At 33.2% G+C, this 144179-nt stretch overlaps 10 protein-coding genes and 1 pseudogene across 15 annotated transcripts; 3 read left to right on the top strand and 8 right to left on the bottom strand.

The window, feature by feature from the left end:
- The first annotated feature begins 18412 nt into the window (after positions 1 to 18412).
- LOC134250476 (hexokinase-2-like) lies at positions 18413 to 29908 on the top strand. Its single transcript, XM_062732841.1, has 11 exons — positions 18413 to 18573; positions 23158 to 23320; positions 23777 to 23916; positions 25792 to 26007; positions 26874 to 26973; positions 27134 to 27213; positions 27355 to 27467; positions 27563 to 27721; positions 28552 to 28691; positions 28774 to 28910; positions 29109 to 29908. Exons 1-11 carry the CDS (start codon positions 18535 to 18537, stop codon positions 29205 to 29207), a joined length of 1386 nt encoding a protein of 461 aa, XP_062588825.1. The 5' UTR covers positions 18413 to 18534; the 3' UTR covers positions 29208 to 29908.
- Positions 29909 to 32240: 2332 nt separating this feature from the next.
- LOC134250502 (loricrin-like) lies at positions 32241 to 34311 on the bottom strand. Its single transcript, XM_062732867.1, has 2 exons — positions 34254 to 34311; positions 32241 to 33736 (listed from the first exon to the last, which is right to left on the bottom strand). Exons 1-2 carry the CDS (start codon positions 34309 to 34311, stop codon positions 32241 to 32243), a joined length of 1554 nt encoding a protein of 517 aa, XP_062588851.1.
- Positions 34312 to 43002: 8691 nt separating this feature from the next.
- On the bottom strand, positions 43003 to 52810 carry LOC134250501 (uncharacterized). Its single transcript, XM_062732866.1, has 10 exons — positions 52605 to 52810; positions 52243 to 52386; positions 51206 to 51994; positions 51027 to 51077; positions 50549 to 50880; positions 45535 to 45760; positions 44769 to 44912; positions 43734 to 44531; positions 43552 to 43602; positions 43003 to 43294 (listed from the first exon to the last, which is right to left on the bottom strand). Exons 1-10 carry the CDS (start codon positions 52801 to 52803, stop codon positions 43038 to 43040), a joined length of 2991 nt encoding a protein of 996 aa, XP_062588850.1. The 5' UTR covers positions 52804 to 52810; the 3' UTR covers positions 43003 to 43037.
- Positions 52811 to 60806: 7996 nt separating this feature from the next.
- LOC134250475 (monocarboxylate transporter 12-like) lies at positions 60807 to 72138 on the bottom strand. Of its 3 annotated transcripts, XM_062732839.1 has the most exons (7): positions 72003 to 72138; positions 65343 to 65946; positions 64928 to 65071; positions 62329 to 62913; positions 62119 to 62199; positions 61937 to 61987; positions 60807 to 61348 (listed from the first exon to the last, which is right to left on the bottom strand). In XM_062732839.1, the coding sequence occupies exons 2-7, from the start codon at positions 65545 to 65547 to the stop codon at positions 61038 to 61040; spliced, it is 1377 nt and encodes a 458-aa protein (XP_062588823.1). In that variant the 5' UTR covers positions 65548 to 65946; positions 72003 to 72138; the 3' UTR covers positions 60807 to 61037. The 3 variants fall into 3 exon arrangements, with proteins under 3 accessions (XP_062588823.1, XP_062588822.1, XP_062588824.1); XM_062732838.1 differs by having other exon boundaries at positions 62119 to 62913; XM_062732840.1 differs by having other exon boundaries at positions 62119 to 62913; positions 65343 to 65485.
- Positions 72139 to 73225: 1087 nt separating this feature from the next.
- On the bottom strand, positions 73226 to 77375 carry LOC134250513 (uncharacterized). The gene is made up of 5 exons (XM_062732876.1): positions 77298 to 77375; positions 75942 to 76033; positions 74516 to 74609; positions 73894 to 74331; positions 73226 to 73518 (listed from the first exon to the last, which is right to left on the bottom strand). Exons 1-5 carry the CDS (start codon positions 77365 to 77367, stop codon positions 73259 to 73261), a joined length of 954 nt encoding a protein of 317 aa, XP_062588860.1. The 5' UTR covers positions 77368 to 77375; the 3' UTR covers positions 73226 to 73258.
- Positions 77376 to 78565: 1190 nt separating this feature from the next.
- LOC134250474 (uncharacterized) lies at positions 78566 to 83161 on the bottom strand. The gene is made up of 5 exons (XM_062732837.1): positions 83048 to 83161; positions 82610 to 82692; positions 81888 to 81981; positions 79020 to 79463; positions 78566 to 78819 (listed from the first exon to the last, which is right to left on the bottom strand). The coding sequence occupies exons 1-5, from the start codon at positions 83118 to 83120 to the stop codon at positions 78578 to 78580; spliced, it is 936 nt and encodes a 311-aa protein (XP_062588821.1). The 5' UTR covers positions 83121 to 83161; the 3' UTR covers positions 78566 to 78577.
- Positions 83162 to 90718: 7557 nt separating this feature from the next.
- LOC134250472 (uncharacterized) lies at positions 90719 to 103775 on the top strand. 4 transcript variants are annotated; one of them, XM_062732834.1, is made up of 10 exons: positions 90719 to 90964; positions 91198 to 91403; positions 91786 to 91982; positions 93138 to 93211; positions 94147 to 94212; positions 95159 to 95198; positions 96904 to 96969; positions 98472 to 98611; positions 100313 to 100486; positions 102185 to 103775. In XM_062732834.1, the coding sequence occupies exons 1-10, from the start codon at positions 90841 to 90843 to the stop codon at positions 102898 to 102900; spliced, it is 1803 nt and encodes a 600-aa protein (XP_062588818.1). In that variant the 5' UTR covers positions 90719 to 90840; the 3' UTR covers positions 102901 to 103775. The 4 variants fall into 4 exon arrangements, with proteins under 4 accessions (XP_062588818.1, XP_062588817.1, XP_062588819.1 ...); XM_062732833.1 differs by having other exon boundaries at positions 100313 to 100510; XM_062732835.1 differs by lacking the exon at positions 94147 to 94212 and having other exon boundaries at positions 100313 to 100510.
- A 4995-nt stretch (positions 103776 to 108770) lies between these two features.
- Positions 108771 to 111181, bottom strand: LOC134250500 (uncharacterized). The gene has a single exon (XM_062732865.1). The coding sequence runs from the start codon at positions 111179 to 111181 to the stop codon at positions 109130 to 109132; it is 2052 nt and encodes a 683-aa protein (XP_062588849.1). The 3' UTR covers positions 108771 to 109129.
- Positions 111182 to 121811: 10630 nt separating this feature from the next.
- On the bottom strand, positions 121812 to 122882 carry LOC134250499 (uncharacterized). Its single transcript, XM_062732864.1, has one exon. The coding sequence runs from the start codon at positions 122880 to 122882 to the stop codon at positions 121812 to 121814; it is 1071 nt and encodes a 356-aa protein (XP_062588848.1).
- A 349-nt stretch (positions 122883 to 123231) lies between these two features.
- On the bottom strand, positions 123232 to 123874 carry LOC134250498 (uncharacterized). The gene has a single exon (XM_062732862.1). The coding sequence runs from the start codon at positions 123862 to 123864 to the stop codon at positions 123232 to 123234; it is 633 nt and encodes a 210-aa protein (XP_062588846.1). The 5' UTR covers positions 123865 to 123874.
- A 16264-nt stretch (positions 123875 to 140138) lies between these two features.
- The window catches only part of LOC134250497 (uncharacterized), a 7543-nt pseudogene continuing 3502 nt past the window's right edge, over positions 140139 to 144179 (top strand).

Genomic DNA, 144179 nt, shown 5'->3' with positions numbered 1-144179 from the left:
TTACATGTAATCCCAGATTCTAAACTTCGACACAAAAAGACTATATGTATTTAAAGCACCTTTCTCGGTTTGTTTGAAGTAAAACAGTTTTCAGGTTACAAAGGCAACAGTTTTAGCAAATCTTCTCGGCGATTGCATTAGTCTTGTACGTTGGAAGTGCAATTGAAATGTGTTGTTTACACATGCTATTGACACTCCTTTGTGCAGACTAAGATAAATTTTGAGTGTTTTTACCAGTACGCTGTACGTACACGTAACTCGAAGGGTTAAAAAACCGCACGTATTCACAGATAAGAAAATAAATATGAAATGATGTTTTTGTTTGATTTTGTTTTTGTTTATAATGAAAGTCCATATGAGAAATTTTCTTTCATATTGAGATACCACCACTTGCCGAAGCACGGCTGCAGTTATTTTTACATGTACCTTGCCTTTGAGCATGGAATGAACTTTTAAAATATGATTTAAATGGAAGGCATGTAAAAATAAATTTTCTAAGTACATTTGCGATTGAATCTTGAAATATTTGGCACACAAATGTAAGAATTAGAATACTCTTTTTGGCAAGTTACTGAACAGCTGCATGCTTACGCCTCCATGGCACCTGATCCCATCTCTGATCTTTGAAGAAGTCTTCGTTTGCTCAGCTCCAAAAGCTGTATTGTTTAATGGACTTCTGAGCTTTAATACTTTCGTTATCTCCATATTTTTTTTTCATTTTACAATATGGTTGCCACCTCTTCTGACCATAGTTATCAACAATAATATTTAACTAGGTGCTGTCATAAGACAGTAATGCCAACGAATCAAAATAAAACATAAACGAAAATTTTGATTTTGATTTTTATTGATAAATAATAAATAAAATTGAAATAGCACATCAAAATACTACTAGTATAAAAATGAAAGCATAACAATAACTCTTTCATTTTGCAATAAATAATAGAAAATATGTACATGTATAAAAAAAATATTTACCCCATTCAAAACAGTTAGTGCATGCATAACATGTTTCTATATGTAGGGGGTGTTGAAAAAAGTTCGTTCCGTACGTAATGGAATATTTTTGAAAATTTCAAAGAAGGTTTAACTGAAGAGATTTATTTTCACATTGACAAAATCACAAGAGCTATGTTTTCGATATATAGCAATTCATTTCTAGCAAGAAGTTTTTTTCATATGAAAATTTTGTATAGGCATCTTTATTATGCACAAATGAAAACCTGCTGGTGATTTTGTGTGAAAATGTAAGATTATTTACTTTTGTTTTTTACAGCTTAATCTTGCATCATGCAAAACTGAATTTAGGTTTTTAAAATGGCACTTTTCAAAATAATAATGTTATATCGAAATTCTATACTGACCTGGCAAATTTTGCAATGGCATTTGAAGGGACAGATCTAGATCTAGACTGATCTTAATCAGATTCAGATATGATTTTTATGAACAGTTATCATCTGTTTCAATGCCTGCTCTCCCCTCTTTTTCAAAGCAACACGCTTAAAACCCTATAAATTGCAAGTATGAACTCTGTCAACATGAAACAATTACAAAATTTAAAAAAAAATCTCATTTTATTTCTTTTCGAAAATCAAAGAAAGTTGTGGAATAAACATAACTCAACGCCCTTCAATTTTGGAAATTTGCAATTCTCGAATAATTTTCATAATACATAAAAGGAAAAAAACTTGCGCAGATTGCTCATAAGTAATTATGGTGTTATATTGTTTACATTAGCATTGACGTCCCTCGGTGCAGAGTATTATAGGATAGGAGTGGGTAAATATTGACTTTGCTTTATTTGTCGAAACACTCTGCATATACGTAACCGTATGGGTTAAAAGGTATACACAAGATATGCACATAATCACTGATAATTAAAGTGATAAAATGAATGTGGAAAGATAAGTTAACCTTTTTTCAATAACTCTATTTTTTTCTAATAACTTGGTTACAATGGTGTATTTTAAATGAAACATATGGAGATAACGAACAGTATTCCAGATCCATGAAACAGTCCATAAAACAATACAAAATAGGAGCAGAGCAAGCACGGACCTCCAAAACATCAGAGGTGGGATCAGGTGCCATGGAGGAGTGAGCATCCTCTGCCGACCGGTCACACCCGTCGTGTGCTCCTTGTCATGATAGGGAAATAACAGAAAAATCCGTCGTCAACTCAGTTTATAAATAATGGACTAACAAATAGTATGAAAAACGTCAGTCAGCATTTGACTCAGTGATGAATTGTATTTGCTGACAAGGTCATTGTAACGACCATAGAACTTTCGAAATGATGACTTTAAACGAGATTGCTGAAACTCTTGTTTCATCAACTTGTTTGTCAATAATTTACCTCGTTGTAGAAATTGTTCATACGTAGAGCATGCTCTTGCGTATCAAATCAACTGAGATATGTAAACTCCGTATGCAGGTGATGATTGTATATTGCTGCATAAGTAAGGGAAGTTGACGATAGAAAAGTTAAAGTCATCACGTTTATCAAAGAGCTTGGTTGTTAGATTACCATTAACGCGTCTTCTTCAAGTAAAATATCTAAATATGAAACAGATGTGTCAGACTCTGTGGTATATTTTATCTCAAGCTCACTAGGATATATAGTATCGACATAAGAATGGAAATTACCATTGTTAATTGACCGTACGTCGTCGATATATCTAAATGTCGAGTTGAAGGCTACAACAAGTGTTTTCTTCTTTTCACGCATAAGATTTTGCACAAATTCTGCTTTATATGAATACAAAAAAAATAGGTCTGCTAATAGCGGGGCGCAATTGGTACCCATGGGAATTCCAATAGATTGTTGGAAGACCTGGTCTCCCAAAACAACATAGATTTTGTCAATCAGAAACTCGAGCAACTTTTTGATGTCGACTTCAGAGTACTTGTGTGTACAATCAGAATGCTTTTTAGCAAAATAATTTTGCAAATGACAAATGACAAGGTAAGTGCGGTAAATTTACGAGTTCCATTTTCATTGAAAAAGCAGCTGTCAATGATATCGAAAAGCCTGGATTTTAATTTATCGAGGGGAACATTTGCATGACATTTTTTTATTGTTTCACCAACAAAGATACATGGCATTAGACACGTCTTTCTTCCAAGTGTTGAAGCTATTACTGCGTAGAAGAAAAGAGTGTTAAACAGACATGGAGAGTTGGTTTTTATATCATTAGTTGTTCATTACCTGCAATGAAGTCCTACTTTGAAATCAGTAAAGGTCTTGTTACAATTTATGCACTGTATGCATTTATTTGTAGTTGAATGGATCTTTATGCATTCCTAAATCAAAAGAAACTTTAGAACCCTCTCTACACTGCATACTAAAGAGTTCTGATTATATTGTTTTTTATGCAGCAAGTGTGCTTTTTGTGCAGCTAGTGTGATCTGCCCTTAATTCTTAATACCAATAAATGGAAATTTACAGTATATTATTCAATTTGCAATCAATTTCAGTATTCTTAGCATTTTAAAAGGCCAGGATGAATTAACAGAACATGCTTTTTTTTTTTACATGTATTTTCTCCATGGAGGTAAACAACAGTGATTTCTATTCTCTGATACGATGTTGTGTTTTACATGTAACATTTTTCCTGTGGTAAATGTTGAAAATTCAATATATAAGATCAAAATTTACACCTTAAGTAAATAAAATTTTCTCAATGTTCAAAAAACATTTTTCAATCGTCTAGAGAGTGTCCTTATTCCATTTTAATACTTACTAGTTTATCCGCCTCAATTTAGAATTAAGATACATGTATCAGGCACACAACTTAATGGAAAAATAAAATAAGAATTAGAATATATAGCTCTTGTGGCAGGTAGTTAAACTATCATTCAAAAATATAAAAGTTATGGCTTCTGGACAGTATACATTTATTTTGTATTTGCCACCCCATTTGTCCTATAGTTACCGATATAGAGGTACTAGTATTTGATACCAATGCATACATTCGATATTTCAAAGAATTTGGCATAATTTTTATCAAAAATTCTTCAAACATAGTTCGATTAACTTTATATTTTATCTTATGCCTCTTCAGAGATTAGTATTGTTTATAAATTTTAAATGAACGATTACTGTTCATTATTATCTTCATAATTTGCATTCTTCTGTATCGAGTATCACCAATAGGAAATGTTGTATGAAACATACGGAGATAACAAACAGTATTCAAGATAAAAAGTCCATAAAACAATACAAAACAGGAGCAGAGCAAACACTTTACTCCAAAACATCAGAGATGGGATCAAGTGCCATGCAGGAGTGACCATCCCCTGCCGACCGGTCACGCCCGCCGTGTGCTCCTTGTCATGATCGGAAAATAACGGAAAAATTCGTCGTCAATTCAGTGTATAAATAATGAACTAATAATTACTAGTGTTATGAAAAACGTCAGTCAGCATTTGACTACGTGATAAATTAAATTTTCTGACAAGGTCATTGTATTACGACGGCGTATTCGTGCCATTGGAAATATAGAGAAAAATTTCAAAAATCGTTTGTACGATTTTTAAAATCGTTTGAACGATTTAGAAAATCGTTTGTACGATTCTTTTAATCGTTTGTACGATTTAGAAAATCGTTTGAACGATTTTTTAAATTGTTAGTACGATTTAGAAAATCGTTAGTACGATTTAGAAAATAGTTAGTACGATTTAGAAAATCGTTTGTACGATTTGTTTTTCTTGTTATTACACGTAGAAGCCTAATAGAAAACATTGAACAAGTAGGACAACGAAGCCACGCATAGTACATTTGATAAATCACACGATGAATGACAGAGAAAAATTGATCAAGGGATATTTCAAGATGGATTTCACTTTTCGGAAATTGCACAGATCCTTTCGCAAAATCACCGAGTCTTTGTTAGTGAACGAACGTTGGAAAGGACAACAGCTAAGTTGGGACTGTTCAGACAAAAGAACAAATCCGACAAAGGGGATGTAGCTCTTTTCATTGAGGAAACACTTGAGTCATATTGTCAATTGCATGGATACAGGTGGTTGTATTGGAAAGCTATTATGGCAGGATTTACCGTTTCTTAAGAAGATATTCGATGTCTTCTATTTAGAAAATCCGGAGGGAGTGTGTTTAAGGAAAAGAAACAGATAAAGACGAAGATTGTATACTAACAAAGGTCCATAACAACAATATTCATACAGTTTTATTAACAAGATACAATTCATTATAAGTGTTTCTGTACCAGTTAAAGTCAGCAGCGAAAGGATTTCTCTATACAATAGCTTTACCAGGTTTCTTATTCAGTACGCTTCTGTTTCGCATCAGAAGAAAAAAAATCTTACAAACGATTTTTCTAAATCGTTCAAACGATTTTTTAAAATCGTTCAGACGATTTTCTAAATCGTACAAACGATTTTACAAATCGTACGAACGATTTAACAAACTGTACAAACGATTTTCTAAATTGTACAAACGATTTTCTAAATCGTTCAAACGATTTAAAAAATCGTACCAACGGTTTTTTAAATTTTTTTTTTACATTTTCAATATGGCACGTATACGCCGTCGTATTGTATCGACCATAGAACTTACGAAATAATGACTTTAAACGAGACTGCTGATATTCTTGTTTCATCAACTTGTTTGTCAATGATTTATCACGTTTCAGAAATTGTCATGAATACGTAAAGCATGCTCTTGCGTATAGAATCAGCTGAGATATATAAACTCCGAATGCAGGTGATGAAGGTATATTGCTGCACAAGTAAGGAAAGTTGACGATAGAAAACTGAAAGTCGTCAAGTTTATCATAGAGCTTGGTTGTTACATTACCATAAACGTCTGCACGATTCTTGCCTTTTTACCTGAAACACGTTTCTATTTTAAAATCATTAATTGCTTCAGCTTTTATACAATGCATTTACTTATAATGACATTGCAAATAAAGCCATGGGCAAATTTATTAAAGAGTAAAAGTGCTTTCTTTTTCTTGTTAGCAGTGCATTGTTTGTAGAAGTATTTATGTACGGAGTTTAAAAATGCTTCTACATAAACCGTAACAAAATTATTGTGTATTTCATACATGTATTAAAGAAGTTGAAACAGTATTTAAAGATGGGGTCAAAGTAATAAAATTCATGTTTTGCAATGAAATAAAGTTTTGAAACTTAAAAAAAACCCAAAATTTTTAAAAATCATAATAAACATTGTAACAGAAAAATAAGATTTTTTTTAATATCAGTATATGATATAATACCATATAATATATATGATGCTTGCATTTCTGAATGACAATTTCATTTTCCTTTTTAGAGATCAAGCTGAAACAATCTGTCAGATTCACAAAGGAACCATTTTCAGAGTGCATTAAAAAACGTCTACATGCCGGTAGCTTACTGCCATGGTCTTCAATTTTACATTTAGTTACATCGAATATGTTCAATCTACAATATATATTAGCAATACTAGTATAAAAGGAAAATGAACGCATAATAAACTTTTGAATTAAATTAAAACTATAATTTCAAATATGTTTTCCGGTATTGTTATCAAACATTTTAATTCATCTTTAATCAACAAGTCACCAAAATCGTGCGTGACTTTGACTGATAACTCATGAGTTATTGAAATTGATATGTCAATACCCCCCCCCCCCCCAAAAAAAAAAAAAATTAAATAAAAACTCTCATCATCTCCCTTGCGCATCAGTAACAGCCTTGATCTTCCTGTGCACTGAGTTCATCAGAGCATTTATCTTTTTTATAGGATTATTATTCAACCCTTCCGACGGTAGTTTTAATGGTTGAGAGTAGCTGTTACATTATAAAGCCAACAAATCCCCCCGCCCAATGAATCCCACAAATTTTCGATTGTCTATCTTTTTTTTATTTTCCCGATCATGACAAGGAGTACCAACTGCGTGAATTGTCGGAAGGGGATACTCACTCCTCCATGGCCCCTGACCCTACCTCCGATTTTTAAAGGTCTGTATTCGTGTTTGCTTTGCTCCAGATTCGTATTGTTTTAAGTGGACATTTGAGATTTGATACTGTTCATTATCTCAATCAAATTCATGATTGAAAAGAACTGTTGTTAATTTTTAAGTCTGATTATCGAATTGGGTCACAAGTGTTTTCTTCTTCTCAAGTAAAGGATTATAATATCATGTCAATTTCAGGCACGTATCATTGATTTTGAGAGTGGGGGGGGGGGGTAGGGCAGCTAAAATTTTTTTTTACTCACCTGAAAAAGTTGACAAGCAAGCCCAAAATCCTATTTCGTGGGGGGTGGGGGGGTAGAGGCAAACATTTTTTCACTACCAATTCCTTTCAATATCCATTTTTTAAGCTTACAATACTATATTTCCTTCATATTACTTTACTTTAGTATAAAGTGGGGGGCCAACCAGCCTTTCAATGAACATTTACAATAGTAAAAGTATCGTTGGCAAAAAAGGGGGGCAGCCCCCCCCCCTCCCCCGGTTGCTAAAAGGTGCAAAATTGTTGCCCATCGGCACGAGAGTTTAAGAAAGGTTCTCGGTAACTCTCTCACATAATATACATGCTGTATTCAGGACAATTTTGGACAGAAAAGGGGATTTCAGCTTTTTTCCCGTACATTTGTAAATCGATCGTTAGTTTATATCGCTGTACGTGTAAGTTATATTTTTATGTTCCCCAAACGAAGTTGGGGAACATATTGTTTTTACTCCGTTTCTTATTAAGGTCTTCCGTCTTCACGGAAGACCTTATAGTGATTCTATTGTTTCTTATTAAGGTCTTCCGTCTTCACGGAAGACCTTATAGTGATTCTATTGTTTCTTATTATTATTAAGGTCTTTCGTCTTCACGGAAGACCTTATAGTGATTCTACTGTTTCTTATTATTATTATTATTATTATTATTCTTATTTTTTAGACAAATTTTGTGCACGCGATATCTCGAGAACTATTCATCGGTTTTTCATCAAACTTTCAGGGATGATGCGCTCTTATATGCCATTGTTACATTTGGAAGAATTTTGGAACAAGTCGCTTCCGGTGCCAAGTTATGGCCATTTTTCTGATTTTAAAATGAAATTTTGTCAGTTCGAGATCTAAAGAACTACTGGAGATATGAGCTGGAGACTTGTTGGAGAGCATAGGGCATGACTTCTAGCTATGCGGAATGTCCTTTTCGTGTGTCGTCAGTACTTCCGGTCGCTACCGGAAGCGAATTAAAAAAAATCAAAATTTTCAACTTTTTTGATTTTCATAATTTTTCTGTGATTTTCATAGGATTAGTAGAGACTCCTTACTGAATTCGAAATATGTAATTTGTTTTAGAATTAAGAGAGCCACTCTCGAGATATTCGAATTTAAAAATTTGAAGCGGCGTTCCCGATGGCGTAATGGTTAGCGCGTTGGATTTTCACGCGGGCGACCCGGGTTCGATCCCCTGTGTGACCAATATTTTTTTATGACTTTTTGAGCTAGATTTTTCGTTTTTTATTTCAGAATCGGACGGAAGACCTCTCGTTGCTCGCAACGAGATCGTTTCTAGTTATTATTATTATTCTTTTTTTTTTAGACAAAATTTTGTGCAGGCGATTTCTCGTAAACTATTCGGTGGATTTCAATGAAAATTTCAGGAATTATAGGTCATTATATGAATTTTATATAAAATTCCGTTTGTTGGAAAATTCGCTACCAGTGACAAGTAATGGGCAATTTCCTGATTTTAAAATGCAAGTTTGTCTTCGAATGTTCTCGAAAACGGCTCAAGATATTAACTGGAGACTTGTTAGAGATGATAGACCATGACTTATAGATGTGCAATTTTGCCTTCGTTTGCGTCGTCAGTACTTCCGGTCGCTGCAGGAAGTGAATTTAAAATGTGCACTTTTTCAACTTTTTTGTTTTTCAATATTTTTCTATGATATAATTAATGGTAATTAAGATCCTACTGGAAAGGCCAAATATATAATTTATTTAAGAATTGATCAATCCACACACTAGATATTCGCATTTAAAAATCTGAAGCGTGTCCAAGATGGCGGCGGTCTCGGTAAACTCCGCCATTAAGCAAGTCGGGTTCTAGAAGGTCAGCTGAGCGTTTAGATGAACGAAACTTCTACCAAAAAGATTTATGAAATGTAAAGGATTCTTTAGATTGCTACATCGCAATTACGTTGCATTGAGTATAGTTTTAATATGAGGTTTCCTCAAACTTCTATTGAAATTGCTTTTGTCTGCATCTCATAGTAGAATACAACATGACTACAACTGGAAATACGATGACTACAGACTTTTGTTTTGCACCAGGGAAAACTTATCCTAAACCATGGGTATAAGTAATAGCTTTTCAAGAAACTTGCCTGACTTAATATTCACTATGTTTCTGAAGTATTACTTGACTTCTGTTTATTTTACCTCGCACGCTTATGACATATTAAATGAATAGAAAAGACAAAAATAAGAAAAACATTTTTTAAAAGATTGTTTATTTAAGGTTATATTAATATTCTTGCAATAAATGCAAGTTATTGAACATGAAGAGTATCAGATTCCTTGACCGTCGGAGGGCGAGTGATTTTTTTTTCAGTGAAACATTCCAGTCTTTTCATGAACGTGTAACTCATCTCCACTTTGGGGGTAAACAGGATACAAAATTCGTGGAAAATCTTACCGAATTCAGAGTTTTAGTGTTACTTGGCCTATACGATATAATATTTGTATAATGTGATAAATATACTTTCTTACGCTCGAAATTCCGGTTATAAGAGCATACGTTTCTAATTTTCATTGAAGCTATCAGATCCATTATATAGATCAAACATTTCAAAGGAATAGCGTGAAGAACTACTTGTGACGTTTGGCACGAAATAATGTATCATGGCCGACTCTAGTAGTAGACAAATGGCGACAATAGTGCAGAAATATATAACATTGACATGCCTGTATATGGTTTTGCATGGAATAAAAAGTTGAATACATATCGAATAAAGGAAAGAAAACAGTATCATCTGTTCATCACTAATAGATTATCTATCCTAAAAATTACTGTTAAAACTCAAGTAACAAATTCCGATGTGATCATCTTGAGCAAGTTTGGCGCGAAGATTTACTCGTGGGGTTTAACGCATTATTATGAATAGTGACCGCCTTTCATTATTCTAAGACAGATGAATTGCTTCAGAAGCAATATACAAGTAGATTTAGAGATGTGGTCCCAAGAGCGTAACAGTAAGCGCTTTGTATTTCCATGCTGGCGACCCGGGTTCAATCTCCTTTGTTTCCATAAAAAGTTTTATCACTTTTTCAGCTCGATTTTGCGGGTTTTTTTCAGAATCGGACGGAAGACCTCTCGTTGCTCGCAACGAGTTTCTTTTCTAGTTATTATTATTCTTTTTTTTTTTAGACAAAATTTTGTGCAGGCGATTTTTCGTAAACTATTCGGTGGAATTCAATGAAAATTTCAGGAATAATAGGTCACTATATGAATTTTATATAAAATTCCTTTTGTTGGAAAATTCGCTACCAGTGCCAAGTTATGGGCAATTTCCTGATTTTAAAATGCAATTTTGTCTTCGAATGTTCTCGAAAACGGCTCAAGATATTAACTGGAGACTTATTAGAGATGATAGACCATGACTTATAGATGTGCAATTTTGCCTTCGTTTGCGTCGTCAGTACTTCCGGTCGCTACAGGAAGTGAATTCAAAATGTGCACTTTTTCAACTTTTTTTGTTTTTCAATATTTTTCTTTGATATAATTAATGTTAATGGAGACCCTACTGGAAAGGCCTAATATATAATTTATTTTAGAATTGATCAATCCACACACTAGATATTCGCATTTAAAAATCTGAAGCGTGTCCAAGATGGCGGGGCGTCTCCGTGAACTCCGCCATTAAGCAAGTCGGGTTCTAAAGGTCAGCTGAGCGTTTAGATGAACGAAACTTCTACCAAAAAGATTTATGAAATGTAAAGGATTCTTTAGATTGCTACATCGCAATTACGTTGCATTGAGTATTGTTTTAATATGAGTTTTCCTCAAACGTCTATTGAAATTGCTTTTGTCTGCATGTCAAAGTAGAATACAACATGACTACAAGTGGAAATACGATGACAACAATCTTTTGTTTTGCACCAGGGAAAACCTATCCTAAACCATGGTTATAAGTAATAGCTTTTCAAGAAACTTGCCTGAATTAATATTCACTATGTTTCTGAAGTATTACTTGACTTCTGTTTATTTTTCCACGCAGGCTTGTGACATATTAAATGAATAGAAAAGACAAAAATAAGAAAAACATTTTTTTTAAAAGATTGTTTATTAAAGGTTATATAAATATTCTTGTAATAAATGCAAGTTATTGAACATAAATAGTATCACATTCCTTGACCGTCGTAGGGCGAGTGATTTTTTTTTCAGGGAAACATTCCAGTCTTTTCATGAGCGTGTAACTCATCTCCACTTTGGGGGAAAACAGGATACAGAATTCGTGAAAAACACTTTAGTGTTACTTGGCCGTATACACTATTATATTTGTATAATGTGATAAATATACTTTCTAACGCTCGAAATTCCGGTTATAAGAACATACATTTCTAATTTTCATTGAAGCTATCACATCCATTAAATAGATCAAACATTTCAAAGGAATAGCGTTAAGAACTACTTGTGACGTTTGGCACGAAATAATGTATCATGACCCGACTTAAGTAGCAGACAAATGACGACAATAGTGCAGAAATATATAACATTGGAATGCCTGTATATGGAGTTGCATGGAATAAAAAGTTGAATACATATCGAATAAAGGAAAGAAAACAGTATCATCTGTTCATCACTAATAGATTATCTATCCTAAAAATTACTGTTAAAACTCAAGTAACGAATTCCGATGTGATCATCTTGAGCAAAGTTTGGCAAGCTGGCTGTCATTTTACAATTCCAAACTGAATTTTAAAAAAATGTAATGTATGTTGGAATCAAAAAAAGCAATCTCGCGATATTCGAATGTTAAATTTGAAGCGGGTTCCCAAAGGTGTAATGGGTACCGCAATGGATTTTCACGTTGGCGACGCGGGTTCGATCCCCCGTGTGTCCGATTTTTAAAATCACTTTTTCAGTTTGATTTTACGTTGTTTTTTTCTGAATCGGACGGAAGACCTCTCGTTGCTCGCAACGAGTTTCTTTTCTAGTTATGTTCCCCAAACGAAGTTGGGGAACATATTGTTTTTACTCTGTTTCTTATTATTATTATTATTATTTTTCTTCCTGGGAAAATTTTGTACTTGAGTGATCTTGTAAACTACACATCTGACTAAGGTAAAATGTTTTTAGGGTTAGTAGACATGTTATGTAGATTTGCCGAACAAAGGTCATTTTGCGCGCACGTGCTTGCAAGAGCGCGCACGTGCAACACTTGAAATGACCGATTTAATTGATATAGGCATAACTTTCCACATTTTTGATGAAATGCTTTGAAACTCATAATATAAGGATATATTTGTGGCATAGACAATATGACATGGTCAAAATAGCAAGATCTCACGCGCATGCACGTGCGCTTCGCTCTGATTGGCTGAAACTAAAGTCTCTATATCTTTCTTGTTTTTTGACGAAATCCTTTGAAATTTTGAACATAGCCATGAATTAAGATTTCCTACAACAGGATATATAGCAATTATCATGAAAACACGTGCATGCACATGCGCTGCAATCTGATTGGCTGAAACTTTAAATAGCTATAACTCCCTTGGTTTTCAACCAAACAGGATGGGATTTGGAACATACGAGGGGTGTTAGAAAAGTTCGCGGACAAGTTCAATTGTGAGCGCGCTATTTCTACGAAACCGGTCAACCTTTCCAGATAAAATTTTTACCTTTTTTCCAATAAATATACAAGAATATGGTGCTCTCCGGTTATTATTGAAAAATATACAGCTTTTTTATTTTGATAAAACTTGCTTCACGGAGCATGCTACATTTTGGCACGTCTACATCACAAAGACTCTTTATCAAAATTAAAAATTGCACAATTCTAGCGCAAAGAGATTAATGATATTTTACCTGCCGCTAAAGTATTCATAAAACGTCACTGGGAGAAGTATTGAACTAAATTGGAGGGTAGATGACTGTCTTATGGTCGTTTATAAATGATCAACGCGTAAAAACACGGCCAAAAATCGGAACGTCATTGAGCGTCATGGAGCACGCACTACGTAAAAATTATGTATGCAGAATGGAAAATGTCTAAAAAGAGATAAAAATGTTCAAGACGCTGCCAGGAATTTCCTACACCTACAAAGGACAAGTTTTCAAATGGTTGAAGCTTCATAAGAACGGAAGGATTGACATTTTGAATGATTAACTCCATCGATACTTCAATACTTCCGCATCGCATTGACGTTGCGTTGCGCCTATATGGTTTTGCATAGTTTCCATACCTGATCGATTAACTGCATAGACTTTTTTAAGATCTCAATAATATCTGAATCAGTACAAAAGACATTATAGTATAGAAGTAACATGTCTTGATATACATTTTCAATTTTATAGTAGAAAAAAGATAAGAAAAATCTGAAGAAATGAAAGATTTATAGAACTGGGACAAAGCTTAACGGGTTGAAATCTTGTTGTCACGTCGCCTTACGTCATGTGATTGCTCCGTGAATCCCATGACCTCTTGGAAAAAATCGTTGTAAATTTTCAAGATTTTAGTAAATTGACCTGATTTTTTACATACTATTAAAAAAATGTAGGAATTTATTCAGACATAGGTCATACTTTACAGTACACAATAGATTTTTCCGTAAATCAATGTGTCCGCGAACTTTTCTAACGACCCTCGTAGATAGATATAATGAACTTCTACTAGAAGGTATGGTCACCATGCACATGCATACACGTGCGTGTACGTGCGCTACAATCTGATTGGCTGAAACTTTAAACAGCTATAACTCCATTGGTTTTCAACCAAACAGGATGGGATTTGGAACATAGATATATATAATGGACTTCTACAAGAAGGTATGGTCACTATGCACATGCGTACATATGCGTGTACGTGCGCTGCAATGTGATTGGCTGAAATTTTAAACAGGTATAACTCCCTTGGTTTTCAACCAAACGGGGTGGGATTTGGAACATAGACAGATGTAATGGACTTCTACAAAAAGGTATCGTCACCATGCTCATGTATGCACGTGCGTGCACGTGAAATGGGTAAAATCATAAATACACTTGAATGAGCTTTTTTTTAATACTTTTGGATTAAATATTTAAAATTTAGCATATTAAAATATATAGATTGTGTAGACAATATGATATGTCATTACGCACATGCATTCACATGCGCAATTGTGCAATGATAAAATTTGAATGAACATGGTACGCTTCTAAGTAAACGTTGTTAAAGTCTCAAATGCATAGAGTTTGTCTTATTTAATTACGCTTACAGGGAATATGACTATAAAAGGGAGTTGGGGAGCGTTTGGGGAACATCTGTAACGGTCCCCGTTACAATTAGCACTAGTTATGTTCCCCAAACGAAGTTGGGGAACATATTGTTTTTACTCTGTTTCTTATTATTATTATTATTATTATTCCTGGGAAAATTTTGTCCTTGAGTGATCTTGTAAACTACACATCCGACTAAGGTAAAATGTTTTTAGGGTCAGTAGACATGTTATGTAGATTTGCCGAACAAAGGTCATTTTGCGCGCACGTGCTTGCAAGAGCGCGCACGTGCAACACGTGAAATGACCGATTTAATTGATATAGGCGTAACTTTCTACATTTTTGTTGAAATGCTTTGAAACTCATAATGTAAGGATATATTAGTAATATAGACAAGATGACATGGTCAAAATAGCAAGATCTCACGCGCATGCACGTGCGCTTTGCTCTGATTGGCTGAAACTAAAGTCTCAATATCTTTCTTGTTTTTTGACGAAATCCTTTGAAATTTTGAACATAGCCATGCATTAGGATATCCTACATGATCTATAGAAATTATCATGAAAACACGTGCATGCACGTGCGCTGCAATCTGATTGGCTGAAACTTTAAATAGCTATAACTGCCTTGGTTTTCAACCAAATAGGATAGGATTCGGAACATACATATTTAAAATGGACTTCTACAAGAAGGTTTGGTCACCATGCACATGCATACATGTGCGTTAAGTGCGCTGCAATCTGATTGGCTGAAACTTTAAACAGTTTTAACTCCCTTGGTTTTCAGCCAAACAGGATGGGATTTGAAACATAGATATATATAATGGATTTCTACAAGAAGGTATGGTCACCATGCACATGCATACATGTGCGTTAAGTGCGCTGCAATCTGATTGGCTGAAACTTTAAACAGTTATAACTCCCTTGGTTTTCAACCAAACAGGATGGGATTTGGAACATAGATATATATAATGGACTTCTACAAAAAGGTATGGTCACCATGCACATGCATACATGTCCGTTTACGTGCGCTGCAATCTGATTGGTTGAAACTTTAAAAAGTTTTAACTCCCTTGATTTTCAACCAAACGGGATGGGATTTGGAACATAGATAGATTTAATGAACTTCTACAAGAAGGTATGGTCATCATGCTCATGTATGTACGTGAAATGGGTAAAATCAAAAATACACTTGAATGAGCGAATTTTTTAATACTTTTGGATTAAGGTATTCAATGTATAACGACCATATTTTGTACCTAATAAATGAATGGTCCGATATTTTTAATCATGGTAGCAATTTGAAGATGATATCAAATAAAAATGCACCACCAAAGAAATTTACAAAATTTTGATTATTGTCCAATTAATTTCACCTTGAATTTTACATTGAAGTCTATGGGCAGCGCATGTTTTTCTAAGATATTGTAAAAAGTAATTTGAATTTCAAACAAAACTCTTGGTGAAAATATACATAATCTCCTTCTTTATCAAACTATGAAATAAAATAGATTATTTACCACAGAAATTTTGAGAAATCAAAATTTTTCTTCTTTTCATCAAGGGCAGATAACTCTTCAAAAACTTTTTATGTGAAAAATGACCGTCTCCTTACATGTTATCAGTCTTGTGAATTTGGTTTATTTCACTTTTATCATTATCTAGCAATGTGATTTTCACTACTTTAAAATTATTTAAAATCGTTCAAAATCCCTTCGTTATACATTGAATACCTTAAATACTTTAATATTTAGTGTATTAAGATACATAGATTGTGTAGACAAGATGATATGGTCATTACGTACATGCATTCACATGCGCACACATGCAATGCTAAAATTTGAATGAGCATGGTACATTTCTGGGTAAACGTTGTTAAAGTCTCAAATGCATAGAGTGTTATTTAATGAAGCTTACAGGGAATATGGCACCAAAAGGGAGTTGGGGAGCGTTTGGGGAACACCTGTAACGGTCCCCGTTACAATTAGCACTAGTTATTATTATTATTATTATTTTTCTTCTTCCTGGGAAAATCTTTTCCGCGAATGATCTTGTAAACTATACGTCCGACTAAGGTGAAACCTTTTTAGGGTCAGTAGGCATGTTATGTAGATTTGCGGAACGAAGGTCATTTTGCGCGCACGTGCTTGCAAGACCGCGCACGTGCAACACTTAAAATGACCAAAATAATAGATGTAACCGTATCTTTTCTATTTTTTTATTATATATTTAGATACTCATAGTATAAGTTTATATAAGTATTTTAGACGTGATTACAAGATCAAACTAGCGAGATCTCACGCGCATGCACGTGCGCTTCGCTCTGATGGCTGAAACTAAAGTCCCAATATCTCTCTTGTTTAACGTCATAAACCTTTGAAATTTTGAGCTTTGTCACACATTATGAAAATCTACAGCATGATATATAATAAATTTTATGAAAGCACGTACATGCGTGTGTGCTGGCAAGAGCGCGCACGTGCAACATGTGAAATTACCAATATAATGGATGAAGCCGTAACTTTTCTATTTCTTGATGGAATTTTTTGGAACTCACAATGCATGAATATATTAGTAGAATAGACAAGATGACATGGTCAAAATTACAAGATCTAACGCGCATGCGCGGGCGCTTTGCTCTGATTGGCGGAAACTAAAGTCTCAATATCTTTCTTTTTTTACGTCATAATCCTTTCAAATTTTGAACATAGTCATACATTATGAAGATCTACAGCATGATATATAAGAATTTTCATGAAAGCAAGTACATGCACGTGTGCTGGCAAGAGCGTGCACGTGCAACATGTGAAATTACCAATATAATGGATGAAGTCGTAATTTTTCTATTTCTTGATGGAATTTTTTGAAACTCACAATGCATGAATATATAAACAAGATGACATGGTCAAAATAGCAAGATCTTACGCGCATGCACGTGCGCTTCGCTCTGATTGGCTGAAACTAAAGTCTCAATATCTTTCTTGTTTTACGTCATAATCCTTTGAAATTTTGAACATAGTCAAACATTATGAAGATCTACAGCATGATATATAAGAATTCTCATAAAAGCACGTAAATTTACGTGTGCTGCAATCTGATTGGCTGAAACTTTAAATGCCTATAACTTTCTTGTTTCTAAACAGAACAGATTGAAATTTAGAATATGAATAGTGATAATGAATTCCTACATGATACTACTATCAAAATTGAATGCAAGGACTTGCCTGCATGTATTTGCGCAAGCGCAATGCGAATAATCTACAATGTATTTGAAAAATGGTAACATTCATATTTTTATGACTTTTTAATTTATTTGGAATATAAAGATATGTTAATAGCTTAGATGTTAATAGCTTAGACAACATGCCATGGTCACCTTGCACGTGCATGCACGTGCGTTTGCGTGCAATGCGTTAAATAAAAAAAGATGATACCACTGTAGCTTTTAAAATTCTTTTATGAAATCCTGTGATAACTGAATATATTAAAAAAGTTTTAAAGGAAATTGTCACTAGAAGGGACTTTGGGAGCGTTTGGGGAACATCTGTAACGGTCCCCCGTTACAATTAGAACTAGTTTATTATGCTTTTAAATAACACCATTTCAAAAAGTGTAGAAGACATTTTTAAAAAAGTTTATGACGTACATGTAAATATCCTCATATAGAATCAGATGCAAGCATGGAAATATGTGTCATCTTCTTAATCAGTCTACTATAGATATTTAAATAATTATCATCATTAGGTTATTTCATTGAGACACTGTAAGTGTTTTCAACTATAAAACTTAGTAAAAGTACATAAGGTTATCTTGAGTTAACAAGCTATGTACATCGCCTGATCTTATTTAATCAACAAAAAAGTGTACAGTGATTAAATAGTACCTTGACCATGTTTACCGTGCCCCCGTTTTTATTTTTCGGTTCAGCATGTTATTTTCCCCTGTTCAGCAGTATATATTGAGTTAATCTAGGTCAAGCAAAGTTTCCCCTGCGAGGTCCTCATTATGTCGTTGTTTATATGCTAACGGAGCTGCTGGCGAATCGATCGGCCATAAAACGTGAAAATATCCCTCTTTTCAGCCACGACAACCCATTTCCAAGATGCCGAGCACCCCAGAGCAAATGACCAGATACGAAAAAGTAAGTAAATTTATTTAATTACTTTATTTTTTCGTTAAACATGAAGCGGTTCGCGTTGGGGAATCTCGATGACGTTTTTCTGATCATGAGTGTTTATCTAGGTCAGACTATGCAAAAGAATGAGTATTGAAAACTTGAGAGATTTTTCAGTTTATTAGAATATACTGTCTAACTTGAAAACGAAAATAGTTCACTTAAAAATGCGATGACATTCGAAAATTCTAAATGTGCGTTGTTTCCTTACGAAGAAATATTTGGATGTATTCCAGAAGCAGTCAACACACAGTGGCTTCTGTTTTGACTGGCGACATAATAGCGTCTAAAGTTTGTATATTTCGACAACACTGAACAAAGATATTCATTCGACACATGAGTGGTCAAGAAAGATTTTATTCGTACTATTTTCATGATTTTTTTTTCTAAAGAGTTGAATCGAAATGAATTGTTCTCGTATTCTGATTGGTGGATATGTGGGTGTGTTGCTTCAAGGTCATACCAATCAAATATGCAGAAAACAACATCGAGGGTCAAAATGGGATTTCTATATTTTGTGTAAACATTAGGCAAATTGAAAAAAGGAATATATTAAGGACAAAATTTCCTCAAAAAATTGAAAATAACAACTTGAATCTTGTTTAAATGAGTAAAATGAACAACATTTACCTCGTATTTTTTAATTTTTTATTCATATTTTCACAAAAAATGGGAATTGAAGTAAAAGGTTTAAGAAAGGCAGAGTTTTTTTTTCTAACATCATAGAAGGTTTACAATTTCTTTTCATTCTAGAAATTTATTTTTTGCATCATTTTCAATGAAATTAAGCCAAAAAATATATACCAATCCAGGCATCCGTTTTTTGGTTTGTATCATCTGTCCTTAAGATATATCTTGGAATCGTAATTTTAGAATTAATATATGATTCAATTTATTGAACGTATAAGAAATCAGAACGAGATGTCACAGTGGTTCTTATTCAGAACAAATAAATGATTTATATAATTAAAATCGCAAACTGTTTTATTATGGTATTATGAAATATAAATTCATTGGTTTATATTTAACTTAAAAAAAGAATAACTGGTTTGAAAGATTTCTTCAAATAACGAATATTTTCTCTATGGTTATCTTAAATTTACAATATTTTTGACTAAATGTAATGATGGTTAATGATTTTGATAAGACAGTAAATTAAATCATCTGAAATCAATGTTTAGTAACTTGATTATTGGAATTTTTTTTTGGAAAAAATTATATTTTTGTATTAATTCATGTTTAACAAAATAATGAAAATATATGTGATCATGATTAAGATTACGACCATATTAAATACAGACCCTCTTCCATAATACATGTATATTGTTATGGTATAGCTCAATCTGCAACATTTTTCAAATGATCAGTTTTTTTCGAATGTTATATCACATGATGTTATGTTACTTATAATGCATTTAATTTTATTTTATACGTGTACCCTGCTGTGGTACAGTAGGCCTGTTTGTCCAGAAATAATACATGGACATATCTATCCAATATCCATCCGATTTATTATGTAAATGACCAATAAATTTTATTATTATCCATAGTTCTAAAGCTCAACGCCTGAGTATATACCACCACCCCCCCACCCCCACCCCCCGCTTAATATGGCAGACGAATGACTGAATGACCACTGACCCAGACCAAGCTCACAAAAATCTACTTTCATAAGACTGTCCTAAATGTAGGTCAGTTCGCGTGTTGACCTCGACACTGCATAGCCACATGTATAAAAGCAAAGTACTTCTTAACTGCTTGCACGATACATGAAGAAAATCTGTAAGGCTGAAATTTTGTCCTCTCTGATATAAACTAGAGCTAAGCAGTTCTGTTTGAATGCGTATTTGACTGCGTATTAATTTTCTGCATAAATATTTATATACGATGCTTTTAATAGTGTGTCACGAAATATTTATAAAAATAACTTACATGTATAGCTTCTTTAAAAATTTAATCTTTCGTAACATAAAAATTACAAAAGCAGATATTCAAGCTGCGTCAAGGCGCGTCTGCAGAGATTGAATTAATTATTTTTTCTTAATTTAATGACAATTTTTAAAATATTTACATTTTGAACTATTTTTTCTCCCTAATTTTTATACGATCATCTGCGGGCGCATGGAGATTTTTTAATATACCTTTATTTTGATCGCCCTCTCAAAAAATTAGGGCGCATGAATATGCAGGATCTTTATTTATTAATAATTATTACCGTATTTTTTGTAGATACATTATATAGAAATGTTTCTCTGAGAATAAAAAAAATCGTTGGAATGAATATTCGGAAATAATTTTGAAAAAAAACATTTAAAAAAGCGTACATGAAGATGCGAATAGTTAGAATTATTTTTAAAAAGATGTATGGGCTGACGCTGCATTTGAATAATTAGTCCTGTTGTTTTTGGTGTATAATTTGTGAGCCGTCAACTGGCGTCTCAAGGACAATATAGGTCACCCACCACTGTATTTATATGTATGTCATTTTTTGACAACTTGCATTTCTGGCAGTTGTTTTAAATAGAGATAAAAAATGTTAACTTAGATTTATAACTTATCGCTTCATTTGTTAGATATACACTACACTAAATTTTGAGCAAGTATTCTTTGGCTTTGTTTTGGAAAGGGAGGGGGGGGGGGGGGGGGAAGGGGCAAGCTCTGCAAAAAGTACCGGTGGTCCTATTTTATTCTAAATAAAAATCATTCAGTTTTGATACCTCTTTTTAATTGTTTTCCTTCTTAGCGACTATTTTGCAGTTGCTGCATCTTTCTTCTGTATCTTTTACCAAAAAAAAAAAATAGATACATGCATAGCATTGTGAATAACATGTGCTTTATATGACACGTTCCTTTCGTGCGGTTTGCTGTATAATAAGATTAACAAGTCAAATCACGTTATTTAGATGTTACGTTTATTGGTCGGGAACATTCCTGAGAAAAGAAGAATATATCCTTGTCTTGGAAAATCTTCACAAGAGCAAGACATCTAAGAACGGCGAGAGAAAATTAAATGTTGCGAGTACAACACCTATAAACTTCTTTTTATATTGTTATGCAAGTCCTCTCCTCAAAACGTTTAATTATATCTGATCCTGGCCTCTAGTCCATTTTGTTCTGACCCTTGAAACTGGGGCTAATGCTTTTTTTTTTTTGAAAGGGGGTGTACCTTTGAAGTTCCCTGCTGCATTTTATTACTTTTAAGAGATTTTCTCTGAAGTTTTCACCAGCCATTCAATCCCCTAAATCCCAAAAACTCTCGCGCTACGGAATTGAAAAAAAAAAAACTTTTTCCCCGAAAATTTTTAAAAGATAATCTGTGCCTTTATAAAATCTAATTTACTCTGACTTTGTAACATTGAACACATTAAAATCCGTTCGTTTCTTCCGACTTCCTGAAAACAATCGTAACCTTCTTTGAACTTTCCTGGCGCAGTGAACAAGCTGTGATAAGCTCATTATGTTGTAAATTGTCCTCTAAAATTATTCATATCTTTAAAAGTTTTACAATGAAAAGGTTCATGGGGAGTTTATACAAACCTTTTATCAGGGGACTAGGCTAACCCAGCCAGTGTTTAGGGGAATATCTTTTGGATCTTTAAATACGTTAAACTAGAATTTTTATTACGCTTACTGTATTGCCTCGCACAGTTTTATGTTTTATTCAACCTTGTATATGTATACCTTATGAAGTATACATTTATATAAAACTCGTCATATCAGTTCAATTTACCCCCCCCCCCCACTTGTCTTTCATTTTAATTGGAAATATCGCCCAAGCTGTTAATGGTGTGAAGAAGCTAGGGATGGCTTTGCTATGGGGACTGTCAAAGATAGCTATTTTACCTTCTTAACTTTATATAGGGAACATTTTAACAGAAGTATAATAATAAAAATTACTCAAGGCGGGTGTGACCTGTCAGCAGGGATGCTTTTTCCTCTTCGGCTCCCGATCCCAACTCTAAAATTTCCAGGGGTTTTATGTCCTCTTCATGGATTTGCACTGTTTATAGATTTTTTTTAGAACGATAATTATAGGTTGTCAGTTTAAAATGAAAACGACGTCAAAAACAATAACAAATAATATCTGTTGCACTTGTACAGCTTGGTGTTTTTGAAAATGATTGTTTTTGCTGGTGTAAAATCTGGATGTTGACACCTTATAAGATTTCTTTCGGGATTCCATTTTCATTCATGATGCTTTTGTTGTTTAATATAAGATTCCACTGTTGCAAAATAATCAGGGCAAACATGTTTTTGCAACACGAAATGAATAATTATGTATATGCGTCTATCGAGATCACTTTGATAATAAGGCTGGAAAAATGATGCAATACTCCCAAGGATAAGAATTTTCTTCGAGATAAAAACAACGCTCTTGAGAGTTGTTGCTATGATAGTATACTGTACATAGAAGATTTCTGTTTGAAACAAAAACATGGACACTCATAGTAAAGTCAGTATTAAAACCTGTATTGTATTAAAGAAAAGAATAGTACTGTTATATACTTTAAATGAAATATTAATTTCTTTTTCATATTTTTTTATTTTCAGATCGAGGCGGTGATTAAGGGGTTTAAATTGTCGTCACTGACGTACAAGAGGGTCATGCATTTGCTCCATGAGGAGATGAAGAGGGGGCTGTGCCGGAAGTCCCACTCCCGGGCTGACATCAAGATGTTCCCCACCTTCGTCAGGGCCCTTCCTGATGGATCAGGTCAGTTAATTATAATACACTATACACTATATAAGCACACATTGGAATTTGTTCTTATCAAACAAAATTATATTTTTCGCTGGACATCAAAATTGCTTTCTTGGTCTTGCCCTTCAATTAAATGTTTACAATTACCCCCCCCCCCCCTTTTTCCGTTGCAAATAGATTTAAAAAAAAAAAAAAAAAAAAAGAAGAGCATATGTTGTTATAAACAAAGGAAAAATATTTTGCCTCGTTTTGTAAACATATAAGGGAACTTTCAGGTTGATATATTACATGATTACAGTTTATTGGTCATTGAAAACTCATTTAAAATTTTATAATAGAGCCTATTCGTTAGTAATTCTTTAACAGTACAAAGGTTTTTGGTTGATGATTGTTTTCTTTTTTCGTGTCTTTTTTATTATTACATGTATAAATATTATATGTAATTAATTTTGATGTTCTTTAAAACAGAAAAGGGCAGTTTTCTAGCCCTGGATCTTGGAGGAACAAACTTCCGGGTTTTGCTCGTCAAACTGAATGGATGTGATGTAGATATACAAAGTAAAACATACCTCATTCCACAAAGAGTCATGCTAGGCACCGGTACACAGGTAAATTACGTAGAGTTTGACATTTTGATACGTCTCTTCGTTTATTTGTACAAATAGTGTACAACATGAAAATACGCATCACGTGTAACAATTCATTTTAAACATAAAATCTTGCTATACAATTTTTATATTAAATGATAAACACGAATTTTTATCATTTGCTTTGAAGTGCATAAAATGCATTTCTCCAAACAGTTCTTTATTTCACATGAATTTTGAGACTATCCATTGCTTGCGCTCTAGGGTCTGGGGCGTTCGTCTTTTTTTTTTTTTTTTACTGGAATAGACGAGTACGAATTCATGGTAGGGCACGTCAGTCAGTTTCTTACTATGATTTAAATACACTTATGTAGGAAGTTTTGCATCTAATCTGTACAAAAATGTATACCGGTAACTTAGACCCTTTTTGCCAAGACCACCGAGATTCAGTTGTTTGTTTTAAAAAATCTAGTTTTTCTGTTATATCTTCTGGTTCTACAAGTTTGTAAGTGTAATGCAGGCATCCATGGCTACCACCTTTTCGCAAACATTGAAATGCAAGTAAATAACTGGACCTCTTCTCTAAAGTGTCTGTAACTTTAAACTTCATAGAATCAAGTATATGATTACGTAAAATAATCCGCAGAAAATCAGTTCTAGCTCTGTCTTGCGAATATTTTAAATGCTTAATATTTTCCGAGCTTGCCGGAGAGAAATAAGGGCAATACCAGTCTAAACTCTCTTCCTATTACATGTAATATTGTTTGATTCAGATAAATAAACCAATGCCTAAGTTTTTTTGTTGTTGATGTAGTTTTAAAAAAAAATCTAAGTCACTCTCTTTGGGCCGATAAAATTATCCCCTAGCCCCCCTTTTTTCTACTAAGTTCGTAAATTATTCTATGATAAAACCTTTATTTTATAATTGTATAATTACGAGTCAGCAAAATCCCTTGTCAGCAAAATCGTTCTATGGTGTTTTTTCGTATAGTTGTGTGACATATTTCCACTACCTTATGAAGGTCACAGTTCTTGTTTGACAGTTGAATGCCTGGATGTTTACAACAGATTTATCATTTTAAACGAGTACATTCATACACTCTGTAATTTGCAATACGATATAGCTCGCGATTAGCATTGAGTTGCATTGCCCGTCATAACAATTGTCAAGTGTTTTTTAAAGCTCTTGAAGTCAGGATGACTTAGAAACAATGTAAACCAGTTAAAGTTTTCAAATGCTTTAGTATCTCCTATATCCAGTTCTGCTTGCCTCGGGTTGTCGGGAGGTTTACCTCTGGTGAACTCGTTGGACGGCCTTGAAATCATGTGTTTGCTGACATTAGATTTATGATTTGTAAAATGAGAAAATAAAGGACAGTTGAAAAAGCTTAGCCTTATGGTTGAAAGTGGTGTGCGTTATATCTTTCATTTGTATCATGCTTTACATTTACATGTATATTACAATTAATTAAGTTAAAAAAAAAATTAAATACAAGCGGTACTGAAAATGCCACATAAGTATAAAAACGTATTTTACATCCCTTGATATACACTTCTGATTTTAACTCTTAAAATTACTGTTTTTAAAACAAATGTTTTATCTTCAAATGTGCTTGTTTATCAATTTTGAGTTAGAAAATGCAAAATTGATGCTTTTATACCTCCTTATATTTTATCTGATAATTTTTCCTATAAAAGATGGTAAATTTATAAACGACGAAATTTGTAAAAGTAATATGAATTAATACATAATTTTTGTGAATTCAGCATTTTTTATGAACATTTTTTACTTGCTGATTTCAAAACCTGAGTAATGGACTACCTGTTTGTACCTCAAAATCTCAGACACATTCATTCAAGAACCATAAAAAATTCAATAATGGTTTCTTTTTTCAGCTATTTGATCACATAGCTGATTGTATCAGAAAATTCATGGACGAACATGATTTACGGAACCACAAGCTGCCTTTGGGTTTTACGTTCTCTTTTCCCTGCAAACAAGAAGGTCTCGCCAAAGCTCGTTTATCACAATGGACGAAAGGTTTCCGGTGCGAGGGGGTTGTGGGAGAAGACATTTGTCGCTTATTGCATGAAGCACTGCACAGAATCAAGGTAAAAGGAAGAGCATCATTGCATTTATTTTAAAAATTCTTTTCCAAGTACTTCAAATGTAAATCAACTCATCTGACTTTTCGTAACTTCTTCGATACATATATGCCTGCAATCAAATTTACTATTACAATATATTGTGTGCAGACACTCAGGGACAAAAAATAAATATATTGCATATTGTTATGGCGTGATATGCACATGTATAACCTCATAGTCAAATTTAATAAGCAGACGACAGCCGTTGTCTGAATGCTGCACCTTGACCCAACGTTTTTCTGGATGTAAACACATTATCTTCCATTTGCTTAAGATTACGATTAAGCGACATTGAAGAGTACAATTTGCCTTGCAATTATTTTTATGATGTTTCTGGAAGGGTAAAATCAATTGATATTCGATTTTTACAAGGTTAAAAACAATGTAATAAATTCACTCCAAGACAGGAAACTTAGAAAATTCTGTCTGCATTAGAAAAAATGCATAGTGATGAGATACGTAAATAGATTAAAAAATGCACGAGAGACTTGAAAAATAATGATAAATCTTTAAAATTTGCCCCCGGTGTCCAGACCAATCCTTCGCCTCCTATTTGATCCGCCACATATTGTTGAATTCACAACATTGGTAAACAGGAGATGAGAATGTTAAAAACTACCTTAAATAGGCATATGGACAAAATTTTATTGGCCTCATAGACAGGCGGACCAAATAGCACAGAGTTCATATATTGACACAAGATTAAAATATTCCCAACTATGCATATTGCAAAATTTGAGAAGATATATGAATTCTTTTGAGCATGATTAAAAGACTAAGTATTATTATATACAGTTATGGAGATTTCAGTGGACTGTGTTCTGTTTCAGATAACTAGCGTTGAAGTTCTTGCTGTTGTCAATGACGCTGTCGGAACTCTTATGTCGGCCGCTCATAGTGACAGACAATGTGAAATTGGTCTTATACTAGGTAAGGACATTATAGCCTACACTAAATACAGTTCATTAAAAAAAATCAAAATAGACAAAAGATGAATGGCTTAGGCTCGCTTCATTCATCTTCATAAAATTTCAGTCTTGTTTATGTTAACAATATACGGTATTGTAATATTTGTTTCCCTATCTTGTAGGTACTGGCTGTAATGCTTGTTATATGGAATCTCTTGATAATGTCGGTCTGTGGGACGAAGAACGCGACCATCCGAACGAAGTACTTAATTTTTTGGTCCGATACATGTAAAAGCTGTGATATTTGATATACAGCTGTATTGTGATCATTTGTTTTTCTTCTTTTGTTTTATATTTTATCTAAAAGAATATATGAATTTAAGATGTATTTTTAATTCATTAGGTTATTATAAATACGGAATGGGGCGCGTTCGGAGATAATGGTTGTCTAGACTTCATAAGAACCGAGTATGATCGTGAACTGGATAATTTCTCAATAAATCCTGGTAAACAAATGTGAGTAGCTTTGCTTTTGCCTTTTCAAAACTTTTCCTTGAAAGCCTTAAAAAAAATTTTTAATGAACTTACGCTTTACTTCTGTGTTTTCCCAGAATGGAGAAGATGATTTCCGGTATGTATATGGGGGAGATAGTGAGATTGGTACTAGAGAGACTCGCCATGGACGAACTTCTTTTCTCCGGAGTCGATAGAGATGGCGAACTTTTCATCCGTGGTCGATTTTACACGAAATATGTTTCAGAAATTGAAAGGTATTAATAACAGTTGATTGAAAGTTAAAAGTGATTATTGCAAAATGCTTCAGATCTATATATATATATATATGTACATTTATGTGATATTGCTTCAAAGTAGTTTAAATTTTTTTTTTATTTGCAATCTTTTGTTTCCCTATTAAAAAAATCTTACCAACTGCTACAGGTAGTGCTTAAGTTATTTTTTTTTTTAAAAATGCGAGTGGCATGTTTTTAATGTTAATGGCTAATTAAACACATTCTTTGACTAAGTTTGACGATGAAGACTTGATACCGAAATAAATATGGAATTGCCTTATTATGCAAATGCTAGTTGTAGGATTTTAATTAAATATTCAACAAATTCAAATGCAAGACTATAGCATTCCCATTAGTATTGTAAATTTGCATGATTTTAAGAAAGGAAAACGGAAGGCTTTAAGGCCAAGAGGACAAATTTTCTTGGTTAAATAGACGTTATGTAACTGCTAAATACTTCAAAAATAATTATTTAAGACTTTAAAGAAGTATTTTTGATCATACTGAAGGTCTTTCGAGGAAAGAAAGGTTAAGAATCCTTTGGAGTTGTACATGTATTTTCTGTTTTGGAATTTTATTTCGGTTTTGGAAATAAATCAGCTGACTTAAGAAGGAAACTTATATGTAGATGTATTGTAAGTCTTAATTACGATATGTAACGTTTTTGATGTAAAACTAGAGATAAAAATTCCAGATGTGCATTTGCACACAGCTTCCCAATATCTTGACGAACAGTCTTGTTAAATGTGCATATTGACACTTTCGTAAATAAAGCAGTTAATTAAAACGTGATGTCTTTGTTGTTACAGTGATCATGACGAGTTCTTCAGAAATACAAAACAGGTCCTTGATGAACTAGGCATTGAAAACTACACCTCAGACGACTGCAAGATTGTCAAATATGTCTGTACTCTGATTTCTGCGCGCGCAGCATTCCTCTCATCTGCAGGTGAGTTCAATACTTTTGACCAGAATTTACTCGATTATGGCGCAACTTGAGGATTTTGTAAAACATGTTAACTTTCAAACAGGCATCGCTACTCTGATCAACCGTCTGAAAAAGAAGTCTATGACGATTGCCGTTGATGGCTCCCTCTACCGATTTCACCCACGATTCCACAACCTTATGGTTCTAAAAATACAAGAACTAGTCAACCCGGGACATAAGGTAGATAAGTTTTCATCAGTAATTATTGCAATGTTCATACATTTAAAAGTTATTATTGGTGTGAAAATCAGTTTGCTCTTATACGTTTTTACTTATATTAATTTCTATTTAAAGTCATACTTTGACCGTTATCGGTTATACCACTAACTTTATGCGTTGAAACGAATAAAATATTTATATTATTTGCTATATTTCCAGTTTAAATTGGTTTTATCTCATGATGGAAGTGGAAAAGGAGCAGCATTAGTAGCAGCTGTCGCTACAAGACTCAATGATTTAAAGAATACTGCGGAATGAACATAATACTGCTACGGCAGAGCTTTCAATAGTGGAGGAAGAATCTTGCATAAGATCACGTGACATTCAATTTCCGGTCATATGATCTCTTTCTTCATGTTTATCATTTAGCATTGGCTGCATTATGTAGGGAATCATATTTCTCTGTAAGCTAATGTATTGGTACATAAGTATTTTGCTTCGAGGTTTCAGCAAAGACATTGACGAAGGAGGGCATTAATGTTGCATTAAATGGTGCATCTAATATTCTAACAAGGACATTGTAGCAATTGAATTTGTTGCACTTTTGTCATTGAAAATGAGAGAATGTTTAAGAGAAGTTTTCTGAAAACATGTTAACTTTTGTTGAGGTTGTCTTCTTTTTAAAAGCAGTTTTTCCCTGTTCTGTGGTAAAAGAAACGATCGTGCATTGCATAGAAAATTAATATGAAAAAAATACCCAGTGATGCACTCGTACAACTTTCTTACTTGGCAAATGAAAGTAAATTATAAAGTGGCTAGTTTTGTACTGCTACATGTTTAAACATACTCATATTTGTATATACACATGAAAAATGCATGCATTATTATAGAAATGTATAATGATATATATCCATGTACAGTTCATGATCAGTTGTTTCCCTTGAGCTACTGTTGTACTCCTTGGCTTTTTGTTATGATATATGGACTTGTTATTATGAATAAAACCAATTTTTGAGAAATGTGTGCTTTTTTTATCAGCTTCACCAGAATTCTTGACCAAGGAAGTGACATCATTCATTGATATTTTTACTGTTTTTGGACAGCAAGCGAACATTATGGAATACAAGTAACAGCTTTTCAAAAAGCTTGCTTGACTAATACAATCAATATTTATAGAACCTATAAGCATGATAAGTTATAAATGTTTACATTGGGGGGAAGGGGGGGGATAAATTGTTTCACTATCTAGAGTAAATTATGAAGATGTTGCACAAAATGTCCCGCTGTATAGATTCGAACCCGCGACGTAAAGATGAACACCTCACTCCGAGAGTCTAAAAATGGTTTTAGAGGATGAAGTAAATAAGGGAAAAAACTAAATCAAATGTAATTGATTACTGATGGAAAGCATGGCTATACATGTATGTAAAGGTTACATAAATTAGATTCAACTACATACAGCATAGGCTTTGATAAGGATATGGAGATAACGAGCAGTATTCAATCTAAAAGTCCACTAAACAATACAAAATCGGAGCAGAGCAAACACGGACCTCCGAAACATCATAGGTGGGATCAGGTGCCATCAGGAAGACAGCTGAAAATATGATAACTACAAGAAACTGGGAATCGTAACGGTTATGACTGACATGCAGAATATGTTTAATAGTTTCTTGGGTATGCCAGAGCATCAAGATTGTTGGAAACGTGGGATAAATAAAGCCCTATATGCTTAAATGACCCAACAAACTTGACGACTATGAATGGCGACAGGCGTGGATTCAGGAGGTTTTTCCCAGGGATGAGGGGTTCAAATCAAAAATAATTGACTTGAGCAAAAAAATAATAAACTCTTAATCCTGAAATGTGAGAGGACACTTTCATAAGTCTACATACTCTGTTTTTGTACATGTGTAGGAGGAAACACCCTGGAGGGGGAGGGGGTTAAGTTCAGATGTATATTTGGCCAGTGCATCCTCTTGAGAAGTTTTTGTTCCTTTCTTTTCTATTACTTTAAATGTTGTGACTTCTAACTCACTTCACAATATCACCTTCTTGTTTTTTTTCCCAAAGCTCGACCATGATTCCGACAAAAAAGATCGTACTTTATATCATTCGTGCAGTTTCCTTTTTCCATTTAATAGAATAGTCCGGGAAAAGGGAGCAAAAACTTACACGTGACATTTTGGCGCGAAATGATTGTGTCACCCCTTAAATAGAAGACAAATGGACTAATCCAGTAGTATAGAAACGCAGGAAAAAGGTCAAACGGATATGTCCGTATAAAACCTCACATGAAATAAATAGCTGCTAGCAAAAAGCTAAAGGAAATAAATACATCAATGTATTGTATCAGCAATATGGTTATTTTTCTGCTAACTGTTATTGCTGAAACGCTTGTAACAAAATCCGATGATAATCAGCATGCTCAAATTTTGCTGGCTAACTGTGACCTCTTAGGAAATTGATCCTTAGTAGTGCCTGACGCTGTGACGTCAGGCAATAAATGAGGTTCCTGAACTGCGATTTTCGTTTCAGGTTAATCAATCTGCTCATTCATATAAAATAAGTCATTACCGCTAATAATAAATCAAAAGAAATCTAAATAAATCTAAGTAAAATATACGCAATTTAACCATTTCTTTCGGGGGCAAAATTTGACAGGAATGGTTGGTTTTCTGGACAATTTTAGAAAAGAAATATCGTTTATCTCAGTGAAACTTTTCAGATGGTCAAGAAACTACACAATTTTTCTTGTTGTCCTTTCTTGTTTCAAGTATATTAAATTTTCGGCTCCAAGTTATAAAAAAAATGTAGAAAGAGCTTGTGTATTTCTAATGATTGATATCTCTTGAGCGCCTGATTAAATTTTGCATATGTCTGTTTTTCAAATACAATTTATTATTCATCCGAATTGTTAAAGAGATTTAAAATGTAGATCTCTGCTTCTTCTACGTTAAGTTTTCAAAGACGATGAGACGACCCCTTTATCTTTCCCTTCCATCGATTATATCTACCAAATAATTGTTTTATAGTAGTAGGTAAATGGTGAGTATTTCATTATCTTTTTTTCCAAGCAAAACCACACGTCCTATTGGCGTATGTATTATAATTATGTCAAATCAAATGAAAAATCTATATACTGTAATATAAAGAAAGGTCGATCAACAGAATTCTGTTATGTAGCATAGTGGACAAACTGCAGAGGATTTTCTTTCATTTTTAAATATAAAAAGTAGTGTAAATATAACATCTTATTTGTAGTATACTGCACACACTGTGTGTCTACGCAGTTTGTTAAAAAGTCTAAATTGATAGAAAGTCATTAAACTTTTATAAAACAAATCGAGTTTATTTTCGACCACTTGATCCAAATCCACTAGAACCAAACCCTGCGTTAGCAGCATTTGGGTCAAAGCTGCCACCGAATCCCCCTGATGCAGCTCCCGAACTACTCCCTCCCATTGCTGCATTTGGGTCAAAACTACCTCCAAATCCTCCTGATGCAGCACCCCCTGAACTACTTCCCCCTCCCATTGCAGCATTTGGGTCGAAACTTCCACCAAATCCCCCGCTGGCTGCTCCTTCACTTGAACTCCCACCTGCTGAATTGCCTCCTGATGAACTTCCAAAACCACTTCCTCCAAAACCCCCACTTGATGAACTTCCACTTGCTGTATTGTCTCCTGATGAGCTTCCAAATCCGCTCCCTCCGAATCCTCCACTAGAACTTCCAAAACCACTTCCTCCAAATCCTCCAGTTGAACTTCCACCTGCTGAACTGCCACCTGACGAGCTTCCAAACCCGCTTCCTCCAAATCCTCCAGTTGAACCTCCTCCGGAAGAACTTCCAAAACCACTTCCTCCAAATCCTCCAGTTGAACTTCCGCCTCCAGAGGAGCTTCCGAAGCCACTTCCTCCAAATCCTCCAGTTGCGCTTCCACCTGTTGAACTTCCTCCAGAAGAGCTCCCAAAACCACTTCCTCCAAATCCTCCAGTTGAACTTCCGCCTCCAGAGGAGCTTCCAAACCCGCTTCCTCCAAATCCTCCAGTTGAACTTCCACCTGCTGAACTTCCTCCAGAAGAGCTTCCAAATCCGCTTCCTCCAAATCCTCCAGTTGAACTTCCGCCTCCAGAGGAGCTTCCAAACCCGCTTCCTCCAAATCCTCCAGTTGAACTTCCGCCTCCAGAGGAGCTTCCAAACCCGCTTCCTCCAAATCCTCCAGTTGAACTTCCACCTGCTGAACTGCCACCTGACGAGCTTCCAAATCCGCTTCCTCCGAATCCTCCAGTTAAGCTTCCGCCTCCAGAGGAGCTCCCAAAGCCACTTCCTCCAAATCCTCCAGTTGAACTTCCGCCTCCAGAGGAGCTTCCGAAGCCACTTCCTCCAAATCCTCCAGTTGCGCTTCCACCTGTTGAACTTCCTCCGGAAGAGCTACCAAATCCGCTTCCTCCAAATCCTCCAGTTGAACTTTCGCCTCCAGAGGAGCTTCCAAAGCCGCTTCCTCCAAATCCTCCAGTTGAACTTCCGCCTCCAGAGGAGCTTCCGAAGCCACTTCCTCCAAATCCTCCAGTTGCGCTTCCACCTGTTGAACTTCCTCCAGAAGAGCTACCAAATCCGCTTCCTCCAAATCCTCCAGTTGAGCTTCCGCCTCCAGAGGAGCTTCCAAACCCGCTTCCTCCAAATCCTCCAGTTGAACTTCCGCCTGCTGAACTACCAAATCCTCCAGAGGTATCAAATCCACTTCCTCCAAAGCCACCGGTCGCTGCAGCGCCAGATCCACTGGATGAAGAAGCAGATCCACTACCGCCACTCGAGCCGAATGCTAAGGCATTGGGATCAAAACCTAAATGAGCCAGAAGAAAAGGAATATGGTATTTTGTACTAGGATCTTTTTAAAACAGTATTCATTTATTTTTTGTCTGTTTTTAATTAATTACGGACAAAAATCAATTCACTACGAGAGGAATTGACTTTTAAATAATTTGTCGAGTAGCCCAGAAGAAAAGATTTGCATGAAAGAAGGAGAGATGCAAATATTTAAAAGAGAGTTGCTTGTACATGTACGTACTTGTGTTTTCTTTTGAAGGTAAGAAATGTTATATTCTAGCATATTCATATTACATTCAAAGACTACTTCTCTTATTTTGTTTATGATATATATTTGGAGATAATTATAGATATATTTCGTGTATACGAATGCTAAAATACAGCTGATTAATTGATGTACCAGACTTGTTAATCTAACTAGAAATAAATTTCTGCAAACTTTGGAGACATAGGAAATGTTAATGAGTATCGTTCGAAAAAAGACTTTTAAATTAATCTTTCTTAATGAAAACATCCGTGAGCCTAATACTCACTCTGGCTATAAATAAGCACAGGAAGACCCAAAAAGAGCAGGAAATATCCGACCGCCATCTTCTGTCTTTCTACTTATCACGGTTGGTCAGTGGGAAGGCGAGCTTGTCCTTTCTGTGTTCTATTTATAGATTACATTTCCGTGACTTATCTAACCTATCAATTACAAACTTATCTTTACCTAACATAATTATTTTCTTCAATGATTTGTGTATCATGATTTTTTTTTAAAGTTATAACGTGAGTTTTCAACATTAATTTGTATCTCAGAATGCTTCAAAGAACTGAGATTTGAAATCAAAGCTGACGAATGGAAGAAGCCCATATGTTAAAAGCAGAACAGATTTTACTAGAATAAAAAAAAATAAAGTTAAATTACAGAAAATATTCAAGCATAATCATTTAAAAGATCGAGGCATACAATATACATGTGCTTTAGGAATTTTTCAGATTTTTTTTAAGTCGTGAAGAAAATAGTAATAAATTTTGAATTTAGAGAAAAGCACAATATTTTACCCTGGCACAAAATGAATGGATTGTACAGCCTTGGTTGTCATAATACATGTAATTGACTGACCGCATGCTTTAAATAATTGCATCCCGCATTTAGAAATGAATGTCTTCATTATAAAAAAAAGAAACTGAGTAGTTTAAACTGATAAACTTTCTTAAGGAACAAGTTATAATTTATCTTTAAAACGATATATTGCATCAGATTTTGTATTCATTGCAATATAACGTGAATTAAGCAGGAAATCTCCCAGCATTCAGTGATGCCAACATTAATCAAATGAATGGAACAATAAAATATGCTATTTAGCATCCAGGTTCCTGGGATTAATTAAAACATTATGTCATAAAACGCTCTGCACTAATAAGAATATGACAGAGTCGCAGACTATGCAAATAGAGTTATCTTTCTTTTGACAGATTTCTTTTCCATTTTCTTAAGATACAAAGTGGCGTACACTATTGCAACGGTCTAAGAGAAGAGTTTGAATACAAATGACGATCTAAGTTGGATAAAAAGGATACAATATGTCACGTGCTTTACACAGTTGTTTGGTTTAGACCTTGACGTAATCGCTAAACCACAAAATACGAGTACGTCCTGAAATAACTTGTCATATCTCTTAAAATTGAGAAATGGTGTTGTGTTAAAGCTTCCTTTGGTTTCAAATGTACTGCTGAATAGTGCATTATCAGATGAAAACGTGCATTCAGTAATATATAAAGTCTTTACTCTATTTTGATACAAAAATTAAAATTAAAATGATTAATTTGAGATACATGTATATAAGGTTTATCAAACATATATAGAAGATCTCTTTATAATACAATATTGATGGAAACTGGATCACAATTGCAGCCCAACAGAGATTATAAATTCAATACACTTAGCAGTGGAATAATGTACATGTACATGTATTTCATAAATGACAAAAAAGGTTTGAAAAATAATAGAATTTCAATTGAAAGAAACAGAGTGTGAAAAATATTCAACATCATCATATAGCAATATACTGGTGCAGGACTTCAAATTACTTGGCATTCATCAAATGAATACCATTGAGCAGTGAGAGATCTTGTCCTCTTAAGTATCAAACATTAAGAATGCAAAAACAGCATATGCAGAGACTAGTGGAATTATGATTACAAAAAGTTGACGGTTTAGTTCTTAGATTGCCACATCGTCTATAGTCAGAAAAACACCAAAATATTCAATATTTGCGGCAGTTATGTCTTCTATTTCAAGTCCATAGGGATATATCGAGTCTTCATATGAATTGAAGTAACTTGTATATTTATAAAAAGTCGTTAAAGTATCTGAATGTCGCTTCAGAGCAGTGTTATTTAGACTTAAGGGTGTGTATTGAATTATTGAATACATGTGTTATTGTAGATTTATAAGACTAGTGTCCATGTTTTCACAACTTTTACAACATCAGCATTTGAATCAGCATCATCTATTTCTTATTGGTTCTCAGTGGTCCAGTTGAAATGTCTAACAATTTTTCTTCCATTTTCATGAAAACAGTTGTCCCTTCTGTGTCTTCAGGATGAGCTCTGTTTCACTCTCTTACTCCTGACCCCCAAGCAAAAATGGCACCGATCAGAAACAGTATGCCTGTAATGAAATATTTTTGCTAGATCGGTTTTTTTTAACGAGAAAATTATTTTGATGACTCTACATGTATATGCATCTTTTTTTAAAAAAAAAAGGACTAACGGTTAATGCGAATATATAATTATTATTTTTGAATCTTTGATCCCCCTGCCCTTGCCCCTCATCCCCATGCTCTTACCTGCTCCTTTTTAAGACTCGGCATATGTTCCTCCTGATTTCACAATGAAGCCCGGAGAAGGTTTAAATATAATTTTTACTACAAAATAATTTGAAAACAAAAAAATGTTAATTTTTTTCAATTTTACGTGAAGAGGACTTTATGCTTTGTGTATGATGATATACTATATACTTGCCTGCAAGAAAGTATCAAGACAAGTAAAAAAACAAAATAAGTCCATATATACACCGTAGCGTGATAATATATTAATACAAGGCTGAGCAAGCATTACACTCATCGAATTTAATAGGGCATAGCATATTCCGGAGTACTATTCCAATGTCACAATGTACATGTAAAACCCCTGACCACCATATGTTTGTCCGTACAGTGGAAATAGCACTGTCTTTATACCTGTTAAGCTGAAATAATCTGTATATTGAACAAACCCGTCGATATTGTTGGAATTGCTAACAAACCAGAATGCGAAATATACAGTTGCAGATACTACATACTGATAGAAGAAAAGCAGATTCCAATTTGCGATATTCTACGAAAGTTACGCAACTTGCAAAATGAAGGAACACAAGATAAACTCCGAAATCACATAGGAATGTAGTCAAGTCAATACACAAAAGTGCTTTTTTGAGAGAAAAATGTAGACTTTTTGTCTCTTTATTTCGACTGACTTCAAGAGTGGAAGGAAAACGTAATAAGACACCGAACACACAATATTGCAAAGTCAAGCCTAAACGCTGTTTTTATATACTCACCTTTACTATGATAATATCATTGTTTTGAACTTTCAAAACTTTAGAGGAATGACACAATGGAAAAATCTAACAATAAACACGCAACTGGATATATTCCTCCCCCCTTTTTACATTATCTACATGTATACATTTGTAAAATGTTTATAATCGGGGGTGTTAATTTATATGCATATTGCATGCCTGTCAGTTTTTACATGTATAAACCACGTTGTGCATATTCTTGAGAGTCTAGTGTAATTCTAAAAGACTGAATCTTTTTCAAAGGATGAATATTGTTAACAAATTTCTCATCCTCTTGTTTTTTAATGTTTCAAGCATCCAAGCCACACTGAGCTGTTCTCTAATGAATATTAATGAATTGTGCGCAATGAGGATGCGTCGTATATTATGTCGATGTTGTATTCTCACTCGTGCAGTTTTCGTTTTTACGTTTGTGTAATTTTCTCGCTATATCGTGTAAATATTTTGTTGATTGTGTAGTTTTTCTGTAGTTTGTGTAAGTTTCAATAACTTTGTGTATGTTTTCCTCACTTTGTGTAAGTTTTGACTTGCTCGTGTAATTTTTGTTTAAGGTCGTGCAGAAAATAGTTTTGAACCAATCGGCGTGCCATACTAAACGCATAAACATTGGACCACGATCTAAAATAGTCGCTTGCATTTTGAATCAAAGGCACTAGTTTGAAAGCCCCAATGCCAAATTTTAAAAAGCTACAGTAACTCCGCTCGCGAAATTCCTTCTTCTATCAAAGTTTTACCTAACAACAACAACGACAACAACAGACGATGTAAAAGCCACCCCTATTCTAATTTTTTGTTTCATGATGAATAAGTATATGATGCATTTTTAATTTTTTATTATTGTATAGTGTATTGTACCATCGACTATCTCCTGTGAAAAGAAAGCATATATTCGACATCAAGGCAGTCGCTAACAGACTTAAAGACACAATTATTCCACCAGTTACCAAGGATACTCGACAACTATACCTACTGGTTATCAAACTTGCAAGTGATCCTAAAAGAGATGAAAAGTGGTTTAATTAACAAGCAGTGTCAAATCTCAGAAGATCTGGAAAAACAATACGAATCGTTTGTAAAACAAATCAATAAATTACAAGATGGGCTTGTGAAACACCGATGCCCTCGTACGGCAGCATTGTAAAAGTAGGTCAACCCCAAAAAATAATTCATTCATGTTTATAATAACACGCATATCAACCATTAACCAAATTACAAAAAAAGTAAATGGGTTACGCATGATGTGGTTTTTAAAAAGTAATTGTTAAAATCTGCTCCAAAACACCGTAACAAAAAAAAAAAAAAACTCGGGAAATGCATGAGTAGCCAACTGTTCACTAATAATAAACCTCTGCAAAAAAGATTTCCATGTTCTTTGGAAACTGATTATTTCATGTAGATAACGGAAGGTAACAGACAATACATATCGATCGAAAAGTTATATGGAGATAACGAAAAGTATTCAAGCTCAAAAGTTTACTCAAGCAACATGACTCGGTAGCAGAATAAACACAGACTTCTTAACATCAGATGTGGGTCCGGTGACATGGGTGGTTGAGTATCCCTGCTGACCGATCACATCTGCAGTGTATAAAATGATGCCCAATCAATAAGTACATGTTTGAAAACCTCCATCAGCATTTCATTTTATGATTATGAATGATATTTAAAAATTTTCGGGACATCTTTTCCTTTTCCTCAGAAAATAGACAACATTAAAAAGTCACAAAACAAAGCTGTATTCATTTATCATTTTACGCTTTTAGTTTTATTATTAATAGTTTATTCATTTGACATTTATTCGAACAATGCGACACACGTCGGGCCAGTCTTGTCTTTGTGGACATGTGCGATTTCCTAAACGATCAAATTAATTATCGCGATTTTATCACTATTTCAACATAGTGCTACTAAATATTGAAGTCAATACTAAAATGCATTCAATAATAAATAAAGCATGAGAAAATTATATTATAAGGCATGATCAAGAACCCATTTAAAGTTTGAAATGTTAATTAAATTGACTTGTCCATTTGGGACTTTCGGGATAAAAATGTTGCACCACTGGTTCTCCTCAAGAATAATAATTTGATGCAAATACTGCGATTATAATTTCCTAACATTTTTGTTTGTGTCTAGTTATGTTCCCCAAACGAAGTTGGGGAACATATTGTTTTTACTCTGTTTCTTATTATTATTATTTTTCTTCTTCTTCTTCTTCCTGGGTACTTTTTTGTCCGGGAATGATCTCTTAAACTATACATCCGACTAAGGTGAAATGTTTTTAGGGTCAGTAGACATGTTATGTAGATTTGCGGAACGAAGGTCATTTTGCGCGCACGTGTTTGCAAGAGCGTGCACGTGCAACATGTGAAATGACCGATTTAATTGATATAGGCGTAACTTTTTAAATTTTTGATGAAATGCTTTGAAACCTATAATATAAGGATATATTAGAAGCATAGACAATATGACATGGTCAAAATAGCAAGATCTCACGCGCATGCACGTGCGCTTTGCTCTGATTGGCTGAAACTAAAGTCTCAATATCTTTCTTGTTTTTTGACGAAATCCTTTGAAATTTTGAAAATTGCCATGCATTAGGATATCCTACAACATGATATGTAGCAATTATCATGAAAACACGTGCATGCACGTGCGCTGCAATCTGATTGGCTTAAACTTTAAATAGCTATAACTCCCTTGATTTTCAACCAAACAGGATGGGATTTGGAACATAGATAGATATACTGGACTACTACAAGAAAATATGGTCACCATGCACATGCATACACGTGCATGCACGTGCGCTGCAATCTGATTGACTGAAACTTTAAACAGCTATAACTCCCTTGGTTTTCAACCAAACGGGGTGAGATTTAGAACATAGATAGATGTAACAGACATCTACAAGAAGATATGGTCACCATGCTCATGTACGCACGTGCGTGCATGTGAAATGAGCAAAAAAAAAAAAACACTTGAATGAGCGTATCTTTTTAATACTTTTGGATTAAATACTTTAATATTTAGTATATTAAAATATATAGATTGTGTAGGCAAGATGATATGGTCATTACGCACATGCATTCACAGGCGCACGCGTGCAATGCTAAAATTTGAATGAACTTGTACACTTCTGGGTAAATGTTGTTAAAGTTTCAAATGCATCGAGTTTATCTTATTTAATGAAGCTTACAGGGAATATGGCACCAAAAGGGAGTTGGGGAGCGTTTGGGGAACATCTGTAACGGTCCCCGTTACAATTAGCACTAGTTTTAAGAAACTGCGTTTATCTTCGTCACCTTTCATTTTCATAATTAAAAAATAACTATTTAGTAGCATGCAAATTAAACAAAAAATCAGGAAGACAATTCTAACATCCAGTTGCCCTTTAAAATATCATAATTATAGTGATGAATTATCTTAATTATCTTCAACTCAGAATTCAATACTCGTTGTTTTGTTTCAACATTCTACATGTACCAATAAATATATGCCTCCATCTACTCATTATCTAGACCATTCTTTGAGATCTCGAGAAAAAAATCACAGATTACTTATCTGTTCCCTAATTGATTGTTCGTATAGGAAAAAACCAAAAGACAATTCATCACTTTAATTATGATATTTTATAGGGCAACTGGATTTTAGAACTGTCTTTATGGTTTTTGTTTACTTTGCATGCTACTAAATAGTTATTTTTTTAATTTTGAAAATAAAAGGTGACGAAGATAAACGTAATATTTAAAACTAAACTAACAAAAATGTTAGTAAATTATAATCGCAGTATTTTTTTTTATCAAATTATTATTCTTGAGGAGAACCAGTGGTGGAACATTTTAATCCTGAAAGTCACAAATGAACAAGTCAATTTAATTAACATTTCAAACTCTAAATGGGTTCTTAATCATGCGTTATAATAAAAAATTTTCATACTTTATAGATTGTTGAATGAAGTCTTAGTATTTACTTTATTGTTTAGTAGTACATGTACTATGTTGAAGTAGTGATTAAATCGCGATAATTAATTTGATCGTTTAGGTAAATCACAAATGACCACAAAGACAAGACTGGCCGGACGTTTGTCGCATTGTTCGGATAAATGACGATTTAATTAACCAATAAGCATTAGTTCAAATATTCAAAACATAAAATTATAAATAAATAGATTTTTGTATTTATGACTCTTTTACCTCTTTAACCTCTTTTATGTCTTGATGAAAGGAAAGGGCGTCCGGAAAAAATTAATTGTTCTTGCTGTTGTTCTTTTTTTGAGTCATCTTAAAATAGAGGTCCATCCGTGACCTGTATCTATATTTAGTAAATAGCGAAACTATTTTCACATTGAATCTACATAAAATGGGACTCTTCTCTCCGTTCATGTTCATGTTCTATTCTGAAAGACTAGATCGTTGTTATATTGTTTTTACGAAGTAAATGTATATGTAATTTCTAATCTATTACTCCCACAAGCATCCACGGTGACCTATTTGCTTTGGTGTCCATCGTTTGACCCCCATTTCCCTTTTGCCCTTAAATAGATGGGACTGACTACATACACTGTAATCTACGTATTACACGCGTATTTGTAACATTTGTAAGTTTTGGAGCTGTAAAACATTACTACCTTGATATAAGAGAGAGAGAATCTTTCATTAATCATCGTTATTAAATAACTTCAAAAACAGTAATACGGCGATGAATTCCTCGTCAAATGTTATGGGAAATCTTTGAATTGTAATATGTTTTTTTTCTCTCTTTTTCTCAACATCTAGAGAGAAATATGCATCAATCAAACATCAGAATTAACAAAAAGCGGATTGACCTTGTTGATGCAGAAGCTATTTGATGCAGCGGCTATCTGAACTTTGTTTGACCGGTGTGTGAAGCCTTGTAAATAAGCACCAAACTGACATTCTTTTTCTTGTTTTCTCAGTCATGTTTTCATTTATTTAATGATATCAAGGTTTTCTAATCTTGATTTAGCTTACGCAGAATGAATTTTTTTATTTAATCTAATTGAAACACAGGAAAACGAATTTTCTGAACTGACTAACACAGACATTTTCAATTACTGCATTAATTTAACTTAAATAGATTTTTGCAGCCCTTTTCTTTTTTTTTACTAAATACATTTACTAATTTGTATTTGTTAGATTTAAATAATATTTAAACTGAAACATGATTTTTATCATATTGCCTAATCCTGAATATTTATTATTAATTATTCAGAGACGTATACTTGCTATAATGGATCTATAATTAATAACATTTACTGTATGCGTCGGAAAGACATAAACATTAAAAGTGATGAAACATATGGAGAAAACGAATAGTATTGAAGATCAAAAGTCTATTAAACAATACAAAATAGGAGCAGAGCAAATACGGACCTCCGAAACATCGGAGGTTGGATGAGGTGCCATGGAGGAGAAAGTATCCCCTGCCGACCTGTCAGCATTTGACAAAATGATAAATTGTATTTGCTGACAAGGTCATTGTATCGACCATAGAACTTGCGACATGATGATATCAAACAAGACTGCTGAAATTCTTGTTTCATCAAGTTGTTTGTCAATAATTTACCTCTTTTAGAAATAGTTCATAAGTAGAGCATGCTCTTGCGTATCGAATCAACTGAGATATATAAAATGATCGCTCAAACACAATGATTATTCGTATTCTCTATTTATAGATCGAGAATTTATTATATGCTGCCATTCTCAATATCATTTGTTAATAAGGAACTACTTTCTACATTGTTTTCTAGCTTTTCAATTTCTTTCAGAGAATCCTGTTTACTATCACAGTATTTGCTTCCATTGAGATCATCTTCATTCATGATATGGTCTTGTTCAGTTTCCTGAATTACAACCGTCTCTGTGTCTTTCTTTAGTTGATTTATATGTCGGTCACTGGCTCCTGAGCACCAAGCAAAGGTGGAGCCAATTAGAATCACTGCACCTGAAATGAGACACAATATGCAATATGTGCAATATATGTTTAACTCCTTTGAATTAGTCATGAACAGACTAAATATATTCTTAAGCTTGAACAAAATTCAGCATATTCAAAATTTAAATACTGCAGTATGAATACCAAATTAAGACTAACATGAATGATATTTTTAAAAAATCTTTTTATAGCATTAAGTTGTATAAAAAGGAACGAAATTTTAGCTCAGAAAATATGTAAAGTGATATGGATTTTCTATCCCTTACCTGCTACTGTTATTGACTGACTATATGTCCCACCATAGCTAACGATTAAACCTACAAGTTCATTTTCAAAACTTATAATTAAACAATTAAATTTTAGAAAAAATTTAATTGTCATAGTGATATAATTTAGATTCAAAATTATTGGCCGTATGCAATATAAGATAGATAAGAAAGATCAGTACCTCCAAGTAATGGTCCCAAAAAATAACCAACACCTGTAAAAAGCAAAATAAATCCAAAAACAGTGGCCAAGTTTTCAATGCCTCCTAGAATAACGCATATAGAGTTCAACAAGGGATAACACGATCCTGAGTACATCCCTAGTGTCACCACGTAAAACACCTGCCCACCGTAATTTGATCCATACAATGGAAACAATACTGTTGATAGCCCCATAAGACTGAAAGCCCCTGAAAATAAAACGAATTCATCCATGTTGCTAGCATTTGCGGCTGAACCGATTAAAATACGAGAAATGCAGTTGCAGATACCACATATCGAAAAAAGAAAAGCAGCATCCAACTTTCTGTATCCCACAGACGTCACATAGCTTCCAAAATGGACATAAATGAGAGAAATTCCTAAATTACAAAGAAACATGGAAAGATAAACGTTCAATAGAGCTCTTTGAAACAAAACGTTGCATCCAGTTTTCAACCTCTTGAACACTTGGGAAATTTTATTGTTTTCACATTTCGACAAGACTGCATTATCTAATTCCTTATTTTTCCGACTTATTTCTAGTTTGGACGGAAAAAGCATAGCACCAAACACGCAATATTGCAATGTCAACCCTGCACACATCAGCCATAATCCATGATAGCCATATTGGTCGCTAACAGCTTGCATTAGTGGTGCAAGAGCAAATGCCCCTATTCCGACGCCTGAAACTGCTACTCCACTCGCAAAGTTCCTTTTCTTCTCGAAGTTGTACCCAACGACAACTACTGATGATGCATAACATATTCCAATACCAGTACCTTTGAAAAAAAAATATTTCAATTAAATATCTGTGAGCGCTTTGCCCTTCCTATCAGCTACTAAATTTGGTTTGAAATATTAAAAACAATTTCATCAATTAACTTGTTAACAGCTTGAATCCAATCCTAGATATATTCGTTTAGCCAATTTGCAAGTTTATCAAATTAAAACTTTATATAGTTACTCCTTTGTTTGTTAACAAAACGTTGATTTAGAATATTATCAAAGTCTCTAACCTCCCAATATTCCTAGCGAGAACAGAACCATTATGATATTTGGCATGAAGGAAGTCATGACGTGACTTATAGACACGACAATTCCGCCAATTAAGAAAGACACTCGGCAACTCCATCTGTTGGCTATCAAACTCGCAAGTGGTCCTGAAAACCGAAGCAAATTTATACCATAATGATATCTGATTCTTGTACATTGAAAAAAAAATACACTTAATCTCTAATACGTTAGAAATTGATTGATTTATCCACTCAATTTGTTTATATCTGCATTAAATTTAAAGGTTTCATTTAGGGAAATGACTTAAGGATAAATAACACAAACAAACTTTTTTCAGAAATCAGCATTATTTCTCATAGATTTACATTTAAACTGACAACCTGAATAATGTTTACAAAGTAGAGTGGAAGAATTTTATTAGATTTTGTCATAAAGTTAAAAAATTGTGCAAAATTTTGTATGGAATTATATAGAAGGCAAAATAAAATCTCAAATCTAAGCACCAAGGAAAACCTACGATTTCTTTATATTTCAGGGATTTATTATTTATATAAATACAAATCAAAATCAGTCAAAAAATATATATCAACCCGCGCATCCATTTTCTGTTTGTGGTAAGTACCCTTAAAAACATTTGGTCACTTTCTTTCCCATAATTTTATATAACTCTTTTCATTTTTATTATTTTATGCAATAAAAATAATCTTAGTTTAAAGCTCAAAAGAGCAACTGAATGAGTTCTTCAAGAGTAAAAGGACAGCTGAATACCCGAAATCGAAAACAATCCGAGGAAAATCGAAAGCGCCCATGAAGTTTTTAATACGCCTTCTTTGTAGTGGTCCAGTAAAGAGAGCTGAAGCAATCCCACGGCCGTCAAAAAGAAACCATGGATACAATGGGATCCAAAAGAGGCTATAAGAACAGCCCACGACCACCCGTGGTCTGGTAATGTATAGTATCTGGCCATGGTTAAAACTGATTCAAATTGATGTTTTTGTTATCCATATAGCACATCTCTCGACAAACATGTGTATAAAAGAACTTGAAATGAAAAAAATAAGATTACTTCAGTGCATATTATGTTTCTTCTTAAACTTACAATACTAAAAGAAGTACGTCTAACACGTTATTCTACAGATTGCTAAAATTTTAAATTAGAAAAATGAAAAAGAAAACGAAAAAGAAAAATATCAAATTTATTACAGTCATTTTTCAAACTGTCACACTCCGATTTTTTAAAACTTTTCTTTTACTATTATCAATTTTTTTTTCATTTGTTCGATAAATTCTTTGATGAGAGCATATCATCTGTAATAGAAGCTAAGGCCAAATCCTTATTATCTCCTATATACTCCTATATAGGAGTAAAGGACTCGGCCGGAAAAAAAATAATTTGATAGAAAAAATAAACAAGATGGTGTCAGACTCATGAAACCTATATCAGGATTTTTTTCTCATTATGTCATTATCATTATGACGTTTACAGTCACCAGTATGGATTTCAAGCACCTTTAGATGAAACTCTTTGAATGGGCAAGATATCAAGGCTTTGATCACTGTACAGCCATCTCAATTCTATGTTTGTTTCTTAAACCAAAAAAGAAAATATCAACCATCAAAATTATTATTCTAAGCATTATCTGAAATACTAGGGTAAAATTCATATTTTTTTTTACATTTATTTTTGTTAGCATTAATTTTTAACTAAAAACAAAGATAAAACAATTTGGTGCATAAACATGTAAAGAGAAGGATACAAATATTTATTTATCATGCACTGTTCACAACTTGTATTGATCAAGAGTAACGCTCTGAGGTTAATGGCTCTGAAGAATTAATGGTTCACAAATAAATGCAGTGAAACATGACTGTTGATATATGAGTATTCTATTTAATATAATTACCAGATACACTGCTTCCTTGGGGCAAGTCTTAGCTTAATTCCATGAATTTACCACAACAACTGCTTCAACATGTTCAAATTCAATATTTCCACTGAATCTATAAGATACATACATGTATTGATTCTCTATAATTGTAGAATCGGTAATGGAGACCAGGGATAGAGACGAAAAGATTGATAAAATTAAGAAAATGAATTGTGGGAAAAATTCAATCGATACTTATTTACATATACTATTTACATCGATCCTGGCTTCTAAAAATGGAAGCTAAATTTATACAAGGGTTTAAGAGGGTAATAAAAAGTTAAATTGCGGAACATTTAAATTTAAATATTTTGTGGTGAATAATTCTGAATCATGTACTGATAAAGAAATTATTTTGAATTATTTTAAAAGTCAATAGAGCCAATGACTAATAAGTTAGAGGCATTTTTACACCAAAATAACACTTACAGTTTTTGCAGTTTAATATCTTTTCTCAAATGCATCCACACTCCAAAATGAGAGATTTTGCAACAAGTGTTGGAAATTGAATTCTTACATGTAATTTGCAATTCATTTGATGCTTAATGATTATATGCAGAATATTTCGTTATTCAATAAAATAGCAACAAATCTTGCATAAACGCGGACCATTTGAAACACTCCAGAAGCGTAAGGAGAAGGAAACAATCCTTGTCTGACGATTATTTCCGTCTTCAGTCCTCTCTACTGATATGGTGGAGTCCTATTTGTATCATTATTATGATCTAATAATAGTAGGAAACATGTCATAATATGCCACAATAAAGGATGTATTGGCATGTAAGGTGACATCGACTTATAATTTATAATTGAAATTATGTTTAATACATTAATTTTGTATAGATTTTCAATTAAATCTTTTAATATTAATTTGATAACTCTTTTTGTCAAGGAAAGAAGGCCTAAAAATAAGGCTTGAATATACTTTATTTATTCCAATGTTTACATTTTGACTGAAACATCCTTTATACAAACTCTTATGGGTATACCTGTTAACGAAAACCTCTTCCATGAATTTCTTTATTCTCGTATTTGTATACTCTGAACGGTTACGTTTTGATAAGTATTAATTTTACTAGCGTAAAACTAAATTTGTAGTTTTGAAAACTACTTTAGTATACATTAATATAATTATCATAATAGTTTCATTGAAGCAGAATCCTACCTTTATGAATAAAACGGTCCAACATAAATTCCTCCTGTATTGTAAATAGAATGTTTTAAGGTATTACTGATTCTTAAGTTTTCCATTTAAATACCATCATAACCCCAGCAATGTAGTCTCAATACCCCATACAATCACACATCCGGACATTTTTAATCCATGCTTTGGTAGAGACTGTTTCTTTAACTAGTATCGCAATACTATTTGTAATGAACAATATTTATAACGTTTATTCATTCATAGTGAACGCCCTAGTAAACGTAATAGGATGCCAAGGTCATTAATATTCATTCAAATGCTCACGGATACCCCTGGCTAGTCATTGGTTATGTTGCATTACGAGAGATATATTGTGTATATACAATTTATTATGGATGAATGACCTGTAAAAATAAGCCAAACAACAATTTTGATCGGGGAAACAAAATTAAAATGAAAAAAATCTTAAATCGAGCATTAAGGTACTCCTCAGGTCCTGAAAATCATGCATTGACTAATTGCAAATGATCGCAAAATGTCTTTGAATTATTTAACTTATGTGTTTTTACCCAAGATATTTCTTCAGTCTTCATCTTTTAAAGTTAATCATATTATACAGGGAAAATTAGAAAATCTCAAGTTGATTTTACTTGAATGCGAATGAAAACACCTACTATGCATTTACCAATTCAAATTAGATCAACAAACACATTTTAGAAATGAAACTCATAGGTATCCAGGCGTTTGAAGATTTTGCACATTTTATACATATAAGGTACTAAAGTTTCCTCTACTTACTTCGATCATTTTACAATGCATATAGTATAATGATTTTCCTATCACTGCAAAACACTGGTACATGTATCTATAGTTAGATTAAATAAACCTGAATGTCGTTGTGTATGTAATTTTATAATACGTTTATGGGTAAAAAAAATTCTACTTTTATAAGAACTTTCTGAGAACTTTAAAGAACCTTGACGCACATTGAGAGATATAAAAAATAAAAACTTCTTGCAAGAAAAAAATTAATTTTCAAGTCTTTTTATGAGTTTCTGTGAATTTAATTAAAAATTAAAGAGTTATCATTCCTGGCTGACGATCGGACAACCTTAATAGCATTAATGACAATATTATAAAAAAAAAATAATATCACATTGTTTAGTAACTGTGCTGTTGATCAATGACCATCAATAAAGTCGTATACTTGTGTTCTCTCCCTTCTGCTCTGAAAAACAATTAATTGTATACATAAAACTGTTTGGGCAAGGACATTTGGTCAGTTTCTACTGAGTAATTGAATTCTCCTCTGAGAACAAAAATTACTGAAAAAAATATATGTGCTCTGGAATTACGCATGCTTGTATTACGCATATCTTCACGACCAGTGATCAAAACCTCTAGACCATTCTCTGTCTGAAGTGAGTTTATTTTCAATGTTCATCAATGTAATCAAGCTAAGAAAAGTTGTACATTACGCCTCAAATATGCCTTTAATTTCAAAGCTACATATGTGCTAATAAGCACTTCAGCTTTCTGTTTGATGTAGTAGGGAGTCTGATAAAGCACACTTGAGTTCTAGGCACGAACATTCTTTTTTAAACCAAAACAATCTATTGACACATACGTTAGTTGAAAATATGATACGCATTGTCAAAACCAACCCATGCCATTACATGTATTACTACGATTTTACATGTACTTGAATGAATCCTGGCGTATGCACAAAACAATTAAATAACATCCTTCATCTTATATCAGCAGCGTCCAGGAAATATATATAGAATGTTATTTCTTATTTTTAAAAAATGCAAATTGAAAAGTATAGATTACTTACAGTGCTAATCTTGTTACTGCAAAACGTTCAGTGAAAAACAGCTGCATAAAAAGCATTAAAATTATCCTTACAAATAATATGCATCAAAAACATGAGTACGCATCTACATCACAAATATTTACCAAGGATACGTTGTCACGTGACATCAAAAAACAGGAAATATGTTTGGATCACAATAAAGGAAGTCAAGTGAATGTAGGGCGACTGAAAATGTACGTATAAAAAGAGACAATGCTTGTTTATTCCTGAAAAAAACAACAAAAATATATGTCTAAATATTCTATAAAATGTTCAATTACATGGTTTTTTTTTTGGTTTTTTTTTTTTGTTTTTTTTATACAGTTTAATGACATATGAGACAAACAAAAATGTGGATGCCAGGAATGTTACCTATATATTTTTGATCTACTTTAGTTAGTCACTTAAAATCTAATTATTGTGAATCTTTAAATAAAAAATTAAAAGCTGTGCATTTACTCATATATAAATATAACTTTGGTTGTTATTAACATAATTAATAATTAAAGTTTGTTTGTGTCATCTGCTTTACTGTTTATAGAAAAAAAAATACAATGCAAGAATTGTAGTGGGACAGTAAAAGCTTCCTAATGTTTTAAACCCTTTAAAATCAAATTTCCGTACATTATTTTTTTAATGTTTTGAAACCAGGTATGAATGTAAAATCAGAGATAAGATATAACCCCTGTTATACATTTTTTGGTATTAATTTTGTAGAAATTTCAGGAATTCATTCATAAAATTGATTTTCTACTTTTAAAAAAATGTATTATAAAACAAAGTTAATTTAATTATTAAATATGACCTTAGACACATTAAAAATTAGCAATAGCAAAATGTTTCACAAAGAGGTCATTTATTTACTTCTATACGATCACAATCATCAAGGTTTGATATGAAAGGAGTTTCTTCAAGGTATGCACTGTCCTTGACCTTTTTCGTCTCGTCCTTGACCCTCTCCACAAGTGAACATTCAGTATTTCCTTTTCTTACACAATAATCTGTCTCTGGGTCACCTCCATAATCCCTTTCAATGACGACGTTATCAACGTACTTTGTGGTCTGTTCTTGAGCTGTCTCGCTTTCCTGAAAAATTATCCTCTCTTCTGGGTTCTGAGTAAAAGTTCCACGATGTTCGCCAACTCCTGAGCCCCAAGCAAAAACAGAACCAATCAGGATTATTATACCTAAAAGAGAGAAATCTCAAAATGTACAACGATTTTTTTTTAAAAAAAATTTAATACCTGCATCGTAGACACAAAAATGCTGGAAGATGGACATGATATTAAAAATCAGATTTTTATTTGTTCGCTGATCAGTTGTGGCTTCTTACCCGCCGCTGCAATTGACTGACTGTATGTACCACCAAGGTCAACAATGAAACCTAAAAAGTGTATTTACTAAAATATTTGTAAAAACTATGAGAGACTAAGATAATAAAAATAATTTTTGTCATCAGTGTAACTTACATATATTTTTTTTTCAAAAACCAAATAACACATGTATATTCACCTCCTAGTAAAGGCCCTATAAAACAACCTATACCGGTGAAAAACGAAATCAAGCCATACACTGTGGCTAGATTTGTAATCCCAGCAAGAATTACACATATGGAATTTAACAGGACAAAGCATATTCCTGAGTACAATCCAAATGACACCATATAAAAAACCTGTCCTCCATAAATGTGTCCATAGAGTGGAAAAACCACTGTTGTTAATCCGGTAAGGCTAAATGTCCCTGCGTATAGTACAAATTCATCAACATTGTTTACATTTGTAGCTGAACCAACCAGAATTCGAGAAATACAATTGCAGATTCCACATATGGAGAAAAGAAAAGCTGCCTCTAATTTACTGAATCCGATGGATGTTACATAACTCGCAAAATGAAGATAAACGAGATAAATTCCTAAATTACACAGAAACATGGATATGTAAATGTTTATAAGTGCTTTTTGTGACACAGCTCTGCATATGTCTCTCAGTCTCTTGGGTTTCGGTGAAAGAACAGTACTCTTGCGATTCAAATCTTTCATCTTTTCTTTCTTTTGATCCATTTCCAGCTTGGAAGGAAAAAGTAAACAACCAAAAACACAGTATTGTAATGTAAGACCTGCACACATAAACATTAAGCCATGATATCCATAATGATTGCTAACAGATTGCATCAATGGCGCTAGAGCAAAAGATCCAATACCAATACCCGATACCGCTATCCCACTCGCAAAGTTTCTTTTCATTTCAAAGTTGTATCCTAGAACAACAATGGACGGTGTAAAGGTGATTCCTATTCCAATTCCTTCAATTAAAGACAATTTCATAATTTAATTATGTCAAATATAAATACATGTATTCGATATATTTTTTGTTAATATTTGATTATTAATAATTTATAGATACAAATCTTTTAATTACAAGTACTTTAGCTTCTTTAGTAGAAAGTATATTATGATAACGGAGTAAAAGAACTCCCATTATTTTTGTAAAGTATCCTAACTTTGTGTTTTAATACCATGATTTTTTTTTAAAAACTGTGAAATATTTTACCACCAAATATTCCTAGTGAAAAGAAAACAAGAATTATATTCGGCATAAATGAAGTCACCAGGAGACTAAGGGACACAATTAGTCCACCCATTACCATTCCTACTCGGCAACTCCATTTATTGATTATCAAGCTGGCAATTGGTCCTGAAACGCAGAAAAAAAAACAAGGTATGTCATCTGGTCACATCATTCTGGAACATACTTCAATGTTTTTATTCAATAGTAAATTTGCTGAACTTGTTTATGCAATATACATAAAATTAAGCAACTTTTAAAAATGTTATTTGAAAACACCAAAGTGTGCAGGAATCGTTTACATGCTGTTACATCTAATGAATTCCAGTTTTATTTATAAAACTGACCTGATATGGAAAGTAATCCTATAAATGTAGAAAGTGGCAATGAAGTTATGAACACACTTTCCTTGTAGTGGTCAAGCAAGGACATCTGAAGAATCCCCACTGCAGTCAGAAAGAAACCGTGGATGCAATTTGATCCAAAAGAAGCAAGAAGGACAATCCAGGACCATCCTTGATCCGGAGATGTAAAGTTTCCTTTCATGACCAGTCCTGTACTACCAAAAGAGAGGCCTTTTCTTTGTTTTAGATATAAATATTAGGAAACTATCATCACTAAAAAGAATGTAATATATTTTTGGGTATTTGCATTATTCGGCTGAGAGAGATGACAGATGCGAGCTCTGATAAACATAGATGCACCGGCCACTCGGGTTTGACCTTTTTACCTTTTGACCTGAATGGATATCTGTTTGTTTATCGAAGGATGTGGTTTAGACAAAGCAACAACCAATAGTATTTAAGTGACCGTAGTTCAGTTATTGATACAAAATATATTTGAAGAGAATGCAAAAGGATTGAAAAGGGTTTTAAAAGTGCAATTAAAAATTTAAGGAGGGTTTGAGGACGGATTATGTCAGCTGAAATTCAGAGCAAAGTCATTATTGCAAATTATGAAGAAATGATAAAATATGTAGGGCATGCACGGAGACTTGGAAATGGAACCTCTTTAAAACCAAACAAATAGTTATTGGAGTTATAATTTTTACACTATATCATAACAATAATACATAGTATATATTTTGTTCAAAAAGATTAACATCACTTATATAAAACAAAATGTGAAACAAAATCTTCATATTTAAAGCTTTGATAAAAATTTCCTATTTAAAACCATATTTTGTTTTAAATTATATCATTTGCTTATTTTTACTTATGTACATTTTTTTTTCAAATTTCTTCGTTTTAATTAATGATCATTAAAGATTTATGTTGATTTTTATGTATCATTTGTATTTCACATATAGAGACAACACCATATACAGGTTCAGGGCTTTTTTACTTTTAAAACCCATTAAGGACATTGAGAGCAACGTTACCGTGGCACAGGACCTTGGTTTAATCCCCACAACTGATCAAGTGTTCCTACATATGCACAATTGAAAATAATCGACTTTCATGAAACATTTTTTCAAAATTTCTCTTCATGTAAATTATTTACATGAACTTAAAAATTATATTAATTTATTAAAATACCCCAAACCATAAAACAAGATGTCTGTGAGCCAATGCGATGTGAATATGCACTTTAATTTATGTTTATTATTTATATAACAAAAATATTGAATACCATGTCTCAAAAAAGTATCTGCTAAATTTCAGCATCAGTGATGTGTTGCTGCTGAGAAAGAAAGTGCAATGAAAAATTTGTTTTGTATAGTACTGACAGACGTAGGGATAAACAGGAAATTGACATCATATTTGAACAACAATGAATCCCACCATATGGCTCAGCAAAGAATGTGCTAAAAATTAAAATAGTTGCTGAGATAACTGCAATCAAAAATTTGTTACGGACAGACAGAAAGACACACACTCAAGGTTAAAACAGTATACCCCTCTCCTTAAAATCAACTGCACTTACTTATATAGAATTAAATGGTATAATTTTCCTACCTATATAAAATTCATTCTTCCGTAAAGCAAGGCCTTGAAAAATAACAGTCCTTTTTTTAAATATGCTGAAGGAAAATAAACCTTTATAATTATACTGCAATCTAGTTGTTCTCAGTACTTCAGAAACATGTAATCAGGATTGTCAGATACGCAAGATAGACATTTGGTTCAAGAAAATAAGTCCTTTTAGAACAGGCAGCACAACAGCTATTGAAAATTTAAATCTTATTTCACACTTGCTGAATACCAGATATTTAAAATGGATCGGCTGCTGCCTGTATATATGCTGTATTTATGAAAAAAGCCAGTAGGTGTTAAGGGACTTGTGTAGACTCTTATCCTAAAAAAATTCAAATTGTTAAGTTTCGTTATTTTACCCTTTTGCGAGGAGAACAGACTTTATACAGTCGACGGCTTACGTTTACGCTTAGACAATATACAAAAGGTCTTTTGCAATAAAATATTTATAGTTCAGTATTTTATTAATTAAACGAAAATGATGGGCAGAAATAAAGCGCATATAAGTTGTCCGACAAAACATGAAGAATCCGACTACTACTCACCCCCCAAATACCACCCTTTACATGTTAGCGCCCCAAACACCATACCTATGACCATTGGAAAGGTTTTCTTATCTATCATCTCTGTATCTCCGTACATGACACAGGTTTGAATGTCCAAGTAAACCGTCAACTGTAAAAGTCAGTGCTTCTCGCAAAAGTCTAGTTCTTGCTTTCATAGATTTCGCGGGTATACCCTAACAATATAGATACTATTATAGTGTGTTATAGTTAATTATAGCTTGCAATAGTAAATGGAAATTTCAAAGTTTTCACTGCTAGCATACCAGAGTTAAGATGTATCGAGAACGTATAATCAATTGACAATAGATTTTTTCCCTCTCATATGTCGACTCGATATATCCCGGCGAACTTGAAAGAGAGGATACAAAGAGCCTGACATCTGTTTCATATTCGATTTTTTTTACTTTAAAAAGTTTTTCGAACAACAAAATATTGTGATTTACAGAATGACTTTAGTTTCTTTAACGTCAACTTGTCTTACTTGCAAAACTGTATTTGTTTGGAAGTTTATGTCTCCCAGTCAATTCAATACGAGCATGAACATAATTTACGTTTGAATAATTTCTAAAATGATACACTTATTTACGAAAAAATAAAATTAATGAAACAATCATATTAACAGTCCTGTTTAAAGTTATAATTTTGTTAGTTCTTCGGTCAATACAATGACCTTATCAGCAAGTTCAATCTATCAATATGTCGCTTATACTGACTGACGTTTTTCATACCACTGTTGGACCATTATTCATACATTGAATTTGTCATGAATTTTCCTTTTATCCATCATGACAAGAAGCATACGGCAGGTGTGAGCGGGGATGCTCACTCCTCCATGTACCTGATCCATCTATAGTTAATTAAAATATCAAAGTTTTCACTGTGGAAAAGTTATTAGTATAGTTAATTAAAGTTTTCACTACAGTCATACCAAGTAACAAAGAGTACGCTATTGGAACTCAAAGTTAGAAAGTTAACTTTGATGCTATAATTAACTAGTGTATAATTAATACATGTATATATTTTGTTCAATAAAGTACACGATCAAATATATTTAACAATTACATATAGTATTTTTTCTTCGACGTGATTTTGAAATATACAATCTTCCGATTGGTTTGACAAAAGATCTCATCTTCGAATTTATTTGATTTTAGTCATTTGTAGTCCATAGACCCATATTTCATTTTGATTCATTATGTCTACATTCTGACAAAATCCGATCTGCAAGTGTTCCTACATTGCGACGTAAAATAAACTGTAGAACTTTTTTTTTCTCTTCATGTAACATACTTATAAATTATATTAATATCCCCAAATTGAACAATCAGAACGAACAATTCTTCTTTTATTATTTATATAATAGTGTTGCATTATGCATGTACTATGCCTAAATAGTAGGCAGGGTTTGACACATGGTGCACGAGCCGGAGGCGAGTGCACTATGTGTCAAACCCTGCCTACTATTTAGGCATAGTACATGCATAATGCAACACTATTGTTATTATTATGCTGACTGTTGTAATTATTTATGCGGCAATCTATTTGACTTTTTCCTGAAAATATCGGTGCTTAAAAAGCGCACCTGCAAGAACTAATTCAAAATATTCATGCTAAAATTGTTTGCATGCTTAGTTATTTTGGTTACTAGTATTTTCTCTAAATAAGTCGGGATTTTCTGTCCCAAAGCAACACAATCTTTATTTTCTGTTTTGTTCGTAAGCCTTATTTGTTTGCAGACGTCGATTCTCATTGATAATTTTCTTTTACATCCTTCAATCAAGCGTCATATTAAAAAACGTTTTAATGACCCTATAAAATCAGTTCATCTAACGATCTGTATGTAATTAGTTTGAAAGTTTGTTGTACACATTAATCTAAAGTTCCTTAGAATAATATAACTGTTTTCAAATAATATTTGTCTATTTTCTCCTTCTTGTGTCAATTGTATAAATTAAGTTTATATATTTAATAAAATTGCACCAATCAGTGATCGTCTCTATGGCGTAATCGATAAGGCATCGGACTGACAATCTCATGGTCGTGAGTTCGATCCCCGGCATGTGCATGGAAGAATTTTATTCAGTAGATCTTAATAAAGCCGTGCACTATTTCGGCATAGTATGCTTACGCTATATAAATCCTTAGACCACTATGCGAGAATAGTAGGGTATGGGTTATATAGAGACAAACTGACAGGAAGCATAATAATACAAAATAGATTGTAATCCAAAGTTTGTGTAACCACCAGTATATGTATCCATCAGCTTCAATATTTGAAAAAAAAATCAAACTTATACCAAATATCTCAATGTCTGAATGTAACAATTAAAAACAATCAAATGTTATAGAGTTGTAGGAAATGAAAAAAAAATGCAAAATGAATGTGTATTCATTGAATAGAATGAAAATGTTGACCCAAAGAATAGAAACACCATAGCAATGTACTCACCTTCACTGTTCAGTTACAGTTATTGTTAAAAAAGAGCATACTTGATTCATATTATGTACAAAAAACCTTTCTCTTTCAAAATTTAGATTTAAACTTTTATTCGGCATTTAAATAAGAAAAACAATAATATTTTATAATTATTTTTAGTTTACAGGGTAATATGATTGCTGAAAACACAAATTCTTGGTCTTGGTGTAAAAAACAAATATTATATTGATAAAATTGTATGTGGTTTTATTTGCATTTTTTTTTTTTTTTTTTTTTTACATTTTATTGTTATTACAAAAAAATTTGGTTTTAAAAGGGACCTTTCGTCCTCTTCCTTGACATTCTTATTTATCCGTGGAATTAATTTCATCTTGGTTATTCAACCATCATTTATGTAAGAACGCAATTTCCATTTTTCAAATAAAATAAATTGTGATCTAACGTGTTGGTGAGATTATTTTTTTGTTCATCAAATTGTTAATGCAAACATTGAATTATCAATAGATTATTCAAAACCGTATCATTGCTGAAGTCTACTTCAGAGACCTTAAAAATAAAATTCTCGAAGTAAGTGTTTTGTAAACTTATGTTTGACTTCATTATATTGCACGGACTCCAACAAATGCGAACCAAAAATGTTTTCTCTAACTGGATTCGGCAAACGTTCGCTCCATGACGACAAGGTCATAGATTCTTCTTTTTCGTAGCAACTAACCAAAGTCCATCAAAATGATTGATAGGAACTGTTCCTTCACCAAGCACGCGGTGCTTTGAAGTGAAATTTGCGGGTAATTCGGGGTAGACCTGAAGAACCGAGGCTACGTGTTACGGCAAACGTCTGTAAGAAAAGGATCCCTCACTGCCCGATGGACCAGGGTGCCAAGGTCTAAATTTGAAGCTATTCATCGGTATATGGTGATATCATTATATAAGTGAAAAATACTTGAATTGGACGTAAAACAAAATACAATCAATCACTTAATCAAACAGTGCCTCTCTCATGTTTAAATCACGCATCAATTGCATGTTTCTTCTGAACAATGATGACTAGCTATTTCATTTTTTTTTTCAAGGTACACCTATTCTAAAAATTATCATACTAACAAATACAAAAAGCTCTTACATAATAAAGATCGTTTTACTATTGCATAACAACTCAGTTATTCAGAGTTACTAAGTCTTGATATGGATTCTCGGGTTAAAGCAAATTACGTGTTTTATTATGGCGTAATACATCTCTGTCTATTTTGCGATAAAAAGGCTTTGCTTTTTTCGATCAAATCATTTACTCATGTCTCCTAGTGTATAAAGATGGCGTATATGAAACTATTTTCTTGATTTGTAATACGACAATTGATAAAAATTGTAAGAGGTCATAAAATCCACTTTATTCTGTAGTGTTAGGTAATTTTAATGTGTAAATATAAGTATTAAACGTATGTGTTTTTTGAAAATTTCATTCTTTTTTTTTTCTTTTCTTTTTTTTTTTTGCTGAATAATTGAGTTTTCGGTTTTGATATTTGTGGACGGCGTATTTTGATGTGTATAAATTAGAAACAAACTTTTCAAGTAGACATACACAGGGAAAAGTGGCTCACATAATATTTACATATAATATTTATGTCACTATCTTTGTATTTGAAAATTATATGAATTTCATGTAAAAATCATATAAATATTTTTTCATGTGAATTTCATGTGAATAAGTTTGTATGATATTCACCTATTTTTATAAAATCTTTCACATAAAGTTTTCTTTGCACGATATTTATGCGATATGCTCTTCATGTAAAATTCATATAAATGTAAAGTCAAAATCATTTGAAGTTTTCATATAAATTTCGAATGTTTTGTTTCTCTTCTCCTTCTCGTTCTAAGAATTCACATGAAATTCATGTAAAATTTATGTGAGTTACTTTTGCCCTTGTGTCTGAAAATGTTAAAAAAAAATTACCTACATGAAAGTCTATGTGACAATAATTAACATGTCAGTTTCAAAAGTCCTCATATTTAAATTTTTTTTAAAGTTTAAACGCAGCAAAATACACTCAACGTTTGAATTTCTCGCTGCTTTATATCATTTTACACGAGTTTCTCCGTGTATATTCATCGCTTGGATATACACGTAGATGGCATTCAAATAAAGTTCATATAGCTGATTAAGCAGAAAGAAACAACAAAGCAACATATATGCAAATAGATAACATCGTCTGTTGGCATTTTGAATGCTTCTATTTTTCGGATGAGTGATGCAAAGCGTTGGTTTACAGTTGCGCCTTTTTTATATGACACATGATCTATAAGCTACTGAAATATATATATCATGCATGATTTACAGACCATTAAAGAAAATAATGTCTTTTCATTATAATTTTGCTAATTTGTGTCAGTAACTCGGTGAAATATATGATGTGTTGTGGAAGTTCTAGAAGGCCATTTATTTGTGAGAATTTCATCTTCTTTTTTACCATTTCCGTGCAATTAAACGCTTTAAATATCTTGAGTTTAAGTGTGGATGATTCATATAAGAGTAAAAATTACTAGAATTGTACATGAAACAACATACAATCTATTAAATAAATAGTACATTGTATTTTATTTAGATGAAAAAATAAATGAATCAATTTGAATTTTCATTGAATTTATTTCTAGCAATGAGAATCAAAATAACATAAAAAATAAATAATACAAATCTACTGAATTCCATACGTGCAAATAAATGTTATTATTATACTTTCATGTTAAATACTAAAATCTGATTGGTTTAGACGCATTAACAATCCGTTCGATTACCCTGAGCCTTAGCAACACACATGACAACGGGTAACACAACGGTAATGCCAAAATTATGCGCGTAACCGTAGAATTCTCTATACGTCAGTTGCGCGTTTGAAAGAACCGGAATTAACTTGACGCCAATAAAAGCTTGCGTCCGGTATAATCAATTTGAAACTTTATAAGATAAATGACTCATTTAGTGAACCGGTGAAAAGCTTTCTATACATGAACGTAAAGACGATCAAAATTTTTTTTTTTTTGCTGAACATAAATCAATAAGACATAATACAAAATCTACTGAATTTTGGAGGGTAATCCAATTGACACCCCTCGGAAAACCATAAACCTCCGCTGACGCGTCGGTTGACAATGGTTTTCCTTGGGGTGTCATGTTACCCTCCAAAACAGGCACCATTTATATAACGCATGTGCTTATTGTTACAAATAGATGTTTAAAGTTGATCCAACATTTAAAAATGTTTCTATCATATCACAGTTATCAGGTATTATGCATCAAAATAGTACAGACCTTTTAGATTAATATATAACTGAAGTTGTGGTACACATCAGGCAACGTAAATTTTGAACAAACTTTTTTGAACGTGGTAATCTATATCATAACTAAGTTTAATAACTTCTTAATAAACCAAAGTGCATTTAGGTTTCAACTTTGCAAGCAGTAATAACAATTGTTAATACTTCATGCGTTGAAGTGTAATTCATTTGTTGCTGTGTCAACTTTTATTCAAACTCTCTGCTTAAAATAAATTTTAAAAATGATACAAGGTCAATTTTTTTCATAATTTTAGGAATCTTCGATGTTTCTTCAAATTTTAGATTTTTGAAAAATGAATCTGACTTATCTTTGACGTTCAGTATTTGTTATAGCTTTAATATGTGTTCAGTATTTGTTAAGATACGTATAAATATACTGTTTATGTTATTTAGTTATTTTATAACTAAAATATTCAAAAGTAGCTTGCTTGCCTTTTTTCATAGAATCATTTCAATTGGTTCTAGTTATTAACACTCTTTGCTTTCTTGTATATTGACGCCTCCACTTGCACTTGCTATCAAAGGACTGTCTTCTAAGTCAGCATAGTCCTTGATATTTTTGGATGATAAAATTTCATTGCAGTCCCTAATTTCTGAATCATTTTTGACGTGCTTCTTTTCTGTGTTGATTTTGTCCTTTTCCATGAGGTGTTCATCGGAAGACTTATTTTCCCGATGGTCATACACAACCATTTCATCGTCATGTTTAATTGGAATCCCTTTTCGTTCACCTACTCCGGAGGCCCATGCAAAAACTGAGCCAATTACCATTGAAACGCCTGTAAAACAAAGTGATATGAATTACATCAAAACAAGTAATGTGGTTTTGGTTTAGACCTTGAAGGGATAGAGGGAAATGGGTGTTGCCTAGCTGTGTGTTCGAGCATGTATCCTTTAAGGACAATATTTGCAACAATCGACATATTTATGTTTTATTTATGATCTTCTCCTCGGATAGTCGCCCGCATGGCGCAGTGGTTAGAGCGTCTGCTCTAGAGTTGCGAAGTAAGGAGTTGATACTTACGTCGCGGGTTAGAATCCCACTGTGCCACGTGGAGACCGGTCCATCGGAAGAGACCGTATAAACCGAGGTCCCGTGTAGCAGTAAGCTGCTGACACAGAAAGATACCTCCCTGCTCAATGGTCCTGATAGACGAGTATAGGACAAAATTTGCAGCTCTCCACCGGAAAATGGTAGCGTCACCATATGAGTGGAAAATTCTCGAGAGGGACATTAAACAACATACAATCAATCAATCTCTTCAGATAATGGAAATGAGTTAATCGCAACCTATGCTAATTATTTAATCAAGATTTTTCTTATGAAGAAATTTCATCACCGCAAAATACTTTTACAATTCTCCTACCTGCAACTGCAATGGACAGGTCATAACTTCCTCCAGAACTAACAATGAATCCTGTACAATTATAAATTCATGTGTTGAAGAAATTTATTTCAAATAAGGAACATCAATACTTTGTATCTTTTTTAAATAACAATACATTTGCAGTTATTTTTAATTCTTACTTATATTAAGTAAATAATTACCTCCCAACATAGGTCCAATAAAAGTACCAACTCCAGTGAAGAGCATAGTGATGCCATACACCATAGCTAGATTTTTAACACCTGCTAGCATTACAGAAATAGAATTCAACAATGAATAGCAGGAGCCGTTATAGAGTCCTAGTGTTATCATATAGAAGATTTGACCACCATATGTTTTTCCATAAAACGGAAATAGTACGGTTGTTATACCTAACAAACTGAAAGTTCCTGCAAACAACACAAATTCATCCATATTGCTGGCATTAGCGGCTGATCCTACTAAGATCCGAGAAATACAATTACAAATTCCAGAAATGGACATCAAAAGAGCAGCATCCAGCTTGCTGAATCCGACAGAGGTCACATAACTGGCAAAATGGAGATATATAAGATAAACTCCTAAATTACTAAAGAACATGGACAAGTAAACATTTAAAAGAGAAATTGAAAATAATACTCTGTGTTGTGCTCTGAACGCTTTGAATGTATTTGAGAACCCTGTGATGTCCTGTTCTTTCCGTGCATCCTCTTTTACTTTTTTCTTTCGTTCGTTTTCAAGTTTTGATGGGAAAAATAAAGTTCCAAACACGCAAAATTGCAACGTCAGACCTCCACATAACAGCCACAATCCATGATACCCAAAGTAGTCACTTATCATTTGCATCAATGGTGCTAGTGCAAAGGCACCAATGCCTACCCCCGATACTGCTACTCCGGTAGCAAAGTTTCTTTTCTTCTCAAAATTGTATCCAACAATCACAACGCAGGTTGTGTAGCACATTCCCATTCCTAATCCTTTAAAAGAAAGTACAATTTTTTTTCAAGATAATAGATTTTGTTTCATGCAGATGGTTTCCATCCAAGACGATATTCGTGTATTTTGTGTTTGTGACAGTTGACATATTTTTAATAACTTTAATAAATATATATTTTTACAAAAAAATTATCTAAAATTATTAAATACAAGAGGCCCACGGGCCTTATAGGTCACCTGTGCATTATGCAACAACTTTCCAGTTACTGAATTTGATTCATGTTTTAAGCCAGATGCTATATGGCATTCACAATTTTGAAAGAGGCACCATTGATCATCATAACAATACATTCAGCAGTTGCTTAGCTTGGTTACTGAATACCCATACGCAGGGTAGGGGAACAAAAATGCATTCCAACTAATCAGTAATATTCAGCAATAATCAGTAGTGCCCCTAACACTGTGACATAAACCCCTGACCCTAGGTCCACACATTGCACAAATTCTAAAAAGGCACTTGAAATTCACAATTCTGGAAGATTAGGGCCCTTGCTCATCATAACTATATAGGTAGTTCATCTGCTTCATACCCAGAGACAGAGAAGAAAATTTTCAAAGATTTAATGTATTTTCACTATATAATCAATAGAGCCCCGCCCTAACACCAGAACCCCTGACCCTAGGGCCATAAAATTCATAATTTTAGACGAGGCATTCTTGCTCATCATAACTATGTACTTAGTTAATTTAATTTCTAGGAGCAGAGAAGATTTTCAAAGAATTCGACATGTATTTTCAATATATAATCAAACGAGCCCTGCCCTAATACAAGAATCCCTGACCCTGGGACCATAAAATTCACAATTTTGGTAAAAGCACTCTTGCTCATCATAACTATGCACTTAGTTAGTTTATTTAATACCTAGGAGCAGAGAAGAAGATTTTCAAAGAATTCATGTATTTTTACTATATAATCTATAGAGCCTTGCCCTAACACCAGAATCCCTGACCCTGGGACCATAAAATTCACAATTTTGGTTGAAGCACTTTTGCTCAACATAACTATGCACTTAGTTAGTTTATTTAATACCTAGGAGCAGAGAAGAAGATTTTCAAAGAATTTATGTATTTTCACTATATCATCAATAGAGCCCCCCCACCAGAACCCTTGACCCTGGGGTCATAAAATTCATAATTTTGGTTTAGGCACTCTTGCTTATCATAACTATGCACTTAGTTAGTTTATTTAATACCTAGGAGCAGAGAAGAAGATTTTCAAAGAATTCATGTATTTTCACTTTATCATCAGTAGAGCCCCCCCCCCCCCCCCAACACCAGAACCCTTGACCCTGGGGCCATAAAAATCACAATTTTGGTTGAAGCACTTTTGCTCATCATAACTATGTACTTAGTTAGTTTATTAATACCTAGGAGCAGAGAAGAAGATTTTCAAAGAATTCATGTATTTTCACTATATAATCAATAGAGCCCCGCCCTAACACCAGAACCCCTGACCCTGGGGCCATAAAATTCACAATTTTGGTAGAGGCACTCTTGCTCATCATAACTATGTACTTAGTTGGTTTATTTAATACCCAGGAGCAGAGAAGAAGATTTTCAAAGAAATAATGCATTTTCACTATATACTTATTTAGCCCCGCCCTAGCACTAGAACCCCTGACCCCAGGGCCATGAATTTCACAATTTTGGTAGATGACTCAATGCTGATTACAATCATGCAAACAATTTGACTGCTTGATGTCCAGGAGTAAAGAAGAAGATTTTTAAAGATTGCATCAATTTTAGTAGTTTTGGCCCCAACCCTCAGGCCCCAGGGGGCAGGGATCATGAAATTCGAAATTTTTGTTCCCCTTTACCCATAGATGCTTTGTGCCAAATTTGGTTGAAATTGGTTCAGTGGTTGCAGAGAAAAAGCTGAAAATGTTCAAATGTTAACACACGACGGACGACGCACGACGACGGACGAAAACGGATAGCAATTATAGGTCACCTGAGTTTACTCAGGTGACCTAAAAAGTTAAAAATTTTATTTACCGCTAATGATTCCTAGTGAGACGTATACAAAAAAAATGTTGGGCATGAAAGCAGTCAAAACATGTCCAATAGAAACGAGGAGTCCTCCAGTTACCATGGCAACACGTGAACTCCATTGGTTTGCTACCAGACTTGCAAGCGGTCCTGGAAACCCAATGAAAATGAGGAAATTATGGTTACATTTTTTTTTCAACATATTTTCTCAAAAAAAAAATAAATAAATCATCAGATAGATTTATTATCTCAATTACATTTATTGGCAAATTTCTATGCTACAGATCTAACTGATGAATTTTATAACACTAACATGAGATGAAATAAGAACATTTTACACTGTTCAATCTTAAAATGTTTCAAAACGTTGTGTATGAGCTCATAGTAATAATGATGTACCGATCTAGATGTAGTTTCTAACCTGTTGTGGAATACAATCCTAGAAAAATAGAAAGTGCCCATGATGTTTTCAAAACGTTTTCCCGGAAGTGGTCTAGTAGAGACAGTTGAAGCACCCCGATCGCAGAGAGAAAGAAACCATGAATACAGTGTGACCCAAAGGAGCTAAAAAGAACCACCCACGACCATCCTTGATCAGGTAGAGTAAGCTTAGGATGCCTGGTCATATTTGATGAGTCAGAGTAAATCAAAACATCTTATTTTTAAAGTTCTTTCTAACTTTGAAATTTTTAAGTCTGGAAATAATTTGTTTCTCTACTTAAGTTTTCATCAGATTAATAGGAATAAAAATTCAATTTAATCAAAGCTCTTAGATCTTTTCAAAGATTGCATTAGCTAGCCAAAGTAAGGAATGCACGGCTTTCTTTGCATATCAAGAAACGTTCTCTTTTCGACAAATTCATCCAGCTTATATTGTTGGCGTTTTCTTTATAACTAGTTAACTCCATTTCTCAGAAAATGTTGTTTTCGAAAATGTTTGCATGTTTGTGATCAATCGAAGAATCTCATAATTGTTGCTGTGGTATGACTTTATGGAATCTTTTCCCCAAGTATATTTCAGGGATCTAAATGAAGGAAAAGAGGAATATTATTGCGTATGAATACATGTACAGTTGAATAGAACAATAAAATTTACTGTTGGTTGTATCACATATTTCAGGTGCAAAGAACATATATCCTGACGTTAAAAAAATATACTTAACGCTACTTTTGGGTGTTTCGGAGTGAAATTTTTTGTATACGTCCAAATTAATTTTTTTTAATGCTTGATTTTCTGAAGTCAAACTGGCATTTAAGTTTTTTTTTGTGGAGTCGATAACTAAATCAACTTTTTCTATATTTTTTGAAACATGAATGATTTAAATTGTGTAAGTTAAAGAAAAATCTTATTTTTATCAGAAAGAAAAGAATTAAAAAGATCTCTTCTTTTAATTTTGGCTATTTGAACTTATCATATCAAAAATAAGCTATAAATGGTTTTAAGGTCTAAATCTAATAGCTAAGCTAGGCATTAGCTCAGCAAAAATTAAACAAGAGGCCCATGGGCCACATCGCCCACCTGAGCACTGTAGGTTGGAAAAAAGCAGAAATCAGTTTATTATTGAAGAGTTTAAACCCAAAAGTGGTCCCAACCAATCCTTAAAGGGGAGAGGGTATGCTTTGAACAAACCTGAATCTACACTAAGGATGCTTGCATATTTCTTTGACTACCTGTGGTTTTTTATTGCCCTTTACATTTAATTACGTTGTGACCCCGCCCTACCCCCAGGGGTCATGACTTTAACAAACTTGAATTTACACTACCTAAGAATACTTCCATATTAATATGACTAATCATGGCTTTGTCATTTTTGAAAAGAAGATTTTTAAAGAATTTTTGCTACATATTTCTATGTAAAACTTGGATTCCATGTTGTGGCACAGTCCTACCCCCAGGGGTCATGATTTGAACAAAATTGAATCTACACTACCTGAGGATGCTTCCATATTAAATAATTAATCATGCCTTTGCTATTCTTGAGAAGAAGATTTTTAAAGAATTTTCCTATATATTTTTATGTAAAACTTTGATCGGCCATTGAAGCCCCCCCCCACCCCCCAGGGGTCATGATTTGAAGAAACCTAAATCTACATTACCTGAGGATGCTTCCCTTTAAGTTTCTTCTTTCCTGGCACAGTGGTTCTTGAGAAGAAGACTTTTAAAGAATTTTCCTATAAATTTCTATGTAAAACTTTGATCGGCCATTGTGGCCCTACCCTACCCCCGGGGGTCATGATTTGAACAAAATTGAATCTAAACTACCTGATGCCTCCATATTAATATGATCATGCCTTTGCTATTCATGAGAAGATTTTTTAAAGAATTTCCCTATATATTTCTATGTAAAACTTTGATCGGCCATTGTGGCCCCGCCCTACCCCTGGGGTCATGATTTGAACAAACTTGAATCTATACTACCTGAAGATGCTTCGCTATAAGTTTCATCTTTCCTGGCACAGTGATTCTCGAGAAGAAGATTTTTAAAACATACCACAAAATTTCCACTATTTCTGAATTATCTCCCCTTGAATAAGGGTCCAGCCCTTCATTTGAATAAACTTGAATCCCCTTCACCCAAGGATACTCTGTGCCAAGTTTGGCTGAAATTGGCCAAGTAGTTCTGGAGAAGAAGATGAAAATGTGAAAAGTTTACGACAGCAACGACGACGACGACAACAACAACAACAAAGACAGACAACGGACAAATTTTGTTCAGAAAATCTCACTTGAACCTTTGGCCCAGATGAGCTAAAAAAGAATAAATAGTATTTTCATAATACCAAACTAGTAAGTTTTGTTTTGCTTGACTGTTAGTATTTGTTGAATCAAATCTCACGGCTAGTGTTTTATCATTTGTAGAAGAAAGTACACGTGGTTAGAATTTTCGGGATGAAATATCATCTTTATCGTATGAAGAAAGAAGAGAGTATGTTATTTAATTAAAACGATCTTAAGGTCATACGCAACGTAGTTTGAACTCTTCTGTCTTTTTCCATGGAGCTGAAGAGTTCTAATTCTTGAAGGAACTGTGTGTTATATTTTAATATCTACGTATGGTATTGTACACTTATTCAAAAACAATTTCGGATAAAAAGAAACATCTAGAATATATGTTTAGTGTTTTTTATATATTTTTCTTTGAATCATCCAATATTTTCATCAATTTTTATCTTTCAAAAATCCCTGGTAATGCATGCTGATTTTTTGTCTATGAACATCTGATGACACTATAAGGCCATTCCAAGTTTTTTCTCTGTTTATAGCGTCCACCCATCTTTCAAAAACCTACCTACCTATTTGCAAAAAACACACAAGCCAAAACATAAAACACAGGCTTAAAAGTCATGAAAATGACGCCCTTCAAATGATTTGATCTAACTAAACTGCTTTAATAGAAGAAATATCTATTCTTAAGCAAAAACAAGGGATTGAATGCTTAAAATACACCCAATATAACTTAATGTATAGAATTATTTGAAGAAATTGACAAAATTAAAAATTTTGATTAAATTAATCAATTTCAGGACTCCTGGCCTGGGGGCCATAAAACTTAGACGAGCTCACTTTTGATCTCAGTCTCACTTTTCCACTATATATTCCTTTGGTTAAATTGAGACTGAGATCAAAAGTGAGCTCGTCTAAGTTTTATGGCCCCCAGGCCTGATGTTTGTTTTTTCTTATATGGGGTGTCAAAAACCAAGGCGCACGCGGACGCTAAACATAGAAAATACTTGGAATGGCCTCATCCTAAATTAAGAATATCTTGAAAAATTATCAGTAGGAAAGGTACGTTGCGTATGTCCTTAAATTGAATTACGAGGGTATGCATTTCAGCATGACCCCAATATATAGGTGTTACAATGTGAATTTTTGAAACTGACCAAGGCTATTCAGGCATTTGAACTATAAATGTTTTAAGGAGGATACATTATAGGTTAATAAACGGTTACTTGACAACTGTAAATTTATTCTGTGATTTAAGCATATCAAATTCTTTTGGTTCCGTCTTTGTTTCCGACATTATTCACATGAACCATAAAATGTGTACTTGACTGTTAACGAGGTTGCAATTTGCTCCTGATATGTAAGGTCTCAAACTTTTTTTTGTTACGTATATTTTTAGTTTCTACATACATAGCTTTATTAAAAATCAAATCAAAAAATGTGGTCCAATATGCTTCTTTTGGCGCCACAGTGTATTTCATGTGACCTTTTTGCACTGAAATTTGTATCTAAATCAAAAATTAAATATTCGACGTTTTCCCTCCAATATTTTTATCCAAATAATGCATGAAACAAAAAAACTATAAGACTTTAAAATTGTGACTAAGAAAAAGTTTCAAAATGAATCTTATAATCATTTATTTGACCTTTCTGCACTCTCAAAATTTGATTTTTCTGGCATTGAAAATTTAATAAGCAAGAAAATTATTTTAAAGTTTTAAACTTTGCTTAAGGTAGGATTCTTCTCATATTTCTAATATTTAAAAATTAATGAAATTTTCACAGAATCAAGAAGACAATATCAGTAAGTGATAGTATCAGTGAAATTAAATTTGACCGTTTTATATTTGAGGCAAGGTCAGGTCAAGGTCATTATCTTTTTCCTTGACATTAAGAATAAAAAATACTGTTGCCAATCATGTGATACCTAATTCTATTTCAAAAATTAAAATGATTGTTCTTTTTGCATAAAAACATATTACTATATCGGGTCCATCGCATTATATTACCAAATTTACATAGATAATTTAACTTAACTGGATATTGGCTAATCCGAATTTTCTCTGTTTTTCTTACTTTTTTAGGATATATTAGTTATTTTCATATGCTTCCTATATTTAACTTTTTCTTATTCTTACATACAATAAAGTAGTCTTATAAATGTACAAAATGATACAAAAACAAAAAGTATTATCGTTTACTTAGAGAGAAAAAATACTTTTTATGAATTTTTGGCTCAAATCTGCACTTTGATAGGAAGCGTTTAAAAGCTAACAAAGTTCTAGTTTGTTTGGAAAATCATATTTATTTGATATATTTTGAAAGTTTAGTCCCTCATTATTAATTTAACTTTCATTTGAAAATTTCTCCAAGTCTTCGATTGTGTAAAAATTATAACTAAATTCATTGTTCTATTATAATTTTGAGAGGCAGAAAAGAAGATATTTTCATACGCCACCATTCCGCCAAAAATATAGTCCCTGCTAGTTTTCAAACGCAGTTTACCATTTCTATTTAAAGTTGTACAGTTGTGATTAGGAAAGAAAAATATGGTCTTTTAAATTCCTTACACCTCAATATATAAGACATATAAGCAAATATACTTTGAATGTTTCATCTAGTCAGAAACCAGAGAAGAATCCTACCTTAATCTAAGCAGATAAATCAAAGTCATCTTAAATACTCAGAGAAGAACATCAAAAGTGGGGGTATATGATGTAATTTTTTAGATATAACTTAAAAAAGTGGGGGTTTTTTTTGTTTGTTAACATTGGCTAATTTTTTTCCCTGGACTTTCAGAATATATTTACTATATTTGTCACAATTTGTTGAAAGAATTAGTAAGAAATAATTAAATAGATATTTCAGAACCTGCACAATACATTTCACTCAAATAAACAGCTTTGTGTGTAACTAGCGTGTAAAAATATGAATATAAACTTAAGAGAACTGTATATAGTTCAAAAGGGAAAATTTTTTTCTTCTTCTAAAATATTCCCCGCCACAAAATATAGTTCCTGGCTTAATCCTACTTGAATGGAACTTGAATCGCGGTTTTTCTTTAATACTGTTCAATTTGCATTGTAGAATCCAGAACTTGAAAATGATGCAGAATTTTAGAAATAAAGGAACAGACCATAATCTGCTCAAAAGCTCAGGATCAAACTTCTTTAAATCAGTTTTGCAAACGTTGCATTATATGCAAAAGGACTTATACTCTGTATCTCTTTATCGATATAAAAAAGCATTAAATTTTATTCATACTTTCTGCATGATAGCATCTGTGTTAAATGTTCGTTTAAAACGTATCCCAATAAAAAATACCTCAGCTGTGAGGCTTTCTAATAACAATTATGCTTTTCTGAAGACCAAAAAATGTGTACGTGTGTGAGAGAGTGTGCATGTGAGTGTTAATAGAAGTATTTAAATGATATGCTGTAAGTATTCAAAGATTTTTAAAACTTTTTTGAAAAACTACTTAGATTGGCAATTTAACATATTTTTATGCAAAGTATGATTGAAATATTTTCAATGAACTTTTTTTAATTTGAATTAATGGTTTTAATCAACCTTCAAGGTTCATAATTATAATGTCTTTACAAATCTGTTATTAACATGCACTGGGTGCAGTCTGAAACAAACAATCTACTCTAAATTATACGATAATAATGACTCATCACCCAAAAATGCACATTTGCAAAATTCAAAAAAAAATGCAGTTAAGGTCTAAGTGAGATGCTAATCAACTTAATATCGAATAAAATGAATTAAAACTGACGTTTCAAAAATTTTGGATTACTTATAGTCTTACTTTAAAATCTTTTATTCTGAAAAAAAGGACCTACTTGAGTCTATACGATGGTTTATCCAAGTTGAAATTTGACGGGGAAAAATAACCATTCTATACAGTACCTAAGCAGTTGGCAAAATAATTTAGAGCGTAAAAATTGTTATGGTACAATGATTCTGAAGGGAAAATGATTCGTGGAGGTCTCTGTCCTGAGAATTGCAGTCAATTAATACATGTGCGGATCTCTCATGCCAAACATTTTTTTGTAATGAAAACATTTCTTCATCACATGTACAGTGGTGGTGTTTTAGGGTCTTTCAAGGCCTTTAATTGTGATATTTTTTATCTGAATGATTTAGATGAATTGTTTTGGTATTTTCTTCATAATATCCCTGAATAACAAAGAAATGAAAATTACTTCCTTCTATGCGCTATACATCTAACTTTCTGTACAGTAAAATTTAGTTGTGGTTAAATAAAAAGTAGTGGAGAATACGTCAAGCATCTTGATAAGTCTACAGTAGAAACACGTTTGCAATAGAAAGACCATTAGGCATCGAACTTACCATTTCTCCGTGACTGATTGTCAATCCAATGCATAAAATCAATACAACTGCAGCCGTAGTTCAACCATGTTTGTTTTTCCAGATCATTTATGCTGTGTAGTCACATTCTTCAAGACAGCCAATCAATTTTTTTCATGCATTACGCTTTTGTTGATATTCTGCATTTAATTGATGTTTCTTATACGGTAAAATGTTTAAAGTTCACAATCTTGAATTCAGATAAACCTACAAGCTCATGCATCAAAAACGTAGACGGTTTTCATATGGAAAGCAGTTTATGCAAAAAGAAAAAAAAATGTAATAAACGATTCCCAACAGATTTTAAGCAGCACAAAAAGCATCGTTTTCAGCAATATTACTAAAGTGACCTAGTTATTGTGGGGTTTAATTATTTGAAGGCTTTTAAATCTCACATATTTATGAGTTCTTTGCTTTTCAGAATGTTTTGTCATGCAAAAATCTTGCTTTGCTGTCTTTCAATAAATTAAAATATGCACTCCGTTTTAGATAAAAAATCTTGCGTACATTTTAATGGCGTATTTTATCGTTATTTTTTTTTTCTCGATCCTTTAGAATCTTTTCACACACAATGTTTTAATCATGTAAGCAGATATTAACGAAAAATTAGCCTAGAACTTCTCCGATTGTACCTTGTCAATGTAGTTGAGGGTTTCGAAACAACTACAAGGTATGCCAGATCTAGATTACCTGAGGCTTAAAAGTTTACGTGTTCGAGCAAATAGTTGCAGCTTCACTCAAGAAAAATTAATACAGTCTTATTAAATTCAAACCTTCCCCTAGGTCCTTTATGTTTGATGGGTAGACTGCAGCAATATCAAAATGAAAAGGAGCAAGTGAAGGTTTGATTTTAATCAGACTAAAGAAAATATTGCCCTGAATTCTTTCTTAAATTCTTGTCCTATTCTCTACGCGATGAAATGAAGAGTTTTTATACAAGCATATAGAGAGTTTGGGCATTTTGACCAGCAATGAGAAAGTTCGGGAATATCCTGACCCGCATAGTGAAAGTTGTTGTTTTATGTTCAGGTCCAGTAGGGGATTAAACGCTGATGTTTTCAAGTTTCAATTCTTGGTGCCAATTTTCTTTTTTCGTAAATCCTGGGAAACATTTTCTTTGATTGCATGAAAATTAAAATTTTCATAAATCTGAAACACAACAACAACAAAGATATACATGATATATATTCAACAAAATATTTTTCTAATAAATATCATATGCAATAATATTTCTACTTTTAACCAAATAGAATGTTTGTTGATTCAGAACTTGTATCTAATTCACAAATAAAATTTCTTCCCAGCATGCAGTTGTCTGTTCCCCACCGGAAGTTACTATCGAGTGACATGTGACTACAATGTTGGTGAGGGGGGAAGTACCTCGGCTCTTCTGGAAGCCAGTTTTTATAATCTATAAAGCCTTTCTCTGGAAACCATACCCATTCCCTGCTGTGTTCTAGATCTGTACCACTGAGCCAAAATGTGGCGTTATAGGAATCTATAATACAATAATTACATATACGACTGCTGTTAGAAAACTGCATAATGGAATTATATTAATACAGTTATGAGTATAATACTGTAAACCAACATTTATTCGCGTGCGAGAAATTTTCTCGAAGTTCGCGAGAGCCTAGTCATCGCGAATATTTCTCGCCGCGAACCGGTCCTGAAAGTCAATACGACAGTAGATCCAAAAAAGGCTTGATCGTTGCAAACTAGTTTATGCCCGTTAAATCGCGAAATAAAGTCGTCGCGAATAAAAGTTGGTTTACATTATATCATTTTTGTGTTATTATGTAAAATATGTCATTTTTATCATCATTTATAAACATCAAGGATTACTTCAAAGTGGTATGGAAAATACATGTACCTTTGTTGAATTTCCAATGCGTTTCTGCAGTGTTCCAAGAAGAAATTCCTATGAAGTTAACACCATGTGGGTTTGGGTCTGTCCACTTCATAAATGTGCCATTACCGACGACTTGACCTTCTCCAGCCATGATTGTTCCATTATCCCAGCTCACCCAGAACGATCTGGATGTGTTGCAAGATAGTGGACTGTGGAAAGCATTTGCCATTGTGTTTCCCTGTTTGCGTGTCCGAATGGCTGATTGCGTGTCGCCCCAGCCTCCTAGGACAATTTCATAGGAGTCTACAGTATCATTTCTGTTTTTTGACAGGATTAAATGTGCGTCGTTACATCCCATGACTTCAAATTTAATGTGTTTCTCTTTCCTTATAAACGTGGAGAAGTCGTCTAAGTAATGATATTTGTATTCCGGAGGTAGATCAATGTTCTCGATGGTAACTGAAGAAGATAAACATGTCAATAAATACAAGTCTCCATTGATAACAGCTTCTGATTCGGTCTAAATCAAAATTAAACCTTTGACCCGCTCCAACTAGATGGTTACGATCTAGTTGCGGCGGAAAAAAGGTATAATTTTAATTAGATTGACTTTTGATTCAAAGAAAGAGATAACTTTTCGTACCGTTAAAGTGCTCAGAGATGAAACTTTCCAGAATTTTCTGTTTGCCAGCACTGTGTATTGTAGGAAGCGTTCCTCCAATATCTTGACATTTTCCCTTAAACGGAAAAAAGCCTTCAAAGAACAATGTTAACTTAGGGCCTTATTGGTCCTGTGAATTTCTGTAAGATTAAAGTTACTAAGTTTAAACTGACGATATGTAAAAAAGCATCAAAAATGTCAAAGTTATTTTTCCTCGTTAGTCCCTGTACTAGAATTATCGCGCCGTTAATTGCGTCATTATCCCAGATTCTGAAAATTTCTTTAAATAGGTCCAAAAACATATTTGTTCAAATATTTTGCATAGAGCTGAACCTCTGATCCAAAATAGGTATTTCCGTCATGTAAGAACCATTTCTTAGGACAATAAAGCGTTGCATTTTTTTAATCAAGGCGTAGGTTCATATCATACACTGTATTTGTTTGCTAAAGATATTAAAAGTACCTGTTTTCTACTAGATTTAAGAGTCTTACAATATCACAAAGCCTGTCATAACACCTGGACTCTCGGATGAGGATATTATGTAAAACACATTAAATTTCTACTTTTTTACTGTTGTTTGAAATAGGATAAACAGGGTGTTTGTTAATAGTATAATAATTGATTGAGTGTACGTTAATTGTTTTGCATCCCATGGGAGAATGTTTTACTCAGATAGAGACATCACCCAATACTATTGAATTCTAGTCAGATAAGGAATTTGAAATTCCAAGCAATTAAATGCATATAAAATCTCAGGTAATACATGTATATCCATATTTATATGTTTGTTGTGTGCTTTACTTTCATAGGATGAAATGTTCATTTTCTCTTCTATCTCGGAAATATTATTGTTCATTATCAGAACATTGTTTAAAGAAGAGTCCTGATGACTTTTTGCCAGAGGCTCGGATGTTCTTTTGACCGAAGTTTAATCATTGCTGTTTAAGTATGTGGCTGTCAGTCGTTTTAGTCTGCCGACTGTTAATTGTCGACATCTCAAAAACCATTTGAACATTTTTTATCTAATTTAAACCTGTTACAAAATCATCCTTTGGCTACGGAAATACAATTCTTTTCAAATGAAAGGTCACTTCCCTTTTGAGAGAAAACAATTTAATAGGGGGAAAAATGGAACAAAACTGGTTTATTTGCAGATATTATTATTTTGAAAAGCCACGGACACTGAAGAGAATACTTGCCAACAAAAGCTTTTATAAAAGGGTATATACTAGTAATGTAAATGCAAGTTTGTTTTTAGAAAATTGGTCATATGGTTATTGTACATGTATGGGGGCGTTTATTGGCCAACATTTGCCATAGAATCCCAGAATAAGGAGTTGATCCTGACATTTAGTTACGAACAAATTACGAACGCATAAGACTTGACTTACACAGCAGCGATCTTACCACTGCGTTAGGCCAATCCAGACTTTTCTCATGCGGTAAAGTCAGACAAATGTTGTGGTACAATATGAATTCATCTGGACATGTTTCACCATCTGTATATAGAAAGCAACTGATGAATTATCATTTCAACAAAAAAGTTGCAAAAATATTTTACGTACAAAGTTCAAATTTATCAAAGTATATGGACATAATTTGTTCATTATATCAGTTTTAAATATATATGCCTGTACGAAAAAGACTTTTATAAATATAATATATGTTGAGGTAAATTTTTGCCCCATTTTTATATTTTTCTTATTTATGCAGAGTTTTTCTTTCACAGAGTCTTAGACAAAATGTGATTCATATGTTTTGATCATTAGATGATTTTATACTAAAATTAGACTTAATAAAATTCTAACTACAACGTTTTATGAAAAAAACTTCCCTTACCTATGCAGAAATATATATTTATCACCTGAATACGGGGTTTATGTCTCTTAATTTATTCAATTCGCAAGAGCACGCTCTACATACATGTATAAACAAATTCTACAACCAGGTAAATTATTGACAAATATGTTTATGAAATATCAGCAGTCTCGTTTTCAGTCGTCCTTTCATAAGTTCTTTGGTCGATACAAATGACCTTACCAGCAAATACATTATGTCATTAAATTAAATGCTGACTGACATTGTTCATATTTATTCTTAGACCTTTATATACACACTGAATTGTCAAGTTGACGGATTTTTCGTTTAATTCCCGATCATTTTAAGTAGCACACGGCGGGCGTGACCGGTCAGCAGGGGATGCTAACTCCTCCATGGCACCTGATCCCACCTCTGATGTCTTAGAGGTTCGTGTTTACTATGTTCCTGTTCTGTATTGTTTATTGGCCTTCAATGAGCTTAAATACTGTTCGCTATCTCTATATATTTAATCAATGTGTCGAAATATCTTATCTATATGGATTTTATACGTTCTCTTATCTAATATGTGCTCTTTATTTCGATTTTTACTTTTATGTAACTGAAACATTAACAATAAATTTTGAATTCTTATTAGAAAATATAGACAACTCTGCATATTAATTAATTGTGTTAGAGATATAATACTGGTTTTCGCCATGGTATTATTTGCTAATCAATTGAATGTTTATAAAAATACTTAATGATTTGTTAAGATTCGAAATTAGCTTTCATTACGTACATTTTAAGATGCTAATCAACGCCAAGGAGTTATCACCATATACGTATGTATATTAGAATCATTTGCAGGGCATTTTGATGTCAGACAGGTTTTATCAACTTATTCCACATTTATCAACTGCAATGGCAGGAAAGTTAACATAAAATGAAAGTGATTCTACTTACCAATTTGGACTAAATGGATCAAAATACAAAAGTATGAAAATAAAAGTAAATTATTATTCCAATATGACATTGTCAAATAGTTCGCTCTTAATTTTCTTTTCGCTATACTTTTTTAACTTCATGCACAACTGTACATTTTAGGATTGTTTCTTATCACCTAAGAGGCCATGGTTCGCGAGAAGTACGTCAGGGTTAATATATTGGTGCAATGTGATTTATTTTTCGACTGTGTTTACTATTACCATTTTATAATTATACGAGTATTTTAAAAAAGTACATTAATTTATAAATTCGAGCTACATATACAGTGTTATATTTTTGCTTCAATCTATTTTCTTTTCATGCTTTGCGATAGAGGACATTCGGACATGGAGTGACTGTGCTTTTTTCATGCCAAATTATTTTCAGCATTAGATTTATCATTGAGTCAAAACCTGACTGACGTGTTTCGTAAGGATTGTTAGGCCATTATTTACATACTGAATTGACGACGGATTTTTTTCTCGTTATATTTCCCGATCGTGACAAGGAGTACAAGGCGGGTGTGATTGGTCGGCAGGGGATATTCACTCCTCTATGGCATCTGATCCCAACTCTAATGTTCTCGACGTCCGTGTTTGCTCTGCTCCTATTTTTATATTGTTTTATGGAATTTTGAGCTTGAATACTGTTTTTTTATCTTCATAAATATCATCCACAAGATGTAAGGAAGGTGATACTGCAAGTTGTCTATTAATATACATGTAGATGACACTTTAAGTAATACTAGCCGCAGATCATGAGCATGTTGGACTTTTGAATATCAAATGGATAACCAAAGGTTTCCAATAAAATATGGAGATAATGAACAAGTTTGTTTTCTCTTATTGGGCAAAAGAACAATTTCGTTTAACTATTCACCTACATGTATATCGTTTTCTGTCTCTCTGACATGTATTGCTCTACCACGTTTTTCTATAAATTAATAACATAAAAAATGTTAGCTCTACAATTGAAGTCATCGAAAATTCTAGGAGGTTCGGTTCAAAATTCTAATCGGCCGTGATCAGTGTTTGTGTGCCTTGATTTGGATGTATATTTTTATACCATCTCAATTTTATCAGACCAATGACTCAAGTGCACAATACCATTGTACATATATCCCACCAACACAGAGAATTTGTAAAAGTTAAAAGGAGTATAATTATGAAACATTAAGCGCATGGCTTCAGCATACTCTACTATTGAGGACCCAATTGTGTACAAAATGATATTGGTGAACACATGTCAAAATTTCGGATTTATTCTCCATTTCTTTCGATTTGACAGATAAAGTTCCGGCTTTCCTCGCAGTCTTCGTCCGTCCATTGGTACGAGCGGGAACTGTCCATCAGGACACAGTGTTGTTTGTTGTAAAGATTGTCTGGTTCGCCCGTTGCCCAGTTTGTGTAATCAAACGTAGTCTCATCGGGGAGCCACATCCACTGCTGTTCCAGGGCCAAATCGGAACCAGCCATCCAAAACTGCCCGGGCATGTATGTACCTGATGAAATATTGGGGGAAAAGTGCAATATCAGCCAAAAATGCATGATACATGTAAATGTTCTTTGAATAAACACTTTTTGTCAATGGCGTTGTCAATGGCGTATTTGAAAATGATTTATCTGAAATTTTTTTAATTTTGTATTTTGAATTTGTATTTTGAAATTACAGGACATTTCTGGATTTTTTGATTTTCGTTACCTCTCTCAAACTTCCACTTTCCTGTAGCACCAAACCCTGTTGCCACAGCAACGAAGTTGACGTCATGGGGTGCTGTGTCGTTCCAGATGAGAAATCTATTTTTGCCAATATCGTGACCTTTTCCGACTTTTATAACATTGTTGGTCCAGCTGATCCAAAAGGGAAGATACTGGGTACAATTTACTGGATGGTTTTGGTGTGCAGCGGTATCCATGTGCGCGCATTGCTTACAGTCACGGATCACTGATTGTGAATCGGCCCATCCACCAATCACAATCTCATACGTGTACGCATTATCATTTTTGTCTCTTGACAGGGCTATGTGGGCGTCATTACACGCCATGACGTCAAAAGTGAAGGAAGAATGACCCGAGACGTCGATACCAGAGTCAATCAGGTAATGATAGATGTAGTCGTTACCTGTATTTAATGTTATTGTCGAGGCTGCAAATAAAAGAGTGGCAAATACAACGATGCATCCCTCTTAAAAATAAAATGCATTTATGGGTCTGAACTTTCCCTAGTTCGGTCAAGTCAGTGGCGTTTTCAGACCCATTTTCATGGTTTTTCTGTTAACTCTAAGTGGTAATTACTGTAAATTTGGATTATCTCCCTTTACAAAGTTGGTTTATTTCTCATCTTGATATTTTGTGTCTGCTAAAAATTATATGTCATTGTTAATAATACTTTTGAGAATTTCAAACAAATTATTAAACGTCACAAAGGTGGTAACACACGACAAACTGTTTTACAGACTTTTTACTCATTGAAGGAGGATAAGCTACTAGCGTTGAAAGGATTATGGAAAGAAATTAGCTAGTTGATGGGTAACCGGGCTATCAAATTACTTATTGCATTGATATAAATACATTTAAGTTTACTTAAAAATTTTTATTGTAATCAATAAGTGTCCTCCTTGAATGTGAAAGTCTGAAATATTGTATAGCTGTGTTTTATAATGGTCATTTTGTTTCATGTCTTAGGAGAGGCAGAGATTGACCAATCAAAATCTAACAAATGAAATTTCGACCACGCGGTGCGTCACTCTGCCTTTTCTCCCATCTACATCCTTGGAGGACGGACGTTTTTCAAAGTTTGTTATTTACCTCCTTCCACCCCGCCTCCACCATTTTTGTTTGTTGTTTAAATTTATGTTTTAGCGTTTTCAGACCCATTTTCATGATTTTCTATTAACTCTAAGTGGTAATTAGGGGACGACCATTTGATTCTGAGGTGGGGGCCTGGCAGATTTTGGAAATAAATAATCTGTCCCTGAAAATGGAGAAAATAAATAATCTGTCCTCCTCTGCAAAGAAAATAAATAATCTGACCTTGACTTATGATATTTAAACATAGTGAAAATAACTTTTTATTTCCGTGTAATTCAACCTCAGAATCTTCAATTCAGCATTTTTTTTGGCTCGCTTCGCTCGCCATTTTAGAACCAAATAATATTTAAAATCAGATTACCAGACTGCATACTTGTAGTCAGTTGATCAACATGACAATGTGCACTCAGTAGATGTGATGAATCACTTTAAATACAAGCCAATTCTTAAACACCACAAAAGATAAATTTACTTGTCAAAGAATTATACTTCCCGATAAATTAATACAAAGTATACAGTGGCAAATTTAAGTGTGTGTGTCCCCTAAAATTTCAAAGTATGAAATGAATTATATTAATATTGCCATACTTTAGTACAAAACTAATATTTTTTGCCTAGTTTTACTCTTAAAATACGCAAATCCCAAGACATTCAGGGGGCTTCGCTCCCTGGGCCCCCTTCATTCAAAGTAAGATATGAGTAGGATTAATTATGTCATACTTTGGAACATAACTAACCAATTCCTACATAATTGTGCCTGGTTTTACTCTTAAAATACACAAAAACTCACGAGCTTCAGGGGGCTTCGCCCCATGGACCCCCTTCATTCAAAGTATGATATGACCAATCTGTATAATGTCATACTTTGCTACATAATAACCAATACCACTATAATTGTCCTGATTTCACTCTTAAAATACCCGAAAACCCAAGAGCTTCTGGGGAACTTCCCTACCTTGGCCTCCACCAGTACTTCGCCAAGGACCCACTGGGGGCCTTAAGGCGGCCCCAGACCTCTTGCCTGAACGAAGTTATACACGCCCCCTATCCTGAATCCGCCTTTGGTATATAAATGATTAGTCTTTTAGAATCAATCGATCAAGGTACCGTAAGACAAAGAAGAAAATAAATAATCTGTCCTCGATAATCTTGAAAATAAATAATCTGTCCTTGACAGGCATGAAAATAAATAATCCGTCTCAAAAAAATTTGCCAGCCCCCCCCCCCCCCCCTCAGAATCAAATGGTCGTCCCCTTACTGTAAATTTGGATTATCTCCCTTTACAAAATTGGTTTATTTCTCATCTTGATATTTTGTGTCTGCTAAAAACTATATGTCATTGTTAATAATACTTTTGAGAATTTCAAACAAATTATTAAACTTCACAAAGATGGCAATACACGACAAACTGTTTTACAGACTTTTTACTCATTGAAGGAGGATAAGATAAGGTGTGCTAGCGTTGAAAGGATTATGGAAAGAAATTAGCTAGTTGATGGGTAACCGGGCTATCAAATTACTTATTGCATTGAAATAAATTATTATATTTTAATGTCCATAGCTTTTGAACAGTTGGTGTTAGGTCTATCATACTTCACATGTATTATGTTCAATGTGACAAGACATCCAATTTTGGAAAGAGAATAGGTTTCCTGTCTCAGTATTTTTTTTCTCTGATCTTTGGAATTTTTACAACTGAGATAAAAAAATTAATGAAAAAGAAAAATCCCCAAAATCATTTTAAAATATTTGTACTTACTGGTAAAATCCTTTTTGATAAGTGCAGTCAAAAAGGTCTGTGTGTCTAAATCTTTCACAGTCGCCAGATTTGCCCCTATTGATTGACAATAGCCCTAAAAAAATTTCAAAAAGCCTTAAAATATTTTTTTGAATATGTAATGTGCAACTAAGTGCGTTTATAAGACAATAATACAGGCACATACATGTTTACTTGAAAATATTAATCAGGGAAGAAGCTACGATAATTCTATAATTCTTTACGAAAATAAATTAATATAAGTTAATTGTTCTGGTGAGTCTGTAGCTTATTTGCCTCAAATTTTGGTCTCCCACTTTCATTCAGTCACTTTCACTGAAAGTGGGATATACTAGTATTACTTTGAACTGTCTGTCCGTTCGTTTGTATTTCTGCCTGTTTCTAACACTTTCTCTACTTTATTGTTTAAAAGCACGTACATGTATACTCAAATGTTCTGACGTTCGTTAATGTCTGAGAACTGATACATTTTCATATATTTCCCCAGTATCTTGTCCTTTAAGTGACCGACGTGTTCGATCATTTTTAAAAGCTTTAAAATGTTGAATAACAAAACAAAGGGTATATTCATCGTCACAGACCACGGCTGAAATGACACTCCTCTCCCATCCAGTGGATAGCTACCACAGTATATGCGGACTCCGGACGTGGCTTGAGACGATGGGTTATACTTTTCAGTTTATAATACATGTATGTTCCATTACCATCGCTCCTGCCCAGTTAGCCTCCGTTTTTGAGGCAAAATAACAGTAACTACCATGGGGTTTAAATCCTGCCGGGCAGCCATCTGCGGAGGAAAAAAATTGGAAAAATAAAATGTATAAATATTGTTGATGTGATATTTCTAAAACAGGAAATTTCTGTTGGAGAAATAACAAAGAGTCGGTGTTTGCAATAAAAGGAGACAGTTAAAATACTGAAAAATATGGACCAATACAAATGGGAGTGTAGAAAAAAAAACACAGTGCAAAAATTAACTCGTGTTATATTCTCGTGCTTTTCTCGAAAAGTGGGAACATGATAGATTGTAAATATTAATCAGCAAAGATATCCAGTTCTGGAACAATCTGGATGTATAAATTTCGCTCGAGAATCAGATCAACATGATTTTAGTATTTTATCAGTTAACGACTGAAACTTACTTGCATCTACTGGCGGAGGCTGGGCATAAACTACAGCAAAGACCGGGATCACGGACACAACAAAATATAACATGTTTGTAGTTCGACCTTTATATTAGAACAAATTAACACAGAAAACAGAGGTTATCTAAAGTCAAAAAGAAGAATGAGAGCAATTGTTGATAAGAGAATTTGACCAAAATGAAGGCAAAGTCGGCGAGTTTCATTAGTTACGTACTTTGAAATCATTTTAATTCTTTTTTGCCACTTCAATTGGAGATGAAAATGTTACCGTTCTTATGTTTCGTATGGCGATATACATGTACATGTAAATTCGTCGTTAAGGATGACTGACAAAATTCAATTATATATTAGTCCGCCCATGAACAATTGCGATTCAACATTCTACAGCAAGTTGCACGTTCCTGGAGATGCCACTTTGTATGTCTAGCTGTCTGTCTGTCAATCTATCTGTCTGTCTAGCTGTCTTTCAATACGTACAGACGAGAGATGTGTATTGTTCAAAAGAACAGTTGGGGGTTACTTTCGATAGTTAAATCTGTTATGGAGTTCACATACATATGGCAAGCCCTTTTACTATTTATTCGTGAAATAAAAATTTTCTCTCAATAAGAGAGATATCTTCTTGCATAGAGAGATATCTCTTTAGCTTATAGAGATATCTCTTTGACTAAAAGAGATATCTTTATACCTTAGAGAGATATCTCTATAAACAAAAGAGATATCTTTATTTGTAAGAGAGATATCTCTTTTATTTAGAGAAATATCTTAATAAGCTAGAGAGATATCTCTTTAAGCGAGAGAGATATCTCTTAAAGTTTAAAGAGATATCTTTCTTAGTTAGAGAGATATCTCTTTAGATTTTCAAAAAGAGATCTCTTTATACGCTAAAGAGATATCTCTTTTAATGAAAGAGATATCTCTTTTCCAGTGATGCTTAAAATAGAATAATTAATTCTCCACTTTAAAACGAAAGCGAAACAGGAAGTAAAGTCTCTGGAATAGTTTCTATGTTTTAAGAAAAAAGGCTGAGCAATTAGCATTTACCAGAATAATACATGTACTGTAGACAAAAATGCTATAAATCCTTTACTTGAAACAACAAATAATAATGGCTTGTTCATTGATTAAGGGGACGACCATTTGATTCTGAGGGGGGGGGGGGGGGGGGGGGGGCAAATTTTTTTGAGACGGATTATTTATTTTCATGCCTGTCGAGGACAGATTATTTATTTTCAAGATTATCGAGGACAGTTTATTTATTTTCTTCTTTGTCTTACGGTACCTTAATCGATTGATTCTAAAAGACTAATCATTTATATACCATAGGCGGATTCAGCCGCCTTAAGGCCCCCAGTGGGTCTTGGACGAAGCACTGGTGGAGGCCAAGGGAGGGAAATTCCCCGGAAGCTCTTGGGTTTTCGGGTATTTTAAGAGTAAAACCATGCACAATTATGTAGGAATTGGTTAGTTATGTTCCAAAGTATGACATAATTAATACTAGTCATATCATTCTTTGAATGAAGGGGGCCCAGGGGGGCGAAGCCCCCTGAAGCTCTTGGGTTTTTGTGTATTTTAAGAGTAAAACTAAAATATTGGTATTGTACTAAAGTATGGCAATATTAATATAATTCATATCATACTTTGAAATTTTAGGGGAGGGGTCATACACATATATGCCTTCCTTAAATTTGCCACTGTATACTTTGTATTAATTTATCGGGAAGTATAATTCTTTGACAAGTAAATTTATCTTTTGTGGTGTTTAAGAATTGGCTTGTATTTAAAGTGATTCATCACATCTACTGAGTGCACATTGTCATGTTGATCAACTGACTACAAGTATGCAGTCTGGTAATCTGATTTTAAATATTATTTGGTTCTAAAATGGCGAGCGAAGCGAGCCAAAAAAAATCCTGAATTGAAGATTCTGAGGTTAAATTACACGGAAATAGAAAGGTATTTTCACAATATTTAAATATCATAAGTCAAGGTCAGATTATTTATTTTCTTTGCAGAGGAGGACAGATTATTTATTTTCAACATTTTCAGGGACAGCTAGATTATTTATTTCCAAAATCTGCCAGCCCCTACCCCCCCCCCCCCCCCCCCCCCCCCCCTCAGGATCAAATGGTCGTCCCCTAAAATGCTTAAAGTTTGATATTCAGGAAAACGAAATTAAGCATATGTATAATTTCAAATACAATGGAACGAATTTTCTCAGCTTATGAAATAATCAACTATTTCTAATTTGAGTATTTCCGTCAATAAAAAGCTTACTTCCGGTAAAGGGAGAAGTCATTTGAAATGGAATTCAAGTTAAAAAGATATGATGAGAGATATCCTTTTGCAACAAAGAGATATCTCCTTTTGCTAGAGAGATATCTCTTTTAGACACGTTTGAAAGATATCTCTTTCACTTTAAGAGATATCTCGTAAGATAAACTAAGAGAGATATCTTTTTTACTTAAAAAGATATCTCCAAAAGTAATAGAGATATCTCTCTAGGTGAAAGAGATATCTCTTTAACCTTTAGAGATATCTCTTTTCAGGAAAGAGATATCTTTTTAAGTGGAAGAGATATCTCTCTAATAAAAAGAGATATCTCTCTAAGTATAAGAGATATCTTTCAAAGTTTAAGAGATATCTCTTTTTCATAGAGATATCTCTTAAAAATGAGAGATATCTCTTTAAGTTGAGAGATATCTCTATTTTTTAAGAGATAGCTCTCTAAAATGAGACTACGGGGGGTGTCTTCTACCTATTCCCCTTTTTAAAAATCTCAATTCCATAATTAGATAGTTAATTTGTTTTTACAGTAACTAAACTAATTTACCTGTATTTCGTACATTTTAGACAGAAAATAATGAATACATCTATGAGAAAATATGATTTATTTCGGATTTTTGAAATAATAAAAAGGTATTACAAGTAAAAGCAACTTAATATCTTAATTTAAGAACATTAAATAAATAGATTTATTGAAAAAAAGCATTCAAGTTAGTGGATTTTAGAATGAATATACTATAGAAAACAGAGAAAAAATATAAATTAATTCTATCAAAAATCCATTTTTTTTTCCAAATATTAGTAAAAAGTCTGTTTTATAATTTAATAAAGCAAATATACCTGTCCTCTATTCCAACAGGTGTTCATTAATCATTGTTTGTACAGTAATTATATGTTTTCATGGTTAATTATTTGTTTACATAAAAATTCCACCTATTCCCACATAAAATCTTACCTTTTTCTACCTGATTTTCAAAAAATGGGAATGGGTAGAATGAACCCTACGGGGTTGTCAGTTCGGGGTTTCCTCATGCACATACATAATTTTACAATGTAACACAGACAAGTCCCATAACATGTCTGAAATCCTTATACATGTAGCTTTTTTTAAAAGACTATTCTAAAAGTTTTTTTAAAATCTCGCGCAGTCGTATCGAATCTACCGTGGTATAGGGCCTCAGTTTTAAGGTCTCATCCGAAGGATCTGCAACTTTCACTTTAGGGTGTCGAGTGCATGGAAAAGTTGCTACAGGTCTATTTTTCACAGGCACCCGACATTACTAATTTTTCTATCAATAAAAAATAAATATACATTGTACCCCCTACCTAATAATAAACGTTGATTTTTAGGTACATGTAGGGGGTATATTTTTTAATTAAAAGAAAAATAAGAAACATCTGGTGCCTGTGCCACAGGTGCTTGAGGACAGGACCCCCCCCCCCCACCCCCCTTCGATATAGACCCCTGGGCTTTTTCGACTTTTTTCTCATAAATAATCTTTCATTGACATATTTGTGATAAGATCTATACCAACAAATCGAAAAATTACCTAAAACAAACGTTCTATAAAATCTACCCTACATTCTCGATATAAAAATCAACAAGGTTGCCAACTCCGTAAAAAGCTTATCGAACGGAAGTGATGAGGAGAGGACTAATTCCCCATGTTCCCCATATAACCAAACATGCGTATAAGATATGAACAATAGATATATTCTTGTTTTTTGTACGAATTCTTCATAAAGATATTATTTTCAAATGTTTTATAGATTTGACACGAAATATTTAAGGAAAAGAAGGTATTTTAATAAATTGTATTTTTAAAAGGGCATAACTCTCAAAACCAATACATGTAAATCAGTTATTTGAAAAATGTTTAGAAATATTTCATTTACATCAGCGGTTTAGAACTCTATTCTTCCAATACATTTGAAAGACAGTTTTTAAAATGTAAATCAACCAAATTTCTTCAAATGTTTATTTCAAAACAGTGTTTCAGACTTTCTGCAGAACTGTGTATTTCGGTAAAAAGTCGTCTCCTCGTCACTTCCGTTCACTAAGCAAAAACGCTCACTGTAGCCTGACATCCTTTTGGAAAACTGGCCATAACGACTGTTAAAGTGCCTTAACCTTCATGAGAGTTGGCGGTTAATGAAAAGAATATTCAATTTACAATATGAGTTGTTGATTTTAGGGCTTTGTTTAGATTTATGAGACGATTCAACCAAAATTCTCAGCAGTGCCTCTCGGTTTGCAGACGAAGTTGTCAACCTTGTTATTTTATATATAGAGAGTGGGGTAGAAATTTTTATAAAATGTTTATTTAAGCAAATTTTCTGAATTGATAGGATAGATTATATCACAAATGTGTCATCCATATATAATTTATGTGAAAAAAGTCTAACAGGCCTGGGGGTCTATATTGGGGGGGGGGGGGGGTCCTGTCCTCAAGCACCTGTGGCCTGTGCTATAATTTTTATCGACCTAGGTCAGTAGCTATATAGCGGCCAAGATTCGACCTCACGGCCTTCTGAGAAAACATGTAAATAATTCATGGTATTACAAAAATGATAACCCCAGAATGCTGGAAAATACAATTAAAAATTAAAATTTACAAACATAGCTGTGTATATCTTTCTGTCAAAGCACAATTAAGTTCATTGAATACTAACATGACCATTGTGAGGGATATACCTAAACGTTCAACACTGATTTTTTTTTTCAAAATTCATATTAAGTTATTTAGATTTACCAGTATTTCATAGATTCAGGCCACAGGTGCTTGAGGACAGGACCCCCCCCCCCAACCCCCCTTCGATATAGACCCCTGGGCTTTTTCGACTTTTTTCTCATAAATAATCTTTCATTGACATATTTGTGATAAGATCTATACCAACAAATCGAAAAATTACCTAAAACAAACGTTCTATAAAATCTACCCTACATTCTCTATATAAAAATCAACAAGGTTGCCAACTCCGTAAAAAGCTTATCGAACGGAAGTGATGAGGAGAGGACTAATTCCCCATGTTCCCCATATAACCAAACATGCGTATAAGATATGAACAATAGATATATTCTTGTTTTTTGTACGAATTCTTCATAAAGATATTATTTTCAAATGTTTTGTAGATTTGACACGAAATATTTAAGGAAAAGAAGGTATTTTAATAAATTGTATTTTTAAAAGGGCATAACTCTCAAAACCAATACATGCAAATCAGTTATTTGAAAAATATTTAGAAATATTTCATTTACATCAGCGGTTTAGAACTCTATTCTTCCAATACATTTGAAAGACAGTTTTTAAAATGTAAATCAACCAAATTTCTTCAAATGTTTATTTCAAAACAGTGTTTCAGACTTTCTGCAGAACTGTGTATTTCGGTAAAAAGTCGTCTCCTCGTCACTTCCGTTCACTAAGCAAAAACGCTCACTGTAGCCTGACATCCTTTTGGAAAACTGGCCATAACGACTGTTAAAGTGCCTTAACCTTCATGAGAGTTGGCGGTTAATGAAAAGAATATTCAATTTACAATATGAGTTGTTGATTTTAGGGCTTTGTTTAGATTTATGAGACGATTCAACCAAAATTCTCAGCAGTGCCTCTCGGTTTGCAGACGAAGTTGGCAACCTTGTTATTTGAGAGTGGGGTAGAAATTTTTATAAAATGTTTATTTAAGCAAATTTTCTGAATTGATAGGATAGATTATATCACAAATGTGTCATCCATATATAATTTATGTGAAAAAAAGTCTAACAGGCCCGGGGGTCTATATTGGGGGGGGGGGGTCCTGTCCTCAAGCACCTGTGATTCAGGCAGGGTTGTTTACCAAAACGTATTGCTATACGTTCTGGGCTCGATTTGGGTGATCCCACACTCAAACTATTTTGAGTAATTTACATATATTTCATTACTGTAAGTAGTTACGTTACACATTCATTGTCTGACGTCACGGCGTCAGACAGTACTAGATTTAACCAGGGCTTATTTATGCAGTCTTTCCATGAAATTGTTTAGATAGTTCGATGGTGGAAATTTCGATACATGCATAATCTCCAAAGACGAATGTAGTTCGTTCCAGGAGGAAATGAGCTTTTATTTACATTACTTAATGATCGTGTCTTTAGTATAATCCGTGCTTTCATCTTTTAACATGTCCGCTTCAGTTCTCTATAAAAAATACCTTATTATATAAGTCTCATTGTTTTGTGTTGTGTTTCAAAGATTAAGTTATGCTTAAATAATTGATTGCTTATTTTCAGTAAAATTATACCTTGGCATTGCTTTACTTGTACCTAAACATCAGGCACGTGGTAAAATATTTTCTCTTAGTTGTCCTGCTCCAAATATGATAAAAACTGATAGTGCAGTGTCTGAGAAAAATGCAGTGAAAACAGAAAAAAATTCTTATTCAAGTTCGCTTTTAATTCTTTATTGTGTAAATAGATTTGCATGTTGCTGAATTGTTATACTTCACTCCTATGCAACGATTATATTTTGAACGATATTGCATCAATTTGTAAATTAGTTTGCATCATCTAGTTTCTTTTCCCAGATGCTTCAGTTAAGAATTTCATCAATCAATTACGTAACAGTGTTAAGTAGAGAATCATTGTACATCAAATGGTTTGAGAAGCAATGAAAGCTTTCAAGAACAGCAGGGGAATGGTCAGCATGTGTAACGCTCTGCCAAGATTGTTATCGCCAGGGTTAAGGTTATACGCGCCCATTAAGTGATCAAAGATGTTCCCTTTGATTTTATCATTTACAATCTTCATTTTATTCTGTTTGTTAAATAAAAAATTAGTTAGGTCATTTAACATATAAAATATTACTTGAAAAATGCTGACCCGGGATCTTGAAACATCTTAAGCCTACGTCCATCAAATTCTTTTTTTTTTTTTTTTTTTTTTTTTTTTTTTTTTTTTACAATAAACTGTTGTAAAAGTCAAGCAGACCAGAAGGGTTAGGTATATTTTTAATATTGTTTCACATAGATGTTGTTATGTGCAAATGAAGAAATGAGTTCCATAATTAATAAATATTTTATCGGCGATTAAAAATTTCACTTAAGTCTTAGTTTGTTTCGTGATCCTGGGCTGGAGCCAGGAGCTTCAATTTAAAGTTCTTTGTACATTATTGTATACAATATTGATTGCGCATGGTATCTTGAAGATATATTATCGAACGAAAGAAATTTTATAACATAATATATTATTTCTTTCCGCTTTATTAATTTAAGCAAACTACGTCAGACAAGCTTTTTAGGAAAGCTAATACTTGTGTAGTTTTATGTTTCGAAAACTAAATGTCAAATGAATAATGTAATGTACGACTTACTAAAATTCAAGCACTTGTATGCCCTTGACCTTTGTCACCGCCATTGACAACGCTATCAACAACATGGCTGCCCGATAAAGAAGGAAACGGTCAATTTATGATTTTCTTGGAATGTGTTAGTCCTTGACATGCATTTAAGATGAAGAAGAATCCCTTAGCATGATAAATAAGGGCTCGCGATCTGAAGGCGGCCATAAACCGCATCTTCGTCTTCTAGATTTGACTTTCGACAATGGGGTCACAAAATCGGAGAACGGATCCAGGCCTCATGGGGGCCTGAGAGGTGTGTTGTAATTTTTCCTTTATTAAGCTCTTGGTTTACATCATTGTATATCTAAATCTTTAATGAGGTGTATGTGTGATTAACTTATAAAACTATTTATTCCTCCTTCTAAACATAATTGGGTTCGTTCCAGAAAGTCACCCTTTAGGTCATAAGTGTATACTTCTAGTTGAAAAATTCTCTCTAAACTGTTTAATAGAATAGATCTAAGACAGTTTTGTGTTACAATGTAGGTAGCAAGAAGCATCCTTTAAGTCCTTATTCCTTTAACAAGCCATCGGAATATCATGTCCAACTTAGAGAAGATATCAACAATCTCTTCAAAGAGGAATTTTTTGATGGACGCGGTTCCCCATCATGGGCGTTTGGGATCAGTAAAGAGATGACACACAGTGGGGAGTCTCCATTTCATGTCCATGGTCTGCTGAGTACAAGTAAAGTATGTATCATGTTAATAAAAGCATAAATTATGTTAAGAAAATAATAACAGTATGTTTTATATCCTATACTTATTTTACTGTGTAAACTACTTCTACATGTAAGCTACTAAATTCCTCAAATGAAGATATATTTAAACATCATCATCGTCCTTTACACCCTGTGGTGTGTAGGGGACGATGATGTTTATTTTATATATTAAATAAATGCTATGATTTAATTGCTGATCTTGCACTCAGCAGATGTATTTGAGTTGAGATTTAGCAATATGGAATTGATTTTCAATATGCACAGAGAGAGAAGTTGAAGAAAATATATGGCAAAATAGAATATGTGCAACACATTAAAAAATTGGTGAATTCATCATGTAATTGTGTTTACAGGTGGAAAGTGAAACAAGCTCGGTTCACAACATCAGGCGTTCGGTAACTCCTGCTTCCTCGGCAAGGAATACTCCAAGAAAAAGAAATACAGGAACTTCATATTACCGCCCCACAACTCCTCACCAGTTCTTAACGGCAACAAATCCATCACAACTGTCTGCCAAGGAACTCAAGTATGGAAGACCCACGAGGACCACGTAAGCAAAATTTATTTATTTCATTTTTTTCATTTCAGTTAGAGTCCAGTAAGAGTCATAAAAATTCATCTATTTGAATACTTGATAAAGGTATTGTACAGTAATCTACTAAATTTTGAATGAATTTAGAGCTGATGTAATAGTATTTAACTTTTGTGATCTCTTGCCTGCCTCGAGATCCAATTATATTACAAAGGTTTTTTTTCCCATTTGCGGTAAATCAGGAGATTAAAAGTCATAACATATATTTATTTCTTAAAAAAAAATTCTATCTCTCTCATAAGAAAAAACATGAAAGATTTTAAAAATTAAGTGATAAACAGAAAAATTATTTTACGCTGTATTATAATTCAATCAAGTTTACAGTTATAAGAAAGATAATATTGTTTCAAATGAAAGAGCCCTTTATTTATGGATGCATTATTTTATACATATTTATTTCATTGAGCTAGCTACTTGTTGTGTTCTGGGGACTAAAATACTAGTTTTTAGTTTGTATGTTTCTTATTTTTGAAAAAAAAATTACAATTGCCAAAAAAAGGCTTATTAAAGGTCAGTAAAACAATTACATTCTATCATACAAACATGCTTTATTTATACATATATAATTTAATTTTGTTTGTATTCTAGCCTCACATTGGTTGATTTCCAAAAAGGAATGCATTATTCTGTATAATCTGGTTTGGTATGGGGACACCCCCCAGCTGAATCATCTGTATCCATGCAATCCCCTCATTTACAGACCTTGAGATTCATGGAAAATTCCAGATTTAATAAATGAAACTTTAACTTCAAACAGTATCTTGATCTCACCTCATGCAAACAATAAAGCAGATTATAAAGCGTAAACTGACCAAAACCAGGTTATATTGAGTAATTTGGCCAAGAATTAGATTCATTTCTTAAATACACACATGTATACGTAGAAATGTAAATAGTGACAGAAGTTATGTTTTCACAATGTATTTTGGTTGAAAAAATTAGGAAAATTTATAGTCAAAACTACTTTTAAAAATATTTTGATATTTTAAAAAAAAAAATTGTGATGCATCACAAATAATTCTTTTTGTGGATACCCATCCCTATATAATATTTTTTTATATTTTAGAAATTAAAATTCAGAAAGCACATACATAATCACTTTTTATTTTATAGCTTACTGCGAGCCAGACAAAGATGTGCTTCAGCTCCTGTGAATTCCTATGATGTAAGAAGAGAAGTAGTCAAAAGTAAGTCAAGTGTTAAACTCTAAAAATAAAGATTTGAAATTTCTATATATTTCAAACAAGATAGAATTTCACAAATTAGAGTGGTGTCAAACATACAGTCATGTTTTAAATAGATGTAAAAAGAGTTTCAAAATGTGCAATAGACAAAGGAGGGATGAGAGCATTAATTAATTTTTTTTTTTTTAATGTTTTGTTGTTGTTTTGTTTGTTTCCTTTCTTCTTATTGTTGTTGTTGATTTAGATCTTTATATGACATGTACAATTTATAATCAAGTTAAGTTATTTTTAAAACTAATTCTGTCAAACTATGATAATATTGATATCCTTCAGATTCAATACATAATATAACTGTGAAGTAAGTGTTTTGAGTTTTCCCAAATTTTCTTCATTGCATGTTAATATACCCACAGTCTATATTTCGTCTCTTGGATATGGACTTTGGACAGCCAAAGCTGTTTACATCAAAATCCCTTTCTTTTTGTTTATATACATGTATATACAGTAAAACTAGCTCTGTTATAACGAAGTCACTGGGGCCTATGAAATTACTTAGCTATAACTGTAATTCGTTATATCCGTATAAGAAATTGATTATTTTTTTTTATTTGGGGATCTAAAATGACTTCGCTTTATCCTTGAATTTCCAATATCCATGTTCGTACTAAACGAGTTTTACTGTACTTACTTAAATGTTATCATTCAAACTGATTCTAGGAGTATTTTTTTAGAATTTAAAAAAAATTAAAAAAGACCCCTTGCCAAAAACAAAAACAAAAAATTGCCTGGATGGTTTATGAAAGTCAAGAACGTTACCATTTCACATATTTGATTTTGATATTTCTTTCATACCTTGGTTTGTATACTATTATATCAGCTATAGACTTATTGATGATTTTTTTTTCTTTCATACCTTGGTTTGTATACTGTTATTTCAGCTATAGATATTGATGAGGTGGAACCTGAAACATTTCGCTATGCAGACCACTGTCTGTCATGCCGAGGTATCCCACAAAATACAAACCATAAATCAATATTCGGTCACTCATATTTTTCAATGCTGTCACCACTTTGGCTGAAGGGTGGATTTTTATTTTCTTTTCTCTTTTCTTTCAAATGCATGAATTGTTTCAAGATTTTATTTTCTTGCTTTTCATATTATATATATTTGGAGATTTCACATATTGAATGCAAATTTAGAATCTATTGATTTCACACAAATTATGTAGACTTTTGTTCAATGTAGGTGCATGTGTTTTGTTCACTACTGCTATATTTCTTTTCTTTTGGGATATATATATATATATATATATATTGTTTACAATATGTATTTTATATTTTAAGTTTAATGAGGATTGTATAATGTTTAAGGTGTGTGCATGTACACACAACTCAATTTCGTTAAAAACTAAGTACCAACTTTCAAAATGTTTCCTTTTTAAATCCGTATGAATATATTTTGGAATGATATTATGCAAAGTAGTTTCTAAGTACATGTAGGAATATAGGTAATTGGGTCAAATGTGAAATGTTACGTTACGTCTCATAAAAAAAACTAAATAAAGAAACATCAAACAAACTTTAAGAGAAACCAATCACTACTGGCAAAAAAAAGGAAAAAAAAGAACCAGTTTAATTATACTAGTGGTTTTGGTTGATTATATTGTGGTTTTGTGGTTTGGTTGATACATATGTAACATGAAACCCAGAAATATGAGGGAATATTTGAAATGTAGATCATTGAAAAATATGAAATTAAAAATATTGAAAAATGAACCATACAATTTTTTTTTACTTCACATAATTCATCATGTAGTTTTTATTTTCAAAGAAAAAGCTTATGGTTTGTTTTCCTCGAATGCATTATAATATTTTGTTTTCTAAGAAAAAAAATATGTACATAAAAGTGCCAAAACAGGTTTTTGATGATATTTTTTCGTTTTAATTCAGAAGCAGAAAGCACTACATCCACTGGTCAAATGAACAAAGAGTAAGTTTTTTTTCTCACATGATGAATATCTTTTGTTCATGAGAAAGCAAATATATTCATACAGCTTGAAAATGGTGCGCAGATTTAATTATGTCAATTAACATTCATCTCACATTTGTTTGAAGTGTAAATTAACATTTTGTTTTTTGATCTAATTCATTAGATGTCACTAAAGGTGAGTTTCAACACGTAATAAACAACTGTGTAACAAATGTGCCGGAAAACCAATACACATGTGTTGTACATAAGTGTATTGTACACGTAAATTTTACGCGTATGATAAACTTTGGTTCACTGTCACCTTAACGTGTTCACACAACTTGAAAAGATGAAATGTCGACTTGAAAGAACTGATTTAAATGCAAATCATTTCTTTGTACCATACGCCGAATGAATGCATGAATGCAATAATTTCACACTATGTCTTTTTTGCATGGATTAAAGCTTAAGTGCATGAGCGACAAGTGATGACAAGTACAAACATGTATACATATATATATTTACATTGGATGTTTTATTCATATGTGATGATACGTTATTGCACGCCTGTATTAATGCATGTTGTTAAACGTAATAATTATATGATTGCATGTTGTCTTCACCTAAAAGATTTATATATCACGCAATGCATTTCGAAACCCCACGTATTCTTGTACAAATACCGCTAATTAATCAACCTTTTTTCATAATATTCATTCATCAAAATATAAATTGAAGTTCCATACACAACTATATGATATCCATCTACTGAAAATCTCCATCTTTCGCCTGTGACGAGAAATGCCAATAATATAAATGTAAATGACTTGAACATAAGCAACTTTTATGGAAAGCTGCCGACAACTTGACATTTAATGGCCCATTTTCTACCACATTGCACTAGTTCCTTCAGTCATCAAATTTTTCTAGGTCATTTAATTAAAATTTATATGAATTTTCCTCCTGACAATTGAACTCCCCTTTGATCTTTTATCTCCGTTGACGAATTCCTGAATGTCAAAACCAGCTTAATGATTATTATGAAATGCGTTGTCAAAATTAGATCTTGATAAAAAGAGAGGGGATTTGCTTCGGTCCATGGTTGATAGAGAAGAATGAAATATTCATTATTCATATTTTGTAAGAGTAGAGTACATGTAGTACTTTTTTCCTATATTTAATTAAATGAACTAAATGAATTAAATGCATGCTGAAACTAGTAACATAAGGAGCACAACTAAAAGACAAAAATTATTTTAATAACTACATTTCAGACTAAAATAAATTCGCTTAATAAACATGTACATGTATATATATACTCCCTGAAAGATAACATGGGGGAGGGTTTTGTGCCAGATTCATTTCCTGAGAGAAAATTGATTTCTTTTTCCTCACGACAATACGTTGTCCTTCGTCTGACTACACGTCTGTGAATTTATTACAGTGTAGTGATATAGGTTTACTTAAAGTAGTAATATCCATTATGGGGTAGAATTGTTAAGTATATAATTGTGACATTTTATGTCGGAATTTTATTGAAAGCGAATTTTAAGCTTGGTGTTTGTAATGACAAAACTTATGGTAAAAATCTTTATATTTCTAAAGAAGGGTAGGTTTCATACGTCTTCATGGGCGTACATTCTTGGGAAAAAAAATTATGTAGTTTTTTCTTCTTTATTTTTTAAAAAATATTTATCACAAGTTTGAATTGTTTAATTTGTTACAGGGTTCTTGTCGCCCCTCCAGAAGGCGAATCCCCCCATGCTTTCCTCACAGGAGCAAGATACAACAGGTAATCATATATTTTAAAAATTATCATGATAAAACCTCTTTTTTCTAGGTGAAAATAAAAGTAGGATAATAGCTACACAACGTAAACCTCGTAAATTAAAAGCGCTTTGCTCATCACGCCTTCAGCGTTTATGTCAAATAATCACGCGAACAAATTAATTGATAATATCACAACAGTCAAAATATTAGGCATTTTTTTCTTAAATATACAGAGTAACATAAAATTGACAGGTATATGTTCATAACGTACTACGTATATACAACCCGCTTTCGTTTCAAAAAAAATTTAAGTGCATTTTACAGCATATGTGCCTCAAATTAATGTTAAAAATCATATCTATTTTGTAACGAACTTTCACACAGAAATTATATTTACTAATAGAAATTGATAAGTCAATTAAAAATTGTAAAATGCACATTTTTAGCATTTTGAAAATGATATCCGTGACGCCCTCTCAGTGCAAGAATTTTTTATTCATACCAAGTGGGTTACTAATTAGTAAAAGTACATTTCGTGGTTATTTCACGTTCCTTATCATAGACCAGAGACCGAGAATATTTTCATTATAAACAGACACATTTAAAGCCTTTCTATCATGGGTTATGATTTTATTGCGTTAATTTTTAACTTTTTTTATCACTAGAAGACATTCATCTTGAGAATGCCAGAAGTACAAATGTCATTTTGAAAATCGTGAATGTTTTTGTTTAAAGTAATAGAATTCGTGAGAAAACAATTACATAAGCTACGATTTTAATTATGCTCTTGTCGTGTTCATGTGCCTCTTCTGACAATTAATTTATTGTTTAAATATTAATCTGCATTTACTTACAAATATATTTCCACTATTAATTGAAAAATAATAAATGAGAATTTTTTAAAATAAAAAAAATAGTTTACTGTACAGGTATTTCTGTTCTGTTAATTCTAAACATAGTCTTTTATAATTATTATTCACAGGAACCAAAAATTTTACCAATTTTAATTTGCGGCCTTCTGGGTAGGAATTTTCGCGGGGAAACATTAATAAGTACACGTGTATCTTCATGAAACAATATGAAATTATGAAGTACCCAGAACATAAATGGTTATTCTGAAATCACTAATTTTCGTGGGAAATTAATTTTCGTGGTTTTCGAGGTATGAAGAGACCCACGAATTAACGTCCACCGTGAAATGCAAATTTTCGCATATAATATTGCTGAACAACTCTTGAACCAATACATTTTCTTCAAACCACGAAAATTTGACCCCTCGAAAATATGCAATTTTACAGTATGTTAATAGATATATTTTGAATATGGTAGTAAACTTTTAATATTATGTTTTATTACCATTGAAAAATATCTTCAAGAAATAATTAAGAAAAACCTATCATTTTTTTTCTCACACAAATGCTAATGCTATTATCTATAATTAATCATGTACTTTATTGAGTACTTTTAAAATTATCGCATATTTGATGCCTAAAAATATAAAAATATTGCCCCCATTTTTCACAGAGCCCATTTGCTTGATGCCAAGAGTTTGTCAGTCTATGGGGTATACATGCCAAGGACGAATCCTCAAGGAATCTTTATGACAGGTCATGCTACACAGAGGTCAAGGGATAAAGGTCAAAATATACCCGCAGTACCCCCAGGTAGGATGGAGTTCTAGGTTTTAAAATCATGATCTTAGAACTTTCAGTTTCAGCAGTGTTGCACAATACGTGTATGCACATCTACTGAAAAGCTGCCTTGGTTAAAATTGTAGGACAAAAAATAAAGCTAATTGTTATTAAAGAACAAGGTTCACTTTTGCCTTTTTTTGGCCCTGTGAATTTCTGAAAAACTGAAACTGCTTAGTTTTAGTTAACAATGCATTGAATAACACTTACATCTTTGGTGATTTTGGATCTATCAAAAATGACATAATTTTCCGGCTAGTCAATGCATTATGACATCACGAAATGCGTCAATTTCCTAATATTCTGAAAAAGTCTACAAAAACAGTTAAATTTTAAAGATATTTTCGATATTTAATATAGAGCGCAACCTCTGATCTAAAATATGCAACTAGTAAATAATACACTGTAGAACTGTTTCTGAGGATTAAAAGACATGTTTTATTTTTTAGATTAGAGAGTGCACTCATATTATTTTTCTTCACTGAAAGTACTCAAATATACCTGTTTACCTTTAAATTCAAGAACATTACAATTTCATAAAGCCACATCTCCAAGACCTGGACTTTAGGAGAACATTTTTGACAGGAAATGAAAGAACTAAGTCTCTATTTATTTTTAATGCTTCAGATGGAACATCATTCAAGTGTTCATCAATCAGTTGGTTTATCTACAGGGCCATTTTATGCATAAAGTGAGCCGAGCTCTTTCTACAAATAAATATCTCTAAATATTGTTAAAATTCACTATTTAATCTATTCTCACACTTGTGTTGACTTGTTTCTAAGTATATCGCATGGTTTACAAAATATCAGCGTATTAAATGGTTTAATTAATATTGGTTACGCAAATATTTTTTCGAAAATATATTCACATTTGTAGGTGGAGTTTGACAGAAGGACATTAATCACTTTATAAAGGGGCATTAATACATCGTTGTTAAAATAATTCCTTTGACATTTCCTGAAAAGAATTTTTTACATTATTTTGAATCCCATTTCCGTTTATTCATAGTGACAAGCCATACATTATAAAAGATGAAAGGAAAAATATGGTATTTATATCAAGGTCAGATACTATTGTTACAGTGTCCTCTTTTATGTATTTCCTTTTACATACACAATGCATTGCTTGTACACAGAGGAAGAAAAAATGACTGTGCAATGGTATTTGGTTAAAAAAAACAACAACTCATTGAAAGAAAGGAAACGTTATTTAATCACTAAATTCCTTTCACGGATATGTAACATTGAAGGCCATTTACATACGTGTGAAGAATGCTTGTTGAGTTGGAGAAAATTATAGTTTTTACCATACTAAAAAGAAAATACTGAGTTGACCCATTTCATTTTCAACTATGGGATATATGTACCTGTAATTTGCTCTAAGAAAAATGTAAAGGACAACATAGTTTTTACGAACAGACATTGTTTACTAAAATAGGAAAAGCTTATACAAATAAATTTTTGATTATTCAGTGTAAATTTCAATTTTATTCTATTCTAAATCAAAGGGCATGCAGGTGTCTCTAACTGCACAAAAATACCACAAAGTCAGAACTCGACGGTATGCAGTGTATTAAATTCAATAACTTCGTTTATTTACAATGTACCATACCGGAGGTTGGTAAGTAATCTTATAATACGTATAGAAAAAAAAATATTGATACTGTTTTAGATTCCCCGCGTTCTGACGTCGACGAGGCGTCAAAACCAGTGACGAAGCGCCCCTCAACAGCGCCGGGTAAAAGGTTACTATCTTCCGGTTCTTCACAGCACCCCGGGGGACGGCCCCGCAGTGCGTGGGGGGAACACTCCACAACATGTCACTTGGTGCACGGGGACACTGAAAGTGAGAATGAGAAACCTAAGAAAAGTTGGTGGCTTTAGTGGTAGCACGTGGTGGTGGTCGCCATATTGTAGACGTGTCGCTTCTCTAACCATCTCTAGCTGTTCTTTTCTATTTTTTGGCTTATAGCATATAGAAAGTTTTGAATTTCTAATATAAATTAGCATATGTAGAAATCATTATCGTAGTCATTTTTAACTTGTTTAGAAATAGAGAAATATCTTTCATTAATTAGTACATGTAGTTCATAGAAAGATAACAAGCATGCGTGACATTGTAGGTCTTTTATCAATCTTGTATTTTAAAAAGATTTTGACGATTTCCGTTTATGGACATCAGAAATTTCAAAACACCTTTTGAACACATACACTGTAGCAAACAACTATGCTTTCTACTGGTATAACTACGAAGCACCCCACGAAAAAATGAAAGGAACACGCAATTTTAATAAAACTCCCCCCGAAACTGTGCGAAATAACCATAAAAACATTTGAATCAAATGTAATGTTAATCACTGGCCTATAGAAATAATTATAGCATTCTGAAGTCTTTATAATAGTAACTTAATAATGATGGTTTTCATTCAATGATTTGCATTTCATATACATGTATATATGCTGTATTACATGTAAATAGACCGGTAACGTTAAGGTCTCAAAGAAAATTTGAAAAAATAAGATTTCCCCCCCAAAAAAGATTCTTTACAAATTCGAATGCTGTTCATTTTCTCTTCATAATGTATTCATTTCTTATATTAGGAAAATACATATTTTTGTTGTATAATAATTTATTCCCAAGATTAAATATAACTAGACCAAGGTATGCGTTATGATAATATTATGAAAAAATAGGCTTAATGGTAATAGCATTTTGTAAAGCTTTTAACATTTATTTTGTGAAATGAGATATCTGTAATTATTTTCATTAGCAATATAATAGTAACTACGTTTCAGTACAGTATTTTTCGTATTTTAATTGATGACATACTGGCTAAGTTTTCATTGAATTTTGTCAGACAGACAAAAGTTACTAAGGGACACGAGTTTAGAGTTAAATTTCTCAATACTTTCAAAATACCTTAAATTTATACCCCCCCCCCCAAAAAAAAAAAAAAACAATGCGTAAAGTGGGATTTAGGATATTCAGTAATATGCATTTTTATTACCACCCACCCCTCCAATACAGTAAAAATAATGAAGAAATTATTAGCGAGTATTTTATGATAATTGAGAGAGAGGGAGAGAGAGAATAGAAGGTGCGAGTGCATTTGACACAGCTTTTACACAACAACCACCTACACCCGCTTATAGATGTAAGTGTCGAATCACATTTGTGTACACGTGTCTTATTTTTCTTTTTTATTTGCAAGCGATTAATTAATTTTGTTTGCTTATTGAATAATTTTTGCTTTGCTGTGTCATTCTGCGTGGTAGAATTACGCTGTAGTTCTTTTTATTAAAAATTTTAGTCTTTCATACATGAATTGTATTTAATTAATATCAGTCTTAGAGGGTTTTTTTCATATACTGATACACTGTATAATACATTCTCAGAAGTCATTGATTTAAGCTGTAAAAACAGACAAAAACGAATAATGTACCGGTATATGTAATAATGTTCACTGATTTAAGAGATATTAACTTTCTGAAACAAGGAACTTTGTTAGTTCGTTAACACAAGATTTATTTTTATTTTTTACAGAGGTAGTGCTGGTGACCTTCAAAGGGAGTAAACATATGAAAAATCCGGAATCCGTTCTTCCATCCGTCACCGGTCGCACTGCACCAAAAACGTACTTCCGCCGACCACGAGAAATGGCAGACGATTCTGCCTCTTTGCATGCTCAACCTCCACCCACTCCTGTTGGTGCGTTTTCGGTTCGGGATGAAAGTGAACATGTTCCAACAGAATCCGGACGAGAACAATTGAATTCTGTTGATCCAAATCCGGATGAGGTACCAGCGCATGCAGATGTTGACCAAAGACTTGATAAGATAATAGAAAAACCGGACATTGATGATAAGATATTAGATAAAATATTAAATGAACAGGAAATCTTGCTAGAAAAATCAAGGCTAACTTCGTTTGAAACAAAGAATGGCATCGATACCGAAAAAACGGAAACTAACAAAGAAAAAAGTAAGGAAACAAAACTTCTAGATATTACTGAATTGACTCTAAATGGCCAAGACTCAAGCAAAGTAGATAATTTAACCAATGAACAGAAACCAAAGGATGAAATCTTCATCACAAACAATGAAAATCAAGTCTTAAACGGCGACAATGATAATGTTGACGATGCAGACAAAGAAAACATCCCTTCTGACTTAAAAACGGACTGCATAGCTGAGGAAGAAATTCCCACACAGATCCACGTGACAATTACGGAAAAACCGCATGATTCTACACCAAATTAACTTCCGGTTAACGCCATTACCGTTCTTAGTTCTTCAAAGAGCACCAATCTAGAATGTTATTTTTGGCTTACGTTAACAATTTTCAAGAGAGGAAATAATATATGCTAGGTCTTGATTCGTTCTAATATCCTTTTTATGCCCCGTTGATCCATTCTAATATCCTTTTTATGCCCCGTAATTAGCTTGACAATGTACATTTGAACATGCATATATATCTAATATCATGAATTTCAATCGAAATAACATGCAACCTACTTCTAATATTCCTATTATAGTCAGATAGCTTTTCATTTAAGGGGAATGGACCTGTTCAATTCATTTTCTCGAAAATATGGTGATTAAAGGTTACCGGATTTAATAGATTTTTACGACTTCTTTCCGTTCAACGGAAATAAAATTGATAAAAATAATTATTATTAATGAAAAAATCTGGATATGATACTCAATATATTCCAAAATGTATAACGGAAATAGTATACATTTGGCATGCGTTTGGGGTATCAATCATTTTGGCTGTTTCACTTTGTGGTTTTAAATTACCTACCACTTACATATGAATGTTAGACTTATTAAAGCCTGTTTAATTTCATTTATCCTTATTAGTCGAGAGTCATCAAGACTGATCGAAATAAACCTTTTAAAATTTGTATTATGATGCAAAAAAAACAAATAAGACGGTATTCTATATGATTATATATACCTAACAGTTTTGCGGTGAGAACATACATGTAGTTCATTTCGTCATTTGTCTCATGTTTTTGTCTTGCTAGTCTTTTGTCAGGAAGTCATTGTTTTACCTATGAATACCGAAGCTTTGTTTTTTTTGACAATCACCCTTACATGTTGCATTTATGTATTTGTATTCCGCATAATAAACCGAGATTATAGAATGTGCATCTTTCCATTTTTTTAGCTCACCTGGGCCGAAGGCTCAAGTGAGCTTTTCTGATCACATTTTGTCCGGCATCCGTCTGTCCGTCTGTCTGTAAACTTTTCACATTTTCGACTTCTTCTCAAGAACCGCTGGGCCAGTTTCGACCAAACTTGCCACAAAGCATTCTTTGGTGAAGGGGATTCAAAATTGTTCAAATAAAGGGCCACGCCCTCATTCAAGGGGAGATAATTGAGAATTAATGAAAATTTGGTGGTATGTTTTAAAAATCTTCTCAACAACCACTGTGCCAGGAATGATAAAATTTATGGGGAAACATCCTTCTTCTCAAGAGCAGCAGAGTCATTATTGCTCATATTTATATAAAAGCATCCCCAGGTAGTGTAGATTCAAGTTTGTTCAAATCGTGACCTTTGGGGGGTAGGGCGGGGCCACAATGGCTGACCAAAGTTTTACATAAAAATATAAAGGAAAATTCTTTAAAAATCTTCTCAAGAACAGCAAAGCCATAATTGCTCATATTTATATGGAAGCATCCCCAGGTAGTGTAGATTCAAGTTTGTTCAAATCATGACCCCTGGGGGAAGGGCGGGGCCACAATGGCCGACCGAAGTTTTATATTGAAATATTTAGGAAAATTCTTTAAAAATCTTCTTCTCAAGAACAGCAGAGCCATAATTGCTCATATTTATATGGAAGCATCCCTAGGTAGTGTAGATTAAAATTTGTTCAAATCATGACCCCTTGGGGTAGGGCGGGGCCATAATGGCCGACCAAAGTTTTATATAGAAATATATAGGAAAACTCTTTATATCTTCTTTTCAAGAATAGCACAGCCATAATTGCTCATATTTTTATGGATGCATCCTCAGGTAGTGTAGATTCAACTTTGTTCAAATTATGACCCCCGGGGGTAGGGCGGGGCTAAACTTTTGGATTTAAACTTTTCAATAGTAAACCAATTTCTACTTTTTCCTAGCCACAATGCTCGGGTGAGCGATGTGGCCCAAGGGCCTCTTGTTAATCTAAAGGTTCCTGTACATGAACTTGCTTATTTATGACATTTATCAGAAAAAAAACTTTTTCACATATGCTTTACTAAACAACATCAAAACGAACGACTTTTCCATGTTTGTACAATTATAACTCACGATAAATTACCGTTCAGTCTTTTTGACATTATTGACTTCATTCATAGCTGCTTTTGCCCTGAGGGGATCCGGGTTAGAATACGTCCTCAGTACCCCCTTGCTTGTCGTAAAAGGCGACTAAATGGAGCGGTCCTTTGGATGAGACCGTATAAACCGAGGCCCCGTGTCACAGCAGGTGTGGCACGATAAAGATCCCTCCCTGCTCAAAGGCCGTAAGCGCCGAGCATAGGCCTAAATTTGCAGCCCTTCACCGGCAATGGTGACGTCTCCATATCAGTGAAATATTCTGGAGAGGGACGTTAAACAGTATACAATCAATCAATCAATCATAGCTGCTTTTACAAGAAGTGAAACTCGTAAATGAACTTATCTTATCGTTGGTTACTTACAACATTAATTTGTTCAAAATATTGCGATTATAGATACATGTACACGTACTCTGAAGTTTATATTAATTAAAGATGCTTGAGTTATCAATATTATGTAGTTTTAGGTGACAAGGTCTTCCAACCATCTCTCGGAAATCCCAGGGGTACTAAATGTAATAGCGTTATATTGTTATAAGTTTTTTATTTGTATTCATATGATTTAGAACTTATTCGAAATCTTAAACATAAAAAGAAAACACTTGCTGTGGCCTTCTTCTGACATAAAGATATATCTTTAAGTATTTTCAACTAACAATATCACTTCAATTCATATGTCGACTCTATATATCCAGTGAGCTAAAATTTAAAGATGTTACAGAGTCTGATTGATTGATTACCGTTTAACGTCCCTCTCCAGAATATTTCACTGATATGAAGACGTCACCATTGCCGGTAAAGGGCTGCAAATTTAGGCCTATGCTCGGCACTCAGGGCCATTGAGCAGGGAGGGATCTTATCGTGCCAAACCTGCTGTGACACGGGGCCTCGGTTTATACGGTCTCATCCGAAGGACCGCCCCATTTAGTCGCCTTTTACGACAAGCAAGGGGGTACTGAGGACCTATTCTAACCCGAATCCCCACGGGACTTACAGAGTCTGACAAAAATATGCTAGCTTTTTATATTTGGATATTTTACTAAAACATTTTGTTACTTTACAAGAGGAAAACGTTAATGGTGACTTGAAAACAAAGCTTTAAGATTAACGTAAAGACTTCAACTTCTGAATCGTCAACTTTCCTTACTTATAATGCAATTAACTCATCACTTATATAATGGTTTTTGTCTTTCATTCGATTCGATACGCAAGAGCATACTGCATGTAGGCACACTATAGATTTCCTCTGAGTCTGTCCGTCCGTCTGTCTAGCTGTCCGTCAATCTGTCCAATTTGGTTTTTCACAATTTTCTTTTTAAACGCTTGCAGATATTGAGCTAATTTTTGTTATGGAATTGTATCTTGATGAATTACAAATCAAATTTAAAAATTTTGTTCCGCGTCATTATGTTTTCACGGAGTTGCGTTTAAAGAATAAATAGGGATTACGATCGGGTTCATGATGTCCTAAATTAATGTTCCAAACAAGATTGTATCCTTAAAGAAAAAAGGGGAACACGGTGGAGGACATGTTTTGCTTATACAATACTCTCAAAATGTTTGTTCCCCAGGGCTTAGAGAGATCATAGACATCTGTTTTTTTTAGATAAAAAGTGAACTCATAAATTTACTTCCCTTGTAAGTGCACGTGGTCTTTTGCAATTTTGTGGGTTACAATCATTCTGGTCGTACATGTACTCTGAAGCTGATATTTAAAATGTGCTTGAGTGTTTTGATTGACATTGTTCATGTCGGTTTCGGAGATTAGGTATTCCAACAATCTGTAGGAATTCCCACCGGTACCATGCAATGGTAATTGCGAAAATTACCACATGGATATAGATATTTTTAGTTTTATCCGAAATTTTGCAAAATGTTAAAAATATTATCCTATAAATATACTCATTATATTTTTACGAACTTTACTCAATATACCAGACTCTTAAAATATTTCAAAGATTTCAATAAATCTTTCCTAGAAAAAGACTAAACCATTGCACGTGTAATCTTTTTTTTATTTATTGCTGTTTCAAATTTTAAATCAAACTTTAAAAATATAAACCAGTAGAGCTACAGTCTCTCAGACTTCTGGTTTCTAAAATGATGTAGATGTATTTACAGAATTTTACTTCACAATAGAAAGATTTTCGGTGATTTAAAAAAAAACACCAATGAACAGAACAATGATACTTAATTTTGTTAAGTTTTTTGTGTTTGCTAGTTAATACCAATCTGACTTTCAAGAAGAGGAACTCGTTGAAAGAATGAATATCTTCGGTACCTTTCTATTCATAGTTACCATGGAAAAACATTCAAGTAAAATTCAAAGTAAAACAGAGGCCCGTAGGCCATATCGCTCACCTGAATAACTTGAGCCTTGCTGTTCTTAACCAGATTCCCTTTGTGATACCTGTTGTGACCAAACCCAACCCTCGGGGTCATGATTTTGGACAATTTAAAATCTACGTTTCCTCAGGATGCTTAAACATAAGTTTCAGCTTTTCTTGCCCATTGTTTCTTGAGAAGAAGATATGAAAGTCACCTGAGTTAACTCAGTTAACGCACAAAACATCTATAGGTAAAGGGAAACAAAAATTATGAATTTCATGGTCCCTGAGCCCTGGGGCCTGAGGGGTGGGACCAAAACCACTCAAATTAATACAGTCTTTAAAAATCAGTCAAACTGTTGGCATGATTGTAAACAGGATTGAGTCCTCTACCCTAATTGTGAAATGCATGGCCCCTGGGTCAAGTGTTCTTGTTGAAGGGTGGGGCTCTATTGATTATATAGTGAAAATACATTAATTCTTTAAAACTCTTCTCTCCCCCTGGGTATTAAATAAACTAACCAAGTACAAGGTTGTGTTGAATAAGGCTGTCTCTTCCAAAATTGTGAATTTCATGGCGCCAGGGTCGGGGGTTTGGGTATTAGGACGGGGATCTATTGATTTTAACAAACTGACAAAGTACAAGATTTTAGTACATATTTATGATGAAGAAAGGTGCCTCTTCCAAAATGGTCAATTTCAAGGCCCCTAAGTCTGGGGTACAAATTCATTTGTTGGAAAGTTGTTACAAGACCTTTAAGGCCCTTGGGCCTCTTGCTGAAGATTTTTTCTATATATTTCAATGTAAAACTTAGATCTCCTATTGAGGCCCGGCATCATGATATTTCCACATAAGTTTCAGTTTTTCTGTCCCTTTGATTCTTAAGAAGATTTTATAATGACCCTTCCCTAATTTTGTCTTTTCTTGATTATCAGACGACGGACAATGGATGATCAGTAAAGATCACTCAGGTGTCAGCTAAAAAAATATGAACAGAAAAACTTATCACAGTTAAGTCCACTTTTGTTAAACCAGATCAGAAAAGTAGAGTTTGAAATTTTTCTATTTTTCAAATGATGGTATCTTTCAAGTCATAATTTTAATTAGCCCAGGGACAGTGAATATAAAATTTACATGACAACTTTGTCATGGTATGTCATATCGTCATGCAGGAGAATTAACTGTTGCAGGAAAAGGATATGTACATACATAACCCAATGAATTTCACACTTATATTTTCTCAAAAGTCTGTATCATTGCCCATTTTTTGTCTATCATAAGATGTTCTTGAATGTATACAGTTACATGTAGACAGAAATGGCGTACATGTTGTCTGCATATTTCCAATCTTTTCAGTTAATGTTCTGTGGCATTAGTCCCACAGTAAAAGGAAGAAAGATATTCTTTTGTTAATATTATGTCTTTATTTAAATAAATCATAATACTACATTATAATCATACAAAGTACATTTCTGTATGTAAAATATATTGTATTATTGATCTGTACGTTATGGTATATTGATGAGCCAACTACTTAAAAACCGGTCTAACCGGTCAGCGTTAAAAGAATGATTAAAGGAAGTGGTTATAATAATCATCATAAGAAATAATAGAAAAAATATTCAGTTGATGCAAATATAGAATTCTTTCGTAGTTTTATAGCTTTTGAAGACGTATTCTCAATATATATCATATAAACATATTACATTTTTCCAGTATACTTTAGTTTCAGGGCATATTATCTCCACACAGTTACGTTTTATCTGTGTTTTTGTCGTACAAATACCTCTACAGTTCTTTAAGTTAAGATAGAAACATCAAGAAATCTATCTTTACACCTGTCCATTTCTCTGTAATTGTTGTTTAACACATTTTATTCTAAAGTCTGTAGCTTCTTTTATTCTGTGGAATGGTTCCTGTTTGAGCGACTCTTCATAAGACTGTAAAGCCCCGTGTAAGTCTCCCACAACTTGTTGACAGATTCCTAGTATCTGCCAGGATAGGTCTCTTTCTTGTAAAGGCACATATGTCCCGTCATCATAGATCAGCAGTGTCTGTAGGTCTGTAAGTGACTGTAAACACTGAGATCTATTACCTAGTCTATAGTGAGATAAAACAGACAACATCTCTACTATAACAAACGGTGATACGCTAAAAAATGGCACTCCATCATGTTGACTCACACACTGTTCTAAACATAATTCTTCAATACATGGAGTATTTGTAAATGAAAGCACATGGTGTACCCAGGCTATCTTCATTCTTCGAGACAAAGACCGATTTCCTACAGCTTCATTGTACAATTGCCTATCAACATTTTCATTATACAAAATAAAGGTCTTTGATAGTCTTTCTTTAGTGATATAAGTGGTATGCAGTGTTTTATCAAATCTCCCCGTTCTATAATAATACAATGACAAATATAATAAGACAGACACAGGACCTAATCTTGCTGCCATTCTCAATATGCCACAAATTATTGTATCTAAGTTATAGATGTTTTTATGTGTGTAACATGAGGTACTGTTTGCCATTTTGAAGGCTAAACTAACAAGAGACTGAGCAGTACAGTACTGTAATGTTAACAACTGGTACGGTGTGAGTAAAAACCGAGATAGTGTGTTGATTAATTTTAGATAAAGATAAGACTCCCATATATATTGAGAAGAAAAAGATGATTTGAATATTTCAGTCATGCCACAAATATCTGAATCTGCTATACTTATAATTTCTCCCTCAGCAGCAGATATTTCTAAAGACGGGCTACTGAGAGCTGGTTCTAGAATTGACTTGAGAGTCGGACTCAGAAGTAAACAGGACACACCTATTCTGTAATACTGATAAAGCTGTTGTAAAAGAGATTCACGTGCATCATCAACAATTTTGTTCATGAACATGTTGTTCTGTGGAATAAAAAAGTTTGGAAAATCTTCTCGATAAACACAATGTATGAGATATTTGAAACACTTCCAAAAGCAATCTATTAAATTATCCGGAAACCATTTAATGTGACCTAATTGAATCATCCAGAACATTGTGGTCTTCATGAAATATGAACACAGAAGTGGTTCCACCCTGAAATTGATAACCTCCTTCAGAAATATTTTCAAGATCCCGTAACATAAAAATTGTGTATGATTCATGGAACACACTAGTTGCTCTTCAGCTCGGGAATACGATAATCTCCATTCCAGATCATTATAAGGCGATTCAAATTTACTCCCAATAGGCATACAGTGACATTCATTTTTTAAAATTTTTTCCAACACAAATGCAGAAGGCCAGGTATGTCTCTGGCATCTCTCAATCCAACTTCGTATTAGTTTAGGCCAAGTAAAAGATGCTAGACAACAGGCATCATCGAATTCAATAACTCCAGACGAACTACTACTAGCACAAGGACCATGAATTTTTAATTTTTCTAGGTTGATGCCTTTCTTATGCAAGGCTTGAAAATAATATTCTCTCCACAGACGACTTGACATATACGTACCATCGTTACAGAAAACAATAGAAGATATTGCGATTTCGTGTCGTGGATGCGTCAGGAGGCGTAATCTGACAAATCCTGGCGGTGTATGAGAATCTTCCATTAGCACAAATATATTTTTTGATGTATTATAAAGCTGAGACTGGGCTGTGTCAGTTATTAATTTATAATCACAAAACCAATGCATCTGATCAATGTCAGAAGTTGTCAACCTAAACCCCTCTCTATAACTACCACTCTTAATCATAACATATCCTGTATGAATGGTAACAGTTTTCTCTATCATCTCATAAATGTCCTTTACGTCTCTTCTGATAGCCACTTCTGTCGGTGTCCCTATCTTATGACACAGTCCGACATACAGGACTTCTGATAGACGGGGAATGTGGTTCATTCTTATATGTATCTCTATATAAATAGAGAAAACTGTAGTAATAATGTATTGTTATACATTGCAATACAAATCGAGAGAAGATTTAAATGATAATGTTAAAAAGAAACATACAGGGAAGTAACCTATTTGATACCTGATTTTCTGCAAATGGCGGTCTATCTATACATGTACGTGATAAATTAAATGGAAAAACCCACTCAACCTTCTTTCGTTTCGCAGTGAAAGTTTATGGAACCCCATGTCTGCCTTATGTTAGGTATTTTGTTATTTGCTCTGAGTCTATTATTACATGTAAGCTGTGGTTTCATAAATGTATGCTGTGGATTTATAGTTATATGTTTTGAGTCTATTATTATATGCTGTGGGTTCATGGTTATATGCCGTGGATCTAGTACGTAAATCTATTATTATTATTTGCTGTAGGTTCATAATTCTATGTTAAGGCTCTTTTCTTATATGCTATGGGTTCATACATGTAGTTATATGCTGTGGGTTCATAATTGTATGCTGTGGTACACTTGAATTATATACAAGGGTTCTTATTATAAATTCGCCTAAAACGAAATGGTGATAGATTCATTGTTTTCAATAAACGAGTTTTTTGTTTGATGTTATTAAGGAATAAATGTCTATAATTTTTTATTGCATGATTTGATCAGTTGAGTGGCTTGCTTGATAATTAAATCAAAACACCTTACATTTTAAATCTTAAATTGCGTCAAAGGTTTAAAAATGTGTGTTTTCAATTATTCGAATATAATAAAAGCAAGCTATAGATAAAATCAAGTTTACAATAAATATGGAATCTCTAAAATGGGCCCCCTGATTAAGCATGATTATTTTGTTGCCGAAACACTCTACGTCAAGTTCTTGTTAAAAAAAAAGTGCAAAGCATTGCCATTGAAATTATTTAAAATAATTTCTTCTAGAACGCTTAAAGATCACCTAAGAGCTTCGAATTATCTCTCGGAGCCAAAAATGGTCTTTAAGAAAATATATTATGCAAGATGTTTTGAATGCCTTGAGAGAAATATACATGTATCTGATAAATCATTGAGAGTACGTAGAGAGACCACGTGAGCTTACTGTATTGTATAGACTGTACCGGAGAAATCGATGTGCAAGCTTTGGGCGTTTTTCTAGAGACTACTTACCTTTCCAATTCTTGCATGACGTTACATATATCAGCTATATGAAAAACTTTGCATTTTCTTCTAAAGATATTTTATATTCATATGATTTGTGTGGGTAAACTCATTTTTTTTAAATTCCCAATTGCTTCAAACTGTATTTTTTTTATTCCATGCAGTCACCTGTGTGTAGTCTGTTTTAAGTTTATTGTCCGTAATAGACGAATTTCACATTCCTAAGAGTTATCTCCCGTTGTCGGCGTAACGCTCATTTTCCCCACTTTGTCCTTTGTAAGTTACCTGTTAATATTTTTAAATTTCAAACGTTATAGTACAATTTCGATATGTACCTGTATTGCCAGAGTATAGGGCAACATGAAAAACATAATGGGCATATTCATATAGATTTTATTTTTAGGATACTGACCCATAAAGTTGGTAAGGTTATAGAGGGAAAACAGCGTCTTACGCCGGTTGACCCCAGATTGACCCCGCAAAGGGGAATAACTTTTGTAATGTGAAAGTCGTCTATTATCACTGAAAATGTACACTATCATTATTAAACGTACCAATCAATAATAGTTGCCCTGGTGACAACGAATTGACACGACTTTTTTTAAACTAAAAGAGCCCAAAGTAGGTGTGACCGGCCAGCTGAGATTGATTAGTCCTGCAAGGCACCTGATCCCACCTCTAAAAATCTAGGGTTCCGTGTTTTGTGCTCTCGTTACAGATTTGTATTGTTTATACATTTCTTGAGATCAATAAAGTTTATCATTGAGTCAAATGCTGACTGACGTTTTTCATACCAATTGTTAGTCCATTATTTATTCACTGAATTGAGATGGATTTTCCCCGTTATTTCCTGATCATTACAATCATCACACGACGGGTGTGACCGGTCGGCAGGGGGTACTCTCTCCTCCATGGCACCTGATCCCACTTCTGATGTTTCGGGGGTCTGTGTTTGCTCTGCTCTTATTATGTATTGTTTAATGGACTTTGAGATAAAATACTGTTCGTTATCTTCATATCCTTCCATCAATTTGACGTATCTTCACCTTTTTCATTTAAAAAATATAACGAATAGTATTTTCAGGATTCAGTCCAAAAATAAGTTTTAAAAAACAGCCCCCTTTACTCTAATGTTCTAGTAACTTAAAATCAATCAAAATATATCAATGTAATTTCTGGCAGATTGATGTCAACATGGGGATACAGTCATGAGATTTATGATAGCCAAACAAGGACACCTTTTCTTCTTGCTGCATTCGATCAATCCCTTTTTCTAAAATATCATCCATAAAACATAAAGTGTATTTTGAATATGTTTAACATAGTTATTGGTAATTGTTATCAACTCATAACTACGCAAATAATTGATACAGGAATACCTTCATCTGAGCAATATATTTTTTTCTCTACTTTATGATTGTTAGGGATCAATTAACTGTTTACTTAATATTTTACTGATAGTATATTGGTTTAGATATCGAGCGTGGTGTCTCTTCAAGGAAGCAGGGTTTTGTGTGTTTCTAAATTTGAATGACTAAAAAAATTGATTGAATCGTGACTTGAAGTATCATAAAAACGAATGAAATTGCTTTGTTTTTGTTTGTTTGGTTGTTTTTTTTTTCTTTTTTTTTGAATGAAAGTTATTCTTCATATCTCAAAACATTTTGTCTGGTTTGTGTACATCGCACTTCTATTAATTATTTCCAAGTAATATCGAAGACACGGATAATGTCACCGAAATATACTTTCTTTACCCAAATGTATGTTTTTATAAAAATATAATTAAAAATACCTTTCTAAATTCAACGTCTAGAGCATGTACTGTATGCCCCCTTGTAATACCTACTGTGACTTCTACCTACCCCCGGCGGTCATGTTTTGGACAATTTTGAATCTGTATGCACTGTAGAAAAGTTTAATTAAAGCTACAGTGCTATGTAGAGGACACTTCATATCTCTCTTAAATTTTAATACATCTTTATTATGTTTACCCCAACCAGTAATTAATAGATACATGTATCAGTCAGAGCGTGAAAAATATTTCTTTTTTATTTATTTAATTACTATACTTCATTTTTTATCTTTGTTGACTAACAGTGATTATTCTCAAATGTCCATTTAAACTATACAAGTTGTATTCCAGAGCCAATACAAATCTCTAAAAAAAGAGGTGGGATCAGGTGCCATGGAAGAGAAAACAAGCCTTGTTGTCCGGTCACTCTTGCTCTGTGTTACTTGTCATGATCAACCAGGTTAACAGCAAATCCGTAGATAATTAAGGTTGGAAAAAAGGCCTATCAATTTGAAGACAGCAAAATTAGGATTATTTTTTGAGAGGCTTAAAATAATAAATTATTCATTAATTATTCAATATTAACACTGGAGTGTGTAAACCAAAATGTGGGTCACCATGAGCTTCTTTCATGGCTATATCTAATTTCAGATAACAAGAAACATAGAATGATCAAACCTTGTCAGTTTATGAATTTTGATATGTTAAAAATAAGCCGTAATATACCAAGAAATTCTTTGACAATATAAGGCTATATCTACAAGTAAATGACTATAAAGAACGATCATTCGGATGAGACTTATGAACCGAAATCCCATGTCGCAGTTGAGTTAGTGGCACAATTCTCTGATTGACAATGTTACTGTCGTTTTCGGAGATTTGGTTTTCCTCCAATCTGTTGGAATTCCTACCGGTACCAATGGTTATTTAGGAAAATTACCCTATTGATGTAGATATTTTAGTTTTATCCCAAAAGTTGCAAAATGTTAAAAATTATACTCTGTAAATATACTCCTGATAATTTTAAAAGCTTTATTCAACACGTTCAATACACCAGACTCTCAAACTATGTCAAAGATTTCAATAAATCTTTCCAAGAAAAGGACAAAACCAATAATATTTTTTTTATTTATTGCTGTTGCAAGTTTTTCTATAAACCCGTAGAGCAACAGTCTCGTCAGAATGCGGATTTCTTAAGTAATACATATGTATGTACAAATTTTACTTCACAATAATTGCAGTGTTTGGTTCTAATTTTATATAACCGGAAATGGTAGTTATTGTAAACATGTACCATGTGCACAGAACGAAGTCTGGGGAAAGACATCTTCGCTATCCAAGGGTTTCTGATACGCTACTCTCCTCATAAACCCTTGGCCTACGGTGTTCATAAAAATAGGGATTTTTTTCCAGAGTTCTGATTGGATTTCAGTACACCCAGGTCGACCAATCAGCAATTGTTTTTTGTAAATGACGATATTTGCGTTCGGGATACATCTTTACTCTTCAATCTCGGAAATGAAAAACACGAGTAAACAACGATCCGAAAGATAACATTCAATTCTATGAATAGCCATGGTGTGATCCAATATCTTCTAAATATGTGATTAAGAATCTATATTGAAGCTTGAGATTTGTTTTATAAATAATGAATAAACATAACTCAATTATTGCTTCTTAATTATTCTTGAAAAAACTTTGATTTAATTTTTTTTTAACACGTGTCTTTATTTCTGGCGATGACGCAATCTGTGCGTACCTGATAGATTCGAGATCACGTGACGGAAAACAATCCCGTCTTTTGACTTCACCGTATGCCAAGGGTTTATGAGAAGAGGAGCGTATCAGAAACCCTTGGCTAGCGAAGATGGGGGAAAGAATGTTTCCACTTTAGCATAGTGCCGTGGCCCCTTTTTCGGACCCCTCTAACTTTATCTAATTAACTCAAATTTTAATTATTTTACACCTAACTCATACTTTGTTATCTTTGTAGTATATTACTTGCAAAAAATCACACTGAAAACTGCGTCTTAGTTTTATAAATGGTAATTTAAAAAGCCATATACTTCGTGTTAATTCCGGAATGTTGCGCTTGTCCGAGTTGGGTTTAAATTGTGTCACATTAATATTCAGTGTAGGCGGGGCATTTCATCGATCGATTGAAAACATGTAATATTAAGCCAGTTATAATGGCTTTTGGAATTTTATACAAAATACAAACTGTATACAGAAAAATAAACACAAAGAATTTTTCAAGGATTACGACATTTTTTTTTTTACGAAAGATGGTACTGGGGGAGGATCTTTGAGATGTATATGATCCCTATAAATCCAGATCCCCCATCTTGTGGTCGTTTCTCGGTGGAAATTTAACACTAAATTAAATAATCTGAGCCTACCTGTATATGAAATCGGGGAAAATCATATTTAAGCAAAACTTCTATATTTTTTAAAAGGTTAGTGCCGTATTGCAGTTTTAACCCCCCCCCTTTCTCTCTCTATTCGTACTTTTTAAAGTACAGTAAATACCCCGTACTTCTCACAAATAATGGTGTACGGATTATTTTTTTGTGATGCTGCATATGGTGATATTTTATCACTAAAACAATTTTATTAATTGTATGTGCGATTTTTTTTTTGTTTTTGGTTTTTTTTGGGGGGTGGGGTACCAGTAAGAATTCCATGCCAGTGTTAAACAATCTACATATTCTACCCCGTGTCCTAATATTTTTTTACAATCAAAAACACTTTGAGGAATGATGCTAATTCGAAGATGGGAGCTAAATCTTTGAAACTCGTTGAGCCTCTAAACGTGCCCCTTAAATCCAAGGACTAAAAATAAAATATTGTTACATTTTTTTCCAATTTATTATTCCAGCACCCTATTAAAACACTTGACAAAAAAGAAATAATTCTATGTTGATTGAATGAAAATGTACATGTAAACGGTCTAAGTTGGACGTTTTTCGACGGAATCTACAACCACGTGGTTTATCGATTTTTTGTATTCACAATGTTATATACCTGAGTCTACAAATCACGTGGTAAATTGGAATATTAAACAGGTCACAATGAGGTCAATGACATGTAAATACCCGTAAACAGTGAAGAAAACTGTCGGTGTTTTGTACCTTTTTTCAAAAAGTTTACCCCGAGCACAGGCTTGCCCAAAATTCTCCCTTAAATATGTTGAATTTCCAAAAGTTCTACACCGTCTGTCCTTTTGAGAAATTTGGGCAAGCATGCGCTCACTATGTATTTCAGCTCTAGAAATCGGAATAACTTTGAATAACAATGGAGATTCGTGATTTGCATTACCCCTCTTACAAAACACAGTCTCGTTCTTCAATATTACTCACTCTTAATTTCTGTAATTTTGCAAAGTTGCAATCTAGACCTTGAAGAATTGTTTTATTACTTTCATTAGGCTACTTTCTATACCTTAGTTTTGCGTAATTTATCGGGGGCCACGTGAAGTACACTAAGTGCAATCATTCTTTACTAGCAAGTCCAAGTATAAGCTTTTAAGAAAGATGCTTGAAGGGTAAAAAGAAGCAGCAAGGTATCAATATAATCAAAGTTGACGAAAATGATATTTGTGCAGACTTTAGAGGAGACAACTCTTTCCTGACCTTGTTCATTAAATGTCATTTTTCTTTGTTATTTTTTTTTTTTTTTATTAGTGCCGAAAGGGTACCTAATTCCTTATTATTTCAAAAATAATACCACTGAAAATACTCCATAAAATATTAACATATTTTTGTTAACTTTTTACATCAATTTTTTTTTTCCATTTTTTGGATATTGATTACATTTGAAAGATTATAAGAAAAAATGTTTTCTTACATAAAATATTTGACCCAGGATATTTATCTGTATACCTTTATAAATGCAAGTTGTTCTTAAAGATGGCAGAAAATAAATTAGAAACTTTTAAAGAAAATATTGAACTAGAAACATACATTTTTCAACTTTCGCCCAAAATTTGGTAAATTGTTCAATCATGAAATTGTAAGATCGTCGAATATTTCTTCTTTACTAAGAAAGGCTTCAGAATAATACTTCACTCTCTGGGGGAAAAGTTTGTTTGAGTTATTTATCCTTAAGTGATTTATCGTCTTAAGGTTCGCTTCTTTTTGTGGCTAGTTTTATAGCAATCTCACTAAAACTAAAGGAGAGGGACTCGTTAAGAGAATCTCTCAGAACATTTCTATTCATAGTTACCATGGAAAACCATTCATCAAAATAAAAAAGAGCCCATAATGGCCAAATAGCTCAGCTGAATAACTTTAGCCACGCTGTTCATAACAGCCCCCTTGTAATACCTATTGTGACTTCTACCTACCACCGGGGGTCATGATTTGGACAATTTAGAATCTACATTACCCTAGAATGTTTCCACACAAGATTAAGTTTTTTCTAACTATAGGCCATTGGTTCTTGGGAAGAAGATTTTTAAAGATTTTCTATATATTTCAATGTAAAACTTGGATTCCCTATCGTGGCCCCGCTCTACTCCTGGGGATCATGATTTGTACAATTTTAGAATCTACACTGCCCCAATATACTTCAACATACATGTAAGTTTCATTTTCTTCTTCTGGCACAGTGGTTCTTGAAAAGATTTTTTAATGATCCCAGCCAATTTTTGTCTTTTCTTGATTATCGGACGACAGGCAACGGATGTTTAGAAAAGCTGATCGAAAAAATTTCTAACAGAAAGACATTTTACTGTTAGGCCCACTTTTATAAAGTTAAAAAAATATTCTAAATGATTGTACTTTTCAAGTTGTAAATTTTGATTTTACCAGGAGCGGTAAATACAAATAAATTTACAGAATGTGACAACTTAACATTTCGTCACTATTATTAAATTGCAATTAAAACCAACAAACAAAAGTTAAGGAGAAACGAACATGCACATATATAGCCAAATTTGAATTCAATCTTTTTTTATTTATTTGTTTATTTTCATAACAAATACACTAATATACAGAACCTTTCACTCATCCTCGTACATGTTGGAAAAGAAGACCAATAGAATATTTACAATAATTATTCAAGAACATTTTCAAAAATTAGACACATTAAATAGACATTTCCAATTGGACCATTTATTTTATTAAGAGTATTTTCTGACAGTTTTTCTTCTAAAGTATATATAGTAATTATATAAAACTCTCAAAATATCTTTAAAACAATACAAGATTTGTTTTTAGATTGCTGAAATAATTAAGTACTACTTCACTAACAGAATAATCAAGTTTATAGCTTCATGATCTTTTTTTTTTTTTTACCTTAAATAACAGTCTTTACATCAAATTCAATTCTTTTACCAGACTTCTGATAAATCCAATCTGACAATGTTAGCCAAATCATAAAAACACATGGACAGTAAAAATAATTGTTTAATTGTTTCTGGTTCTTGTTCACATAATGAACAAAGTGGAGAATCTTTAATTTTAAACAAGTGTAAGTATTTATTTGTACCTGAAATTCTATGAATAATTCTATAACTGAACCATATCAGTGCTGAATCTTTAGTTAAGTATTTAAAGTTTGTATAAATATGCCTCCAATTAAAATCAGATTTCAACTTTAAGTCAATAGCCCATTTATTTTCACAAATAGGTTTGTGCTGTATTTCAGACATTAAATGATTATAAATGATTCTGGATCTTTTTTTTCTGACAAAGTATTTCTAAAAATGCAGATGGTTTACAATAAGTAGTTTTTGACAATTGTTTGACATTTGGCCATGAATATAAAAACTGCTTGTTTTAGTCCCTCATAAGTAGTGAATGGAAACTTCTGCCTTCTGTATCAAATGTGCTACATGGAACCCTTTTTCATACAATGTTTTTATAAAATACACATTTATTTTGAATCTTCATCTTATTATTATACCACAATGGTTTTAACAATATATCTACATCATGAAAATTAAAACTTTCTAAAAATTCAGCAGAATAAAGCAAAGCTTTTTTTTCCAAAAAAAAGTTTTGTATGATTTTTGCCCTTTGTTTAAAATATTCAGATCCAACCTGACAAAGTTTATTAATATTACAACCAGAAATTTCAGAAAAAAATGTTTATTCAGTTATTTGTAAATATTCTTCTATTCCATGATAATTTTAGGGATTTAATTACTGTTTCTATATTAGTCATTCTACATCCACCTCTCTCAAAATCCAACTCTAACTTTTCTTGAGATATTTTGTCAATTTTATTTCCCCATATGAATTTACACAGAGTTTTTCGATGTTGCTGTGTCCACTGCACGCTTGGTTTCGGTAGGAAATAAATAAATGTGTAAACTTTGATAAAAGCAAACTTTAAACAACCGTTATTTTTCCTAAAGATGAAATATTCCTTTTTGACCAATGATTTATTTCTTTATTAATAATTTTAAACTTATTGTCAAAATTAGGCTCTTCCATCTTTTCAAGATTTGCAGTGTATGTTATACCTAAACCATGAAATGGTTCAGTTGTCCATTTTAATCCTGTTTCACTACATAAAATATTTTCTGTTTTAATTTTAGATCTTATCCATACTCCCTTTTTTAAACATTAGGCTTTAGTCCGGAGAATTTTGAGAATTGATTGATTGATTGATTGTATACTGTTTAACGTCCCTCTCCAGAATATTTCGCTGATATGGAGACGTCACCATTGTCGTTGAAGGGCTGCAAATTTAGGCCTATGCTCGGCACTCAGGGCCATTGAGCAGGGAGGGATCTTTATCGTGCCACACATGCTGTGACACGGGGCCTCGGTTTATACGGTCTCATCCGAAAAACCGCCCCATTTAGTCGCCTTTTACGACAAGCAAGGGGGTACTGAGGACCTATTCTAACCCGGATCCCCACGGGGTTTGAGAATTGAAAAAGAAGATCGAGTGCACTTTGTAAACTCTTTTCTGATCCATCAAAAAAAAGGAATTTGTCATCTGCATATTGTAGTAAACAAACTTTTTCCTTCCCTATTTTAATGCCTTTGATATTTTTTTTTGTCGTATCATATGAATTAAATTCAGTGTTTTCTTAAAAGTCTGAATCACTGCCCATTTTTGTCTATCATCAACTATTTTTCAATGTATCAGTCAGATAGGTATGGCATACATGTTATCTGCACATTTAAATTTCCAATCTTTCAGATAATGTTTTGTGGTCTGAGTCCCACATTAAAGATAAATTGATTGTATATATATGTTGTTTAACGTCCCTCTCGAGAATTGTTCACTCATATGGAGACGCGCCTACATTTAAAGAAAGAAAACATTCTTTTATTAATATTTATGTCTTAATTTAATCATACAAAGTACATTTCTGTATGTATAATATTGTATTTTTGATCTGTAGGTCATGGTACATTGATGGAAGAGCAAATTAAGAATTCTTTCATATATACAGGTCAGCGTTAACAAAATGAATAAAGTAAGTGGTAAAAATAGTCATAAATAATAATGAAAAAAAAAATTCAGTTGGTGTGAAATTTTTGAGCAGTTTCAAAGTTTTTTTTAAAGACGTATTCCCAATATTTATACATAATTTTATATTATAGAATTCCAGTCTACTTTTATTTGAGGGCACGTTATTTTCATACAGATACGTTTTATCTGTGCCCTTAACAATTTTATAAAGCAAATGCCACTTCCTGGTCTACAACTCTTTAAATTAAGACATATCTCTTCACATGTGTATATTTTCCTGTAGTTGTTGTTTAACACATTCTATTCTAAACACTGTGGCTTCTTTTATTTTGTGATCTGGTATCTGTCTGAGCGACTCTTCATAAGACCGTAACGCCCCGTGTAAGTCTCCAACAATATGCTGCGAGATCCCTAGTATCTGCCAGCATATGTCTTTGAAGGAACATGTTAAAGGAACATATGTCCAATCATCATAAAGCAGCAATGTCTGTAGGTCTGTCAGTGACTGTAAACACTGAGTTCTATTGCCTAGTCTGTAGTGAGATAACACTGACAACATCTCTACCATTACAAACGGTGACACAATTAAGAATGCCTCTCCACTTTGTTGACTCACATACTGTTCTAAACACAATTCTTCAATAAAGGGGATATTTTGAACTAACAACACATCATCCACCCAGGCTATATTCATTCTTCGAGACAAAGGCAGATTACCTCCAGTTTCATTATACATTTCCCTATTAACAATTTCATAATACATAATAAAGGCCTGCGATAGTCTTTTTTTAGTGCTATAAGTGATGTGTAGTGTTTTCTCGAATCTCCCTGTTCTATAGTAATACAATGATAGATATAATAAGTGAGACACAGAACCTAATCTTGCAGCCATTTTCAACATGCCACAAATTATTGTATCTAAGTTATAGCTATTTTTATGTGTGCAACATGAAGTACTGTTCACGATTATAAAAGCTAAACGAACGAGTGTCTCAGCAGTACAGTACTGTAATGTTAACAACTGGTGTGGTGAGAGTAATGACTGGGATAGAGTGTTAATTGATTTTAGATAAAGATAAGAGTCCACTATGTCTCGTGCACATTGAACTGTTTTAGATAATTCATTGAAGCTACACATATCTAAATCTGCAACGCTCATAAATTCTCCCTCAGCAGCAGGTATTTCTAAAGACGGGCTACTGAGGGCTGGTTCTAGTATTGATCTGAGAGTCGGACTCAGCAGTAAACAGGACACGCCCATTCTGTAATACTGATAAAGCTGTTGTAAATGGGATTCACGTGCATTATCAACTACTTTGCTTGTAAACATGTTGTTCTGTGGAATAAAAAAGTTTGGAAAATCTTCTCGATAAACACAATTTATGAGATATTTGAAGCTCCTCCAAAAGCAATCTAGTAATTTGTTTGGGAACCATTTAATGTGGCCGAATTGAATCATCCAGAACATTATGGTCTTCATGAAATAGGAACACAGAAGTTCCTTCCTAAAATTGATAACCTCCTTCAGAAATATTTTCAAGAGTCCGTAACATAAAAATTGTGTATGATTCATGGTACACACTAATTGTTGCTCGGCTTGGGAAAATGATAATCTCCATTCCAGTTCGTTATAAGGTGATTCAACTTTACTTCCTATAGGCACACAGTGACATTCATTTTTAAGGATTTTTTTCTAACGCAGTTGCAGACGGCCAGGTGTGCCGCTGGCATCTGTCAACCCAACTTCCTAACAGCTTAGGCCAGGGAAAAGAGGCGAAACACAAAACTTCGTCGAATTCAAATGCTGTATTGAAACCACTACTACAAGGACCATGAATTTTTGAAAACTTGTTGTTGAAACCTTTCTTATGCAGGGATTGAAAAAAGGATTCTCTCCACAGACGACTAGATATATAGACATCGTCACTACAGGGAACAAGACAAGATGTCATGAATGTTTGTCGCGATGGTGTCAGGAGGCGTAATCTGACAAATCCTGGCGGTGTATCAGAATCTTCCATCAGCACAAATATATATTTTGATGAATTATAAAGCCGAGACTGGGATATGTCAGTGATTAATTTATGATTACTAAACCAGAACATTCGATCTACGTCAGATGATCTCAACCTAAATCCCTCTCTATTACTACCACTCAACATCACAGCACTTTTTCTATGATTGAAAAAAGGTTTCTTTATCATTTCATCCATGTCCATCACGTCCCTTCTGATGGCCACTTCTGTCGGTGTCCCTATCTTACGACACAGACCAACATACAGGACCTCTGATAAACGGGGAACGTTGTCCATTCTTATATGTATTTCTATAAATAGAGAAAAACTATAGTGATATTGTATTACTATATTACGAGTACATGTTAATGATAGTGTTAAAGAAACTAGTACCTGATTTCCTACAAATGGTGGTCTACACATGTACGTGAAAAATAAAAAGGAAATTTAGAAAAGGAAAAGGAAAGCACATAAAAAGGAAAATCCCAGCCCACCTACTTTCGTTTCGAAGTGTAATGCATGCGCGGATCTACAGTTATAACATGATTTTGACGTTAACCTTTTGTTTTTCTTGTCCATTATTTTGCTTAGTGTTGAGCTAACTCCCCTAACAATCCATTAAGTCCCCTGTAAGTGTCCATTCTTTTTGGAAAACTGTCCATTCTTTTTAACTATGTTTTTATATTTATTTTCATACCTATATATTGTGTGTTCATCTTGACCTTGTAGGGCTAAAAAAGGCTTTGTCTGTTGCCCAATCTCATTCACTCATATGTGAATAAAATTTTGTATAAATAAAAAGGGGGGTATGAATTTCGTTTTCAAAATCACATTTGTTAAATATAAAGCCAAGGATATCCATTGATTGTCTTTCCATACAAGATTTTTCTGAGGGGATAATTCGCGGTACGTAGATCTAGTGGTTAAAAATACACTCGTTTGCGATTTACCTAGTTTTTCGGGTGATTACCCCTTTTCTTGAGTGTAATTAACCAATAACGATCTTTATAACGCCCATGGAAATAGAATTATCATCGATACAATTAATATATTAAAAATACGTTTTCTTGTTGCATAATATAAATGTACACAGGCAATTATACGCCATAAAAGATATATTTGAAAGTATTTATGAACGATCGAAACTAACAAGGTGGTCGAAATAACACCACCCTACCCTATATGTATATTACACCAAGTAAAAGTGACCTTTACCCCCCCCCCCCCTAAAGAAAAAAGGGACCCCTCCTCGTAAACATTAAACGTAAAAATTAAAAGGAATGTCCGGCCACATTTAGTGCAGTAAGAACAGCATGTTAACAATTCTTCAAATGGCTTATTAATAATTTGATAAACTTTAAGTCAGTATGATAAGGATACACTAAATATGCATAACTGAGTGCATGTTGTGCATATATAATTTATACTTTTGTAGAAAAATGCTTTTGATATGCTCCTAAGAAATGCGCAGCTACAGAATTCAGGCTGAGCCTTAACCCCCCCCCCCCCCCCAAAAAAAAAAGTATGCAAGATGTGCATTAATGTTCTCCCTAAAACCATTTGTTTAGAAAATGTCTAAATATTGCACTTTTAAATGGTAATTTCACGTTGAAAACTAGGTAATGTTGTCTTCAAAATAGGGATGTCAACGAATATTCGAATATTCGACTATTCATTCGATGAGTTGATATTTGAATATGATTTCATGATTCGAATATTCGTTTTTTAACTGTACAGGCATTTAAAAGAGAGAAAAACCTGACAACTTATTGCAGCCCGGGGGACCGGGCTGCTCTATACATATAAGTTTAAGTGTTGGTGTATGGGGATTGAGATGGGAGTAGTTATGTAGAATTAAAGGTTTCTTAACATTGAAAAGATTGTTAATCAGAATGTTCTTTCCGTTTATAAATTACGAGATACATAATATATTTACTTCCATAAAGTGAATCTGTAAAAAAAAATATATGTTTTTCATAATTAATACAGAAACATGATAAAGTTACTTATCATTTACTTTCGAAACAACGACAGGTCCCCTTTTTTTAGAACATCGAATTTTACTTCTCGGATAAAAACGTACTCTGCAATTGCATTTTAGTTCGTGTTTTATATTCTAAAATTGAAAATTAATACATTTTTAAATATAAATGATGCGTGTGTCCATCTTTAATTTATATTTTATGCATCCAACATTTACTTGAGGAATTGATCCAGTTTAAAATGGTATCGTTTTTGATTGATTTTTATCCGACTTAAAAAAATTTGCGACTGTCGTCTTCAATAAATTAGACGCATGCCTTTTTACACATATCGAAGAAGTTTGTTGATCAAGACTCATTTTCATTGTTTACTTTATATACTTTCCGGGCGACAATTGATGGTTACATCAATGTTTTCTTGTTAGAAATTGAATCAAGTTTTACAAAATTAAAAGACAGTCCTCTTGGATTACCTGAAATGTGTGAAGAGTGTATCTATTGAAGTAATTTATTTATTTGATCATTAATGGGTGGTAAAATAGTGTCCAGTACTTACAGTCAGCTTGTTTTGTTGTAAGGACGCAGATTTTACAGTAAACACATGGATACCTTTTTTATGTAAATATAGTTAAAATCATTATCAGGAAATTAATTAGCAAATAGTAATTGCTTTCATTTTTTCTCCGTTAGATAATTGCTGTGCTTGGTTTGAATTTGTAGGAGTTATCAGTTTAGACTTTAGTAAGACGATCAATAAATCTGGAACATGCTTAATGAATCTATTATATTTTCAATTAAAAAAACATTATATTTTGGATGTATACTCTTCATATATTAGATAATTATAAAATATATATAATTGTACATTTACCAAACTCTGTAATGAGTTTCTGTTCCAAAATAATGGCATAAAATCTATACTGCTTGACAGGAAAGTGAAGATATTTATTTTATAATGCAAGATGTATTTATTTTATCGAATATTCGAATATATTCAAATACTCCTATCGAATATTCGAATATCAATTATTGACAATTTGACATCCCTACTTCAAAATGAGTGTAAAGAACCATAAAAGTAGTTCATGGATGGCAGACCTCTTCTTAAGGACGCTGTAGACACTGCACACTAAAGAGCTCTTTTTATTGGGTAGTTTTATGAAGTTAGAGTAATCTGCCCTTAGATGTAAGATTAAAGAAATTCTTATTTACTGTTAATAATTACATAATTTATAATAGATTTTTTTTGTCGAGTTTGGACACATATTTGTTAGGTTTTTTTTAGTATTTGTACTGTCTATTTAGTAAGTGATAATTAAGATATCATAAAATGACTATAGCGTCTTAATTAGTGTTACATAAAATTTTTATTAATTTTTGACTTGTTTCATATAGAAAATAATAAGTTTAAACAGAACACTTTATATCAGAGTTTATGTCATTTTAACCTTGGTCCATGCACACAATCTGTGATCTTTAAAGACCCCGAATTTTACAAAAATATAATGTTCCATCAATAGAAATTAAATCATTCTGACTAGTTTTTTCATAAGAAATATTTTGCTATACAATAAATTTATATAGAACCATTTATTTTCACAAAAACCTTATTGTCCACGAACTTTTTGGACAACCCTCGTATATATATAAATATTTAAATCTATTATTAATAAAAATATTTAATCAAACATTTTACTTTTAATTTTTATGCATATCTTTATATGATATATTTTTCACTGAGTCCTTTTAATACCTATTTCCTCTTAAAATACTTTATTTTCTTCTTATCACTTTACTTTACAATACGGGGGGGGATCCAGCCTTTCAATGAACATTTTAAATAGTGAAAGTAGTGTTGGGGAAAAAGTGGGAGGGGGGTGGGGGATGAGTACTTGTAGTAGACCATAATACATGTCAAACCATTCATCAATGGGTAAAGTAAAAACTAACGGTCTCGACCTGTTAACAGGTTAATGAAAATAGAATGATACTTTTCAATAGCTTAGTGGTTACAATGAAGCGCCGTTTTAATATGTTTGAGATATTTCAAAGCTAAGCTTTATGATAAATGTGATAACTTCAACTTTCTTATCGCCAATTTCCCTATCTTATGTAATAATATATCCTTATCGACTATAAAGGGTTTAATGTTTTTCAGTTTATTCAACAAGCAAGAGCAAGCTATCGACAAAAAAATGATGAAATAAGGATATCAACCGTCTCGTTTGAAGTCATGATTCCGCAAGTGTTTAGATCGACGCATTAGACTTAGTTTAAAATACTAGTATATTGTATTCATAGAAATGGATTGAACAGCAGGCATATATGTAACTGCCTATGATCGTTCTCTCCATTGGCCTTGTCAGTAAATACAACCTATAATTGAGTCAAATGTTTTCTGACTATTTCCATATTATTAATTACTCCCTGAAATACCTAGGTTTTTTTTCCTTCTTTTTGGATCATGACAAGGAGCACATGACGAGTGTGATCGGCCTGCATGTTTACTCCTTCGTACCACCTGATAGCCCCTTTGATGGTTTGAAGGCCCCTTTGATCTGATTCTGATTTGCATTGTTTGAATGGATCTTTTAACTTGAATTCTGTCTTTTCTTCCTTAATTACTTCCTCTGGTTCCAGCTCTTCAATATCCAGGGGTCTATGTTAATAACATCTTCACAGATTTTTTTTTTAACAATTTAGACTTGTTTTCATATTCCTAGGTAAAACTTGGATCGTCCATTGTACGTCCGCCCTACCAGGGGTCTTGTTTTGAAGAAAGTCATTTCCGTACTACCAGATGATTTTTCTATATTAATTTGACCAATCCGACTTAGTTGTTCCTTATAAGCAGATTTTAAAAGACTTTTCCCTATAAATTCAAGTATAGATGTTGATCGCTCATTATGGCACAATTCTATCACTCAAGATCATGATGAAACAATTTTGAATTTAGACTTTCCGAGGATGCTTCCAAATAAATTTACACTTTCCGAGGATGCTTCCAAATAACTTTCACCGGTCACGGTAGCCTAGTGGTAGAGCATTCGCTTCGTGATCGGGAGGCCCGGGTTCGATTCTCGATCGCGGCGCCACGTCATACCTAAGACGTATACATAGGTAGTGACTGTTCCTTCGCCAAGCGCTCGGCACTAGAAGTGAAAGTCACGGGTCTTTCGGATATGACCTTAAAACGTAGGTCCCGTGTCACGGAAGAACCCTCACTGCTCAATGGCCCTGAGTGCCGAGTATAGGTCTAAATTTGAAGCCCTTCACCGGCATCGGTGACGTCTCCATATGAGTGAAAAATTCTCAAGAGGGACGTTAAACAATATACAATCAATCAATCAATCGAAATAAATTTCATCTTTCTTGGCCCTGGGGCTCTTGAAAAGATTTTTATGGCGTCGAGCTTGCTCAGGTTTACGCGACCGCATGTGTAAGTGGATGCATCCGCAATAGAAAATAGCAACAAGTGTAAATCAATTTCTTTTCAAACGTTCACAATGAATAATAGCTTGAATATAAAATTAAAATCAATTGTATCTTCTATTAATTCTACTACAAAACAACGATATTAAATTTAATTTTTACGCAAGAAAAAAGTTATGATTGTTGCGGATGAATTTCAACAGAGAGGGTGCGTCTAATGTCATAAATCACATTTCGAGACCGATTACTGTAATACAAACAATCTTAAAGACGGTAAAAAAATACAAAATAAACACGAATACACCAAGACTATAAAAATTGAATTTTTTAATCTTAGCTTTTACAATCTTCAATCTAATTTTATCCGAACAACCGATGATATAGACAAGTAATGCCAGTTATTACTGTATTTATGCTTTTCCTTCATTTGTTTACCGCGCCCTATCGTAAGTCGATCGTACTTGTCACAGTAGAGTCATGGTTGTAGTTTAGATGCAATCACTATACAACAGAACAACGCTCCGACAATAGCAATTAATTAGAATAATTTATGAAACCCTTCATAGGTCTTCGATTGACTGAAGAGAATTTAGTTTGATATTGAGGATGGACATTTCTGACGATGTGTAGTCAAATCGAACCCTGCCTCATTAGGACCAGGACATAAGGTCCTATACTGTATTTGTATTAAGACTATTTCTTAATTATTAATTTTATTGTTATCTTACCGGAGTCACTCACTTGACCTATCTGCAGATCTTTCAGTTTGAAATTGTTTTTCTTGTTCGACGCCATTGAAGCCTTTCAGGCTTTTGATTATACCCCCCGCTTGAAAAGCGGGAGGGTATATAGTAATCGGTATTTCCGTCCGTCTGTACGTCCGTCCGTCCGTCCGTCTGTCTAGCTGTCTGTCCGTCCGTCCGTCTGTTACGCTTTGGGATACCCATCTCTTATCCGCAACTCCTCTTATACCTCTGAGTGAAATTTAATGAAACTTTCACAGAATCTTTATTACATATTGCCATTGTGCACCTCCTATTTCACTTTTTGATCCGACACATATTTTGGGTTTACCGGCCACAGCAAAACATGGACTTTGCCATTATAACTATATGGAGGCGGGGGTATCATTTAGTGAGCTCATCGCTCACAGTACCTCTAGTTTTATTTAAATTTTTTCACTATTTCGTAATCATCTCCCCTCTAAATAGACGAAACATCCCTGCATTTGAAGAGATATGAATTATCTTTACGAAGGATTGATTGATTGTATACTGTTTAACGTCCCTCCCCAGAATATTTCACTGATATGGAGACGTCACCATTGCCGGTGAAGGGCTGCAAATTTAGGCCTATGCTAGGCACTTACGGCCTTTGAGCAGGGAGGGATCTTTATCGTGCCACACCTGCTGTGACACGGGGCCTCGGTTTATACGGTCTCATCCGAAGGACCGCCCCATTTAGTCACCTTTTACGACAAGCAAAGGAGTACTGAGGACCTATTCTAACCCGGATCCCCATGGGACCTTTACAAAGGATGTTTAAGGGTAAGTTTGATTGAAATTGGATCTTTTGTTTCTGTAGAAGAAGATTAAACCACAACAAGGACTATGACAGACAACGGACAAATTTTGATCCAAAAAAGCACACCTCAGCCTTTCGCTCGGATGAGCTAAAAGTGAAATTGATAAGGCTTGTGAGAGTTTTTTAAATTGATCATTAAAAAAAATTAAATGAGTTTGAGAATTTCAATACTCAAAAATCAAATGGTAATAGTCCATTTTAAAAATATTAAGTTATTTTTAATTTGACACGTGTAAGAAGCTTTTTTGTTAGAATTAAATAAAACTAATAATTATAAAAGAAGTGTAAATTTTAATAATAAAAAAGATTATATTTTCAGGTTAAACATGACGAAACAAGTGTGCCTTAGTAAAGTTAAAGGAAAAAATGAAATGACTATTGATTTGCACTTCTACATTTTGCTATCTTTTAATTTGATTGTGTCTTTAAAGAAATAGATTTCTCAGATTGTGAGGTAATAAATGAACTTATGACTTTCATTTTTTTATGATTAACTGAAAATAAAAATGAATCCTTCGATTAAAACAGCCAATGGGAATAATGTTTGCCCTTATCTCTGTTGGCAATAATTTACACTTTATAGAGCAAAACAGTAATTACTGAATATAGCCACAGGCTTAAGTAGAGGAAAAGAAGATTTAAAAATCTATCGATTGGGTTTATTTTCTTACCGTACAAAAAAGTGAAAACGTTATTGATTTTTTTCCTTCAAACGAGAAATCCTGCTGATACGGTGAAGCAAGATAAAGTAGCGGCTTTAACATAGAGACGCCATTCACCGCGACATGTAATAGAAAATTAGCTAGATTTTTCGTTCTTGTATATCCTTGGTTAGGCTGTGTTTTCATAGAAGTTAATCGCTTTGTCTGCACATTGATACTGATTGCTGCAAGGTCGCGAAGCACAGAATGATTTAGAATTCTTTAGAAACATTCTAGCTCTAGGAACATTAACCGATAAAACATTATCTACAAGTATTCTTTATTAGAAATAGGAAATTATAAAGCATTAAGGTTTCAACGTCCTGTGTTTTAACTTGTTAATTATAGTTTATTATGCTCTTGGGATATGTCTTTCTAGAAATACACAACGACTTCAAGATTTTGATTGATGTTTGTTCATCAAGTTTTATTACAGGGAAATAGATGCATTTTGTGTAATATACTTTTGGCTGATAAGTCGACTTCTACAACAGACCATCTATTTAATAAGGACAATACACGCATAATATTATTATGTGATTTCTAATTAGTGTGCAATCAATTTTCAGAAAGATTGGAAAATAAAAAGAATTTAAATACATCATCAATGATTATCTTCATAAAAATTTAAAGTATAAATTTGCAATATTCTGGTTTGAAATCAAACCTGCATTCTACAGATTTAGTTTACCTTGAAGGTCACAATATCCACATGCAGAACAGGTACATACATTGAAAAAAAAAATAGCTCAAAAATGTCATTCTCTAGATCTGTTTCATGATTATTGTATCTAATGCGCCTCTAAAGAGCATTCTAACCATTTTGTGCTCTAGGTGATCGTTGGCTCCTCTGGAGAATATCTCAAGCTGTTTTGGTCAAAAGTGTTAGGAAGAACCTCTGGTTTTTATACCCCCCCCCCCCGCTTGAAAACCGGGAGGGTATATAGTAATCGGTATTTCCGTCTGTCCGTCTGTTACGCTTTGGGGCACCCATCTCTTATCCGCAACTCCTCTTATACCACTGAAGGAAATTTAATGAAACTTTCACAGAATCTTTATTACATATTGCCATTGTGCACCTCCTATTCTACTTTTTGATCTGACACATATCTTGGGTTTTCCAGAGCAAAACATGGACACGACCATTCTTTTTATATGGGAGGCGGGGGTATCATTTAGTGAGCTCATTGCTCACAGTACCTTTAGTTTTTAGTCCATTTTGGTAGAAAGCACATCTAGAAAGTTTTCAACCTACGTAGTTCCACAGTGGTTGATAACGACTCTAGAGAACAAACAGTCTGTCATTGAGTCGGGTGCTGGCGTACGTTTTTGGTCCTGGTTGTTAGTCCATTATCTTTACACTGAAATGAAGACGGATTTATCCGTTATTTTTTTATCATAAAAGGGGGCACACGGCAGATGTGACCGGTATTAGGGGATACTCACTCCTCCATGCACCTGATCCCACCTTTTATGTAATGGAGGTCCGTGTGTGTTCTGCTCCTACTTTGTATTGTTTTATGGACTTTTGATCTTGAATACTGTTAGTTATCTCCATATGTTTTATCTACTTGTTTTGGGCTACAGGGTTAATAGGCACTTCTGCAAAATATCTTGATCTGTTCGGATATACGGTGGTAGAAAGCGGCTCTGAAGAAAAAAATAATTTTCTGGTCACAGTGTTACAAATAATCTCATCAGATCATGTAGGTGAACTTATATAATAAGTACACAATAATGATAGCCCCTCTGGTAAATAAATGTAACTTTACCTGTTTTGGTCCATAATACCCCAGTAGTACGGTTGATTATGCCTTTCGTAAAAGTCTTTAGAGCCTTGCTTTGACCCTGGACTTCAATTCAGACTTCGGTGGTCGTATTTCAATAGTGGTTACTAACTATGTTTGCTATTGAAATGCACTCTCAACCACTATTGATATAAATATTTCAATAGTGGTCGTTATTTCAATAATGGTTGCAACATAGGTTGGAACCACTACTGAAATACAACCAGTATTGAAATAATATGTCAATAGTGGTTGAGAGTCCATTTCAATAACAACCATAGGTTGCAACCACTATTGAAATAAGAACACTGTTAAAACTAGAGGTACTGTGAGCGATGAGCTCACTAAATGATACCCCCCGCCTCCCATATGGTTATAATTGGTGAAAAAGTCTATGTTTTCCTGTGGCCGGGAAACCCAAAATATGTGTCAGATCAAAAAGTAAAATAGGAGGTGCACATTGGCAATATGTTATAAAGATTCTTTGAAAGTTGCATCAAATTTCATTCAGTGGTATGAGAGGAGTTGCGGATAAGAGATGGGTACCCCAAAGCGTAACAGACGGACGGACAGACAGACGGACGGAATTAACGATTACTATATACCCTCCCGCTTTTCAAGCGGGGGGTATAATAATATACTAAAATTGTTTATATATTCAGCTTCTGATGTATCTTTCTTAATTAATTGATTGTCCGTTGGTTTTCGCTGAATCAGTCAGATTCAACGGAAGCTTGTTTATAACATTTGCATGCATGTTTGAATTATATGTAGGTCAGTTTAATTTGAAAAAAGTAACCGTGTATTAATTGAAATTTCTAAAAAAAGAAAACATAAAACAACTTAACAAGTTATCATATTTTAAACTTAATAAATTAGTTTATTGTGTCTGAAAACAGGATGTGTAATTTAGCCTTATTTTGTTTTAATAGTTTGGATATTTCTATAAAGTTTGAAATGTGGTTTTAGTATTTAATTCATTGTCAGAAAGTGTTAAAATATTTTTTTAATATATTTTGGAATCATTGTTTCAAGCACTATTGAAATCAATATTTTAATCCATATTGAAATCTTTTGAAAGTGACATTATTTCAATAGTGGTCGTATTTCAATAATGGTTACGACGTAAACCTTTGTTTTGAAATGCACTCTCGCCAACTATTGAAATTTTGAAATATTGAAAGAGGTATTTCAATAGTGGTCGTATTTCAATAATGGTTGCAACCTATGGTTGTTATTGAAATGGACTCTCAACCACTATTGAAATAATTATTTTAATAGTGGTCGTACAGTGTATTTCAATCGTGATTGCAACATATGTTTGTTATTGAAATGCACTCCAAAACCACTATTGAAATATTTATATCGTTATTTCAGTAGTGCACGTTGCTGCAACATACTATCTTTCCATAAAGAAAATTTCTGATTATGTCTAATTAGTAGATAGCGCCTCTCAACAACATTTTATTTGTTTGTGTCTACAGTAATAGCAAGCTCCTCTCTAGAACATTTTATCTGATTTTGTCTACAGTGATAGAAAGCGTCTTTCTAGAACATTTCAACTGTTCGTGTTTACAGTGATAGATGGTGCCATTGCATGAAGAACATTCTAACCTGCTTTCGTATACACAAAGATAGATTGCCTCTATGTACATCCTATATTTTTGGACTATATTGCTTGATGGAGCCTTGCAGAACACCTTTATCTGGTTTTATTTTAATAGCTACAGCTCTTGCCTTGACCCCAAGATTTTCCTTAAGCTTGAGACATTCCTTTCTCAAGGGATCTTTGCTGGAAAGCCTTGTTCATTTATAAGAAAACAACCATGCTGCAAATAATTTCAATTCTGAAATTCTCATAATTTTTTCTGCTAAGCCTTATTGTTTCGACCTAAAATAAGTCTCCTAGATTTTTTAAGTTTAGGTCTTAAATCTATCTTCACTTTTTAATGTGTATTGTTCAAAACTTTTAAAGCAAATAAAATTTATAAAAGTTTTATTATAATTTCAATTATTTTTTCAGTTCATTTCCGAAATAATGACAGATAAATTTCTTTTAAAAATAACGATCAATCATCTCCCCCCCCCCCTAGATAATACAAGTACCAGGCACTTGGAAATCGTATTCTTGCATAATTTTAAATCAATTTTGCAAATAAAAAAGACAAAATGGCATTTTATTCAATTTTTTTTAGTTTGAAATCGGTTGCATGATTAATTGAACGATCATAAATGAAAACACAATGCATTATTAACATAATATCATTATCTTCGAATTCTTGGAAGCGATTTAAAACTTTCTCTAATAACAGCATTGCATGTAAGTTTACAGAATTTCCCACCGGGTTTTCTAAATGCTTTACTATATATCTCTGACATTGACATTCATAGCATAGCTATCTTGTGGTTTCAAGGTTTGTAAACAATTTGAGCATTCTTTTTCTCTTAAGCTTACACATTGAGCCCCCGCAAATTTATCTACATACCGTACAAATAATTCCTGTCAATTTGTCTCTAATCTTATGCATTAATTATGCGGTGTTTTCAGTGAAACAAAATCAGCGCAGTGACTGTTTTTAAAATAAAAGTGCATAAACCGTATCATCGAGTGAACAATCATAAAAGCGACATTAATTCATATTTGTTCAAGAATGCGAATTATATTCCTGATGTGCTTTGTAGTGGCATGTATAACTGTGTAAAAATTTGAAATTTACAACCAGTTTTCAAAATTTAAAAAGAAGAAAAATGAAGTTCATTTAAGATTACTTTAATAAACTTTTATGTTTCCTTTTTGTGTAGCACAAGTTCAACAAAATCTAAAGAAAATATTGTACTTTAAGTATCAAATATTTTCTTCGACCTTTTGTTTCATTGGATACGTAAATACATTCATTTTTAAAACGACAATGACACGTCTACCAGCAATGACATTTTTGTTCTGTATAAATCACGATGTCAGGCATTCTATTTCCATTCTTAATATAAATATCTAGTAGCATTTAAAGACTAAAAAACATGATTTCAACAAAATAGAGTGCTATAAATCTAGACATTTGTCATATTCGTAACATTTGTTTTTGACAATGAGCCCGAAACTTGCTTAACATGAACCTGGTATAAGTTTCTGAGTGTAAAGTGACGTCACAAAGGCACGCGATGACATGGATTTTCGGTGCACGAGATGTTATCGGCTGCTATAACCATTCCCGTGAACTCTCTACGAGAAATAGAACCTTTGTTATACAATGCAATTATCTGCACTCATCCTCAACCAATTTAGTTTACCTTAGACAGTCTGAACATTTAGATAGAAATGATAAACGACAAACACTAATGAGATAAAAGTAATAAGTATGCATATGTTCTATTAGGCTTGTAATAAAAATTTCTTGAGGTTAATTTTTCTTATAACAAGGTCAACTTTTTTACTTTCTCTTTTTCTTTTTTTAATTGCGATTTAAAAACTTTGAAACGATTAAACATATCTTGGAATGAACCAATCACAAATTCGTGCGATATTAATATTACTTGGATATATTTATCTTAGGACAATTAAATTTATACGTATATCTTACTTTGAATTTATGCTTAATATGTTAACGTTTTTACCAATACAAATATGTACCCTTACTAATGATACTAGTTCATATTTTATATCCAACACGAATTTAACGAGAAATGCGTGTATACATAATAATCAATTTGTAATACCCATGAATTTTTCATGAGCGCAAGCTGCGAATTTGATAACCAACAAAATTTTAAATGATTGTAATGTGAAAATACGTTTGTTATGAAGAATGCAGTCGCCTCTTGGCAAAGTGGTCAGATAGATTGATTGTATGCTGTTTCAGAACGTCTTGAACATCTTGTTCGAGAGCTGTTCACTCATTTAGAGACGTCACCGGTAAACGGCTTCAAATTTAGAACTAGAGTCGGCACTTTTGGACATTGAGCAGTGTGGTTCTTAATCGTACAAACGCCTGCAATGAAATGAGGCCTCGGTATCTTTTTAGGCATCGTCTGAAGGACCCGAAACTTTCACTTCAAATTGCTGGGGGGGGGGGGGGGCACAATTTTTATCGACTTAGGGACGCAAACACAAGACATTCTGATCGAGAAGTGAACGCTCTACAGAATGAGACGAAGTGGTTTGGATTCATTGATCGAGTGAATATTGTTTTACGTCCAATTTGAGAATTATTTCTAGTATCACTCAAATAGATAAATTGCCATATATCGATGAAGAGCTTCGCATTAAGACCTTTGCTTGGCACTCTGGGCCATTGAGTAGTGAAGGATCCCTAGCTATATAGTTAAGTACCTTTCAAGTAAAACATTCCTTAGAATGAACAAATCACCGATTCCATCATTCATTAAATGTCTATAATACATAAGAAGTGGATGCACTTTTCTTGGGACAGAATTTAATTTATAAGTAATTTAAATCTGACCTTGTATACTATGTTATATACTCGTACATGTGTTTACTAGATCACGAATATTAAAAGTCACACATCTACAATGATACTTGTTCGTGTTTTTTCCAACACAAATTTTACGAGATTACAGTCCATTTGTATATTCCATGAATATTCCATAAACACAACCTGTAAATATAATAATTAACCAATTATTAAATGATTATAATATGAAAATACGTATTTAATGAAGAATGCAGTCGTCTCAATTCATTTTATTATTTATTTATAAAACACATTTTACATGAATTTTTTACAATCATAAGTGCCCGAAGTGAAGATATATCAAAAGAAAATTAATCAATTTTACAACTTATACTGAGCTGTACGACTTTTTTATTTTGGCACTATGTAATCTGTTCAAAATTTTTACCGGGAATTATTTACCTTTTGCGATTACTATTCAAAGAAGAAAAAAATAATTATCGTACTGAAAAATAAGACAAGCACGTCATACAGTAATCCAGGTGAATTTATTATGAACAAGACATCCAAAGTACAAACCGTTCTTTATTCGTTAACATAAAATATAATCAATTTTATCTAAATTTTATCTGAATACATTACTGCCGATTTCGTAAATCATTATGATTTTTAAACATCAAATCACATATAACAAATTCTGAAAAGAAATGTATGCGATTGTCCAACTTCGTTGGGTAAATAGTACGAGAGACCAATAAGGAAAGGAGAAATTCACATTTTTGAAATGTGCAATTTACAATGGAGATCAGTGTTACGCAGGTTTATAAATGGATGCATTTGACCCGTTTATTTTAATTATAAAACAACAAACAGTTCCAAGACTAAAATTTTTTAAAAGCATTAATTAGACTTTCTCAACAAAGTTTCTACTGTATATTTTTCCAATTATATACTCTTCAAAAAAAGAAACGCATAGTAGAATTTTAGTGATGCATTGAACATAAAGATTACTTAGTAAAATGATGCATTGATAAAACAGAAATGTGGTAAGCAATTAACAGGAATACTATCTAAATGTCATAATTACTCAACAAGTTTTAAATTATAGTCAGTTTAAGACCATTAAAGATCAATATCTGGTATGCCCCCCGCAGACACAAATGATAGCCACAAACGGCATCTAATGGAAGCAAATGTGTGTAATAAACACTGCATAGGAATACTCTCCCACTCAAAATGTTGAACTTTGGTCAGCTGTTGCAGAGTCTGGGGATGCGATTTTCTTTGGCAAATCATGTCAATCCATTTTGTCCAATGCTGCATAATTTGGATTAAATCTAGCGATTTAGATGACTGTGACTGAAACAGATTGTTGTTTCTTTGCAAGAATAAGTGTGTCAAACGAGCCATATGTGGCTGTGTATTGTGAGATTGCAACACGGCTCTAAGATGCTGCAAATTTGATTGGGTATGCGTAGGTAGAACATGGTTAGAATACCTTTTTCCATCAAATTCCATTGAATTCGAACCAAATCAATCCTACTTTCTTATAATACCGTTTTCCATATCATTACACTGCCACCAACAACTTTTTTTAACGTCCTGGAGGCAGTTATCTATCTTACATTCATTACTAAGCATTAGCACTCTTAAACTTATAAGAGGCTTTCAGATAAACATTCTGAACTAGTAGGTTAACCAAAATGTTCAGCAGTGATGCTGTGGTCATAATCTATCGATCTGAGATCTTTGAAGTCGATATTTGGGGTTTTGTGGGGTCGGACCATTGGCATAAATAATCCTCTTGCAATAATTCGCAGTCAACTTAAAACGGTCTTCTTAGATGATTTGTGCAGCTCAGCGATAGCTAATGCTTTAGATGACGTCCTTGCATTACATTCATGCAATTTACGTAATCCTCAGAAGTGATGCTGTGCTGCTGATGTCACACGTAGTCTACCATATTTTTTTGCAAACAATGAGTGTTCGATGTTAATGGTTTATGTTTTATAGGTTAGATATGGTCTGTGTGTAACATTAAAACCTCTTGCAATTGTCGATTGCGGTACCTCTGCTTCCAGTCGCCCATTTTCCTTTTTGTGCTACGCAACATTCAGATGCAGCAATTTTAGGAAGCGTCATTTTTCAGATAAAACCAGATTCAAAATATCGAGAACCTCCGCTTTTGATAGCCCCTTTGTACCTGAAGGAATTGCATCGGAATTCAACAAATGAAAATTGAGATCAAAATTTTTGGGGAAATTTTGCAAAATTCGGTCTTTTTGTCTGTGAGACTTGTAGAAGAGCTGTAAAGTTAACAATTGCATTAAAAAAAAATCATGCATTTCACTCGAATACATCGTATCTATACAAAAATAAAAGGTATGACAAAACTATCATACATTTTTCAGGGCATTGTTCCCACTATGCGTTTCTTTTTTTGAAGAGTATATGTATGTACAAGATTATCATTAAAATAATCGTTGTAAAACTAATAATCAAATCTTTAAAAATGTCAACAATAATATGTAACACAGTATGTTTAATTAAATTCATGAAAAGTCTTATCTATTTTTATTTCCTAAAAAAATTCCCTGTTTTCAGGAATTGACATTTATATCTATTATTTCATAAACACCAAAACCACACATTAAAATGATCGTTAACTGAATTAAAATGAATGATTATGGATTGCCAACATTTAACGACAATGTAACAGGAACAATGAAAGACAATATAAAAGAAGGAAACAAACAACGAAGCACCAGAAAATCAGATCCGTCAATGAATTCATGTCAACAGTTGGATGACCTTTGTAGTCGTTTTTATGCCATACATAATCTTGAAATAAAAAATAACTGTTTTCCCATAGCACACAGTAAATAAACGTTTGACACAACTTTTCATGTAATTTAACTTTCATTTGACAACAACCGATGTCCTATGCCTTTCAGATGTTTCCTCTTCTACACAACATGAGACGGACATACTAAAATGTTTTATGCTAGGTCTGAAATATCTATTTAATAATTTCTTGTGAATTCTTTCATTTTTATTTTGACAATTATAGAAAATATATTCTGAAAGTCCAGGAAAAAATTGATTAAATTCTAACATGAAATTAACATCTTTTGGTAATACAATGACTGTATCTAAAAATTAACATCTGACATTGACCCCCAATTTTATACACATGTACTTGACAAAGAATTTTAAAACTTTAAATATCAGTATGCAACATACTGTATACAGGGTTATTTTCGCCCCGTGTTATTTTCGCCCTTTCATATTCGGAAACAAGTTTGCCCCGTTTTAAATTCGCCCAGAAAGATTTTTGTTTAAGATATTATACTGTTTACTTTGAATTCGCCCCGTTTTAAATTCGCCCACTTCCGACGAGGGCGAAAGGGGCGAAAATTAAACGGGGGCGAAAATTTCCCTGTATACAGTAGTATTTTTTAAATAGATATACTAAGTACATGTTAAATACATAGAGGCATTTTGTATGTGATTTCCATTTGCCAGTTTTTTTTATACCAAGTTCGTCTCTAATTAGTAAAAGTACACTTCGTGTTTATTTTTACTAAACATAGACCAGAGCGCTTGAATAGTTTCGTTATAAACAGATACTTTTTATGCATTAAAATGCGTTAATTTGAATCTGTTTGTATCTTCTTGAGAATGCCAGAAGTACAAATGTCATTTTAAAAATCGAGAATGTTTTTCTTTAAAGTAATAGAATTCGTGAGAAAACAATTACACAAACTACGATTTATTATTTAATACGCTCTTGTCGTATTCATGGGCCTCTTCTGACAAATAATTCATTGTTTGAATATAAAACTACATTTTCATACAAACATATTTCCATTATTAACCGAAATATAATTAATGTGAATTTAAAAAAAAATTAGTTTACTGTACGTAGCATCAGGTATTTCTGTTCTGTTAATTTTAAACATAGTCTTTTTATGCCCCCGTAAACGAAGTTTCGGGGATATATAGTTTTTGTCGTGTCCGTCCGTCTGTCTGTCTCTGTCTCTCTATATGTCTCTCTGTTTGTCCGTTTGTCCACCAAAACACTTTAACCTTGCACATACTTTTGTTTAGGTGGAACTATCATAATGATTTTCATATTTCACATGTTTATTCCTTGTGAAGAACCTTTCTTTGGATATTAGCAAATTAAATTTGACCTTTTGACCTTGACCTTGGAGTTTGACCCACTTTTACACAAAAATTCCAAACTTTTCTTTTGCCATATCTTTTAAATGGTAGATTCCAGGCCTTTTATACTCCACATATATATTTTTGTGGAAAGAAGTTTCATTGGATACCACAATCTCTGACCTTTTGACTTTGAACTTGTATATTTCTGTACTTATGAAAGAACTTTAACCTTGGCCATACTTTTTGAACAGTAAGAGATAGAGCTTTCATACTTCACATATGTAATACTTCTTAGAGGGCCCTTTAATGGGTATCCAGAACTTTGACCCTTGACCTTGACCTTGGAATTTGACCTACTTTAAAAAAGCAAAGCGTGACGAGAATTTTGAAAGGGTTAGGGGTAATGCAGTTCATACTTTACATATTTAATGCTTGTGACAAGACCTTTCATTTGAAAGCAAGACCTTTGACCCTATGACCTTGACCTTCGAGTATGACCTACTTATTAATTTTTCAAACCTTTCCCGTAACTTCTGAACGTTTAGAACATGGGCTTCCATACATTACAGATCCTTGTGGCAAGACTATTCAAAAGCTACCAATTACCTTGACCTTTTGACCTTGAACTTGGTGAATTTCGTACTTATGAAAAAAAAACTTTTGAACGCTAAGGGCTAGTGATCTCATACTGCGCATATGTAATCCTTGTAAAAAGACCCTTCATTGGATACCAAGATTTCCAAACTGATGAGAAATTTTTACCCTAGCCTGATTTCATATTTCAGAGCTGTATTTTCAGTGAGTTTGCATTAAAGAAAAGGTTAATCTTCGCTAATTTGTTGCCATACGAGGAAATCAATGTTTGACAAACATTTCTTGTTTTTTAATTATTATTCACATGAACAACAATATTTACCAATTTTAACTGACCACCCTCTTTTGATTGAAGGTGAGAGTGGGTGGGATTTGTGGCGGGGATAACATTAATAAGTAGATGTGTATCTTCATGAATTAAAATGATATTATGTAGTAACCAGAACATATATGGTTATGTTGCCTGACATATTTTAAATATGGTGGTGAAAGTACTTTTAATATTTTGTTTAATTAACAATAAAATATATCTTCAAGAAATATTAAATTAAGAAAAAACCAATTGAATTTTTTTCACACAAATGCTTATGCTTTTATCTAAAATTACATGTGTGATATTGTACATGTACTTTCTCAGTACTTTAAAATTAATCGCATACTTCATGCTTTTAAAAAATAAAATATTGCTCCAATTTTTCATAGATCCCATTTGCTTGATGCCAAGAGTTTGTCAGTCTATGGGGTATACATGCCAAGAACGAATCCTCAAGGAATATTTATGACAGATCATGCTATCCAGGGGTCAAGGGATGAAGGTCAAAATATACCTGCAGTTCCCCCCAGGCAAAATGGAGTTCTAGGTTTTTAATCCATGATCTTAGACCTTTCAGTTTCAGCAGTGTTGCTCAATACGTGTATGCACATCTCCTGAAAAGCTGCCTGGGTTAAAATTGAAGACAAAAAAGTTTAAGGTAATAGTTGTTAAAATTTCTATAAATATCTCTAAATATTGTAAAAATTCACTATTCCATGAACTCTTTCGTTGACTTGTTCCTAAGTATATCGTATGGTTTACAAAAAATCAGCATATTAAATGATTTAATTGCTATTGATTAAGCAATTTTTTTTCCAAAATATATTCCCATTTGTAGGTGGAGTTTGACAGAAGGGCATTAATCAGTTTATATAGGGAGCAATTGGGCATTAATACATTGTTGTTAAAATAATTCCTTTGATATTTCCTGAAAAGAATATTTTACATTATTTTGAATCCAATTTTCCGTTCATTCGTAGTGACAAGACATACATTATAAAAGATGAAAGGAAAAAAAATGGTATTTATACCAAGGTCAGATACTATATATTGTAACAGTGTCCTCTTTTATGTATTTCCTCTTACTTAGACAATGCATTGCTTGTACACAGAAGAAAAAAAATTGACTGTACAATGGTATATGGTTTAAAAAAAAAACTCATTGAAAAAAGGAAAATGTTATTTAATCACTAAATTCCTTTCACAGATATGTAACATTGATGGCCATTTTCATACGTGTCACTGTGAAGAATGCTTTTTGAGTTGGAGAAAATTATAGTTTTTAGTCTTTTTACCATACTAAAAAGAAAATACTTAGTTGGTCCATTTCATTTTCAACATGGGATATATGTACCTGTAATAATATATAATTATTTGCTCTAAGAAAAATGTAAAAGACAACAAAGTTTTGACGAACAGACACTGTTAACTAAAATAGGAAAAACTTATACAAATAAATTTTTGATTATTCACTATTCAGTGTTAATTTCGATTCAGTTTAAAATCAAAAGGCATGCAGGTGTCTCTAACTGCACAAAAGTACCACAAAGTCAGAACTCGACGGTATGCAGTGTGTATTGGATTCAAAAACTTAGTTTATTTACAATGTACCATATCGGAGGTTGGTAAGTAATCTTATA

The sequence above is a fragment of the Saccostrea cucullata genome, unplaced genomic scaffold, assembly GCF_032062105.1.
Source record: "Saccostrea cucullata isolate Sc308-1 unplaced genomic scaffold, CSIRO_AGI_Scuc_v1 ctg57, whole genome shotgun sequence".
NCBI lineage: Eukaryota > Metazoa > Mollusca > Bivalvia > Ostreida > Ostreidae > Saccostrea > Saccostrea cuccullata.
This window is presented reverse-complemented; position numbering and strand designations above follow the sequence as displayed.

What these genes read in the sequence shown, in the direction of transcription:
- LOC134250476 (XM_062732841.1), top strand. Translation starts at nt 18,535, where the DNA reads ATGCCGAGCACCCCAGAGCAAATGACCAGATACGAAAAA. An exon ending in AACGCGACCATCCGAACGAA is followed by an intron (nt 27,214 to 27,354) that starts GTACTTAATTTT and finishes TTAATTCATTAG; the next exon opens with GTTATTATAAATACGGAATG. An exon ending in TATGTTTCAGAAATTGAAAG is followed by an intron (nt 27,722 to 28,551) that starts GTATTAATAACA and finishes TTGTTGTTACAG; the next exon opens with TGATCATGACGAGTTCTTCA.
- LOC134250502 (XM_062732867.1), bottom strand. Translation starts at nt 34,311, where the DNA reads ATGGCGGTCGGATATTTCCTGCTCTTTTTGGGTCTTCCTGTGCTTATT. An exon ending in TGTGCTTATTTATAGCCAGA is followed by an intron (nt 33,737 to 34,253) that starts GTGAGTATTAGG and finishes TGGCTCATTTAG; the next exon opens with GTTTTGATCCCAATGCCTTA.
- LOC134250501 (XM_062732866.1), bottom strand. Translation starts at nt 52,803, where the DNA reads ATGAAAGGAAACTTTACATCTCCGGATCAAGGATGGTCCTGGATTGTC. An exon ending in TTCACTAGGAATATTTGGTG is followed by an intron (nt 51,995 to 52,242) that starts GTAAAATATTTC and finishes CTTTAATTGAAG; the next exon opens with GAATTGGAATAGGAATCACC. An exon ending in TCAGTCAATAACAGTAGCAG is followed by an intron (nt 43,295 to 43,551) that starts GTAAGGGATAGA and finishes GTCTCATTTCAG; the next exon opens with GTGCAGTGATTCTAATTGGC.
- LOC134250475 (XM_062732838.1), bottom strand. Translation starts at nt 65,547, where the DNA reads ATGACCAGGCATCCTAAGCTTACTCTACCTGATCAAGGATGGTCGTGG. An exon ending in TATTGGACCTATGTTGGGAG is followed by an intron (nt 61,988 to 62,118) that starts GTAATTATTTAC and finishes ATAATTGTACAG; the next exon opens with GATTCATTGTTAGTTCTGGA. An exon ending in CCTGTCCATTGCAGTTGCAG is followed by an intron (nt 61,349 to 61,936) that starts GTAGGAGAATTG and finishes TTTGTTTTACAG; the next exon opens with GCGTTTCAATGGTAATTGGC.
- LOC134250513 (XM_062732876.1), bottom strand. Translation starts at nt 77,367, where the DNA reads ATGTCATATTGGAATAATAATTTACTTTTATTTTCATACTTTTGTATT. An exon ending in GATCCATTTAGTCCAAATTG is followed by an intron (nt 76,034 to 77,297) that starts GTAAGTAGAATC and finishes TTCTATATACAG; the next exon opens with ATGGTGAAACATGTCCAGAT. An exon ending in GCATTGGAAATTCAACAAAG is followed by an intron (nt 73,519 to 73,893) that starts GTACATGTATTT and finishes ATTGTATTATAG; the next exon opens with ATTCCTATAACGCCACATTT.
- LOC134250474 (XM_062732837.1), bottom strand. Translation starts at nt 83,120, where the DNA reads ATGTTATATTTTGTTGTGTCCGTGATCCCGGTCTTTGCTGTAGTTTAT. An exon ending in TATCAAAAAGGATTTTACCA is followed by an intron (nt 79,464 to 81,887) that starts GTAAGTACAAAT and finishes TTTTATTTGCAG; the next exon opens with CCTCGACAATAACATTAAAT. An exon ending in AAAGTGGAAGTTTGAGAGAG is followed by an intron (nt 78,820 to 79,019) that starts GTAACGAAAATC and finishes ATATTTCATCAG; the next exon opens with GTACATACATGCCCGGGCAG.
- LOC134250472 (XM_062732833.1), top strand. Translation starts at nt 90,841, where the DNA reads ATGATAAATAAGGGCTCGCGATCTGAAGGCGGCCATAAACCGCATCTT. An exon ending in GCCTCATGGGGGCCTGAGAG is followed by an intron (nt 90,965 to 91,197) that starts GTGTGTTGTAAT and finishes GTTACAATGTAG; the next exon opens with GTAGCAAGAAGCATCCTTTA. An exon ending in GTCTGCTGAGTACAAGTAAA is followed by an intron (nt 91,404 to 91,785) that starts GTATGTATCATG and finishes TTGTGTTTACAG; the next exon opens with GTGGAAAGTGAAACAAGCTC.
- LOC134250500 (XM_062732865.1), bottom strand. Translation starts at nt 111,181, where the DNA reads ATGAACCACATTCCCCGTCTATCAGAAGTCCTGTATGTCGGACTGTGT.
- LOC134250499 (XM_062732864.1), bottom strand. Translation starts at nt 122,882, where the DNA reads ATGTTTACAAGCAAAGTAGTTGATAATGCACGTGAATCCCATTTACAA.
- LOC134250498 (XM_062732862.1), bottom strand. Translation starts at nt 123,864, where the DNA reads ATGGACAACGTTCCCCGTTTATCAGAGGTCCTGTATGTTGGTCTGTGT.